General features: G+C 42.9%; 1 protein-coding gene across 1 annotated transcript; it reads left to right on the plus strand.

Annotated features, from left to right (window-relative positions):
• Positions 1 to 3,757: 3,757 nt before the first annotated feature.
• On the plus strand, positions 3,758 to 121,142 carry LOC124552366. Its single transcript, XM_047126631.1, has 17 exons — positions 3,758 to 3,804; positions 11,299 to 11,417; positions 24,075 to 24,400; positions 38,164 to 38,360; positions 50,348 to 50,631; positions 63,591 to 63,731; positions 67,164 to 67,288; positions 67,895 to 68,023; positions 74,141 to 74,309; positions 78,029 to 78,198; positions 83,721 to 83,888; positions 92,629 to 92,756; positions 94,020 to 94,134; positions 94,562 to 94,696; positions 105,563 to 105,767; positions 113,619 to 114,971; positions 120,370 to 121,142. The coding sequence occupies exons 1-17, from the start codon at positions 3,758 to 3,760 to the stop codon at positions 120,726 to 120,728; spliced, it is 4,170 nt and encodes a 1,389-aa protein (XP_046982587.1). The 3' UTR covers positions 120,729 to 121,142.
• The last annotated feature ends 3,273 nt before the right edge of the window (positions 121,143 to 124,415 follow it).

Consider the following 124,415-nt stretch of genomic DNA (forward strand, 5'->3'; position numbering starts at 1 on the left):
CTACTTCTTTCTGGAAATGGCATTATTACATTCTTCTTTAAGTCTGAAGGTATTTCACCTGTCTCATACATCTTGCACACCAGATGTAAGACTTCTGTCATGGCGCCCTCTCCCTATATTACTACCGTGAAGTTCATCTTCGTATAGACTCTCTATATACTCCTTCTGCCTTTCGATTTTCACTTCTTTGCGTAGGACCGGTTTTCCACCTGAGTACTTGATATTCTTACAGCTATCTGTTTTTTTCTCTAACGGTCTCTTTAATTTTTTCTGTAGGCGGTATCTACTTTTGCCCTAGCGAAACACGCTTCTAAATTCTTACGTATGACCTCTATCCATTCTTGCTTAGCCATTTTGCACTTCCTATTCCCTTTCACCTGCTTCATTTGCTGTTTTTTTAAGTTTTCTCCTCTCATCAATTAAAGTCATTATCTCCTATGTTATCCAATGGTTTCTACTTGGCCTTGTGTTTTTACCTATTTGATCGTCTGCTGTCTTCATTATTTCATCTTCTACTGTATTCATTTCCACTGTTGTAGACAAGCGTTGCCTAATGCTCCCGCTGAAACCGTAAACGACCTCGGGTTCTTTCAACTTATCCACGTCGCATTTCCTTAATTTTCTACTTTTTTCCAATTTATTCAGTTTTAATCTACAGTTCATAAGCAATAGATTGTGGTCAGAGTCCACATCCGCCCCTGTAAATGTCTTACAATTTAAAATCTGTTTCCTAAACCTCTGTCTTACCATTATATAATCAATCTGATAGCTTCTAGTATCTCCAGGCTTCTTCCATGTATACAGTCTTCTTTCATGATTCTTGAACCAAGTATTAGCTATGATCAAGTTATGCTCTGTGCAAAATTCTACCAGGCGGCTTCTTCATTCATTTCTTACCCCCAATCCATATTCACCTACTCTCTTCCTTTCCCTACTATCGAATTCCAGTCACCCATGGCTATTAAATTTCTGTCTCCCTTCGCTATCAGAATAATTTCTTTTATCTCATCATACATTTCATCAATATCTTCGTCATCTGCTGAGCTAGTTGGCATATAAACTTGTACTACTGTGGTGGGTTGGTTTGGTTTGGTTTGTTTGGGGAAGGAGACCAGACAGCGAGGTCATCGGTCTCATTGGGTTAGGGAGGGACAGGGAAGGAAGTCGGCCGTGCCCTTTCAAAGGAACCATCCCGGCATTTGCCTGGAGTGCTTTAGGGAAATCACGGAAAACCTAAATCAGGATGGCCGGACGCGGGATTGAACCGTCGTCCTCCCGAATGCGAGTCCAGTGTACTGTGGTAGGCGTGGGCTTCGTGTCTATCTTGGCCACAATAATGCGTTCACTATGCTGTTTGTAGTAGCTTATCCACACTCCTATTTTTTTATTCAGTATTAAACCTACTCCTGCATTACACCTATTTGATTTTGTACTTACAACCCTGTATTCACCTGACTAGAAGTCTTGTTTCTCCTGCCACCGAACTTCACTAATTCCGACTATATCTAAATTTAACATATCCATTTCCCTTTTTAAAGTTTTCTAACCTACCTGCCCGATTAAGGGATCTGACATTCCACCCTCTGATCCGTTGAACGCCAGTTTTCTTTCTCCTGATAACGACATCCTCCTGAGTAGTCCCCGCCCGGAGATCCGAATGGGGGACTATTTTACCTCCAGAATATTTTACCCAAGAGGACGCCATCATCATTTAATCATACAGTAAAGCTGCATGCCCTCGGGAAAAATTATGGCTGTAGTTTCCCCTTGCTTTCAGCCGTTCGCAGTACCACAACAGCAAGGCCGTTTTGGTTAGTGTTACAAGGCCAGATCAGTCAATCATCCAGACTGTTGCCCCTGCAACTACTGAAAAGGCTGCTGCCCCTCTTCAGGAACCACACGTTTGTCTGGCCTCTCAACAGATACCGCTCCGTTGTGGTTGCACCTACGGTACGGCTATCTATATCGCTGAGGCACGCAAGCCTCCCCACCAACGGCAAGGTGCGTGGTCATACCTACGTATTAAACGTACGTGCTAGACTGGGAACAGAACGCGGCGCCTCTGCTTTTATCGGCTGAGTTATGAGTCCGCCAACGCGTCTCTCGTGCCTCCCATAGTCCAGACAGCCTCTTCCCAACGCGTTAGTCCAGCTCTCCTTCGTTGTTGTTGTTGTTGTTGTGGTCTTCAGTCCTGAGACTGGTTTGATGCAGCTCTCCATTCTACTCTATCTTGTGCAAGCTTCTCCATGTCCCAGTACTTACTGCAACCTACATCCTTCTGAATCTGCTTAGTGTATTCATCTCTTCGTCTCCCTCTAAATCTTTACCCTCCACGCTGCCCTCCAGTACTAAATTGGTGATTCGTTGATGCCTCAGAACATGTCCTACCACCGGTCCCTTCTTCTTGTCAACTAGTGCCACAAACTCCTCTTCTCCCCAATCCTATTCAGTACCTCCTCATGTGATCTACCCATCCAATTTTCGGCATTCTTCTGTAGCGCCACATTTCGAAAGCTTCTATTCTCTTCTTGTCTAAACTATTTATCGTCCACGTTTCACTTCCATGCATGGCTACACTCCATACAAATAGTATCAGAAACGACTTCCTGACATTTGAATCTATACTCGATGTTAACAAATTTTTCTTCTTCAGAAACGCTTTCCTTGCCATTGCCAGTCTACATTTTATATCCTCTCTACTTCGACTATCATCAGTTATTTTGCTCCCCAAATAGCAAAACTCCTTTACTACTTTAAGTGTCTCATTTCTGAATCTAATTCCTTCAGCATCACCAGACTTAATTCGACTACATTCCATTATGCTCGTTTTGCTTTTGTTGTTCATCTTGTAGCCTCCTTTCAAGACACTGTCCATTCCGTTCAACTGCTCTTCCAAGTCCTTTGTGTGTCTGACAGAATTACAATATCATCGGCGAACTTCCATGGATTTTAATACCTACTCCGAATTTTCTTTTGTTTCCTTTACTGCTTGCTCAATATACAGATTGAATAACATCGGGGAGAGGCTACAACCCTGTCTCACTCCCTTTCCAATCACTGCTTCCCTTTCATGTCCCTCGACTCTTATAATTGCCGTCTGGTTTCTGTACAAATTGTAAGTAGCATTTCGCTCCCTGTATTTTACCCCTGCCACCTTCAGAATTTGAAAGAGAGTATTCCAATCAACATTGTCAAAAGCTTTCTCTTAGTCTACAAGTGCTAGAAACGTAGGTTTGCTTTTCCTTAGTCTAAGATAAGTCGTAGGGTGAGTACTGCCTCACGTGCTCCAACATTTCTATGGAATCCAAACTGATCTCCCGCGAGATCGGCTTCTACCAGTTTTTCCATTCGTCTGTAAAGAGTTCGTGTTAGTAAGACTGATACATGGTGCAGACATACTCTTCCCGACACATTAGTCCAGCACTTGTTCGTAGATGCATTTAAATCGGGACGTTACTTTTCGTCGTTTCTTTGAAAATAGGTGAATGACTCTCCGTTGTGTCGCATGTCAAGTGCGGGAATACGCTTGTTTTATAACGAGTGCAGTTACTTTCAAAGCACGTAGTTTTTCATTTTTCTGACTTGTACAGTGGGGGAGATTGCACGGAAATTGCAGCCCCTGCCCCTTTTAACTCGCTTGCACCGGCCGCCGCCTAGGGGCAGCCGCTGGCCGCTGGAAGTTTTCGCATAAAAGCGGAGCACACAGCGGCGCGGTGCGGCCGTAGAGAACGGATGCGCGCAGCACAGCACTGCGGGAATGGGGCGCGACGGCGCCGGCTGTTGCATTGCTGGCCGGCCGCGCTGGCACACGCGTAATGACCGGCTAATTAGCTGGCGGCGCTGAGTGCGGTAGCGTGTGTGTGTATGTATGCGGCCAGACCGGTACTCGAGGCTCGCCCTGCCTACGCTGCGCAGTGTCTGGTCAAAGGCGTCCGGACGCCCCGGTGTAATGCGGCATTGAGCACTGCACTGAAGTGAAAATAGTCTGGGACAGCGATGTGCACGTATATATACTACTGGCCTTTACAATTGCTACACCACGAAGATGACGCGCTGCAGACGCGAAATTTAACCGACAGGAAGAAGATGCTGTGATATGCAAATGATTAGCTTTTCAGAGCATTCACACAAGGTTGGTGCCGGTGGCGGCACCTACAACGTGCTGACATGAGCAAAGTTTCCGACCGATTTCTCATACACAAACAGCATCAGACCGGCCTTGCCTAGTGAAACGTTGTGTTGATGCCTCGTGAAAGGAGGAGAAATGCGTATCATCACGTTTACGACTTTCATAAAGGTCGGATTGTAACCTATCGCGATTGTGGTTTATCGTATCGCGACATTGCTGCTTGCGTCGGTCGAGATCTAATGGCTTTTAGCAGAACATGGAACCGGTGGGTTCACGAGGGTAATACGGAACGCCGTGCTGCATCCCAACGGCGTCCTATCACTAGCAGTCGAGATGACAGGCATCTTATCCGCATGGCTGTAACGGATCGTGCAGCCACGTCTCGATACCTGAGTCAACATATTGGGACGTTTCCAAGACAACAACCATATGCACGAAAAGTTCGACGACGTTTGCAGCAACATGAACTATCGGCTCGGAGACCGTGGCTGCGGTTACCCTTGACGGTGCATCACAGACTGGAGCGCCTGCGATGGTGTACTCGACGACGAACCTGGGTGCACGAATGGCAGAACGTCATTTTTTCGGGTGAATCCAGGTTCTGTTTACAGCATCACGATGGTCGCATCCGTGTTTGGCGATATCGCTGTGAACGGGCGTTGGAAGCGTGTATTCGTCATCGCCATACTGGCGTATCACCCGGCGTGATGGTATGTGGTGCCATTGGTTACACGTCTCGGTCACCTCTTGTTCTCATCGACGGCACTTTGAACAGTGAACGTTACATTTCAGATGTGTTACCACCCGTCGCTCTACCCTTCATTCGATCCCTACAGTGGCCGAGGGGTTCTAGTCGCTTCAGTCTGGAACCGCAAGACCGCTAAGCTCGCTGGTTCGAATCCTGCCTCGGGCATGGATGTGTGTGATGTCCTTAGGTTAGTTAGGTTCAAGTAGTTCTGAGTTCTAGGGGACTGATGACCTCAGCTGTTAAGTCGCATAGTGCTCAGAGCCATTTGAATTTTTTGATCACTGCGAAACCCTACATTTCAGCAGGATAATGCACGACCGCATGTTGCACGTCCTGTACGGGCCTTTCGGGATACAAAAATATTCGACTGCTGCCCTGGCCAGCACATTCTCCAGATCTTTCTCCAATTGAAAACCTCTGGTCAATGGTGGCCGAGCAACTGGCTCGTCACAATACGCCAGTCACTAATCTTGATGAACTGTGGTATCGTGTTGAAGCTGCGTGAGCAGCTGTACCTGTATCTGTACCTGTCCAAGGTCTGTTTGACTCAATGCCGAGGCGTATCAAGGCCGTTATTACGGCCAGAGGTAGTTGTTCTGGGTACTGATTTCTCAGGATCTATGCACCCAAATTGCGTGAAAATCTAATCACATGTCAGTTCCAGTACAATATATTTGTCCAATGAATACCCGTTTATCATCTGCATTTCTTCTTCGTGTAGCAATTTTAATGGCCAGTATGTAGATAGCGGTAGTATCGCGTACACAAGGAATGAAGAGGCAATGCATCGGCTTGGCGAAGCTGTCATTTGTACATTCATGTAAAAAGGTTTCCGACGTGATTATGTCCCCACGACGGGAATTCGTAGACTTTGTACGCGCAATGGTAGTTGGAGCTAGACGGTTGGGACATTCCATATCGGAAATCGTTAGATCCACAAAGACAAGAGTGTGCGGAGAGTACAACATTTCAGGCATTACCCGTGACTAAAGAGATCGCAGTGGCCGATTACAGTCACTTGACGACCGAGTGCAAAGGCGTTTGCTTACCGTTGTCAGTGCTAACAGACAAGCAACACTACGTGAAATAATCGCAGAAATCTTAGTGGGACGTGCGACGAACGTATCGGTTAGGACTAACTAAACTACTCTCTTCCAGAAGAGGCCATGAAGGTCCAACGTCACCAACCGGCCGCCGTGTCATCCTCACCCACAGGCGTCAGTGTATGCGGATATGGAGGGGCATGTGGTCAGCGACCTTGGCGGGTTGATGTGTGGTGCGGCATTATGGGAGGAAGGATAATTGGTCCCCATTTTATCGATGGCAATCTAAATGGTGCAACGTATGATGATTTCCTACGTGATGTTCTACCGATGTTACTACAAGATGTTTCACTGCATGACAGAATGGCGATGTGCTTCCCACATGATGGATGTCCGTCACTTAGCTCGCGTTCATTTGAAGCGGTATTGAATAGCATATTTCGTGACAGGTGGATTGGTCGTCGAAGCACCATACCATGGCCATCACATTCACCGGATCTGATGTCCCCGGATTTCTTTCTGTGGGTAAAGTTGAAGGATATTTGCTATCGTGATCCACCGACAACGCCTGACAACATGCGTCAGCGCATTGTCAGTGCGTGTGCGAACATTACGGAAGGCGAACTACTCGCTGTTGAGAGGAATGCCAAATGCATTGAGGTTGACGGACATCATTTTGAACATTTTTTGCATTAATGTGGTATTTACAGGTAATCACGCTGTAACAGCATGCGTTCTCAGAAATGGTAAGTTCACAAAAGTACATGTATCACATTGGAACAACCGAAATAAAATGTTCAAACGTACCTAAAAAACCTACTTGTTACCAACTGTTCGTCTAAATTTGTGAGCCATATGTTTGTGACTATTACAGCGCCATCTATCACAAAGCGAAAAAAGTGGTCCAACTAAAACATTCATATTTCTTTACGTACTACACGAATATGAAATAAAAATGGGGGTTCCTATTTTTTAAAAAACTCAGTTGATATCCGTTTGACCTATGGCAGCGCCATCTAGCGGGCCAACCATAGCACCATCTGGTTTCCCCCTTGAAACTAGACGAGTTTCGTACTTTGTAGTTTTTTCGTTTGATGCTTATTTCGTGAGATATTTGGTCCGGTCACGATCAATGGACCACCCTGTATATAGTAGGACGTGCATTGGTTTCTCCAGTAGTGATTTACCGCCAGAAGAAGGTTCTTACTCATTGGTAATTCATCGTTTTATAGATTTATAGCTTTATGTATTTTCTTTAATGTATGTAGCACTCTAATTAAAGCATTGTATACAACTTGTAGGTCTGAGGGTGACCACAGCAGTGGTCGAAACCGGTCACCGTAATAAATAAATTGTGATCAAGACTGTTTTTCATAGTAAATACGTCCAGAATATTCTTCAGGCCAATCGGGAACAACTGTGACCCGACGACATGACACATCGTCGTTTGGGAATATGAAGTCCATGAACGGCTGCAAATGGTCTCCAAGTAGACGAACGTAACCATTTCCAGTCAGTGATCGGTTCAGTTGGACCAGAGGACCCAGTCCATTCCATGTAAACGCAGCCCACACCATTATGAAGCCGCCACCAGCTTGCCAGCATCCTGTTGACAACATGGGTCCATGGCTTCGTGGGGTCTGCGCCACACTCGAACCCTATCAACAGCTCTTACCGACTGAAACTGGGGATCATCAGAGCTGGTCACCATTTTCCACTCGTCTGTGGTTCAACTGATATGGTCACGAGACCAGGATAGGCGATGTCGTACTGCCAGCAAAGGCGCTCACGTCTGTCCTCTACTGCCATAACCCACTAACGACGAATTTCGCCGCACTGTTCTAACCCATATGTTCGTTATACGTTCCACGTTGAATTTGCGGTTATTTCACCCAGTGTCGCTTGTCTGTTAGCACTGACAACTCGACGCAAACGCCTCTCGTCTCGGTTCATTAAGTCAAGGTCGTCGATCACTGCGTTGTCCACGGTGAGAGGTAACAGTTTTGACACTGAAACTTCCTGGCAGATTAAAACTGTGTGCCCGACCGAGACTCGAACTCGGGACCTTTGCCTTCGCGGGCAAGTGCTCTACCAACTGAGCTACCGAAGCACGACTCACGCCCGGTCTTACAGCTTTACTTCTGCCAGTATCTCGTCTCCTACCTTCCAAACTTTACAGAGGCAAAGGTCCCGAGTTCGAGTCTCGGTCGGGCACACAGTTTTAATCTGCCAGGAAGTTTCATATCAGCGCACACTCCGCTGCAGAGTGAAAATCTCATTCTGGAAACATCCCCCCGGCTGTGGCTAAGCCATGTCTCCGCAATATCCTTTCTTTCAGGAGTGCTAGTTCTGCAGGTTCGCAGGAGAGCTTCTGTAAAGTTTGGAAGGTAGGAGACGAGATACTGGCAGAAGTAAAGCTGTGAGTACCGGGCGTCAGTCGTGCTTCAGTAGCTCAGTTGGTAGAGTACTTGCCCGCGAAAGCCAAAGGTCCCGAGTTCGAGTCTCGGTCGGGCACACAGTTTTAATCTGCCAGGAAGATTCATATCAGCGCACACTCCGCTGCAAAGTGAAAATCTCATTCCAGTTTTGACACTGTACGAGGCGTGTTTGTTTAAGTAAGTACCGTTTTGAAATTAAAAAAAGGCGTGCTAAGATATCTCAATAATTTTATTTTTACATGAAAGCCTGTACCTTAATCTGCTTTTCTACATAATTTCATTCAATATTGAGGCACTTGTCATAACGTTGTAACAGTTTTTGAATAGCCTCCTCATACAAGTCTGCCGCCTGACTTGTTAACCACTGCATCACCACTGTTTCGACTTCGTCATCGTCTTGAAGACGCTGACCGCCAAGGTGTTTCTTCAAGTGCAGGAACAGATGGTAGTCACTGGGCGAAAGATTGGGGCTTTACGGAGGATGATCTAGAGTCTCCAATCGAAAGGATGTGATGAGATCTTTGGTCTGATTCGCCAGATGCGGACGGGCATTGTCTTGCAGCAAAACGATGCCCTTGCTCGACTTGCACGGACTATTGCTTTGATTCTGGTGTGACGTAGGCCACCCACGTTTCATCGCCCGTAACAATTTGGCTTAAGAAATCATCACCGTCGTTGTGGTACCGCTCAAGGGAAGTCAATGCACTGTCTAAACGTTTGGTTTTGTGCACAGCCGTCAACGTTTTCGGTACCCAACGTGCGCACAATTTTCGGTAATTCGAATGCTCGGTCACAATGCCATACAAAACACTACGAGAAACATTAGGAAAGTCATCCCGCAAGGAGGAAATCGTAAAGCGTCTGTTTTCTCTCACCTTATTGTCCACTTGCTGCACCAAACGTTCATTAACGACAGAAGGACGCCCACTCCGTTGTTCATGGTGCACATTTGTGCGGCCATCTTTAAATGCTCTCACCCAATTTCTTACCATTCCATGACTCATAATGTTTTCTCCGTAAACTGCACAGATCTCTCGATGCATATCGATCGCTTTTAGGCCTTCAGCACTAACAAGGGGACGACACGACCGTGGGGTCGGGGATTTGTCCGCAATTTTGTGTGGTGAAAGAGGACCCCTAACACCTTAAGTGGTTAAAATATTAGCACACACTACCCGGAAAACACCGGGAAAAATCGATCCAAAGTTTCTTAGGTGCCTTATGAGTATAAAATGTTAGCACACTGCCGAGCCGCCGTCTGGCCTGGGTTTTTAGGGCTCGGATTCTTAAGCCAGAGGTCTCGTGTTCGATTCCTCCTCTGGCACTTTTTTTTCTTCTGTTTCATTTTCTTTGGTTATTCCACCAATTATTCAGAAAGTTTCCCAAACCTACATTATCTTTAACAAATTAGTTTCATTATTGAATAAAAATTATTTTCTTTTTGTCCAACAACACAATTCATGGCGGTGAGTTTTCCATTTTTCATTGTAAAGCATATGAGGAGAAACATTGGGTTTTTAATCAGAATAACAAAGTCGATTGGAAAACATTCAATTTTTATACATATAATAATTATAAACAAGAACCGCAGTGGTAATTATCGTAAAAACAAACAAAGCAATAATTTTTGCGACATCTTGCGCAGGAAATAAAAGCGGATTTTTTACAATCACAGAGCGTTTGCAATAAATCTGTACAAAAACATGTCCCATTAATATTTACGTAAATGTTATGAGTTTCTGATAATTTCGAGGCAATCCAGACATATTGAATCATGTCTCAGAATATTGGTGACGATAATTGATGCTGAATTGTAGAATGAATTTGTATACAGTCTTCCCGGGAATTAATTTCACGATTCTCCTGTAACAATGCGCTGCAATTTTGCAAGCAACAGAAGAAAAAAAAAAAGTGCCGGAGGAGAAATCGAACCCGAGACCTCTGGCGGAAGGGGCCGAGCGCTAACCATGTAGGCCAGGCGGCGGCTCGGCAGTGGACTAACATTTTATACTCATAAGGCACCTAAGAAACTTCAGATCGATTTTTCTCGGGATTTTCCGAGTAGTGCGTCCTAATATTTTAACCACTTGAGGTGTTAGGGGTCCTCTTTCACCACACAAAATTGCGGACAAATCCCCGACCCCACGGTCGTGCTGTCTCCTTGTAAGAAATCTTATAACTGCCCGTACTTCACAGTCGACGGAACGCGCGACCATCGGAGGCATCTTAAACACTCAGTACACAACGTAAACAAGGAAGAATCAGACTGTAATGGCGTCAGTGCGTAGATTAAGGTACAGGCTTTCGGGTAAATAAAATTATTGAGATATCTTAGCACGTCTCTTTTTAATTTCAAAACGGTACTTACTTAAAAAAAACACGCCTCGTAGATCTCAGAATATTGAATTTCCTAACGATTTCCGAAGTGGAGTGTCTCCAAGTACAAATCGTCTTTGCCGGCCGGTGTGGCCGAGCGGTTCTAGGCGCTACAGTCTGGAACCGCGCGACCGCTGCGGTCGCAGGTTCGAATCCTGCCTCTGGCATGGATGTGTGTAATATCCTTAGGTTAGTTAGGTTTAAGTAGTTCTAAGTTCTAGGGGACTGATGACCTCAGGAGTTAAGTCTCATAGTGCTCAGAGCCATTTGAACCATTTGAACAAATCGTCTTTCAAAGTCTGTTTATCCCGTGGTGCGGCCGTAATCACGTCGGAAGCCATTTCACACGAATCACCTGAGTACAGATGACCACTTCGCCACTCCACTACCCTTTTATACCTTGCATACGAGACAATATCGCCTCCTGTGTGTGTGCGCATATCGCTGTTCCGTGACTAACGTTACCTCAGTGCAGAGTAGTTCAGAAGGAACTGCCGTCGTTACGAGTCCGCCGTAATGTAGTAGACTTGTGCTAAGTGTGTGTTTCTGTGTTGACTGTTGCAGGACGTACCGTCTGCGGCTGCGGCCCGAGCAGGGTCTGTTCGCGGAGGGTGCCGTGTTCGAGTCCAGCCGCGGGCCCGTCCACTTCGACGTCCGCAGGGTGTTAACCGGCACGCTCGAGGGTACGTCTCAAAGACATTCACCTATCGACTCCGCAGCCGCAATTTCTGCTGCTTCTCGTTTCTTTTGTCTTTCTTGGATGCATCCATTACACTGTTCATTTTATTCAGCAACTCCTGTTACTCTTCGTCAGTTTCACTGAGGATAGCAATGTCATCAGCGAATCTTGTCACTGGTATCCTTTCGCCCTGAATTTTAATCCCAGTGTTGCAAGTGTCTCCTGTTCCTTCTCGGATGTATGAGCGAAATTGTACTTCTGTTTCTCACATCCTTACTAATCGGAGCACAACGTTCTTAGTATTTTCCCGTACCTTGAACCCTTTTTCCTGGCCGGCCGCAGTGGCCGAGCGGTTCTAGGCGCTTCAGTCTGGAACCGCGCGATCGCTATGGTCGCAGGTTCGAATCCTGCCTCGGGCATGGCTGTGTGTGATGTCCTTAGGTTAGTCAGGTTTAAGTAGTTCTAAGTTCTAGGGGACTGATAGCCTTAGCCGTTAAGTGCCATAGTGCTCAGATCCATTTGATTTGAACCTTTTTCCTGAGATATAAAAAAAATCTTGCACCCTTTAACATGGTCGAACTCTCTTTCTAGGTCTACAAATCCTAAAGAGAAGTTCTTAATTTTTCTTAAATATTGTTTCCGTTATCAGGTGCAACGTCACGACTACCTCTCTTGTTCCTTTACCCTGAAGCCAAACTGATCGTCGTCTAACAGCTTTTCCATTCACCTGTGTTATTCCTGTCCGCTTAAAACTGATATTTTTCCGAAAGTTTGATAGTATGTCAGTAGTCTCATAGATTCTATACTCCAACCAGAATAATCATTTGATTGCCACTTCCGCCAGTGATTTCAGAAATTCCATTTAAATGTTGTCTATCCGTTCTGCCTTATTTGATCTTGCCAGCCGCTGTGGCCGAGCGGTTCTATGCGCCTCAGTCTGGAACCGCGCGACCGCTACGGTTGCAGGTTCGAATCCTGCCTCGAGCATGGATTTGTGTAATATCCTTAGGTTAGTTAGGTTTAAGTAGTTTTAAGCTGTAGGGAACTGATGACCTCAGAAGTTAAGTCCCATAGTGTTCAGGGTCTTCCAAAGCTCGTCTATACTCTAATACTGGATCGCCCTTGTCTTCTATTTCTTCTCTCACGTCATCAGGCAAGCCATGCCTCTCAGAGAGGCCTTCAGTGTACTCTTTCCACTTGTCCGCTCTCTCCTCTGCATTTAACAGTGGAACTCCCACTGCACTCTTAATGTTGATGTCTTTGTTTTTATTTTCACCGAAGGCTGTTTTGACTTTTTCTGTGTGCTGAGACGGTCTTTCCGACAGTCATTTCTATTTCGGTGTCTTCACATTTTTCATGCAGCCATTTCAGCTTAGCTTCCCTGCATTTTCTGTTTATATCATTCTTACCTGACCTGTATTTCCAGATTTCCCTGAGTATTTCTGTACCTTCTTTCGTCGATCGCCTGAAGTATTTCTTCTTTTCACATAGTTTCTTCGAAGTTTCCTTTCTTGTCCCTATGTGTTGCCTTCAGCTTCTGTGATTGGCCTTTTCAGATATGTCCACTCCTCTTCGACTGAACTGCCTGCTGCGGTGTTCATTATCACAGTATCTATAGCTTCAGAGATCTTCAAACACACATCATTTTTCAGCACTTCAGTATCACACGTCTTTACGAGACTATATCTGCTCCTCGGAACGCCTTACAGTCCAATGTTTGATGTAATCGAGCTGGAATCTTACTGTGTCACCAAGGCTTTTCGAAGTACGAATATGCCCCCTCCTCATTTGATTTTTAAATGATGTATCCGCTATTACTAGCTGAAATTTACTTCAAAGTTCGTTTAGTCTTTCTCGTGCGTCGTTCCTAATACCGATCCCATTTTCTCGCGTAACTCTTGTCTTCCAATTCTTACCGTACCATAGTGTTCCACTCATTTATGGTTATTAGATTTTAATCTGCATTTAATTAGCGAATTGCACGTTTATCATCCTGATATGCTTTCTCTGGGTTTGGGTTGTTTGGGGGAGGAGACCAGACAGCGAGGTCATTGGTCTCATCGGATTACGGAAGGAAGGGGAAGGAAGTCGGTCGTGCCCTTTCAAAGGAACCATCCCGTCATTTGCCTGGAGCGATTTAGGGAAATCACGAAAAACCTAAATCAGGATGGCCAGACGCTGAAATGACCCGTCGTCCTCCCGAATGAGAGTCCAGTGTGCTAGCCACTGCGCCAACTCGCTCCGTTTTCTCTGCCTCTCATTATCTGTTCATGTGTTCCTTGTGATTTGAAATGTTTACCTGAACTATAACTGTTGACGTTGGTTTTTATTGTGATTTCTGATGAGAACAATCCTGCCACTGAGGTGTTCGCATAGTGACAAACTTATAATCGTGACGTCGGAACCATGGAACGTGCCAATTGTGTCAGTCATCCTCTACATGTTCACCCTTCAATGCAACAAAATTTTAGAGCCGTGGACAACTGCGCGCGGAGCTAGATTGTATAAGTCAGTATTTTGGATGTTTAGGAAACGTTTCAGCTCGAAAACCACCTCGTTGTCATTCTAAGAAGGCGTGCCACGTAGTGGATTATTCATCCGTCGAGAATATGGGGAAGGAGGGTTAAATAAGATTGCGAAATCAGCAGAATGTCTGACAATGTCCTGTGTGGAATGAGCTGGGGCATGTTGTGGAGCAACTTCGTATGACACATTGCCTTGACAACCTCCAGTATCCTTCTCATGAGATTTTGGTAGTATGCCCCTGTGACGGGTTGTTCCTTAAGAGTATAGTACACAGTAAGACAAAAAAAGACGCATCACGAGGGAATTATCCGAATGGGGCGGAAATCGGTGGATGTGAGGTACATGTACAGGCAACCAAATGATTACAGTTCAGAAAAATTGGATGATTTATTAAAGAGAAAGAACTTCACAAATTGAGCAAGTCAGTAACGAATTGATCCACCTCCGCCCTCTATGCAAGCAGTTATTCGGCTTGGCGTTGAGTGACAGAGTTATTGGATGCCTTCCTGAGGGATATTGTGCCAAATTATGTCCAATTTGCGCGTTAGACAGTTAGAATCTCGAGCTGGTTATAGGGCCCTGTCTGTAATGCTCCAAACGTTCTCAAGTGGAAAGGGATCTGGCCACCTTGCTGGCCAAGGTAGGGTTTGGCAAGCAGAAAGACACGCAGCAGAAACTGTCGCCGTGTGCGGGCGGGCATTATCTTGTTGAAATATGACCAGAGCGTGTTCCCTTGAAGGACGACAAAACGAGGCGTAGAATATAGTCGACGTACCGCGGTGCAGCGAGTGTGTCACGGATTTCAACCAAGGCGTTCCTTCTATGAGAAGAAATGCCACCCCAGACCATCATTTCTGACGGGAGACAGTCGGGTTGCTATTCCCCCCGCCGTCTGGGGCGCCTCCAGACACGTGTACGCTGGCCTTCGGGGCTCAGTCTGAAGCGGAATCCATCACTGAGGACGATTCTACTCGTCAGCGAGAGTGCAGGCCGTCACCAATATTTTCTTTTTTACTTTTAATTGAGTTGTATTTATCGGATTTAAATATCAATTAACAAATTCTGCCTCATGATCTTTCTATGTTTAATTACTAATCGCATGAAAATACTAATATTCGTGATAAAAGAAGCTTCGCTTTTGAAAATCAGCTACTGTCAAATTCTTTTACAATGTTTTTTCTTTACCATTTCTAAATATCGTTAGAGAAATAATTCTTCTGGATTTTACCGGTATACGGTATAGTTTCCAAGTCTGCAGTGAAATTACCTAAAATACACTACTGGCCATTAAAATTGGTACACCGAGAAGAAATGCAGATGATAAACGGGTATTCGTTGGACAAATATATTATACTAGAACTGACATGTGATTACATTTTCACGCAATTTGGGTGCATTGATCCTGAGAAATCAGCACCCAGAACAACCATCTCTGGCCGTAATAACGGCCTTGATACGCCTGGGCATTGACTCAAACAGAGCTTGGATGGCGTGTACAGGTACAGCTGTCCATGCGGCTTCAACACGATACCACAATTCATCAAGAGTAGTGACTGGCGTATTGTGACGAGCCAGTTGGTCGGCCACCATAGACCAGACGATTTCAATTGTTGAGAGATCTGGAGAATGTGCTGGCCAGGGCAGCAGTCCAACACTTTCTGTATCCAGAAAGGCCCGTACAGGACCTGCAACATGCGGTCGTGCATTATCCTGCTGAAATGTAGGGTTTCGCAGGGATCGAATGGAGGGTAGAGCCACGGGTGGTAACACATCTGAAATGTAACGTCCACTGTTCAAAGTGCCGTCAACGCGAACAAGAGGTAACCGAGACGTGTAACCAATGGCACCCCATACCATCACGCCGGGTGATACGCCAGTATGGCGATGACGAATACACGCTTCCAATGTGCGTTCACCGCGATGTCGCCAAACACGGATGCGACCATCATGATGCTGTAAACAGAACCTGGATTCATCCGAAAAAATGACGTTCTGCCATTCGTGCACCCAGGTTCGTCGTTGAGTACACCATCGCAGGCGCTCCTGTCTGTGATGCAGCGTCAAGGGTAACCGCAGCTACGGTCTCCGACCTGATAGCCCATGCCGCTGCAAACGTCGTCTAACTGTTCGTGCAGATGGTTGATGTCTTGCAAACGTCCCCATCTGTTGGCTCAGGGATCAAGCCATGCGGATAAGATGCCTATCATCTCGACTGCTAGTGATACGAGGCCGTTGGGATCCAGCACGGCGTTCCGTATTACCCTCCTGAACCCACCGATTCCATATTCTGCTAACAGTCATTGGATCACGACCAACGCGAGCAGCAATGTCGCGATATGATAAACTACAACCGCAATCGCGATAGGCTACAATACGACCTTTATCAAAGTCAGAAACGTTATAGTACGCATTTCTCCTCCTTACACGAGGCATCACAACAACGTTTCACAAGGCAACGCTGGTCAACTGCTGTTTGTGTATGAGAAATCGGTTGGAAACTTTCCTCATGTCAGCACGTTGTAGATGTTGCCACAGGCGCCAACCTTGTGTGAATGCTCTGAAAAGCTAATAATTTGCATATCACAGCATCTTCTTCCTGTCGCTTAAATTTCGCGTCTGTATCACGTCATCTTCGTGGTGTAGCAATTTTAATGGGCAGTAGTGTACTAATATTCGTAATAAAAGAAGCTTAGCTTTCGAAAATCAGCTACTGTCAAGTTGTTTTACAATGCTTTTTCTTTAGCATTTCTAACATCGTTAGAGAAATAATTCTTCTGGATTTTACCGGTATAAGGTGTAGTTTCTAGGTCTGCAGTGAAATTACCTAAACTATATCTTAAGGGGGAAGGAAACAAGTGTGCACAGCTTGGAGGTTCCTAAATTCGGCAATGAATATCCATCCAAGAAACTCTGAAATTGCTTCATAGCATCTAAAATAATACAAATGGAACTCTTTTTTTTCCCTTGTCGATTTCAATTTTTCCGGAACGTTCTGACAAATGGCTAACACATGGCATCACGCAACACTTCAATTTATTCCACATTCAAAGTATAGTAGTCATATACTTTTCATAAGAAGCTAAACGTTGTGCTGTAATTTGAGAGGCAAATTCATGTCTCGTGATAGTCAACAGGTGACAGTACTTCCCGAACGAATACCTGCAGAAAAAAAAAGGTCGGCTGGCTGTGTATATTATATATGGACAAAGGAGCATCGGCCACTTTACGTAAGTGTATAGGGTCCCTGTAGTTGTCGCAGTAGCAGTGCCGTCGTTGCTGTTGTGCACGCTGCCTATGAACGGTAATCCCTGGTGGCGCCTGCTAGCATTTAGCCTGTCGACAAACTGTTTGTTGTGAGTTCCGTGTCCATAGCGTACGATGCTAGAGCAAGGGGGGTCAACAGTCTCCGACAGAGGAGCGCCTGCGTGACAAAGGCAGGCAACCAGCAACGCGCGAATGTTGAGCGGAAAACAGGCGTGTCGGCAAGGGGAAAATTCTCTACTTTCCTCTCTCTTTCACTACTTCATAACCGTTTTCTGTTGTTCAATAGGTCTTGAATGCAGAATATATCGCAGTTTAAGAGTTTACTTTGGTCTTTGCCTTTGTGATCATTGTGGTAATCCCCTTTCTGCTCAGGTGCATCCGCACAATTAGCTTCGATTAAGGTGCGCCAAATAGCGCCACATCCCTTTATTTTACAAACTTCCTGTCAAATTCGTCGAATAACAGCACCTATATGACCGGAAATGGCGTCCTAGTGACAAAAGAGAAGAAAGGCGCCATGTTTTATGATATTCAGCAGAAGACGTGAATCTTCCGTTTTGGAGCTTTTGTGCTTAGTTAGTAAGGCACGTTTTTGCTAAATTCTGGAGTAATTAGTGAACCTGTTTTTCTGTTGAAGCATATTTATAGTAGATTTGAAACCATTGAGTTATTGTAAGATGGGTCTGTTTGAAATAGCAGAAAATGTTTGATAAGAACGAAAAGTTATTATTATTATTATTATTCGGCATGTGCCTATACAACCATCTGAAGAGTGAAACGTCAGTTGTGACGATACGAACTAAGGACAACACAGCATCCGGTCCCCAAGTGGAGAAAATCTCCAACCTGGTCGGGAATCGAACGCGGGCCCCTTCAACTAGCAATCCGACCTGTTGACCGCACAGCTACCGAGGTGGACTTGAAAAGCTGTGTGTAGACCAATAAGGACGCTTCGGGGAAAATCTCTCAAGCAGGCCTGAGCAAAACGAGGTGCATCTACACATTGGTGTTGTTTAACGTGCACTGAGAACTCATTAGAATATATAATTCTCTGTCGAATCAGTCGACTGTATGCGCGTGAACTCTGTGCTGGGGCCCACAAGAAAGACATCTTGGGATCTATTTGTGCTCCTGGTATGAAATAGTACGTTTCAAGTCTCAGTCTGAAAATCTGAATATTACTTACTGCTTTACTCTTAGTATGTAGTAAACTTTTTTATTCAGCATTTCAGTGTGTCCAGCTCATCATTCTCTAGACGTGGCCTTGTTGGGTACATGGAGTTGCATTACAGGCCACTCTAGAATCGCGTGCGGGAGGACTACGGCTCAAACCCGCGTGCGGCTATCCAGATTTAGGTTTTCCGAGATTTCCGTAAATCTCTCCAGGCAAATGGCGGGATGGTTCCTTTGAAAGGGGATGGCCGGTTTCCTTCCCCACCCTTGACAGGATATGAGCTTCTACGTCTCTAATAACATCGATATCGACCTGACCTTAACCCCAATCTTCTTGTGAAAAGGCCATTTACTACGTTTTAGAAATTTCAGTTTCGAATATACTTCATCTGTTTTGAATGACCAGATTTTTTTTTCTTCGTAGCTCAAGAGCTAATCTAAAGCCATACGAAATTTCAAGGCAATCAGCTGAGAAGTCTGGCGACAAAAAATCGTAAAGTGGCCTTATTTGGAGCACCTGCCTTAATCAACGTTGATAGTGACTGCTTGATTCGTAGTCGTAAGTAGGATGGAGTCAGTTGCTCCCACGACCAAACGATATGGCATCCCCTCGTCCGTGGTCCACACACGGTGGCCGGAAGGGCTCAGAGAGTCTGCACAGCGCCTGTTTGCCAACCTAACAGGGCCTGCTAACGCGCGGGGAACTTGTCTCTCTCTGGTCCAGTGCGGTCGCACTCCAACTGATACAATGGTTGGCTAAACTGCGTCTCCACATTCGCAGAACCCGCAGCAGACAGCCCACGCATACGTCAGCAGACGACCCGCATCAATATTTGCAGACTATAATAAGAGTGATAAAATAACATAATTCCGGATACAAATTCGCTGAGTGTCGGAAGGGCACTCAGGTGTGTTCTGAGCATGTGGCTCTTATAACAAGCCATGTAGCGGCTCACATGGAGCCGTTACACCTTCAAACTAATTTTATACAATTTTGCCAAATTTCACTATTTTGGAAGCAGGTTTAATAAAGATGACACACAGCGAAACGGAGTGTCGAGTGATGTTTCATACAACAAGTGTATGGGATAAGCGATTAGCACAGCTCTAAAACAAAAAGAAAAAAGATGGACAACGAACGAATTATCCAAACGGAATGGAAATCGATAGATGTGATGTACATGTAAAGGAAAGCAAATGATTACATTTTCAGAAAAAATTGGGTGGTTTATTCCAGAGCAGAGCTTCACAACCTGAGAAAGTAAATAACGCGTCGGTCCACTTCTGGCCCTTAGGAAAGCAATTGTCAGTCCTGGAACTGATTGATAGAAAAGATAAAAGATCTAAACATACCATCAACAGCAACCCTCGTATCTTTTGACATCATATCCATGTACATAAATGTGCCAGTAGAAGAAACAATCAGCATTGCTAAAGCTACAGTATCAAGGGGACATAACAAGTACACACATAGATGAAATGAAAGCCACCCTAAAGATTATGACAGAACAGACCCGCTTCACTTTCAATAAAGAGTTCTATTTGCAAAAAGGTGGCCTACCAATGGGCTCACCCATCAGTGGTCTACTTGCAGACATATTTCTAAACCATATTGAAAACAAAATATTCAATGAAATCATACAATCAAAACAGTACAAGATTATATACTGATACAAATATGTAGATGACATCATTTGCGTGATTGATGAAACACATACCCGAATAAAACAATTACACAGTGACATTAATACAGTTCACCAAAAAATAAAATTCACCATTGAGACAGAAGAGGAAATGAAGCTTAATTTCTTAGACTTTAGCATACACAGAACCAACAACAAACATAATTTTGGAATTTTCAGGAAACCTACAGCCACAAGTACAACCATCCACGTCAACTCCAACCACCCACCAGCACACAAACTCTCAAGCTTCAGACACATGCTACACAGGCTCAACAGAACTCCACTGGACAAACTAAACTACACACAGGAACTAAATGCAACAACCAAATAGCCAGAGAGAATGGATACAACACGCAAATGATAAACAAACTGAACAACAAAATTAAAAAACAAATTAAAAGAGAACAAACAATCAACAAATCTCCAGCCACAGCAGAGAACCAAAAACACCAGCTCCAGACAAACACAAGATACAAGGAACACCCTACAAAGAGTACAGCATGGCACACACTAACATACAGCAACAAAAACGTGCACATGATGGGAAACATACTGAAGAAACAAGTGCTACAAATATCATTCCGCACAAATAACACAGTACAGAAGAATCTAAGATCTAAGAACCCCTCTGAAGACAAATTCTCCAAACCTGGAATATATCAGTTAACCTGCAGTTCCTGCCAGTCGGTCTACATAGGCCAAACATGCAGAAATTTCAAAATAAGGTACTCCGAACACCTCAGAGCCCTAAGAAGTGATAGTACACACTCTACTTTTGCAGACCATCTAATACAAGGAAACCAACACCCAGAAAACATGGAAACTGATCTTAAGATCCTTAGAGAAAGCAACAGTCTCTATCAAAAACTCACAATAGAGGAGAACTACCACGTACAAAAAGCAATAATACAGGGAAAGATAGTCCTGAATGTAAATACAACACTGTGCAATAAAACACTGTTCGGAACTGTCAATGAACTATACAGTGGTGACATCCTACAGAAAACATAACAGGAAACAAACTTCTGTTTTCTTGGTTCTCTCCCCACCCCTCTTTCCCTCTCCCCCCCTCCTCTCTCTCTCTCTCTCTCTCTCTCTCTCTCTCTCTCTCTCTCTCTCTGACACACACAAACACACACACATACACATACACATACATGCATACACATTCAAAATCAGCGCCATAAAACAAAAACACACAAGACCAACGATGAACAAGTGGGCAATGACAATAACATGACACATCTCACTGAGTGTATTGTCAGAAGTGTCTGCTCAGATCACATTTCGCCACATTTTGTGGAAGTGCATGTGAGATGAAGTAGTGGGCGGAAATTTATGAAGAACTGAGTGAAAGCATTGCACTAAATAGTAGCTGATTGAGACATCAACCAGGGACACGAAACAGGACGGAAAATGTAACTGCAGAAACGTACATAACCTCTAACCTCGGAACAGCTCTCCACAAATACGCAATAGTTCTCTTCATGGCTAGTTTGCAGATGACATGCTGTCAAAAAAACGACGAAAACGAGCACTAAAGTCGATGTATAATAATTCAGTTCAATTAGCGATGTAATTTTAAGGTGAGTGTCCAAACAAAACGAAGCAAATTGCAAATATTGTATTTCTTAGGCCTACAGTAGTTAAATTATTAAAAATGTGATATTGTACTTTACAGAAAATAAAAATTTAACCCACAGAACCGAGCGGGGTGGCGCAGTGGTTAGACACTGGACTCGCATTCGGGAGGACGACGGTTCAATCCCGCGTCCGGCCATCCTGATTTAGGTTTTCCGTGATTTCCCTAAATCACTCCAGGCAAATCCCGGGATGGTTCCTCTGAAAGGGCACGGCCGACTTCCTTCCCAATCCTTCCCTAATCCGATGAGACCGATGACCACGCTGTCTGGTCTCCTTCCCCAAACCAACCAACCAACCTAACCCACAGAAGATGACACATTGGTGTCGAAACATGTCCGGGGAAATATAAATTGCATAAGGCTGGTTTCCACAACAACTCAATTGATAGAGTTGTTGGATGTCCTCGTTGGGGATATGAAGCCAAATTTTGTCCAATTGGTGCGTTAGATCGTCAAAATATCGAGATGGTTGCAGGACACTGCTCATAATCCTCTAAACCTTCTCAGTTGGATACAGATCCGGCATCCTTGCTCGCAAGCACGGGCGAAGACTAGAAACTGTCGCCGTGTGCAGGCGGGCATTATCTTGCCGATATGTAAGCCCGGGCTGGCTCGCCATGAAGGGCAACGAAACGGGACGTAGAATGTCCACGACGTACTGCTGCGCTGAAAGGGTGCCATGGATGACAACCAAAGGAGCGGGGCCCTGCTAGAGATAACACGGTAGCCCAGGCTATCACTCCTGGCTGTCGGGCAGTATAGCTGGCGACAGTCAGCATGGTGTCCGACCGCTGTCCTGGGGTCTCCAGACGCGTCTTCGCTGATCGCTGCGTCTTAGTCGGACAGTACTGCTCAGTCCAGTGGGATTCCAGGCTGGAGAAGTGGCTGGAGGCTTCACGGACGGCAGTGGGATACCGACCTGGATGTCGCCCGAAGTGGACGAAATGACAGAGCAGACGTGGCAGTATGACGACAGCACGCGTTTGCAGTCGCGTCCCGAGGAAACGACCGAGCGAGGTGGCGCAGTGGTAGCACACTGGACTCGCATTCAGGAAGACGACGGTTCAATCTCGCGTCCGGCCATCCTGATTTAGGTTTTCCGTGATTTCCCTAAATCGCTCCAGCCAAATGCTGGAATGGTTTCTTTGAAAGGGCACGGCCGACTTCCTTCCCCATCCTTCCCTAATCCGATGAGAGTGATGGCCTCGCCGTTTGGTCTCTTCCCCCAAACAACCCAACAGAAAACCGAGGAAACGGCTTCTCCCCGTAGGAAGAAGACGGGCACTCGCGGGATGGGAGAACTTACGTACATTATGTGATCAGAAGTATCCGGACACCCCCAAAGAGCAAACGTTTTTCATATTAGGTGCATTGTGCTGCCACCTACTGGCAGGTACTCCATATCAGCGACTTCAGTAGTCATTAGATATCGTGAGAGAGGAGAATGGGACGCTCCGCGGAACTCACGGACTTCTAACGTGGTCAGGTGACTGGGTGTCACTTATATCATACATCTGCAGGCGAGATTTGCACACTGCTAAACATCCCTAGGTCCACCGTTTCCGGTGGGATAGTGAAGCGGAAACGTGAAGGGACAGGTACAGCACAAAATCGTACAGGCCGACCCCGTCTGTTGACTGACAGACACCGCCAACAGTTGAAGACGGTCGTCATGTGTAAGACGCAGACATCTCTCCAGACCATCACACAGGAATTCCAAACTGCATCGGGATCCACTGTAAGCACTAGGTCAGTTAGGCGGGGGGTGAGAAAACTTTAATTTCATTGTCGAGTGGCTGCTCATAAGCCACACATCACGCCGGTAAACGCCAGACGACGCCCCGCTTGGTGTAAAGAGCGTAAACATTGGACGATTGAACAGTGGAAAAACGTTGTGTGGAGTGAGAAATCACAGTACACAATGTAGTGATCCGATGGAGATCTGAATGCATGATGAGGGTACGGCGAATGCACGGTGAACATCATCTGCCAGCGTGTGTAGCGCAACAGTAAAAGTCAGAGGTGGTGGTGTTATGGTGTGGTCGTGTTTCTCATGGAGGGGGCTTGCACCCCTTGTTGTTTTGTGGCACTGTCGCAGCCAGGCCTACATTGATGTTTTAAGTACCTTGTTGCTTCCCACTGTTGAAGAGCAATTCGGGGATGGAAATTACACCTATCAACACGATCAAGCACGGCGTGTGGCGGCGTGGTTACACGACAGTGACATCCCTGTAATGAACTGGCCTGCACAGAGTCCTAACCTGAACCTGATTTATCGATATTTTTGGGAAAAAGTGTCATGTATCGATATTATCTACGTTTTGCGACCAGCTGTGTGACGGAGGCGGTGTTTGCGGCGTGCCTGCGCAGGTGACGAGAGTGCGGTGGTGAGGGGCGTCGCGACGGCGGACGGGCTGTTCGACGGCCACGTGTGGACGCCGGCGGACGGGGACGACGTGCTGTACATCGAGCCCGCGTCGCGCTACCTGCAGCCGGCGGCGGCGGCGGCGGCCGAAGCGTCGCAGACGTCGACGCCGCACCACTCGGTGGCGCACCGGGGCTCGGCCGTGCGCGGCGTGCGCACGCCGCAGCCCTGCGCCTCCCACCTGCTGCACCAGCGGCGCCTGCAGGTGGGCCGCACACCGTTCAAAACAACTGGGGGCATACGTAGGGGAGTGCGGGGAAATACCGTGCACGTAAGCCATTTCTCAAATATTTCGTATTTTTCGAACTCGATTGCAATGCTGAACACCTTTTTTTGGGCAAGAAATCAATGCCCCCCACACGTTTATGGCTTCATATTTGCTATATTACATCGATTTACGTTCCTACAGCTGTTTTACAACAGTGTTACATTGCACGGTATTACCCCGAGGAGTATCTTATGATACAGCATAGCACATACAATGACAAAAACTCTGTAGAAATAAATCAAATTAAGAAATTCGAAATTCAGAATTTATTTAGAAATGAAACACATACATTTTACAACGTATTAAAGTTTCTAAAGACAGAAAATCCTTTTACTGGTAAAAGAAAATTATTGGATTATGGTGTCAACTTGTCTCTAAACACATTTATCCCCTGTTTTAATGGCAGTGGTACGCAAATATAGTTTCCAGCTGTCTCACATCCACTACACAAGCAAAACTTATAACATGACACACACACACACACACTTCCAAATATACAGGGTGTTACAAAAAGGTACGGCCAAACTTTCAGGAAACATTCCTCACACACAAATAAAGAAAAGATGTTATGTGGACATGTGTCCCGAAACGCTTAATTTCCATGTTAGAGCTCATTTTAGTTTCGTCAGTATGTACTGTACTTCCTCGATTCACCACCAGTTGGCCCAATTGAAGGAAGGTAATGTTGACTTCGGTGCTTGTGTTGACATGCGACTCATTGCTGTACAGTACTAGCATCAAGCACATCAGTACGTAGCATCAACAGGTTAGTGTTCATAATGAGCGTGGTTTTGCAGTCAGTGCAATGTTTACAAATGCGGAGTTGGCAGATGCCCATTCGATGTATGGATTAGCACGGGGCAATAGCCGTGGCGCGGTACGTTTGTATCGAGACAGATTTCCAGAACGAAGGTGTCCCGACAGGAAGACGTGCGAAGCAATTGATCGGCGTCTTAGGGAGCACGGAATATTCCAGCCTATGACTCGCCACTGGGGAAGACCTAGAACGACGAGGACACCTGCAATGGACGAGGCAATTCTTCGTGCAGTTGACGATAACCCTAATGTCAGCGTCAGAGAAGTTGCTGCTGTGCAAGGTAACGTTGACCACGTCACTGTATGGAGAGTGCTACGGGAGAACCAGTTGTTTCCGTACCATGTACAGCGTGTGCACGCACTATCAGCAGCTGATTGGCCTCCACGGGTACACTTCTGCGAGTGGTTCATCCAAGAATGTGTCAATCCTCATTTCAGTGCAAATGTTCTCTTTACGGATGAGGCTTCATGCCAACGTGATCAAATTGTAAATTTTCACAATGTGTGGGCTGACGAGAATCCGCACGCAATTGTGCAATCACGTCATCAACACAGATTTTCTGTGAACGTTTGGGCAGGCATTGTTGGTGATGTCTTGATTGGGCCCCGTGTTCTTACACCTACGCTCAATGGAGCACGTTATCATGATTTCATACGGGATACTCTACCTGTGCTGCTAGAACATGTGCCTTTACAAGTACGACACAACATGTGGTTCATGCACGATGGAGCTCCTGCACATTTCAGTCGAAGTGTTCGTACGCTTCTCAACAACAGATTCGGTGACCGACGGATTGGTAGAGGCGGACCAATTCCATGGCCTCCACGCTCTCCTGACCCCAACCCTCTTGACTTTCATTTATGGGTGCATTTGAAAGCTCTTGTCTACGCAACCCCGGTACCAAATGTAGAGACTCTTCGTGCTCGTATTGTAGACGGTTGTGATACAATACGCCATTCTCCAGGGCTGCATGAGCGCATCAGGGATTCCATGCGACGGAGGGTGGATGCATGTATCCTCGCTAACGGAGGACATTTTGAACATTTCCTGTAACAAAGTGTTTGTAGTCACGCTGGTACGTTCTGTTGCTGTGTATTTCCATTCCATGATTAATGTGATTTGAAGAGAAGTAATAAAATGAGCTCTAACATGGAAAGTGAGCGTTTCCGGACACATGTCCACATAAGATATTTTCTTTCTTTGTGTGTGAGGAATGTTTCCTGAAAGTTTGACCGTACCTTTTTGTAACACCCTGTATAGATAAGGAACAGAAAAGGGCCTACAACACTACCTTGGGGAACGCCAGAAATCACTTCTGTTTTACTCGATAACTTCCCGTCAGTTACTACGAATTGTGACCTCTCTGACAGGAAATCAGAAATCCAGTCACATAACTGAGACGATATTCCATAAGCACGCAATTTCACTACAACCCACTTGTGTGGTACAGTGTCAAAAGCCTTCCGGAAATCCAGGAATACGGAATCGATCTGAAATCCCTTGTCAATAGCACTCACCACTTCATGTGAATAAAGAGCTAGTTGTGTTTCACAGGAATGATGTTCTCTAAACCCATGTTGACTGTGTGTCAATAGACCGCTTTCTTCGAGGTAATTCATAATGTTCGAACACAATATATGTTGTAAAATCCTTCTACATATCGATGTTAACGATATGGGCCTGTAATTTAGTGGATTACTTCTACTACCTTTATTGAATATTGGAGTGACCTGTGCAACCTTCCAGTCTTTGGGTACGAATCTTTCGTCGAGCTTACGGTTGTATATGATTGTTATGTATGGAGATAATGCATCAGCATACTCGGAAAGGAACCTAATTGGTATAGAGTCTGGACCAGAAGACTAGCTTATATTAGGTGATTTGAGTTGCTTCGGTACTCCGAGGATATTTACTTCTACGTTACTCATGTTGGCAGCTGTTCTCGATTCGAATTCTGGAATATTTACTTCGTCTTCTTTTGTGAAGGCATTTCGGAAGGCTGTGTTTAGTAACTCTGCTTTCGCAGCTCTGTCTTCGATAGTATCTCCATTGCTATCGCGCAGAGAAGCCATTGATTTTTTCTTGCAGCTTACATATTGTGCCAGGTTTCGAGACAAAGTTTCGTTGTCGAAACTGTTACAGGCGTCTCACATTGAACTCCGCGCAAAATTTCGAGCTTCTGTAAAGGATCGCCAATCTCGGGGATTTTGCGTCTGTTTAAATTTGGCATGTTTGTGTACCAACAAGGATCAGCTCCGTCGTTTGTTAGTTTATTTGGTATAAATCTCTCAATTGCTGCCGATACTATTTCTTTGAATTTAAGGCACATCTGGTCTTCACTTACATTATTAATTTGGAATGAGTGGAGGTTGTCTCTCAGGAAGCCGCCAAGTGAATTTTTATCTGCTTTTTTTCAATAGGTATATTTTTCGCTTATTTTTCGAGGATTTGGGGATTACAACATACAGTCTCGCTACGTCAACCCTGTGTTCACTAATCCCTTAATCGTTTCTAATAGTAGATTTTCAGCGTCTTAGACGAGTTTATGACGGTGGACGAGGCTGTTCAGAACGCAACGTTTTCTGTCGTTGTGCAGATACCGAACCCTGTGTGTAGCTTTCCTGTGGCTAAGGTGTCTACTTGTTTTCCTGCGATCGACAACGTCAAAGAAGGGCAGTGCACATTTGTTGACTGCGTAATGCACTAAAGTGTCAGATGACCCCTCAGCGTGGAAGTGAGTACCGGTGTCTCATGCGAGCTAACATCCTAAAGACTCAAACTCGTCTAGGGGTTGAACCGGACGTGTCGCAGTACACGTCCTAAATTAGACACTTGTGACCCTTTGGTTAAATTGTCTGGCTGATGGCAAGTTTGCGAAATACAAAGTTAACATAATATATAATAACAGTAATACTAATATCGAGAATTACATTTAAGACCCATAAATGATGTAGGCCACACAGTTGCGATTTGATTAGAATAATGTTCATTCAGGAAGCAAACTAATATGCAAAATGCTCGTATTTAGAGTTACTATTACACTCGATCGCATATCCATTTGACACAGTTCGGTCATTGCCAATCTCATCGAGAAACCCAAGTCCAATACTCCACTTCGTTAACTATGCGAAAAGTTCACACCAGGCGCGTGGCCGCTCACCGCTCAGAGACTAAGTCCCACGATACAACACAACGCGAAATTTTCTAAGTCGTTTCACTAACTAGCTGCCTAAAGACCGTCTGTCCGTTTTCGCGTCTCAATCCCAACTGTGCCTCTCTGCCCTTACCCGGCTGCGTTATCCCGCGCGACGAATATCTTCAAATGGTTCAAATGGCTCTGAGCACTATGGGACTTAACTTCGAGGTCATCAGTCCCCTAGAACTTAGAACTACTTAAACCTAACTAACTTAAGGACATCACACACATCCATGCCCGAGGCAGGATTCGAACCTGCGATCGTAGCGGTCGCTCTGTTCCAGACTGCAGCGCCTAGAACCGTTCGGTCACTCCGGCCGGCACGAATATCTTCACTCAACTGACTAGTGCAGTTCCCTTTCCTGAAGCCGTCAATCTGATTGGCTACAGCTTATTCTACATTATTTTACATTTTAACATATTTAAATAATCAAATCTTAACCACTTTCACGTTGTAAATAAAGAAACAATAATATCCATTACCTAATAAATGTTAAATTCTTTTACATAAAACCAATACAATTTCCTTCTTAACTTTGAATGTCACGGCCAGTTGCCTTGCACCAATGTGCCTTCTGATAAATAAATAAAGAATAAAAGTAACTACTACGCATTAAACTATACAACAAATATTCTGTTATCTCATGATTCAATAAGGTGTCATGTTCTTATGGTTCAATGTGTTTTGTGTGGAGGAAATGATGATCTGATGCTTAACTGAAAATAATGATAATTTAAAGTGACCATAACTTTTAAACAAATAAAGTTACAGAGTTGATATTTACAAGGTTTGTCATTTTAATGATACGCTTCTATATGAAATGTCGATCGTTAAGATCCACCAAAGCGTTCAGATTTTAGCATTAACGTCTTTGTTACAAAACTTGTTAATTTCACTTTAACAGTGAATCCTAAACTATTATAGATATGAACAATATTCAAATTTTATTGAGATTACCATGAAAATGTATAAAGGATGTCACATTATAATTACTGTGACTTCATTCCCTGAATTACTGCAGAATTAAACAGTTTTCATAAACGTTACCTTTATGGTCGATCTTAGGTCCGCCATATTTAACACTGCTACGTCTCCTTGGTCACAGACAGCTTTAGAAGTTGCTTCCCTGTGACGTAGGTTCTCGTCTGTCTCACTCGCACACTACAGCGTTTAGGCCACATTCAGCACAACAGACGCCTGTGAGTTTCCCCACCTCGTGGCGAATCTGCGCTCTTTGTAGCACACGGCCCTGGACATCAGGGTTCGTTTCACAATTCCTGAAGGCTGGCTCTTTCGGCGATGTACTGATGTGAGAGCGAAATCCTCGTTAATTGTCACTCAGTGTTTTCTAATGAGGTACACAGATGGCAGTTTTCACCAATCGTTATGCGGTCATTCCACTACACCTACATCTACACTCTGCAAACCATTGTGAAGTGCATGGCAGAGGGTGCGTCCCGTTGTACCGGTTATAAGGGCTTCTTCCCATTCCACTCATGTATGGACCGCGGGAAGAATGACTGTTTAAATGTCTCTGTACGTGCAGTAATTATCTTAATTTTAACCTCACGGTACCTATGTGGGCGACACGTAGGAGGTGGTACTATCCCCAGAGTCATCATTCAAAGCCGCTTCCTGAAACTTTGAAATTAGGCTTTCTCGTGATAGTTTACTCCTGCCTTTAAGAGTCTGCCAGTTCAGTTCCATCAGTATCTCTGTGACACTCTCCCACAGGTCAAACAAACCTGTGACGATTCATGCTGCCCTTCTCTGTATACGTTCAATATCCCCTGTTAGTCCTATTTTGTGCGGGACCCATACGCTTGAGCATGGGTCGAGGGAGTGATTTGTAAGCAAGAAATCTCCTTTGTAGACTGATTACTTTCCCAGTATTCTACCACCGAACCAAAGTCTACCGCCTACTTTACCCACGACTGAGCGTATGTGATCATTCCATTTCATGTACCTACAGTGTCACATCCAGGTATTGGTAGGAGTCACAGTCCAACTGTGACTCACTGATATGATAGCCACAGGATCTTATGTTTTTATTTCGTTTTGTGAAGTGCACAATTTTACATTTCTAAACAATTAAAGCAAATTGCCCACTTTGAAGTCTTATCAACACCTGGCTGCATATTTGTGCAGCTATTATTTGGCAGCATTTCACTATACAGCCAACTGTCAGCTGTCGTTCTGACGGTCCCAAGTCGCTCGTGCCAGTGACTCGACCTTCCTCAGAGTGCGAAACATGGGAGACAGATACACGTGAACGTCCTCCGTCTAGCCTGTTTTACGATTGTCACCCAGAGAGTTCCAGTGGGGTTAAACGTAACCATCGTCTGTCGCCGCCATTTATCATTTCTAGGAATGGCCTACTTCTGTGCTCAGAATAAGCCACCATGAGGACGGAACTGTAACCAACACGCCCCACCTGCATGGAAATACTGTAGTAACGTTGTGGCAGCTTTCGGTTAAACTATAAGACTTAATAGTATTCTGCCACCAAGATTGTTGATACAACGGCTCGGCTAATTGGGAACGAGAATATTTTGTGCCTCCTGAAAATTATTCATTTTCAGCTGTTGCAAACACTTCATTGCAAAATGGCTCTGAGCACTATGGGACTTAACATCTACGGTCATCAGTCCCCTAGAACTTAGAACTACTTAAACCTAACTAACCTAAGGACAGCACACAACACCCAGCCATCACGAGGCAGAGAAAATCCCTGACCCCGCCGGGAATCGAACCCGGGAACCCGGGCGTGGGAAGCGAGAACGCTACCGCACGACCACGAGATGCGGGCACTTCATTGCACCCATCACCTAAAACGCCGATACGCGCTGTAGAAAGTGAGTGGACGTACTTTGAGGCCACTATTTCAATTGAAGTCGAGTACAATACACTTGTTGGTATGGTTTTGTGAGACCCAAATTTTGTCGAAGTATGCAAGAAATTTATTGTCCACAGCACGCGATAAGTGCATTATACACAAAAACTTCGCGCTTGTTGCTGCAATGTCTCTTTATTTCATGAAACATTTTCGTCCATAATTACACAGTAATCGAAAACCCAGTGACAAAAAAAGGCAGGTCTCTGAGCCAGAATAATTAACTTCAGAACAATTAATTTTTTCACGGAGCTCACTCTGTATTATTCTAGTCACCAGATACTCTCCTCTGTTGTCGTAAACCAGTACAATTCTACGCACAATGTTTTGTTAAAATCATCAAATTCCGTAGATTTCCGTTTCGTTTGCGTTCCTCCTTTGGAGAAACAAAATACGTGGTCATATCTGGAGAATCTGCACTGTTAATACCGTATGAGGTCGGCTTTGAAATACCACATGCTTTTGTCATTAGTTCGCCAACTTGCGCAAAATTGATTCTATTCGTAGCTTCTTCACTGTCGGTCAGACTTGTGATTGCTGTTTCGTGCTGTAACACGTTTATCAAAGAGAAAGAGCAAATATGACTAGCCATTCTAAGCACAAAATTCTGATTCTTATTGCGTTGTAAGCAACGGCACGTAGCCGTACTTCTCGACACTGGACTGTGTTTGTTACAAGTGGTAGAGAATTGTGCTTCCTACGTGTGGCGGTTTGGAAGACGAATTTCATTTTAGGAGACTTGTTGGTTCGCTGCCTGATTGAGAATGACACTAACGAGAAAACGTTCTCGTCTGCTGCAACGTAAACATCAGATCGTCATCATAACATTAACTGACTTTTGAAAAAGTAGCATTTACAACATCATGCAGCAGGCTATTTTGTCGGAAAAACAACTCAAAACGTATAACCAAATCCTAGCGATGAAACTGATGTCATTGGAACAGTAATAATTTAATACCTTCCATGATCAATGAACAGGTCAACATTTTTTAACTGTAAAAACAATATTTATTCCTAGTATAACATATAAACTGATAAATTTTGCAATGATAGATTCCAGCTTGCAGATAAATTTAAATCCAGTCTCCACCATTATAATGCAGAGCGAAGCACAGAAATTACAACACAGAAAAATTGGAACTGAACTGAGCATAAGCGAGACTAAGACAATGATGAGCCATTCTTTATAACTTTTTGACAACTTCATAATCCAAGAAATTTTGCCAGAAGATTAATATTAAAGTTTACTTGGCGTTTTAAACTAAGGTAATTCCAATGAAGATTTTTGTTATCGACACTTCCCTTTTCTGGCTAAGTTACATAACCCCCCAGACTTATCTTTTGCTTAGCTTAATTTAACGTTTTTCTTACTTACTGAGGGCTACTCACGTGAAGTAATTAGTGTGACCATTCTTCCAGTGAGTCTACCTTTCTTCAAAATTGATGTCTTGTTATGAAAAATAACATAACTTATTTGACTTTAACAACACATTGTTTTATAGGGCTGTACCAGGCACGCGTTGCAAGGCGACAGAAAGAAAAAAGTATTTGGTTTTATAATCTGTTTATTGAATTGTTTTTGGGTACATAATATTTTCGTTGTTCCATGTGGTAGGTACACGAATACGTCAGACGCTTTCCCGACGCATGAGCAAGCCACATTCTGTTGTCCATGTGAGAAGCATCTATTTTTCAAATTTGTTCCACAGACTTGTAGTGATTGTCCCCTTGCTGATACTATAAAAGTAGGTACACGCCCGTATGAGAAAGGAACATTGTGTGAAAATTTCGAGTCAATCGACAAATACCTTTCCGAGATTTGCTGTTAAGAACAAACGAACTAATCCCAAATCTCAGGAATTTCTTTACCGACTGATTTGAAATTTTGACATAGCATTGCAATCGTAGACGCACGTGGTTTTGTAAACTTTTTTTCAATACGTTTGCGAAATGTGTTGCGAATATTTTTTAGCAGTAAAGAAGCAATAAAACAAAACGGCGTGTCTGACGCGTCAGTTTCTGACGCATCTCGATGGTTATGACGGTTATACCTCTAGGCCTATCTATCGTACAGTGGCATAAATTTGGTGGCACATGTAGTGACATGTGTGAATACTGTGTGCAAAATATGTAGCAGATAGAGTTAGTAATGGAAATGGAAATGCCGTGTGGTTTGGGCCTCCCGGCCGGCCAGGGTGGCCGAGCGGTTCTAGGCGCTACAGTCTGGACCCGCGCGACTGCTACGGTCGCAGGTTCGAATCCTGCCTCGGGCATGGATGTGTGTGATGTCCTTAGGTTAGTTAGGTTTAACTAGTTCTAAGTTCTAGGGGACTGATGACCTCAGAAGTTAAGTCCCATAGTGCTCAGAGCCATTTGAACCATTAGGGCCTTCCGTTGGGTAGACCATTCGCCTGGTGCAAGTCTTTACAGTTGACCCCACTTCGGCGACTTGCGCGTCGATGGGATGAAATGATGATGATTAGGACAACATCCAGTACGTGAGTGGAGAAAATCTCCGACCCAGCTGGGAATCGAACCGTGCCGTTAGGTATGACATTCCGTCGCGCTGACAATTCAGCTACCAGGGGCGGAAGAGTTAGTAATAACGAGATAATACATTAATACGTAATGCCCGATGCAGCAGTTTTACGAAAATGTAGTAAACGATAATCTTTTTCCCTTTCGTCATTTTGTGCGGGGCGTTAGCAAGAAAATTTTTGTAAACGTTTGAAAAGACAAATTATGTAACGTTTTACGTTGCTCTCATTCTCAAAATGGTTCAAATAGCTCTGAGCACTATGGGACTTAACATCTATGGTCATCAGTCCCCTAGAACTTAGAACTACTTAATCCTAACTAACCTAAGGGCAGCACACAACACCCAGTCATCATGAGGCAGGGAAAATCCCTGACCCCGCCGGGAATCGAACCCGGGAACCCAGGCGTGGGAAGCGAGAACGCTACCGCACGACCACGAGCTGCGGACCTCTCATTCTCAAACAGTGAATGCACACATCTGGATATTTTCGCGCGGTGGCATATCATTGTTCATAATGTCACATCTCGTGAACTGTGTGTCGTGCAGTCTATTTTTTTTTTTTTCGCGGCTAGGAACCACCCATAGTGGATGAACATACAAAAAGACATTCATTTTTATTTATACAGATAATCAGTACAAATTAAAGAGAAGCTACAGGGAAATAGTCGTAATAACCAAAATTGAAAGGTACAAGACTCCAAGGCCATATAGGAATTAAATGGTAAGTTGCAGAAATGCCATATACATGCTGTATTTTAGTTGTGTGTATTGTATGCTTCAATACCGTACAACATTGGTAGTTACATTACACTGTTTTTCAAGAGGATTCTGATGCCGACAACAGAAGTGGCATTATGCGCCACAGCTAAGGTTCCGTGTATCGTGTTCTGTATTAGCTGTATGTGCTGTGCATTTCAATATCATACAGCACTGTCAGTTTAATTTAACTATTTTTCAGGAGGGCAGTGACGCCAGCAACAGCAGTTGTTACTCACTAAGACTGCAGCTCTGTGTGTCGTGTTCTACACTCCTGGAAATTGAAATAAGAACACCGTGAATTCATTGTCCCAGGAAGGGGAAACTTTATTGACACATTCCTGGGGTCAGATACATCACATGATCACACTGACAGAACCACAGGCACATAGACACAGGCAACAGAGCATGCACAATGTCGGCACTAGTACAGTGTATATCCACCTTTCGCAGCAATGCAGGCTGCTATTCTCCCATGGAGACGATCGTAGAGATGCTGGATGTAGTCCTGTGGAACGGCTTGCCATGCCATTTCCACCTGGCGCCTCAGTTGGACCAGCGTTCGTGCTGGACGTGCAGACCGCGTGAGACGACGCTTCATCCAGTCCCAAACATGCTCAATGGGGGACAGATCCGGAGATCTTGCTGGCCAGGGTAGCTGACTTACACCTTCTAGAGCACGTTGGGTGGCACGGGATACATGCGGACGTGCATTGTCCTGTTGGAACAGCAAGTTCCCTTGCCGGTCTAGGAATGGTAGAACGATGGGTTCGATGACGGTTTGGATGTACCGTGCACTATTCAGTGTCCCCTCGACGATCACCAGTGGTGTACGGCCAGTGTAGGAGATCGCTCCCCACACCATGATGCCGGGTGTTGGCCCTGTGTGCCTCGGTCGTATGCAGTCCTGATTGTGGCGCTCACCTGCACGGCGCCAAACACGCATACGACCATCATTGGCACCAAGGCAGAAGCGACTCTCATCGCTGAAGACGACACGTCTCCATTCGTCCCTCCATTCACGCCTGTCGCGACACCACTGGAGGCGGGCTGCACGATGTTGGGGCGTGAGCGGAAGACGGCATAACGGTGTGCGGGACCGTAGCCCAGTTTCATGGAGACGGTTGCGAATGGTCCTAGCCGATACCCCAGGAGCAACAGTGTCCCTAATTTGCTGGGAAGTGGCGGTGCGGTCCCCTACGGCACTGCGTAGGATCCTATGGTCTTGGCGTGCATCCGTGCGTCGCTGCGGTCCGGTCCCAGGTCGACGGGCACGTGCACCTTCCGCTGACCACTGGCGACAACATCGATGTATTGTGGAGACCTCACGCCCCACGTGTTGAGCAATTCGGCGGTACGTCCACCCGGCCTCCCGCATGCCCACTATACGCCCTCGCTCAAAGTCCGTCAACTGCACATACGGTTCACGTCCACGCTGTCGCGGCATGCTACCAGTGTTGAAGACTGCAATGGAGCTCCGTATGCCACGGCAAACTGGCTGACACTGACGGCGGCGGTGCACAAATGCTGCGCAGCTAGCGCCATTCGACGGCCAACACCGCGGTTCCTGGTGTGTCCGCTGTGCCGTGCGTGTGATCATTGCTTGTACAGCCCTCTCGCAGTGTCCGGAGCAAGTATGGTGGGTCTGACACACCGGTGTCAATGTGTTCTTTTTTCCATTTCCAGGAGTGTATATTAGTTGGGTGTATCGTATACTACAATATTATACAACATTGGCTGTTACGTTACATAGTTTTCCAGAAGGAGGGCGACGTCAGCAACTACGGCTGCGGTCTGCGTCACGCCCTTGGGTCCTTGAATCGTGTCCTGTATTGGTTCTGTGTATCGTATACTGCAATATTAAACAACACTGGCTGTTACATTACGTAGTTTTCTAGGAGGACGACACCAGCAACAATTACACTACTGGCCATTAAAATTGCTACACCAACAAGAAATGCAGATAATAAACGGGTATTCATTGGAAAAATATTATACCACAACTGACATGTGATTACATTTTCACGCAATTTGGGTGCATAGATCCTGAGAAATAAGTTCCCAGAGCAACCACCTCCTGCCGTAATAACGGCCTTGATACGCTTGGGCATTGAGTCAAACAGAGCTTGGATGGCGTGTACAGGTACAGCTGCCCATGCAGCTTCAACACGATACCACGGTTCATCAAGAGTAGTGACTGGCGTATTGTGACGAGCCAGTTGCTCGGCCACCATTGACCAGACGTTTTCAGTTGGTGAGAGATCTGGAGAATGTGCTGGCCAGGGCAGCAGTCGAACATTTTCTGTATCCAGAAAGGCCCGTACAGGACCTGCAACATGCGGTAGTGGATCATCCTGCCGAAATGTAGGGTTTCGCAGGGATCGAATGAAGGGTAGATCCACGGGTCGTAACATATCTGAAATGTAACGTCCACTGTTCAAGGTGCCGTCAATGCGAACAAGAGGTGACCGACTCGTGTAACCAATGGCACCCTACACCATCACGCCGGGTGATACGCCAGGATGGCGATGACGAATACACGCTTCCAATGAGCGTTCAATGCGATGTCGCCAAACACGGGTGCGACCATCATGATGCTGTAAACAGAACCTGGATTCATCCGAAAAAATGACGTTTTACCATTCGTATACCCAGGTTCGTTGTTGAGTACACCATCGCAGGCGCTCCTGTCTGTGATGCAGCATCAAGGGTAACCGCAGCCACGGTCTCCGAGCTGATTGTCCATGCTGCTACAAACGTCGTCGAACTGTTGTGCAGATGGTTGTTGTCTTGCATACGTCCCCATCTGTTGAATCAGGGATCGAGACGTGGCTGCACGATCCGTTACAGCTGTGCGGATAAGATGCCTGTCATCTCGACTGCTAGTGATACGAGGCCGTTGGGATCCAGCACGGCGTTCCGTAATACCCTCCTGAACCCACCGATTCCATATTCTGCTAACAGTCATTGGATCTCGACCAACGGGAGCAGCAATGTCGCGATACGATAAACCGCAATCGCGATAGGCTAGAATCCGACCTTTGTCAAAGTCGGAAACGTGACGGTACGCATTTTGCCTCCTTACACGAGGCATTACAACAACGTTTCACCAGGCAACGCCGGTCGACTGCAGTTTGTGTATGAGAAATCGGTTGGAAACTCTCCTCATGTTAACACGTTGTAGGTGTCGCCACCGGCGCCAACCTTGTGTGAATGTTCTGAAAAGCTAATCATTTGCACATCACAGCATCTTCTTCCTGTCGGTTAAATTTCGAGTCTGTAGCACGTCATCTTCGTGTTGTAGCAATTTTAATGGCTAGTAGTGTACTAATTTCTACAGCACAGCCATTGTTTCGTCTACCATATTCTACATTAGCTGTGTGTATCGTATACTTCATTACTAACAACACTTGCAGCTACATTACACAGTTTCCCAGGAGGAGAGCGACACCAGCAACAAAAGCAGTGTTCTGCACGTTCTGCAACGCGGCCGAAGCTCCGTGTATCGTGTTCTGCATTAGCTTTGTTTCTCGTATACTTGGGTACATTGGCAGTGTTTTCCAGGAGGAGAACGACGCCGGCAGCGGGAGCGCTACACGGCACGGCCCTAGCTCCTCCACGGGGACTTCTGGACCGCACCCCCAGCCTGCCAGTGTTCCACCCCCAGCGGCGGCCTACGACGCGGGAAGCAAGGCTGGCGAACGCCTCTCTCCGTCCACCCCACAAGAGGCGAACGCCACCGCCGCCGATTCCGCAGCCGGGTAAGACCCAACGATAAAGTAGCTTCTTATTTATTCGTGTCAAAAGCCTTGTATAAAGAATAGACAGAAGGAGAAAAGCATGGTTAAATATATACAAGTAATACAAAAAAAGGAAACAGAAACTAAGGGAGGCAAAAAGAGCTACATAATAATAGTTATACAGGGTGTTACTAAAAGGTACGGCCAAACTTTCAGGAAACATTCCTCACACACAAAGAAAGAAAATATGTTATGTGGACGTGTGTCCGGAAACGCTTACTTTCCATGTTAGAGCTCATTTTATTACTTCTCTTCAAATCACATTAATCATGGAACATTTGCACTGAAATGAGGATTGACACATTGTTGGATGAACCACTCGCAGAAGTGTACCCGTGGAGGCCAATCAGCTGCTGATAGTGCCTGCACACGCTGTACATGGTACGGAAACAACTGGCTCTCCCGTAGCACTCTCCATACAGTGGCGTGGTCAACGTTACCTTGTACAGCAGCAACTTCTCTGACGCTGACATTAAGGTTATCGTCAACTGCACGAAGAATTGCCTCGTCCATTGCAGGTGTCCTCGTCGTTCTAGGTCTTCCCCAGTCGCGAGTCATAGGCTGGAATGTTCCGTGCTCCCTAAGACGCCGATGAATTGCTTCGAACGTCTTTCTGTCGGGACACCTTCGTTCTGGAAATCTGTCTCGATACAAACGTATGGCGCCACGTCTATTTCCCCGTGCTAATCCATACATTAAATGGGCATCTGCCAACTCCGCATTTGTAAACATTGCACTGACTGCAAAACCACGTTCGTGATGAACACTAACCTGTTGATGCTACGTACAGATGTGCTTGATACTAGTACTGTAGCGCAATGAGTCGCATGTCAACACAAGCACCGAAGTCAACATTACCTTCCTTCAATTGGGCTAACTGGCGGTGAGTCGAGGAAGTACAGTACATACTGACGAAACTAAAATGAGCTCTAACATGGAAATTAAGCGTTTCCGGACACATGCCCACATAACATCTTTTCTTGATTTGTGTGTGAGGAATGTTCCCTGAAAAGTTTGGCCGTACCTTTTTGTAACACCCTGTATGCGAACAGTTTACAAACACTAAATATAATGAGACCAAAGATAAGTGACCTCGACTGCATTGTCCCTGACCCACAACAGGTCCTCCAGTTGTCAAAAACATCACCTGTTACTTCTCGCACTGCGGTTCCGAGCAGTGGTGTTTCTGAAATGTTCTTCCTCGGCCATCTACCAGAAAACCGCGTGATTTCAACACTACGCGGCCGTTCTGCCGTCACAAGAAGGGATTAAAGGTGTTAAGGAGGGGCTGTTAATTCCTTCCCATAGTGAGGCTCGTCCACGGCGGCGTTGGGCAGAACTGCGGTGCAATTTGGTGCCAATGTGACTGCGTTAAGCCATCTTACACATCACATGAACGTCTGAGCTCCGGCTTTTTTTTTTCCTGCATAGGGCGACACCTTGCTGTATGAAGCGCCGCCGAGGATGACATGGCAGGGCGCCACGCTTTTTCGCCATTATATAGTTAGGTTGTAGGCACCTTTGAGCTGAATTTCAAATTCATGCTTCTCAATGGGGGACAATTATAGGGTTTCGAAAAAGTGAGCCTTTAATTGTGTTGAGCAGTGTAGGTACGATATGCAAACATACCATTTCTCCCACTGCCAAATATAAAAATGGTTCAAATGGCTCTGAGCACTATGGGAATTACCTTCTGAGGTCATCAGTCCCCTAGAACATAGAACTATTTAAACCTAACTAGCCTAAGGACATCACACAAATCCATGCCCGAGGCAGGATTCGAACCTGCGACCGTAGCGGTCGCGCGGTTACAGACTGTAGCCAAATATAAAATGCAACCTGTATTAAAAAAAATTTCTGGGCAGCTTGTACAGTTCTGCAGGCCGATGGTATTGGCATCTTTAGAGCCTATATGGATGATATTGGCATCTCTGTATAATCAATGCAAAGATAGGCCTTATTGGAGAAAGCAGTTCAGGAGCTCCGGAGAAAGAAGGCATTAGTCTGTGACAGAGTACTATCGGGAGCACTGAAAGTCTTAGGTCCAAATTCGGCGTCAAGATTTACTTAAGACCGCTCTGGTATCTTCAGCTAAACAGTGCAACGTAAAAGAATGCGAAGACTACAAGACAGTTAGTTACATCAGTCACGAAACGAGAGTCATACTAAGGAAAATTGAAAACAAAATTGAGGAAAATGCGGGGGGGAAGACGGGTAGGGTTCAGAAAGGATAAAATAAAGAGAGATGCTATTGGTTGTCACAGGATGACTGGAGAAGAAGTGAAAGAAATGAACAAGCAGATATACATTTCTTTTATCGAGTGCGCAAAGGCATTCCATAGAGTCATCTAGAGTATGTCCGCCCCAGTAGCTGAGTGGTCAGCGTGACGGATTGCCGTCCTCTGGGCCCGGGTTCGATTCCCGGCTGGGTCGGAGATTTTCTCCGCTCAGGGACTGGGTGTTGTGTTGTGTTCATCATCATTTCATCCCCATCCGGCGTGCAGGTCGCCCAATGTGGCGCCGAATGTAATAAGACCTGCGATATGGCGGCCGGACCTGCCCCGCGAGGGGCCTCCCGGCCAATGACGCCAAACGCTCATTTCCATTTCCATCTAGAGTATCCCGCTGAGAATTGTGAAACATGTCGGTATAGGTTGTTAAGGGAGGTGTACACAAAGCCGAAAGTAACAGTTGGAGTAGAGAATGAGGAGATGAAAGAGATGAGCATTAGAAGGGGTATAAGGCAAGGATGTTCACCGTCACCGAAGCTGTTCAACGTAATAGGGATAAGAAGTGACAGGTAAACGCCATAGAGGATGCAGAAGACATTGTAATTGTAGGAGAAGGGATGAAGATTATAAAATATGCGGATTATTAAGCAGTGCTGGCGGAATCAGAAGACGAGCTACAGAAGATATTGAAAAGTATTGCAAGTACAGGGCGAGGAGTATGGAATTAATATAAATACGTTGTTGTTGTGGTCTTCAGTCCAGAGACTGGTTTGATGCAGCTCTCCATGCTACTCTACCCTGTGCAAGCTTCTTCATCTCCCAGTACCTACTACAACCTTTTTTTTTTTTTTTTTTTTTTTTTTTTTTTTTGGCCATCAGTCTACTGACAAGTTTGATGCGGCCCGCCACGAATTCCTTTCCTGTGCTAACCTCTTCATCTCAGAGTAGCACTTGCAACCTACGTTCTCAATTATTTGCTTGACGTATTCCAATCTCTGTCTTCCTCTACAGTTTTTGCCCTCTACAGCTCCCTCTAGTACCATGGAAGTCATTCCCTCATCTCTTAGCAGATGTCCTATCATCCTGTCCCTTCTCCTTATCAGTGTTTTCCACATATTCCTTTCCTCTCCGATTCTGCGTAGAACCTCCTCATTCCTTACCTTATCAGTCCACCTAATTTTCAACATTCGTCTATAGCACCACATCTCAAATGCTTCGATTCTCTTCTGTTCCGGTTTTCCCACAGTCCATGTTTCACTACCATACAATACTGTACTCCAGACGTACATCCTCAGAAATTTCTTCCTCAAATTAAGGCCGGTATTTGATATTAGTAGACTTCTCTTGGCCAGAAATGCCTTTTTTGCCATAGCGAGTCTGCTTTTGATGTCCTCCTTGCTCCGTCCGTCATTGGTTATTTTGCTGCCTAGGTAGCAGAATTCCTTAACTTCATTGACTTCGTGACCATCAATCCTGATGTTAAGTTTCTCGCTGTTCTCATTTCTACTACTTCTCATTACCTTCGTCTTTCTCCGATTTACTCTCAAACCACACTGTGTACTCATTAGACTGTTCATTCCGTAAAGCAGATCATTTAATTCTTCTTTACTTTCACTCAGGATAGCAATGTCATCAGCGAATCGTATCATTGATATCCTTTCACCTTGTATTTTAATTCCACTCCTGAACCTTTCTTTTATTTCCATCATTGCTTCCTCAATGTACAGATTGAAGAGTAGGGGCGAAAGGCTACAGCCTTGTCTTACACCCTTCTTAATACGAGCACTTCGTTCTTGATCGTCCACTCCTATTATTCCCTCTTGGTTGTTGTACATATTGTATATGACCCGTCTCTCCCTATAGCTTACCCCTACTTTTTTCAGAATATCGAACAGCTTGCACCATTTTATATTGTCGAATGCTTTTTCCAGGTCGACAAATCATATGAAAGTGTCTTGATTTTTCTTTAGCCTTGCTTCCATTATTAGCCGTAAAGTCAGAATTGCCTCTCTCGTCCCTTTACTTTTGCTAAAGCCAAACTGACCGTCACCTAGCGCATTCTCAATTTTCTTTTCCATTCTTCTGTATATTATTCTTGTAAGCAGCTTCGATGCATGAGCTGTTAAGCTGATTGTGCGATAATTCTCGCACTTGTCAGCTCTTGCCGTCTTCGGAATTGTGTGGATGATGCTTTTACAAAAGTCAGATGGTGTGTCGCCAGACTCATATATTCTACACACCAACGTGAATAGTCGTTTTGTTGCCACTTCCCCCAATGATTTTAGAAATTCTGATGGAATGTTATCTATCCCTTCTGCCTTATTTGACCGTAAGTCCTCCAAAGCTCTTTTAAATTCCGATTCTAATTCTGGATCCCCTATCTCTTCTAAATCGACTCCTGTTTCTTCTTCTATCACGTCAGACAAATCTTCACCCTCATAGAGGCTTTCAATGTATTCTTTCCACCTATCTGCTCTCTCCTCTGCATTTAACAGTGGAATTCCCGTTGCACCCTTAATGTTACCACCGTTGCTTTTAATGTCACCAAAGGTTGTTTTGACTTTCCTGTATGCTGAGTCTGTCCTTCCGACAATCATATCTTTTTCGATGTCTTCACATTTTTCCTGCAGCCATTTCGTCTTAGCTTCCCTGCACTTCCTATTTATTTCATTCCTCAGCGACTTGTATTTCTGTATTCCTGATTTTCCCGGAACATGTTTATACTTCCTCCTTTCATCAATCAGCTGAAGTATTTCTTCTGTTACCCATGGTTTCTTCGCAGCTACCTTCTTTGTACCTATGTTTTCCTTCCCAACTTCTGTGATGGCTCTTTTTAGAGATGTCCATTCCTCTTCAACTGTACTGCCTACTGCGCTATTCCTTATTGCTGTATCTATAGCGTTAGAGGACTTCAAACGTATCTCGTCATTCTTTAGTACTTCCGTATCCCACTTCTTTGCGTATTGATTCTTGCTGACTAATGTCTTGAACTTCAGCCTACTCTTCATCACTACTATATTGTGATCTGAGTCTATATCTGCTCCTGGGTACGCCTTACAGTCCAGTATCTGATTTCGGAATCTCTGTCTGACCATGGTGTAATCTAATTGAAATCTTCCCGTATCTCCCGGCCTTTTCCAAGTATACCTCCTCCTCTTGTGATTCTTGAACAGGGTATTCGCTATTACTAGCTGAAACTTGTTACAGAACTCAATTAGTCTTTCTCCTCTTTCATTCCTTGTCCCAAGCCCATATTCTCCTGTAACCTTTTCTTCTACTCCTTCCCCTACAACTGCATTCCAGTCGCCCATGACTATTAGATTTTCGTCCCCCTTTACATACTGCATTACCCTTTCAATATCCTCATACACTTTCTCTATCTGTTCATCTTCAGCTTGCGATGTCGGCATGTATACCTGAACTAACGTTGTCGGTGTTGGTCTGCTGTCGATTCTGATTAGAACAACCCGGTCACTGAACTGTTCACAGTAACACACCCTCTGCCCTACCTTCCTATTCATAACGAATCCTACACCTGTTATACCATTTTCTGCTGCTGTTGATATTACCCGATACTCATCTGACCAGAAATCCTTGTCTTCCTTCCACTTCACTTCACTGACCCCTACTACAACCTACATCCTTCTGAATCTGTTTAGTGTATTCATCTCTTGGTCTCCCTCTACGATTTTTACCCTCCACGCTGCCCTCCAGTACTAAATTGGTGGTCCCTTGATGCCTCAGAACATGTCATACTAACCGATCCCTTCTTCTTGTCAAGTTGTGCCACAAACTTCCCTTCTCCCCACTCCTATTCAATACCTCCTCATTAGTTGTGAGATCTACCCATCTAATCTTCGGCATTCTTCTGTAGCACCACATTTCGAAAGCTTCTATTCTCTTCTTGTCTAAACTATTTATCGTCCGCGTTTCACTTCCATACATGGCTACAGTCCAAACAAATACTTTCAGAAACGACTTCCTGACACTTAAATCTATACTCGATGTTAACAAATTTCTCTTCTTCAGAAACGCTTTCCTTGCCATTGCCAGTCTACATTTTATATCCTCTCTTCTTCGACCATCATCAGTTATTTTGCTCCCCAAATAGCAAAATTCATTTACTTCTTTTAAGCGTCTCATTTCTAATCTAATTCCCGCAGCATCACTCGATTTATCCTCTTTTTGCTTTTGTTGATCTTCATGTTATATCCTCCTTTCAAGACACTGTCCATTCCGTTCAGCTGCTCTTCCAGGAGAAAAGTGATAAGAACGAAATTACAGAAGAAGTAAGGAGGCGTATATTCATGAGAAAGTCAGTATTTGAAAAGTGTAGCAGCTAGTAACAGCTATAAGAATTCCAGTAGACGTGAGGTTCGCTAAAAGTTAAGTCTGTAGAGTAGTGTTACACAGAAGTGAACATTTACAGTTAAACGGAAAGAAGAAAGATATTCAGAAAGTCTTAAAATGTGACTATGGGGTAGAATGTTTAACATGAAGTGAACTGACGGACTTAAGAATGAAGCCGTAATGAAAACAGAAGAAGAAAGAAAAATTACTGGAAGTGATCAGAAAGAGGAAAAAAAATGTTGGCCAGTAGATAAGAGTATACTGTGTAAGAACTGTTGCATCAAATAATGATAGAAGGGACAGTGGAAGGTATGAGAGAAAGAGGTTAGAAGAGAATCGGAGTGGTGGACGTCGTTAGAGATGGAAGAATATAGTGACGAAAGAAGCTGATCAGAACAGGAGATGATGCGTAGCCTCCAGATGAAAACTGTCGTAAAGACGCAGACACCAAAGCAGAACAATAAATGCACTACATGGATGGTATTGGCGTCTTTATATAACCACACATCGATAAAATAGATAGCTTGCTTTATAATGCTGGTATACTGAATAATATACTTTGAAAATGAACACTTTTAGGGTTCCTTACCTCAATCGGAAAACGGGACGCTTGTAGGATCACTTTGCGCCCCAGTGTCTGGCCGTCTGTTAACACGGCCAGAGGCATCTAGTTGAATGTCATGTCAAGTACTAGTGTCTATGGTTCCTTGACGACGTAAAAAGTGTAAAGCCCCTGCGTCAGTCCAATCAAAATACACGGCCGTTTGTGTCACATACACTGAGCTGACAAAAGTCGTGGTATGCCTCCTAACCTCGTTTTGCCCGCTGTAGCAGAGCATGGATTCAACAAGTCACTGGAAGCCGCTGCACAAACATTGAGCCATGCTGCCACTATAGCAGTCCATAATTGCAAAAGTGCTGCCAGTGCAGGAAGTTGCTCATGAACTGATCTCTCGATTATGTCCCACAAATGTACGATGGGATACATCTCGGGAAATCTGAGTGGCCAAATACACTACTGGCCATTAAAATTCCTAAACCAAGAAGAAATGCAGATGATAAACGGGTATTCATTGGACAAATATATTATATGAGAACTGACATGTGATTGCATTTTCACGCAATTTGGGTGCATACATGCTGAGAAATCAGTACCCAGAACAACCGCCTCTGGCCGTAATAACGGCCTTGATACGCCTGGGCATTGAGTCAAACAGAGCTTGGATGGCGTGTACAGGTACAGCTGCCCATGCAGCTTCAACACGATACCACAGTTCATCAAGAGTAGTGACTGGCGTATTGTGACAAGGCAGTTGCTGATCGCCGGAGTGGCCGAGCGGTTCTAGGCGCTACAGTCTGGTACCGCGAGACCGCTACGGTCGCAGGTTCGAATCCTGCCTCGGGCATGGATGCGTGTGGTGTCCTTAGGTTAGTTAGGTTTAAGTAGTTCTAAGTTTTAGGGGACTGATGACCTCAGAAGTTAAGTCCCATAGTGCTCAGAGCCGAACCAGCCAGTTGCTCGGCCACAATTGAGCGGACGTTTTCAATTGGTGAGAGATCTGGAGAATGTCCTGGCCAGGGCAGCAGTCGAACATTTTCTGTATCCAGAAAGGCCCGTACAGGACCTGCAACATGCGGTCGTGCATTATCCTGCTGAAATGTAGGGTTTCGCAGGGATCGAATGAAGGGTACAGCCACGGGTCGTAACACATCTGAAATGTAACGTCGACTGTTCAAAGTGCCGTCAATGCGAACAAGAGGTGACCGTGACGTGTAACCAATGGCACCCCATACCATCAAGCCGGGTGATACGCCAGTATGGCGATGACGAATACACGCTTCCAATGTGCGTTCACCGAGATGTCGCCAAACACGGATGCGACCATCATGATGCCGTAAACAGAACCTGGATTCATCCGAAAAAATGATGTTTTGCCATTCGTGCACCCAGGTTCGTTGTTGAGTAGAGCATTGTAGGCGAATCTGTCTGTGATGCTGCATCAAGGGTAACCGCAGCCACGGTCTCCGAGCTGATAGTCCGTGCTGCTGCAAACGTCGTCGAACTGTTCGTGTAGATGTTTGTTGTCATGCAAACGTCCCCATCTGTTGACTCAGGGATCGAGACGTGGCTGCACGATCCGTTACAGCCATGCGGATAACATGCGTGTCATCTCGACTGCTAGTGATACGAGGCCGTTGGGATGCAGCACGGCGTTCCGTATTACCCTCCTGAACCCACCGATTCCTTATTCTGCTAACAGTCATTGGATATGGACCAACGCGAGCAGTAATGTCGCGATACGATAAACCGCAATCGCGATAGGCAACAATCCGACCTTTATCAAAGTCGGAAACGTGATGGTATGCCTTTGTCCTCCTCATACGAGGCATCACAACGACGTTTCACCAGGCAACGCTGGTCAACTGCTGATTGTGTATGAGAAATCAGTTGTAAACGTTCCTTATGTCAGCAAGTTGTACGTGTCGCCACCGGCGCCAACCTTGTGTGAATGCTCTGAAAAGCTAATCATTTGCATATCACAGCATCTTCTTCCTGTCGGTTAAATTTCGCGTCTGTAGCACATCACCTTCGTGGGGTAGCAATTTTAATGGCCAGTAGTGTAATTCGCTCGGATTATCCAGAATGTTCTCTAACGGATCGCGAACAGTTGTGGCCTGATGACATGGCGCATTGTCATCCACAAAAATTCCAACGTTGTTCGCGAACATGAAGTCCATGAATGGCTGCAGATGGTCTCCATGTAGCCGAACATAACCATTTCCAGTCAATGATTGGTTCAGTTGGCTCAGAGGGCCCAGTCCACTCCGTGTAAACACAGTCCACACCATTATGGAGCCACCACCAGCTTGCTCAGTGCCTCGTTGACAATTGGGTCCGTGGCTTCGTGGGGTCTGCGCCACAATCGAACCCCACCATCAGCTCTTATCAGCTGAAATCGGGACTCATCTGACCAGGCAACGGTTTTCTAGAGTCCAAGCAATATGGTCACCAGCCCAGAAGAGGTGCTGCAGACTGTGTGGTGCTGTAAACAAAGGCACTCGCGTCGGTCGTCTGCTACCACAGCCCAATAGCCGCATTATCCTAAAGGATACGTTCGTCGTACGTCCCGCGTTGATTTCTGCGGTTGCATCACATAGTATTGCTTGTCTGTTAGCACTGACGACTCTACGCAAACGCCGCTGGTCTCGGTCGTTAAGTGAAGGCCGTCAGCCACTGTATTGTCTGAGGTGCCTGAAACTTGTAATTCTCGACACACTCTTGACACTGCGGTGACCAAAGGTATGGGATAGCGATATGCACATATACAGATGGCGGGAGTATCGGCGGTGCTGTCATTTGTATTTAGGTGATTCATGTGAGAAGGTTTCCGACCTGATTACGCCGGGAGTCGGGAGTTAACGGACTTTGAACGCGGAATGGCAGCTGGGGCTAAACGCATGGGATGTTCCATTTCGGAAATTGTTAGGAAATTCAATATCCCGAGATCCACAGTGTCAAGAGTGTGGCGACAATACCAACTTTGAGGCATTACCTCTCACCACGGACAACGCAGTAACGACTGTCTTCACTTAGCGACCGAGAGCAGCGGCGTTTGCGTTGAGTCGTCAGTGCTAACAGACAAGTAGCACTGCGCGAAATAACCTCTTAAGTCAATGTGGGTCAGTGCGGAGAAATTTGCCGTTACTGGTCTATGGCAGCAGACGACCGACGCTAGTGCCTTTGCCGACAGCACGACGTCGTCTGCAGCTCCTCTCCTGGGTTCGAGACGATATCGGTTGGACCCTAGACGAGTGGAGAACCGTGACCTGGCCAGGTGAGTCCCGATTTCAGTGGCTAGGAGCTGATGGTGGGGTTCGAGTGTTGCGCAGACCCCACGAAGCCACGGACCCAATTGTCAACGAGGCACTGAGCAAGCTGGTGGTGGCTCCACAGTGGTGCGGGCTGTGTTTACAAGGAGTGGACGGGGTCCTCTGGTCCAACTGAACCGACCATTCACTGGAAATGGATATGTTTCTCTTGTTGGAGATCCTTCGCAGCCATTCATGGACGTCATGTTCCCAAACAACGATGGGTTTTTTATGGAAATAATGCGCCATTTCACTGATTTGAAGAACATTCTGGATAATTAGTGCGAATAGCTGGGCCACTCACATCGCTCGAGATGACTCGCATCGAACATTTATAGGACATAATCGAGTGGCTAGTTCGTGCACAAAATCCTGCACCAGCAACACTTTTTCTTTTATGGACGGCTATATAGGCTGCATGGTTCAATATTTCTGCAGGGGACTTCCAACGTCTTATACATATACATCTACATTTATACTCCGCAAGCCTCACAACGGTGTGTGGCGGAGGGCACTTTACGTGCCACTGTCATTATCTCCCTTTCCTGTTCCAGTAGCGTATGGTTCGCGGGGAGAACGACTGCCGGAAAGCCTCCGTGCGCGCTCGAATCTCTCTAATTTTACATTCGTGATCTCCTCGGGAGGTATAAGTAGGGGGGAGCAATATATTCGATACCTCATCCAGAAACGCACCCTCTCGAAACCTGGACAGCAAGCCACTCCCTGCACCAAGTGCCTATCCGCGGCATATATTCCTGCATTTCGCTACAATTTTCTAATGCTGCAACTTCTCTGTAAACTACAGCATCATCCGCGAAAAGCCGCATGTAACTTCCGACACTATCTACTAGGTCATTTATATATATATTGTGAAAAGCAATGGTCCCATAACACTCCCCTGTGGCACGCCAGAGGTTACTTTACCTGTAGACGTCTCTCCATTGAGAACAACATGCTGTGTTCTGTTTGCTAAAAACTCTTCAATCCAGCCACACAGCTGGTCTGACATTGCGTAGGCTTTTACTTTGTTTATCAGGCGACAGTGCGGAACTGTAACGAACGCCTTCCGGAAGTCAAGGAGAATGGCATCTACCTGGGAGCCTGTATCTAATATTTTCTGGGTCTCATGAACAGATAAAGCGAGTTGGGTCTCACACGATCGTTGTTTCCGGAATGCATGTTGATTCCTACAGAGTAGATTCTGGTTTTCCAGAAACGACATGATACGCGAGCAAAAAACATGTTCTAAAATTCTACAACAGGTCGACGTTGCTGGACTACACCGGGCAAAAGGAGGGTCGACATGATATTAGCAGGCACCCCATCATTACTGTCACGTCCGTGTAGAGCTCTGGTTATGCTGCAGATCGGTCTGTCACCGCAGCCAGATCGACCGTCGTGCTGTATTCATTTGCAGTGCTGTTGACAGGGAAGCAGGGCCGGGCCCAGTGAGAGGCTATGGGTGTGACTGTGACTGACTGGTGTGCTACCGCGCAGGTCCGGCCACCGCCCCCGCCGCCGCCGCCGGCGCTGGCTGCCCGACCTGGAGCTGGACCTGACGCCGACCGTGCCGGAGGACCGCGACTCGCGGCCCGCCCGCCGGAGGATCGTGACGTCGGCCTCCGCGGCCGCCTCCACCGCCGTCGACCCCCGCAAGACTACCTGCATGCTCTACCTGCAGGCCGACCACCTCTTCTTCCAGAAGTACGGCACCGAGGAGGCCTGCATAGAGGTCATGACGCGCCACGTCCAGAGGGTCAACGACATCTACCGCATCACCGGTACGTCACACCTGCCCTGTATTGCTCCCACAACAGCCACAGTGTACCCAAACAGTCCAGATGTATTTCGAGAAGCGTTCGATAAGTAATGTAATAATTTTTTTTTTCGGCCAGTTTCGGTTGGAAAAAATCTGGAATTTGTTGTGGGACATAGTAGAATATTCCCGCTTCAGCCTCTGTAGTTTCGTGAATTTCTGATAGACGGCGGCTGTATAGGCCTATCTGGTACTGGTCCCATACACTTGAGCAACATTCTGTAACCGGTCGCTCGAGTGATTTGCAAGAAATTTCCTTTGTAGACTGACTGCACTTCCCCAGTATTCTACTTATAAACCCAAGTCAACCACCTGCTGTACCCACGACTGAAGCTATGTGATCGTTCCATTTCATATCCCTACTGTAGGTGCCCCGGTGGTCCCGGTCGCCTACAGTGGACTGGATGGCCGAGCGGTGACCTCACCAGTTGTCAGGATGATAGGAAATGACTGTGGACGCGTCAGAAACGCCAAAGAAAGATTATTAATTCATAACACCTTTATTGCTGCCGAGTAAAATGTGGCTTGGTGATATCAACGACCTTCTCCGAGTCCTCGCTGACTCGTAGTGATGACACCAGCTCCGGGCCGCACGTCTTGCTAGCGCAGCGCCGCGTGCTGTGGCGTAGCGAAGGAATGTCCTTACTTCGAACTTCGGCCGCGCGTGGCTGGTGGCACCTGGCTGGGCGACCAGCTCGGCTGCGGACAGCAAGCTGCTGCGAAGGAGGCACCAGGTTGGAGTCCCGGCGCTGTCGGTACGAGAGGCGTTCTCGTAGTGCGGAGTGTACTCTATCCCACCCCGTCTTCTCCCCTGCTCCTCCTGGTGGCTCGTCTGTGGTGGACGGGCGGAGCGGGCTGCAGTCCCCCAGCGTCGTCGGCTCACCCGGTTGTGATGGCGGATGCACAGGGCCTGGGCCCCGCACGATCTCGACGACGGCTCACTGATGTGTTCAGCATTGGCGGCGAGCGAGTCTGCCGCTATCTCTGCTAATCCTAGATTGATGATTGGCAGCTGCAGCAGAGAGGACCAGAGCTGGTACTGTCCCCTCACGTCTGCTCCTGGATGAGCCGCCCTTACTCCAATATCTCCTTAATGAAGATTAACATGTCGATCACCGAGCTGAGCGCTACGCAGCGACCCAGTACACATGTAACTGCGAGTGCCTTGTTACTATCAAAGCTGGCGTATTTAAAGGAAGCACGAGTTCAAATGGCTCTGAGCACTATGAGACTCAACTGCTGAGGTCGTTAGTCCCCTAGAACTTAGAACTAGTTAAACCTAACTAACCTAAGGACATCAAAAACATCCATGCCCGAGGCAGGATTCGAACCTGCGACCGTAGCGGTCTTGCGGTTCCAGACTGCAGCGCCTTTAACCGCACGGCCACTTCGGCCGGCGAAGCACGAGTGATGTCCTCACGTCATGCTCGTTTGTAATGAACGCATTCGTTCCACTCGTACTGCTGATTCATCTGTCGGACTCGCCCCTTAGGTGTTCTTGCGACAGAGTTACGTTTTGTTACGGCAGACGTAACGCGAAGTTGTGAAATGCAGTACAGCTGACGCTATACCTCTGTCTTGCACTCTATGAAAGTCTCCGTCTAACACAAACCCGCATGCTAAGCAATTCTCTCTCGCGTGTTGTGTGTAACCAGGCCATTGCCCCTGCATGATAACACATTCTGATATATGTGCAATCCTCTTACTCTTGGCTAACCTGCTGCCTCTGGCTCTCGGCATAGGCAACGAAACTTTGACAATATTCCTCGTTTCCAACTCTTTACTGTTCCGCGACACTACACTACAAATTGTTGCTCCCAGGTATTTGTATGAGTTGGCCGATTCCAACAGACTCAGTGATATTATAGTCATAGCAAAATTTTACGTTTCGTAACATTTAAAACAAGTCGCCAATGTCGGCACCACTTCAAAATCTTATGAAGATCTGACTGAATATTTATGCAGCTTCTTTCAGATAGTACTTCATTATACAGGGTGGCGCACGAAATGTGTTACCAATTGTTTCTTTCACAATTTACGACGCACATTAGATATCCCGCTGGGATCTCTCCAGCAGTACCAGCAGAGCTCGGAAAAACAAATGAGTTATCAAATGACGTGTAATTCACGATACTGCCACTAGGAGACTCGTGAGCAGCAATGGCTGACAATGGAAGAATGACGACACAGCAACGATCGACAATTGTGTTACTTTTTCATGAAACGAAAAGCCTTGTTCTGACTCAGAGGGGTTTTCGACAACAGTTTAACACACGATGGGTCCCTTGCAAGAAGACCATCCACAGGCTGTACGATAAATTTGTACAGGAAGGAACAGTATTGGAAGCGAAGCGACCTCGGCCTAAGCCTGTTTGTTCGCCGGAGAATATTGAAGCGGTACGAGTTGCTGTACAGAGAAGTCCCGGGAAATCGTGTAGAAAGGCAGCAGTGCAACTGGGAATATCCAGACGCTCCGTTCAACGCATTCTTAAAAGTGACCTCCGTATTTACCCAAACAAGATGACCTGTGCACAGAAGCTCACTGAAGAACACAAGCAGTAGAGACTACTGTTTGCTCAGAGGGCGGAGGATAGGGAAGAAACTCTCAACAACGTTTGGTTTTCAGACGAGGCGCATTTTCATTTAGACGGTGTGGTAACAAACATAATGTACGCTTTTGGGCCACTGAAAACCCACAAGTGCTTCATGAACGACAACATTATGCTCCGAGGATTACAGAGTGGGCAGCAATTTTCAGTCACGAACTTATTGGACCGTTTTTCTTTGAATAAACTGTGAACAGCGAGCGTTATTTGAGCATGATTCGCAATAGCGTCATTCCTCAGCTTCTTGCTACTGCCTTGCCCTGCAACACGCAGTGGTTCATGCAAGATGGAGCAAGGCCACATACTGCAGACACTGTGTTCGAGTTTTTACACGAGCATTTAGACATGCGGATCATTTCACTCAGGTTTCCAGGTCGCTTCCATGACGGACAAAATTGGCCCCCCAATAGTCCAGACTTCAATCCATGTGACTTTTTTCTTTGGGCTACCTAAAGGAAAAAATAATTCCCGAACCGTCCACGTGATTTAATGGAGCTTATTCTTCAAGCCTGCAGTGAAATTACGGAAGACATGTGCCGTAGGGAAATCACTAACTTCAGTGTTCGTTTGAAGGAAGTTAGGAAACGAAATGGTGGACATATTGAGCATGTGCTGAGTTAGAACAAATCTCCATGGACGGCTCTTCATTGTAGTATATGTTCCTTTCAGATTGTATTGACAATAAAGTTTATATTCAAATACAAAATGGCAACACATTTCGTGCGCCACCCTATAGATAACTGAATCATCTTCAAAAGGCGTGATTTCACTGTTAATATACAACATGAACAGCAAGGGTCCCAACACACTTCCCTGGGGCACACAATCGAAGTTACTTCTACATCTGACGATGACTCTCCATCCAAGATAACATTTTCGTCCTCCCTACCGAAAAGTCCTTATGGTTAAGAGAGGGGCTAACTCAGCCGCAAATTCAGTATAGAATCTCCAAGGATTCCATCGGTCCCTGGAGTTTTGTTCAGTTTTAACAATTTCGGCTGTTTCTCAACACCACTGACACTAATACTTATTTCATTCATCTTTTCAATGGTACGAGAATTAAACTGGGACAATTCTCGTGGGTTTTTCTTTGCAAAGGAACATTTGAAAACGAAGTTAAGCATTTCAGCTTCTGCTTTGCTACCCTCCATTCCAATTCCTGTCTCATTCGCTAAGGACTGGTCACTGACTTTGGTGCCACTAACAGCCTTTCTATATGACCAGAATTTCTTTGGGCTCTGTGAAAGACCACTTGACATATTCTGCTACGGTAGTTTTTGAAGGCATCACGCATTGCTCCCTTGACAACCAAAGCGTTTCATTCAGCATCTCTCTCTATCTATAGCCTTATGTTTTGTTTCGCATCTATTATGCAGTAGTCTGTGTTTCTTTAGAAGTTTCTTTGCAGTGATTGTATACCATGGAGGTTTCCTCTCATATGAAGCGTTCTACTGGGTACATATGTATCCAGTACATGGTCAACTATTGTTTTAAACTTGAGCCAGAGTTCTTCTACATGCTCGGGCCCTGTGCTGCAAGTTTCAAGTTCCTCATTGACACATGACACTACTAATTTTTTTTATCTAGGTTACTGAACATATATATCTTTCTGCTTGTTTTAGTTGACCTTTGTACTTGGTAATCATTGTTGCCACAACCGCGCCATGGTCACTGACATCATTTTCGATGTGGACGTCCTCAGAAGTCAAGCCTATTTGTTGCCATTAGATCCAACATATTTCCATCTTGGATAGGGTTCCTAGCTATCTTTTCCACGTAGTTTCCAGAGAAGGCATTTAGTAAAGTTTCACATGATGTCTGTCTCACGCCCACCACCAACGAAACAGTAATTTCCCCTATTAACTGATGGATGATTAAAGTCTCCACCGGTGATTGCAGTATGATTGGGGAACTTACGTACAAGTGATTCAGTTCTTCAAGTAGTCTTACCACAAAACAGTTTTAATAGACCAGTGTGATGGTGATCTTGCTTGCAAGCTGTGCCCAACTGCAGCACTCGCTTTCTTTTGTGTGCTCGATATCTTAGCCTTGTGAAACTGCGTTGGTAACTGATAATTTTTGTCAGTATTACTGATGGTGTGAAGTCGCTTCAGTATATTTAAGGTCTGACCAACTACCGCTGTCAATAAATACTGAACGCGTGAAGGCCCCTGTAGATGTGCTCATTTTACGACGTGACAACGGAGCGACACTTTTGCTCGCTACCCGTGACAAAACTATTTCCTCGTCGCTAGGTTTTTATTGCTGCGCCCGCACAGGTGACAAAATTGTCACTCTACATCTATTCTCCGCTCCCTATTTGTTTTCCGACTGACAACACGCTGACACACAAGGCATCAACATCTTTGCACAACGTGGCTGACGGTACACGATGACGATACTAATAATGATATTTTTATAGAAGTGGTAAAAAGACCAGCACTTTTCCACAAAAATTTGAAGGATTATTCAGAAATAAATTTGAAAATTAAAGTGCGGTTAGGAATCTGTAGACAAATATTTTTAAGAGCTTGGAATAACTTGTGTTCAGCTCGGACAGACACTCTCATATTTGCATTTTCGTATGTTAATATACGTAAAACTGAAACTGAAAAAATTTCTTTGATGTTGTCGAAATTTATTAAACATTGTGTAAAACTTTCCGCTTAATAGCCTGGCCCTGCAAAAGGAATGTACCTACTATACCATTTTTATATTTTTTTTCTGTTACGTCTGATGAGTTTGCAAATCATGACCGTCTCTTTAAAATCCATATCGACAAATGAAGCTTCGATTTCAAAAAAGGTCAGCATCTGTCATCGTTCGTGAGCGCAATCCACTTCTATGGCGTTATGTGTTACGACAGAAACTTTTTTGTCACAGTGACAAAAATCACCCGCGCGCGCTAGCCCTTACTTAGCCCCTGACATCCAGTTACGGTGTGTTTGCGAGGCAGTCTGTAGTGGCCATCAGTTCGATGTATCAAGTGTACCAAAACGTGATTGGATTTGTTTTATTTATTCAAGGAATTGAACAACAGTTCATTCTATCGAGAAATTCGATCTACTGCAGTTCGAATTAGCAAGAGCCGACCGTAGCTCACGCGGTGTTCCGACAGTAGGCCTAAGTCTTACAGGGGGTATTGAACGTATACGGAAACGGGCAGACGAACGTTAGTTAGTGTGTAGTTTTAACGTCCCGTCGACAACGAGGTCATTAGAGACGGAGCACAAGCTCGGGTGAGGGAAGGATGGGGAAGGAAATCGGCCGCGCCCTTTCAAAGGAACCATCCCGGCATTTGTCTGAAACGATTTAGGGAAATCAAGGTGGGAATTTAAGGAGATGGGACCTGGATAAACTGACTAAACCAGAGGTTGTACGGAGTTTCAGGGAGAGCATAAGGGAACAATTGACAGGAATGAGGGAAAGAAATACAGTAGAAGAAGAATGGGTAGCTTTGAGGGACGAAGTAGCGAAGGCAGCAGAGGATCAAGTTGGTAAAAAGACGAGGACTAGTAGAAATCTTTGGGTAACAGAAGAAATATTGAATTTAATTGATGAAAGGAGAAAATATAAAAATGCAGTAAATGAATCAGGCAAAAAGGAATACAAACGTCTCAAAAATGAGATCGACAGGAAGTGCAAAATGGCTAAGCAGGGATGGCTAGAGGACAAATGTAAGGATGTAGAGGCTTATCTCACTAGGGGTAAGATAGATACTGCCTACAGGAAAATTAAAGAGACCTTTGGAGATAAGAGAACGACTTGTATGAATATCAAGAGCTCAGATGGAAACCCAGTTCTAAGCAAAGAAGGGAAAGCAGAAAGGTCGAAGGAGTATGTAGAGGGTCTATACAAGGGCGATGTACTTGAGAACAATATTATGGAAATGGAAGAGGATGTAGATGAAGGTGAAATGGGAGATACGATACTGCGTGAAGAGTTTGACAGAGCTCTGAAAGACACGAGTCGAAACAAGGCCCCGGGAGTAGACAACATTCCATTGGAACTACTGACGGCCTTGGGAGAGCCAGTCCTGACAAAAATCTACCATCTGGTGAGCAAGATGTATGAAACAGGCGAAATACCCTCAGACTTCAAGAAGAATATAATAATTCCAATCCCAAAGAAAGCAGGTGTTGACAGATGTGAAAATTACCGAACTATCAGTTTAATAAGCAACAGCTGCAAAATACTAACACGAATTCTTTACAGACGAATGGAAAAACTAGTAGAAGCCAACCTCGGGGAAGATCAGTTTGGATTCCGTAGAAACACTGGAACACGTGAGGTGATACTGACCTTACGACTTATCTTAGAAGAAAGATTAAGGAAAGGCAAACTACGTTTCTAGCATTTGTAGACTTAGAGAAAGCTTTTGACAATGTTGACTGGAATAATCTTTTTCAAATTCTAAAGGTGGCAGGGGTAAAATACAGGGAGCGAAAGGCTATTTACAATTTGTACAGAAACCAGATGGCAGTTATAAGAGTCGAGGGACATGAAAGGGAAGCAGTGGTTGGGAAGGGAGTAAGACAGGGTTGTAGCCTCTCCCCGATGTTGTTCAATCTGTATATTGAGCAAGCAGTAAAGGAAACAAAAGAAAAATTCGGAGTAGGTATTAAAATCCATGGAGAAGAAATAAAAACTTTGAGGTTTGCCGATGACATTGTAATTCTGTCAGAGACAGAGCAGTCGAATGGAATGGACAGTGTCTTGAAAGGAGGATATAAGATGAACATCAACAAAAGCAAAATGAGGATAATGGAATGTTGTCGAATTAATCAGGTGATGCTGCGGGAATTAGATTAGGAAATGAGATGCTTATAGTAGTAAATGAGTTTTGCTATTTGGGGAGCAAAATAACTGATGATGGTCGAAGTAGAGAGGATATAAAATGTAGACTGGCAATGGCAAGGAAAGCGTTTCTGAAGAAGAGAAATTTGTTAACATCGAGTATAGATTTAAGTGTCAGGAAGTCATTTCTGAAAGTATTTGTATGGAGTGTAGCCATGTATGGAAGTGAAACATGGACGATAAACAGTTTGGACAAGAAGAGAATAGAAGCTTTCGAAATGTGGTGCTACAGAAGAATGCTGAAGATTAGATGGGTAGATCACATAACTAATGAGGAAGTATTGAATAGGATTGGGGAGAAGAGAAGTTTGTGGCCCAACTTGACCAGAAGACGGGACCGTTTGGTAGGACATGTTCTGAGGCATCAAGGGATCACCAATTTAGTATTGGAGGGCAGCGTGGAGGGTAAAAATCGTAGAGGGAGACCAAGAGATGAATACACTAAGCAGATTCAGAAGGATGTAGGTTGCAGTAGGTACTGGGAGATGAAGAGGCTTGCACAGGATAGAGTAGCATGGAGAGCTGCATCAAACCAGTCTCAGGACTGAAGACCACAACAACAACAACAACAACAACAACACGGAAAACCTAAATCAGGATGGCTGGAGACGGAATTGAACCGTCGTCCTCCCGAATGCGAGTCCAGTGTGCTAACCACTGCGCCACCTCGCTCGGTGCAGACGAACGGGTCACATGTTTGTTTAATCCGCGGGAAAGAGTAACAGAGATACTGAAGGAACTCAACTGGAAGACTCTTGAAGATAGACGTAAGCTATCCCGAGAAAGTCTATTAACAAAGTTTCAAGAACTGTCTTTAAATGATTACTTTTGGAATATACTACAATCCCCTACGAATCGCTCACATGGGGATCGTGAGGATAAGATCAGAATAGTTACTGCACGCACGGAGGCATTCAAACAACCATTCTTCCCGCGCTCCATACGTAAACGGAACAGGAAGAAACCCTGATTGTTGCTACAATGGGTCGTACCCTCTGCCATGCGCCTCACGGTGTTTCCAGAGTATAGATGTCGATGTGGATGTAGATGAAGTACGAAAATATCATGTACAAAGGCAAATTGAAAACATAAGCGGTGGGCACTAGCGCCATGTGGCTGACTCGTGAAACTCTGTACAATCTCAATCTGAATGGAGAATATTGTCAAGCTGTCAACACTTAACGTCGCCAGTTCGGTATGTATTGACAAAAATGAGAGTATTTTGAGGTCCACCAATATTACTCGTCAATATTCCTAGTGTTAACAATACGTCAATACACGGCCTGAGACGGTCAATACATTGACGGTTTGACAATATTACGAATATATCCACAGACCGGACAAGAGTGACGAAACTCACGGTGACAAAAGTCACCCGTGCGCGCTAGCCCTAATACTCGGCGATTCAAATTGATTCGTCTATTGTTCAGATAATTATTTCGTCATTCAACTCTTAGCATAACAGCAATGAATAACTTATTATCGTACACAAATTAGTTCTAAAATTTCATCAAGAAAGTAAGTATATGACTTGCGCAGAAAAGAAGCAGCTGTTGGGTCTGTGGAATGTGTAACAGCAGAATAGTAGTAGTACCGAAGACTTCCGGGATTCCGTCATCCACCCTGTCGGCCGCCCTGAAGCAGAAATATAAGACTCCTGAAAACATAATTATCACAATGAAAGAGGAAGCACACACGACGTGATGATTTCTTCCGTTCAGTCCGGAACCGCGCTGCTGCTACGGTCGCAGGTTCGAATCCTGCCTCGGGCATGGATGTGTGATGTCCTTGGCTAGTTAGGTTTAAGTAGTTCTAAGTTCTAGGGGACTGATGGCCTCAAATGTCAAGTCCCATAATGCTTAGAGCCATTTGAACCATTTTTGTTTCTTGCGTCTTGAAGAATGCTTATTGAAAAAATAGCGTATTGATCAAAGTATGCCGGTCGCCGCGGGAGACTACATGCATAAAGAAAAAGATACATCATACGGTACGCTGTTACGGGCATTGGAGGACTCGCCACTATATAGTGAGAGGTGGCGATCATTGATGAGAGTTTTTTCACCATGGGAATATGAATTTTTTTCTGTTTTCTCGGAAACCTGTACGTGTCTTTGATTTGAAATTTTAAAAGACATTAAAAGATAAAAGTTACGTATTATTAATAGACACCCCATAGCATTTTTTGTAGTTTGTGCACGGTATATGTACATAATATGCATCAAAAACTCATCGAAAACTTGTATATTACTGGTATATAATATGTATGTTTTTTTGAATTTATCTTGCAGTTCGCGTTTCACGATGATAGCTGTTGTAAATATGGCAAAAAGTGCGTTAAATATGGCGAGAGTGGAACATTGTTGTTGTTCTTGTTGTGGTCTTCAGCCCTGAAACTGGTGTGATGCAGCTCTCCATGCTACTCTACCCTGTGCAAGCTTCTTCATCTCCCAGTACCTACTGCAACCTACATCCTTCTGAATCTGCTTAGTGTATTCATCTCTTGGTCTCCCTCTACGATTTTTACCCTCCACGCTGCCTTCCAATACTAAATTGGTGATCCCTCGATGTCTCAGAACATGTCCTACCAACCGATCCCTTCTTCTAGTCAAGTTGTGCCACCAGTTCCTCTTCTCCCCAATTCTATTCAATACCTCCTCATTAGTTATGTGATCTACCCATTTAGTCTTCAGCATTCTTCTGTAGCACCACATTTCGAAAGCTTCTATTCTCTTCTTGTCTAAACTATTTATCGTCCACGTTTCACTTCCATACATGGCTACACTCCATACAAATACTTTCAGAAACGACTTCCTGACACTTAAATCTATACTCGATGTTAACAAATTTTTCATCTTCAGAAACGCTTTCCTTGCCATTCCCAGTCTACATTTTATTTCCTCTCTACTTCGACCATCATCTGTTATTTTGCTCCCCAAATAGCAAAACTCCTTTACTACTTTAAGTGTCTCATTTCCAAATCTAATTCCCTCAGCATCGCCCGACTTAATTCGACTACATTGCATTATCCTCGTTTTGCTTTTGTTGATGTTCATCTTATATTCTCCTTTCAAGACACTGTCCATTCCATTCAACTGCTCTTCCAAGTCCTTTGCTGTCTCTGACAGAATTACAATGTCATCGGCGAACCTCAAAGTTTTTATTTCTTATCCATGGATTTTAATACCTACTCCGAACTTTTCTTTTGTTTCCTTTATTGCTTGCTCAATATACAGATTGAATAACATCAGGGATAGGCTACAACCCTGTCTCACTCCCTTGCCAACCACTGCTTCCCATTCATGCCCCTCGACTCTTATAACTGCCATCTGGTTTCTGTGCAAATTGTAAATAGCCTTTCGCTCCCTGTATTTTACCCCTGCCACCTTCAGAATTTGAAACAGAGTATTCCAATCAACATTGGAACATTAGGCTATTCTAAAATGGGTCCACCTCTCATAAGAACCTTTATTTGGCATTCACATTCATTGGCTTCACCAACTCTCTGCCACTGGTACTGCATGCAGAGTGGCGTGGAAGCTACTAAGGAAAACGAATATCTCGTAAAGAAGGTAAATTTTATATGGGTCAGAGGACACTCTTATGTTAAATACAATGAAATGGTCGATGATTTAGCAAAAACAGCCACCCAAAATGATGCTTTTATTTAAAAACACCTTATTGCCGTCATCCGACATGAGAGTACACTACAGTATATAGAAGAACAAAGTGCCAATAGAAAGACGATTATCAATAATCGATATGCCAGAAGCGAATACTGTGGGAAAAATACTACCAAACATTCCCTCGTAACCCTGGTTCCACACAGTAAACGCGAATAAAAATTTTATAAGTTCCATAATGTGCATGAGGTTTCATTACAAATCATTGCGTAGCCTCTTCACAGAAAATGCAGTTGAGATAATTCTTATTTTGAATATGATGGAATGATACTGTGGGATATCAATCACTTTTTTTAATGTAAAGTGTACGCAAACCAGGAAATTGATTTCGCACAACAGTTAATCAGATCTCATTAACCATTGCCAACCTCTATAGCAACTCTACAACAGTTATAAAACTGGTTGTGTAATTTTTAGATAAATGTAACCTTATTCTGTAAAATTTCAAAATACAGAGATGGCCTTCAGGCCAGAAGTCACAAAAAATAAATAAATAAATAAATAAAAAACATCCCAACCTAATTTTCACCCTCCATTTTTTTTTACTAATAATTTTATTTAGAGTTTTTCCTTATCCCCTTTGATCATTCAAACATTCGTTAAATAGAACGCTCATTTATTTGAACCTTTTGTGCATAGAACTTTGAATTTTTGACAGTCAACTGTATATGGCAACTTGACAATTGTTTAGATATGCATATGTGATTACAGCACATGGAATGGACTTGGTGGTTTGTATGCAATTGTTATTTGCTCTGCATCTGACAGTGACCAAGGAGGTTAAACCAGCTGTAACCAAAGTAAGTATAGGAGCTTTATGTGCACAGATTACATTATTTCTTCAGAATTTCCTTCATTGAAGTGCCACAATTGTTCAGTCTCTTTCATCATGTGGGGGCTGGAAAAGTATTTAATCTCGATTGTGCTCCTTCATGTTATGAGGTTCAGGTAGACATATGTTGAGTACCCATAAGTTTTTCCAGGCACGAAGGAGTGCCTGGTCCCCAGCACGAATCCACCTGGCGGATTTGTGTCGAGGTCCGGTGAACCAGCCAGTATGTGGATGGTTTTTAGGTGGTTTCCAATCTGCCTCGGTGAATGCGGGCTGTTCCCCTTATTCCGCTTCAGTTACACTAGGTCGGCGATTGCTGCGCAAACAAGTTCTCCACCACCATTACTCTACCACACAAACATAGGGGTTACACTCGTCTGGTGTGAGACGTTCCCTGGGGGGGTCCACTGGGGGCCGAACCGCACATTAACCCTGGGTTTGGTGTGGAGCAGCGGAGGGGTGAAGTGGACCGTGGTAGTCATCGTTGGGTTGTGGACCACTGCGGCTGCAGTGGGGACGGAGCCTCTCCGTCGTTTCTAGGTCCCCAGTTAACATATAACATACAACCCATAAGTTGTGTCAATTCAACAATTTCAATTCTGTTGACAACTTTTATATGCTGGATTAACTTGCAATGTTCATGTCATTGATGTGCTGTCTATTATAACAAAGGCCAATTTCAAAAATAATTTTCAACACAAAATACTGTGCAGTCCTGTTAAGAGTCATTTTTGGCTAGATGTCTACTGCAATTATCTCTATTACACTGTCTCTCAATGCATCAGTGTTACTAGATCCAAATTCACCGAATATTATTGACAACGAGTTGGCTAGTTAACAACTTATTCGTGAACAAAACACTATTTTCTAATGTATATAAAGTTAAACAGTTCCACCTAGAAACTAGAACTGGTCCAACAATTATATTTGTATTCTGGTTTTATTGCAGATTTTGACCAGGATGGAAAACCAGATAACATTAGCTTTATGATCAAGAGAATAAAGGTGCATACTTTAGATGCCTTAAAGGATCCAACCTATCGGTTCCCGTTAAATTACGGAGTTGAGAAGTTCCTGGAGCTTTTTTCTGGTGAGTACCAAATCCTTTATTTGCAAACCAAAGAAATATTATTTTGTGAAAAACATGCATACATTACTGGTCTTGACTATCAAGATGAGGCAAAAAGTCTTTCTATGTAAACACATTCAGTGCCCATACAAACACAAATTTCAGAAGTACGACGGTGCAAACTATCAAGGACTAAAGAACACTGCTGCAAGCAACACCATCTTTTAAGCACTATTTTATTTCACCCCAACTGGTTTCTGCCTAGGGCTATCATCAGAGGTCAGAGATTATTTCTTATGTAATGTTTTACAGTTTTATCCTGGAATATAAAAGAATTATGTGGCATACAAACACTTTTACATTGTAAAACTTTTGCAAACCACATAATTGCTTATTCTCTTTCATATTACAGGACAAAAATATAAAAGTTAGTGCAAGAAATCCTTGCTGCCATGGATGTTTTGCCTACACCTGAAGCTAGTTACTAGTTACACGTACAATAATTATTGTTTTTGAAAATTGTCTGATTGCTTCTACCTAACTGACAGTTAAAAAATTTGCAGAGGTCAAAAATATTTACAAATGACCATCAAATTATCCTTTTTATTGAACTTGTAAGCATCCTAATTTACTTGCCTCTTCACCTGTTGCACAAGGGTACTGATTTCTAGTCTGGTGACCCTACAAGGAGGCAAAGTCTACATGGGACTTATTTTCTACTTCTGGTGTCATTATTGTACATCCCACTTCTTGTGTGAAACTTTTTATTATAAGTGATAAATTTTGTTAAAGATCACAAGGTCCTTTAAGAGCTTCAGTTACCTACTTGATAAAATATTGATACTTCTCATTTTTGTGTAATGAATATTTTACTTTTCCTTTCTGATTTACATCATATTCCCCAAGACATTAATGAATGAAAGGTTTCCTTTTTTGTTTTGCTTATTTTTTGGCGTCTCAGCAGGACTCGCACAGCCTGCATCATAATATGAGGTTTACCACTCTGAAGAGCAACATAGACATTGGGTTTAATTCATTGCACATCATCTTAAAGATAAAATTACAGTGGAATCATATGAGAAGTTGACATGCTCTTCCAACAAAAAGATACATAAAAATCGATTTATTCTGAAGGCTTTGAAATAGAGCAGCAAAGAGCGTTTAAGGTTGACCAGGCACTGCAAGGTATGGCTTCTAGCACTGTATCTGTTCATGCACCAAAAAAAATATGTGACTGACATCTCCTTCTTCAACACAGTCGATCAGAGGGGAGCTGACCAGACTAATATGATGTAGTTGCTTCCTGTAACAGCTCGGATTGGATGCGAGGTGCCTCATAGTGTTCGAGAGACTTTTGGAGCATTGACTTTTCTCAAGCCGGAGGTTAGGAAAACCACCATACTCACTTTGGCATAAGGTTTGCCTTTGTATTTGGAGTCTCTTGCCATTTCACACACATTTCACACAAGCAGACATATGTAAAGGCAAAGAATTTGGGCAGAGATGTCAGTCGAGGCGGAAGTACAGAGGCAAAGATGATGATGAATGACAGGTGATGTACGAGGGGCGGCAACTTGAAATTAGCGGAGGTTGAGGCCAGGTGGGTAATGGGAAGGGAGGATATATTGAAGGGCAAGTTCCCATCTCTGGAGTTCTGATAGGTTGGTGTCAGTGGAAAGTATCCAGATAACCCAGACGGTGTAACACTGTGCCAAGATGTGCTGGCCGTGCACCAAGGCATGTATAGCCACAGGGTGATCCTCATTACCAATAAACACTGTCTGCCTGTGTCCATTCATGTGAATGGACAGTTTGTTACTGATCATTCCCACATAGAAGGCTTCACAGTGTAAGCAGGTCAGTTGGTAAATCACGTGCGTGCTTTCACACGTGGCTCTGCCTTTGATCGTGTACACCTTCCGGGTTACAGGACTGGAGTAGGTGGTGGTGGGAGGGTGCATGGAACAGGTTTTACACCGGGGGCAGTTACAAGGGTAGGAGCCAGAGGGTAGGGAAGGTGGTTTGGGGATTTCGTAGAGATGAACCAAGAGGTTACGAAGGTTTGGTGGACGGCGGAAAGACACTCTTGGTGGAGTGGGGAGGATTTCATGAAGGATGGATCTCATTTCAGGGCAGGATTTGAGGAAGTCGTATCCCTGCTGGAGAGCGACATTCAGAGTCTGATCCAGTCCCGGAAAGTATCCTGTCACAAGTGGGCCACTTTTGGTGTTCTTATATATATCCTATTTACAGCACTTTATTATTCAGATAATTTATATAAAGAGTGGCTAAAGAGGTACAGGGTATGGAAACACAACACATTGCCATGCCGAATACAGAGTAAGAAACCTGTTGGTTTTGAAACAGCTTCCACTCATAACAGAATTGATAAATACATGTCCTATATGATTTTCTAGGGGATATTAAACCATTCTTCCTGCAAAATAATGGCATTTTCAGGTAATGACAGTGGGAGTGAATACCAATCACCTACTCTTCTCTCCAAAGCAGACCACAAGGGGTCCATAATATTGAGATCTGGTGACTATGGTGGCCATGGGGGATCCTGTTTGTGGCCAAATATAACAGCTTTGTCTCTGTACAACCCCCGTACATTTTAATTTTTGTTTGAATTAGTAAAGATTCCCAATTTCTTGCTTTATGTCAGGTGGAAGCTTCTTGAATATTTACTAAAAGAGTACATTACTTCATTTTCAACTGTGTATATTTCAGTTCAGCTGAAATACATTTTTATCATCACCAGCAAAAACCATTAAGGAGTAAATATACTGGAGAGTGAGTGTAATGATTCCAGATCCTTAAAAGGGCTTCTTCAAGAGGTACGCCTATATCTTTACAGCAGGAGAAATGACATTCATTATTCCACATTAAAGTTGTCTTTAGCACAAAAAGGGGTACACAATGCTGCAACTAAAATTTTTGATAACATAGATATAAAATGGGCGACAAACAGCAAAATAAAATTTGGAAACAAACTTTAATGTAATGCATAAAAGGTGGTGGGTAGGAATTGCTAGCTCACATTTGTGTATTTTAAAAAACATATAAATGCTCACCATGTAGCCATAGTTACAGATTAACTTGTGATGTGAATGTAAAATGACTCATTTCACGTTATTAAGATTTAGCATGCAAAATGATCCACAGAACATGAAACTAACTAAGTAATAATATTCTCCCTGCTCACTTCTGCTGAATGAGCACTTCAGGTGCACAGTCTTGGAAGATAAGTCCATAAGGCCGAAGGGAGTGAAAATGTACAAAATGAGCCAACATTCATGCCTTGGTTTTCCACAGTGATTAAAGAGTAAAGTATATGTTGCTGAAGAGGTGAATCTGTCAAAAGGGACTCAAGACACATTACAGCTTACATAGCATTCTGTGAGAAAAGGCTCTGCACTTTTATTTATTATGATCCATCGTGTTTCCCAGAGGAGGACTACGATGCCTTCTGCCTGGCCTACATGTTCACCTACCGAGACTTTGAGATGGGCACCTTGGGCCTAGCATGGACAGGTGACCTCAAGAATGCTGGAGGAGTCTGCGAGAAAAATGGAGTAAGAGCAACACAGACATATCAAGACTTTTGTACATTATTATTAATATTGTTACTACTAATAGCTGTGTTGCAGAACTTGAAAATGTGTGTCCCTTCATTCTCTCTCTCTCTCTCTCTCTCTCTCTCTCTCTCTCTCTCTCTCTCTCACACACACACACACACACACACACACACACACACACACTTCCACTATTAAGTTTATGTTAGCTGAATACAGATTTTACTAAATTATATCAGTGTTTCATGGATTCAGTATCATAATCTTTGCTAAGTATCAGAAATGCCAAAGGGATTCACTTTATTCTGCATGAGAGAGCATACCAGAGTGTATGAGATCTTGCCAAAATCTTGTTGATGCCATAAATTGAATCAGAGAATACTGATTAAAAGTTTTCAGAATATTCACCCTTCACTTGGAATGTTATGGTGTAAACATAGTTCATTTTTTTCTGAACTCCTGCTCACATTGTGAGAATGGACCAATTAGTACCTAGATGTATAAAATAAAATCTCTTCCCAATGGCATGATATTAGTTTTCGCTTCATATTATGGGTGTTTAGCAAGAAACTATGCTGCTGTTAAATTAATACAAATAACTTGCAGCACTATCGAGGAAGCATGAAGAGTCTCAACACAGGGATAGTGACACTGCTCAACTATGGCAAACATGTACCACCAGCTGTTTCGCACGTCACCCTCGCTCACGAGATTGGACACAACTTTGGTTCTCCGGTAGGTATTGTATTTTGTTTATTTTTCTTGTGCAACCTGTAATGACTCTGTTAAATGTAAACATTATGACGTCAAATGTCATTGAAAAATCTTATATATAAAAAATCAAATATACAGGAAACAAAACCTTTCAAAAAATTTCTGCAAGAGTATTTCTAAAAATTATTTTCAACTATTTATTTGTTCAGAAAAAATTAATGTGGGAGGAACCTACTTTCAGTAATTTAGGGACTTTTGCCTTGGATACTGATAGCATACTGAACTATAAAACGACTTTTATTGCTCAATTTCATTCAGGAGGGACAGTGAATGCCCATCAATTTAATATTCTGTGATGGCTCTGTTGACTCGGATTAGACAGCAGAGGTGTTACAGCAATTAAAGACTGTGTTAGGATAACTTTTTATCTCCCTTTTCCTTCATCCTTTTCAAAAACTCTTTCATTTTCTTGGAATGAATTCTTTTTCTCTCATCTGACTGAGTACAGTTGTTTTTCCATAATTTTCAATGCCACAGGGTCTGCAGCTGCAATGAATTTATTGAAAGATTTCTCGAAGCCTTCAGCTGCCATTCTCTTTATTTCATGTACAATTGTACAATTTCACCCTTAGGCCATTTTCAAGTATTTTATGGAGGATTTTTTAGTAGTGGATTGTCATGTAAGTCGTTGCTCCTATGACATCATGTTATGCTCATAAAATAAATCCGGTATGTTCACACTATTTTAGTAGCATGTTATTTTCGCACCCAGTATGTTGTACTCTATGGCGCATGTTTGCCAGAAAGAGGGTATTGTCAGAAGTGGCCCAGGAAAGTGAGATGGAACCATTGTTATTTTCTTTATACACAAATGATCTGGTGGTCAGCGTGGGCAACAATCTGTGGTTGTTTGCTAAATAATGCTGTGGTGTTTGGGAAGGTGATGAAGTTGAGTGAGTGTAGGAGGAAACAACATGACTTGGACAAAATTTCTAGTTGGTGTGATGAATGTAAGTTAATTTGGATGAGCAGGAAAAACAATCTCGTAATGTTCATGTACAGCATTAGTAGTGTCATGCTCGACACTCATACCTTTTAAATATTTGGGCATAACGCTGCAATGCAGTATGAAATGGAACGAGCTTATGAGGACTCTGGCAGTGAAGGTGAGTGGTCGACTTTGGTTTAATGAGAGGATTTTGGGAAAGTGTGGTTCATGTGCAAAGGAGACCAGATATAAGATGCTAGTGTGACCTCTTTTTGAGTACTGCTCTTGTGTTTGGGATCTGCACCAGGTCAGGAAAACATCAAAGCAATTCACAGTTTGGTTGCTACCAGTATGTTTGAACAACATGCAAGTACTGTAGAGATGCTTTAGGAACTCAAATGGGAATACCAGGAGGGAAGGTGATGTTCTTTTTGATGAACACTATTGAGAAGATTTAGAGAACTGGCATTTGAAATTGACTGCAAAATGATACTACTGTTACCAACATTATTTTGCCTAAGGACCACGAAAAAGGGCTCATGTGGAGACACATAGTAGTTTTCCCCTCATTCTACAGGAGTCGTTCAGTAACTAATGCCCCACATTTTTTCCTCATAACATATTTATTGTTAAGAGTCAGAATTTGATGATACTATGCATCAATATGTCTTTTCTATGTCCTATTTTTCTACATAGTCTCTGTCACGTTCCATGGCCATACGACAATGTTGTGGAATAGCATGTATTCCCTGCTACTTGTCCTGTAGGCGTAGAGCCATGTCTTCACTGCTCGACTGACACTCTCATCATCTTCAAAGTGTGTTCCCCGTAGAGAATCTTTAAGTGGCGCAAAGAGATGGAAGTCCGAGGGTGCCAGGTCTGGAGTGTAGGGCAGATGAGGCAATGACATCCAGCCCAGCACGGCTGATCGTGGAGCTCTGTTTCTGCATTTCCTGAGGCTGTAACTTTCTTTACCCATCGCTCAACTGTACTCCTAACAACTGCAGCGTAACCATCCACTGCACACAAATGTTTATGGATGTTCACCACGGTTTCTTTTTCTGCACACAAGAATTCAATAACAGCACTCTGCTTGTAGCGTGACTTGTATGAAGACGCCATTTTGACACTGTACTACAGCTCTGCTACATCTGCCAGAACAGTTCAAAACTTTATGAATTCACAGAACAAACATCAAATGCGAAGCACCAACTAGGACATTTGTCTATGTATATTAATGGCCTTAAAAAATGTAGGGCATTACTTTTTGAATGGCCCTCTTATTTGCAAGTGGAACAGGAAAGAAAATAACTAGTAGCGGTACAGGGTACCCTCCGTCAAGCACTGTATCGTGGCTTGTAGAGTGTGTTGCACTAGGGAGCCCTTACACATCCTCCACACAGTCACCATGCAGTTCCCATATTTTTTGAATCCTGAAGAGACATTTGTGGCAGTCGATTTGCTTCAGGTGAAGTGGTGCATGCCTGGCTACAATCGTGGTTATGTAGGCAAGTTCAAACATTTTTCCTTGAAGGCATTTATAATATTGTATTAATATTTATGGTGATTACTTTTGAAAACATAAACAGTTTCCTTACTTTTTTCCATTTGTCTTGTTTTCATTTGACTGCAACTTGCATTTTGTTTTTTCAAATGATATTTAGAGAAGTACAATTTCTGCTGTTTTCTTCAAGAGTTTCTGTGCTGTTTGAATGTCCTGACATAGATCTGCCAAGTCACCTGAAAAAGATAAGCAGTCTGTCCTAATATTGGTTGTTCCTAATTTGCTTGGTTTGGCAGTTTTAAGCTCTTATTTTAGTTTCTGCCATTCTTGGATTATTTTTTCAAAGATGTAGTTGAAAAGTGGTGGAGAGAGTGCGTCACCTTGTCTCTCTCCTGCTTTAATTTTAAAATACTCAGAAAATTCTCCTCTTTATTTTGTCTTAGATTTTATACTGTTTAGTGTTTCACTAATAATGACAGTGTTTTTTGTGCTCGGTCTTTGTTATTTCAGGACTTGGAAGAGGGACCTGTGGTCCACTGACTCCTAACCCTTTTTCAATACTATGAAAATACAAACCAATTTCTTATTGTAAATTTTTTGATACCTGATAACTAGTTTCAAAACTCAAATACATTGTGGGCAACATATTTTTGGTCCAAAACAACTTGATATTCACCAACTGTACATTCAAGTTGTTGTTGTCCTCAGTCCAGGAGAGACTGCATTAGATTTTTGTGTCTGACAGGAATAAGAGAAATCTGTCTATAATTATTAACATCCATTCTGTCTCCCTTTTTATGTAGTGGATGTATAAATGCAATTTTCCAGTCATCCAATTTTTTTTTTCAGTTTGTTTTACATGAGCAGTGTAATTTCTTTTAAGATGAAAGCACGTGATTTCCATAGTTCTCCAATAATTCTGTTTTCACCAAATGCTAAGTTATTTTTTAACCTTTTAATTTGTCTAACCATTTCCTGTTCTTTTGATGTTTGTAGATGTGTAGTGCTCTGTAAAGCAGAGTACAATGCTGGTGCAGGAACTAGTGTTTTGGAGCACACTGTTTAGTGCATTGTTGTTAAAGATGTAGCTCCACAACTTATGTTTCCTATTTTTTCCCACGTTGACCTAATGACATTGTCAATTACGGTTGCAGTGGGCACAGGACATTTGATATTGGACTGTGGATTAATGGAGTTATGTCGCCTGGTCAGACAAACTGTGTTTCTTGTCACACCACGTCAATGGTCGCATCTGGATAAACTGTCATTCAGGCAAATGGCTGCTCAAAAAGTGCACCACGCCACGAGTGCAGGCTGTTAGAGGCAGTGTTAATATAGGGGACACTCACCTGAGCTTTTGTGGTGAAAACTGAAAGCACCGTGGCAGTTGTGGACTATGTGAACATTATTGTGGAACACCCGCATCCCTTCACGCTCGATGTCTTCTCTGATGACGGTAACATGTTCCAGTAGAATAACTGTCTGTGTCAAAGGCCAGAATTGTGCTACTGTTGCTTGAGACACACTAATGAATTCACTTCGATGTCTCAGTTGCCAAATTCGCCTGATATGAATATGATGGAGCAGACCTGAGATGCTGCTGAGTGCCAACTCCACACCCACATTTCACTAGATCAAAATTTAGAGGAATTTTGTGACCTGCGTGTAGATATTTGGTGTGACACACATCTAGAAACCTACCGAGGATTTGTTCAATCCATACCACACAAAATTGCTGCCATATTGCCTCCCAACCGACACACTGTTAAGTAGGTGGTCATGTTGTTTTGGCTCACAGGTGTATAATTCCACTGCAGTGATAACAATAAAATAATATGTAGTTGCAGGATCTCTGTCTGTCAGTACTCCCTCGTTGATCTCTCTCGGTCTGGAAGTACTTTTACTGTGAACACTGTTGCCTGGCTTTCACACCTCAGTATCTTCTAAATTATTTGCAAGTTTTACATGAAGAAATAACTCATACTCTGTGGACATGTAACTTTCAGTCCCTGTGATCAGTAGGAAAAAATGACAATGTGGCACATTTGAGAACATTAACTGCTAGTTGAGGTGGTAAAAAGTGTTAATAGATGACCAGCAATATTTTCATACATTTCTTACCACTTCCAATTGCCCCAATGAAGTCTAAGTGCTTTCATAAAAGTGAGAACATTACCATTCTATTCTTAATGATCATGCAATCTGTAGCAGTGTTCCTCCACTTTCAAATGTCTCAATGCTTATGACATCTTATTTCCTGAACAATATGTGTTGTATAATGAAATAATTTTGGAGGTACAATAAGTGATATATGTAGATAAAGTACGCAAAGTGCGTTGTAAATAGACGTAATACTAAAAAAAAATAATAAATTACAATGGCAGGCGTCTAAAGTAGTTTGATTGCAAGAACAATGAGAATGTAATAAGTTAAACTTTTTTTCTTTCATCAGTTTGTTTGGAGGCAGGAGGGGGCATGGGGTGGGGGGAGTGTTAGCAAGAAAAAATTTTGTAAAGATAAGAAATCATATGTAAACTTTGTTTGAAGAAGGTCATATATTGTATGAATGAAGTCCGCGTACATTTGCGCACTGTCAGTCATGCTACTTCGAGACAAACACAGAGTTTCTAACTGTAATATTTGTCTTATTGTGTTAAACTTGTAACATAAGTTTATACCTCTTAATAAGTAGATTATGACAGCTCTTTAAATTTGATCAGTAACTAAGCCAAGTAATGAAAATTGAATATTTGTTCCCTATATCCTGCTACTGGCACTGGAGGGATAGTACTTTAGTAATCTAAATACTTATGTATGGGGAAAATTATACATTATTAACAGATGTCTCAGATTGCATTCCAATTGTTCACACACACCCGCCAGGTTAGCTGAGGGTGTTAATCGCCACTTCTGTGGCACGGGGATGCTAATCTGACCCGGATCGAGTGTACTTTACAGTTTAATGACAAGTGCTTGTGAGCTGGCCATTCCGACTGTGGTTTTTTGGTGGTTTCCCCACATCCTACAAGGTGAATACTGAGCTAATACTTGTGTCCCATCTCAGACACATGCTATGTAAATATTTAGAAAATGTTTTCACACTTGAACAAGTGATTTGCTCTAGATGCAGGTGGAGTACACCAGTCAGGTGGAGTACACACATTCCATTCTGGGAGATGAATATGAGAGTAATGACTTTAGATGTTTAGTCTCCTTAAGTCCATAATCAGCAGCAGCAGCAGTGTTTGTGTAATATTTTCTCAAATAAATAAGAGACACAGAATTGGTATCTTCCGAGTTAGATGTAGGAAATGCCCAAATAATCAAAGCAGGGCGTGCCAAATGAATATCACGTGGTCTCGTCTCATTTATCTGACCTACAAAATGAGTCAGTTCATCTCACTGTTGTAAAAATCACAACCGATCTCATGTACAAATGATATTGAAGGTAGCTACCGTGGAACTGCCGATCGACAAATACTTCTAGGCTGCCACGTGTATAGTTGCATTACACATTTTTGCTGCTAACATGAGTAATGTTTGGTCTTTTTGTCTTAATACAACATAACAGTGAAGTCACAGTGTAAAAGCTGTGATATTAGGAATTGTACAGCTGTCGCACTGAAAGCTGCTCTGTTTGTTCCAGCACGATCCAGACTCGTGTACTCCCGGAGGCGAGGATGGCAACTACATAATGTTCGCGAGGGCGACTTCGGGTGACAAGAAGAACAACAACAAGTTCTCACCCTGCAGCATCAGCAGCATCAACCCTGTGCTCAACACCAAGGCCCGCAGCCCCAAGGGCTGCTTCACAGGTCTGCCTGTCAATCTTTTTCTGTCTGTCTCAGTAAGATATAATGTTTGCTGTCATAAATGTGCACCACTGTGTTATTATTATTATTATTATTATTAGCAAACTGTTTTTACAATATGTACGAGGGCAGAATCAACAAAGACTGAAACTGATTTTTTCTCACAGATATTTGTTACTCTATTTCATTGTTTACATGATCTTTTTCAAAGTACTCCCCTCCTACTTCAATGCACTTTTCATAGTGGCTCTCCCAGTCCTCAAAACACATGGTGTAGGACATTGTCAGGCTCTCAGGAATTGCCTTACTTCTCTTGAGCATTGCTTCAGAGTCCTCAAATCAAATCCCACAAAACTTTTCCTTTATTGATGGTGATAAAAAAAAATCACAGGGTGCAAAACTGGTGCTATAAGGTAGGTGTAGTATATGGGTAGTGTCGAATTGGGCCAAAAACTGCACGGCTCAGTTTGCGACATGAGGCCGTGCATTGTCATGATGATGTTGCCACACATTCTGAGAAAGTTCTAGATGTTTCCTTGCAGTTTGCTTCAGTTTAGGTCCTACTGATGTGTAGTTTGCTGCTGTAACAGTAGTGTGAGGAGGAACTGCCTGCTGATAAGTCATTCCATGACAGTCAAAAAATTACATCACCATCACTCTCCCTGCAGATGGAACAGCTTTCGCCTTCTTTGGTGTTTCCACACTGTCCTGCCATGTTTCCCTTCTGGATCAAAGTGATGCAGCCATGACTAATTAACAGTTGTAACTGATTCCAGAAATGCATTCTTTCCATTAGCAAAGAGATGTAGCATCTCATCACTTGTCTCCATTTGCACTATCTTTTGTTCGGTAGTCAACAGATGTGGCACCCAACAGGTACAAAGATGGGTCATATGGAGATGCTCACGCATAAAGACACTGCCATATGAAATTCTCACCTCTTCACTGATGTTATATAATGTTATACGTTGATTCTCACGGATAATCACAGCAGCTGTGTCGATGTTGACTTCAGTCACTGTTGAATGCAAAACACCACGCTCACTGTGAACACAGACAAGCCTGCCTTGCAGCCGAACAGGACAACTTTTTGGACTCAACTGTCCTCAGCATACCAGGTGACGAAACCTCGGCATACCACTTTACACCTGAGACCAAGCAACAATCACACCAGTTCATATCTTTCTGAACAGCATGGCGGCAAACTGGTATGACATAGGCATACAAAAACTGCCATAGCGTCTACAAAAATACATCGACAGAAATGGTGATTATGTCAAAAAATAGCTAAATGTTCAAGCTGTAAACTGATGTAAACCAATGTAGAAATAATCAGGTCTGTGTTCTTATAAAAAAATAGGAGACTTTACTTTTTGGATTACTCTCATAGCAAGTGAGAAATGTACTGGGACAAATAAATATATAAAATATTAGCAAATTGTTGTGACTTAGGGCTGTCTGATAAATCTGCCTGTAGTTCCAATTTACAGTTTGAAACACAGAGGAAATAAATAGATACACTGAATTGACAGACGGAAAATGGAAATGAAGATCCATGCTTCTTGACAGAGCATGGGGGAACAATGCGGGAAACCCGCGTGCCGTACTACACGAGGTCCTAATGGAGGTGGTTTGCCGTTGCCTTCCTCCGACCATAATGGGGATGGATGACGACAATGACACAACAACACCCAGTCATCTTGGGGCAAGTGGAAAATCCCTGACCCCGCGGAATCAAACCTGGGACCTCATGCTGTGGACGAATTGACAGATACACTGACAAACAACACATATTTAAATGATACATGTAAACTGGGTGATAATTTAAGGGAACTGGGGATGTCAGCAGACATTTGGAGGTCAACACACAAAACTATGGTACTCACAGCAACGAGAATTCAATTCACAGGAACTGCAGTCTAAAAATAAAAATACTGTATTATTGCTGGCAATAATATTATTGAGACAAAGTGTGTAGTACAGCCGATAGACACACATAAAGGTAAAATGGACACATTACCTAATTTTTTAAGTAATTGTTTCTTTCTTAGGGAGGGGAGAGAAATAGATTGTGTAACCTATCTCTTAATTTCACTGCACTGAAAAAATGTAATTAAAAACGCTTAGCAAACCTCACTAAGATCTGTTGTGATCTGGCTTGTGTCATTTGCTCAGTGCCTTAAGAATAAATAAAACACAAATATTGAAGTTTTCGTGAATGTAAGTTCAAATTATCTTACAGTGGTTTTACTCATCTTGTGTTCATTGTCTATTCTACTCATTCCTGTTGTAGCTGCAGATTTATCTCAAGGCATGATGTCCTGCTTGCATAATCAATTCCACACATACAAATAAATAAAATGCTGCAGATTTTTTCCTCTTAACTTTCCACATTTTATGAACAAATGTCTCTGCTAATAATATTGAAACAACATGTGGTGCATAATATCACACACTGCACAAACATACTAAGTAATATAATATGACTCCCGCCAAAACTTTGATGACTAGAGACAATATTCGCAACATTAAGAAATACGGCTCATTCTATTGTAAATTCTTTTGGTTTTCTGTGAATGTTACAATAATCAATAATTACCACAATACTAATAGCAAATGTAATTTTTGCAATAAAAATTTCAAAAAAAGTTGATTATAAAAAATTGGTCAAGTGTGAGTAGGACTCTCACAGTGAGGTTCTAAAAGGTTCATCCCTCCTGGGAATCGAGAAGCGAACTGATATTTACTTAATACCAACATTGATACTGGCAAGTTATCGGTCCCAGGGATTGCAAGACTGTATCAAAATCTCTAAGTTGTTCCACAGACTAAGCTGGACAGACAAAAAGAATTGAACAGGGAACTTCAGTTTACATATGTAGAGAGAGGATTCTTTTTTTTAAAAAAAAAAAAACGGGTGATGGAATGCAGTGTATGTTCTAATGGCAAAAATGTATTTTTTCTCATGATATACTTACAGATTAACAATGGTATGGTTTTTTTCCCTTTACTTGCACTGTGAAACCATGCTTCTTGTCAAATTTCATGATTCTAAGAATCAACAGGAAGTACCCTATAGTTTCTGATGGGTGAATTTTTGAGTATCAATATATGTGACATAAATGGCCAGATCTTTTGATTGCTTTTACTTAGAAGCTTAAAATTTTTGCACTGCCAAGGGACCTTAAACCTCAGTATATAACATAAATATGATATGACTGGCTGTTTCTGAAGAAACACAGACAGACAGATGGACAACAAACTGATCCTATGAGGGTTCTGTTTTTGCAGATTGAGGCAAGAACCCTAAAAATGATAAAATTTGCAAATTATTCTTGGAGGACTGGTGCACAGATGCATGCGAGTTTTAGATTGATCATACATGTGAATACTTGGCCAATAGCAATAGTTCCACTCCTGGCCAAAATAGTAGAATACATCATAGTAGGCACAGCTCTCTCAAACCCCAGGATCAGAGGGAGCCACCTGCAGGAAGGCAGGAGTCATATGGGGAACAACAAATTTACTTGGCCTTATAAATAGGATACTGTACAAAAAAACATGCTTTAGTTTTTCCCTGTATGTGCTACTGTCCATCAGAATAGCATCTGTTTTCTTTTTAAATAACTCTTTCACTCTTTTCCTTTAGTTCTGTTTATTTAATAACAAATCGGACAATAGATGCAAACATGTAGCAAAACGACTTAATGTGACGCACACAGAGCCGCAGAAGTCGCTGTGTGGCAACGGCGTGGTGGAGCCGGGCGAGCAGTGCGACTGCGGCTGGGGCGAGGACTGCCGCGACCCGTGCTGCTACCCACAGACGAGCGTACCGCGCGAGGATGCGCCGCCCTGCAGGCTCACCCCGCGCAGCGCCTGCAGCCCCTCGCAGGTCAGTGGCTCGACACAGTGTGCTGCACCGCGGGGGATCGCTGTATTGAAGCGGCAGCTGGACTGTCGCGCACCGAAGTCACTCCTTACTACTTTAGGACTGGAACGGTAAAACTTTTAGAAAATAACAGTCAAAACTAAACTTTTTATTTCACTGAACACTTATTCTCAATTACAAATGATTGATACACACATATGATATTTTTCTTCTCATTTGCTAAGCAGTCTGTCTATTTTTTATCTTCAAAAACTCTCACAGTATCCCGAGAGCTCCAAAGACTTTAGGACTGGAACGGTAAAACTTTTAGAAAATAACAGTCAAATCAAAACTTTTTATTTCACTGAACACTTATTCTCAATTACAAATGATTAATACACACATATGATATTTTTCTTCTCATTTCCTAAGCAGTCTGTCTATTTTTTATCTTCAAAAACTCTCACAGTATCCCGAGAGCTCCAAAGACTTTAGGACTGGAACGGTAAAACTTTTAGAAAATAACAGTCAAATCAAAACTTTTTATTTCACTGAAAACTTATTCTCAATTACAAATGATTAATACACACATATGATATTTTTCTTCTCATTTGCTAAGCAGTCTGTCTATTTTTTATCTTCAAAAACGCTCACAGTATCCCGAGAGCTCCAAAGGCTTTAGGACTGGAACGGTAAAACTTTTAGAAAATAACAGTCAAATCAAAACTTTTTATTTCACTGAACACTTATTCTCAATTACAAATGATTAATACACACATATGATATTTTTCTTCTCATTTCCTAAGCAGTCTGTCTATTTTTTATCTTCAAAAACTCTCACAGTATCCCAAGAGCTCCAAAGATTTTTAGGACTGGAACGGTAAAACTTTTAGAAAATAACAGTCAAATCAAAACTTTTTATTTCACTGAAAACTTATTCTCAATTACAAATGATTAATACACACATATGATATTTTTCTTCTCATTTCCTAAGCAGTCTGTCTATTTTTTATCTTCAAAAACTCTCACAGTATCCCGAGAGCTCCAAAGGCTTTAGGACTGGAACGGTAAAACTTTTAGAAAATAACAGTCAAATCAAAACTTTTTATTTCACTGAACACTTATTCTCAATTACAAATGATTAATACACACATATGATATTTTTCTTCTCATTTGCTAAGCAGTCTGTCTATTTTTTATCTTCAAAAACTCTCACAGTATCCCGAGAGCTCCAAAGACTTTAGGACTGGAACGGTAAAACTTTTAGAAAATAACAGTCAAATCAAAACTTTTTATTTCACTGAAAACTTATTCTCAATTACAAATGATTAATACACACATATGATATTTTTCTTCTCATTTGCTAAGCAGTCTGTCTATTTTTTATCTTCAAAAACTCTCACAGTATCCCGAGAGCTCCAAAGACTTTAGGACTGGAACGGTAAAACTTTTAGAAAATAACAGTCAAATCAAAACTTTTTATTTCACTGAAAACTTATTCTCAATTACAAATGATTAATACACACATATGATATTTTTCTTCTCATTTGCTAAGCAGTCTGTCTATTTTTTATCTTCAAAAACTCTCACAGTATCCCGAGAGCTCCAAAGACACAGTTATCTTACTATTATAATCTTTCATCGGGCTTAAATGACATAGTTTGAAAATTGTAATCCGATTCCAAGTAATTGGCATTTGTTAGCTAGTGGGCTGCACTACTTCTGTAACAAATACACCATGTGACGTGTGTGTGTGTGTGTGTGTGTGTGTGTGTGTGTGTGTGTGTGTGTGTGTGTGAGAGAGAGAGAGAGAGAGAGAGAGAGAGGGGTGGGGGGGTTGGTTTTAAGCCGGAGGTCTCCCTGAGTGAGGTCCATCTTAAACGTGTTCTCAGCCTTCCAAAAATGATTTTTGCCAGCAAAAAATGTGTTCTCTTGATAAGGAATGTTCCCATTAGCCTGTTTCAACTTTTCAAACGGTAACATTGGCAGATTCCCAAAGTTTAACATAAAACTTGATTGCATCACATCACTGTAAATTCAGCTCTTCCATTTGCATAACACATAACAAAAATGCATCTTCACTGATGGCACTCTCAAAAATCACATAATGGCTGTATGGAGCTAAAACTCGGACTGTGCATATGGAAGGGATAACAGTCTAGTCCACACAGGTAGAAGACCTGTTGCCATATCACTCATAGTGTAGCCAGTCTCATTATTTGCTCTCTCTCTCTCTCTCTCTCTCTCACACACACATACACACACACACACACACACACACACACACACACACACACACACACGTCACACAAAATCTTTCCTATGTTCATAAAAATATTAGCTGCCTTAGAGCTTTCTGAAGCACTCTTATAGAAAACATGCAGTTTCCATTGACAAGTCTGAGTAAGAGAGAACGGGGTTATTACCTTCACTTGTAGAACAAAGCTTAACAGTTATTAAGTCAGAAATGACCACTGTTCAGTGAAAGTACACTCAAAATTTTATTATTTTCACTTGTACGACAGGCCCATAATTTCAGGTGTAAGGATGTGAATCTTTTAATGTTCCCAAAATAAAATTCACTGATTCCCCTTATAAATTTTTCTCTGGTAAGTACTGTCCAATTGATGTTTATTGTCCTTAAGCTCCATGGATAAATTCCTCTCTGGGCAGTATACAATACATATATTATCAGTGAAGTACTCACCTCATCTGCCATCAACCGACCCCAAACAGACACTAAACATTTTCATTACATCAATTACAAATTTCAATTATTTTTTTGTTATTGTAACAAAGTGCAACAAGGGTCTGGACAGTGTAGATCACACCTTTTTGCCACTGCCAGCCATCAGTTGAAACCTGATGGCGACGTGCACCGCAGAGTGCTGCATCCGAGGGTGGATGTGATGTCACCCTGTCACAGTCTCGTGAACTCCACACAAAACAGGATACGAACAAAACTGTGCAAATATGTGGAAATAAATCTAACACAAAGACACTGGAATAAAATTTTGTTAATATACTGATGGGGGAAAAAAATCATCGCAACATCGAGAGGATGTTGTGAGACATAAACGAAAATTGGTAGGCATGTTTCTACATCTGAGAGATTATGTCTGCTCAAATTTTGTATCAGTCGCGTGAGAGTGGCACTATTAGCAGCTTTATAGGGATGTAAATCAGGTTTGCTGTAAATACACATTGTAACAGTCATGTGCATTAACCCTTTAACTGCTCTGGACGTGTTTCTGCACGCGCCTTTGTACCTGTCCCTGTGTGCTCTGAATGTGTTTACGCGTGCCAGCACTCCTCCTACCTGGTACTCTGAACATGTCTATGTGTAGACTTGTTCAGAGTATCAGGTAGACCGAGTGAGGTGGCGCAGTGGTTAGACACTGGACTCGCATTCGGGAGGACGACGGTTCAATCCTGCGTCCGGCCATCCTGATTTAGGTTTTCCGTGATTTCCCTAAATCACTCCAGGCAAATGCCGGGATGGTTCCTTTCAAAGGGCACGGCCGACTTCCTTCCCCGTCCTTCCCTAATCCGATGAGACCGATGACCACACTGTCTGGTCTCCTTCCCCAAACAACCCAACCCCAGTATCAGGTAGAAGGACTGCTGGTGTGCATAAACATGTTCAGAGCACACAGGGACAGGTACAAAAGCACGTGCATTAACACCTCCAGAGCAGTTAAAGGGTTAATCACCTCACAGACTGGACATGATGAGTTGATGTCAGTTGAGAATGCCTTGAAGGCAACAAAGAAGCCATTATTAACACCTCAATAAGTTTGAACAAGGTTGTGTAACAGGGCTACAAGGAGTTGGATGTTCCTTCTGTGATACTGCAGGAAGACTTGGCAGGAATGTAACCATTGTACATGATTGCTGGCAGCAATGGTCACAAGAATGTACGATCACAAGACGACTTGGCCCCATATGGCCACGTGGCACTACCGAGGGGGGAGACCGCCACATTCAGCATACGGCTCTGCCGCATCATACTGCATATGCAGCAGCAATCTGAACTGCAGCTGGGACCGTAGTGACACAACAAACTCTTACAGATTGGTCACTTCGAGGACTTCTGAGCCAGGTGCCCTTTAATGTGCATTCTATGACCCCACACCACTACCATTTGTGCCTTCAGTGGTGTCAGGCGAGAGCTCATTGGAGGGCAGGTCTGTTGTGTTTTCTGATGAAACTCTGTTCTGCCTCAGCACCAGTGATGGCACGTGTGTTGGTTAGGAGGGGGCCAACTGAGGGCCTGCAACCAGCCTGTCTGCATGCTAGGTATACTGGAACTACACATGTAGTTTTGGTCTGGGGTGTGATTTTGTATGACAGTAGGAGCATTCTTGTGGTTATCTCACACACCCTTACTGCAAGTTTGTACGTCAGTCTGGTAATTCAATTTGTCACGCTGTTATTCGCGAAGAACATTCCAGGTGATGTTTTCCGAGCCATTGTGTGGCAGAAGTGGCATTGCAGTGGGAACTTGCGTAGTTTGAAATGTTACAATCGTGGACGGTAACACTGATGTCATTCCAGACGACATTAGCTCACGTGCTGCTGTTGTAACCCAACGTGATCTACAGTGTGCTCACATGTTGCCTTGGTCTGCTCGATCACCAGATGTGTCTCCAATTGATAAGACATAATTGGATGACAAACCCAGCATTGTCCACAAGTAGCGTTAACCGTCCCTGTATTGACTGACCGAGTGCAAGAAGCGTGGATCTCCATCGGACAAGCTGACATCCGGCATCTGTACAACACAATGCGTGCATGGTTGCATGCTTGCATTCAGCTTGCACTGATTATTAATGCATCAGCATTTCACATTTGGAATGGCTTATGTCGTGATTACATTAACCTCTGTTCTTGCAATGTTAATTACTTAAATATGTTACCTGGACAAATGTATTTCCTAAATTTCATTATTCTACATTAATTATTTTTTGGTGACACAGTTTTTTTTTGTGTTTGTGTATTTACCTGCTGCTGCTCAGGAGGGAATGATGTTAGTGTTGCTGTTCGTGTTTGTAACATTTAAACCTACGCGAATTGTACTGGCATTGTTGGTTCCCACTGCAACACGACTTCTGCCTCACAAAGCATTCTACCAGTCAGAGGTTAAATAGGGAATTTTTCTGGACCTAAAAAATTTTACCTAGTTCAGGAAAATATGTAACTCTGACCTTAATTAAAATTAAGAGCAGATTTTTATCATGTTTAGAAACACTGGAGAGATTTATATTGCACTTGAATTTCATATTTTTAAAAGATTTTTTAGGACACATAGATTTTAAAGCAATTTATTATTACCACAGGGAGTGGAATGCTGTAGTTGCTGTCCTCAAAATCGCATTTTCAGCTTCGGAACGTATATGTCAGATTTATATCACATTATAGCATAGTTAAGTGTTTCTGTCCAGAGACTATATAACATCGTAATGTGGTCAGCAAAAAGCACTACAGCTAGTTTATTGTATCCACAATTATTAATTATCAGTGCCCACCTCACTTGACTTTTCCAGGGTCCATGCTGCACGACCGACTGCCAGATCAAGTTCGGAGACAAGTGCCGAGACGACAACGGCTGCCGGGACGCGAGCTTCTGCAGCGGTCGCAATGCCATGTGCCCACCATCCCTCAACAAACCCAACAAGACTGTCTGCAATGAGGAATTTGTGTGCTTCATGGGGGTACGTTTCACGTACTGTCATAATAATTATTAATACGACTGTAAATTATAATACAGCTATCGTGCTTCTGCAGTAGTATACATTTTTAGGCTATGCATATATATATGACTAATGAACCTGGCAATGCTTTACAATTGCTAAATATGTATGGCAATTGCATATAATTCATGTACTCCTCCCCCTTCCCCCTCTGTCAATCACCTCCTTTCCCCTGCTCTCTCTCTGTTCATCTTTTTCTTCCTTCATGCTATGCCTACTCCCCCACCCCCACCCCTCCTCTCTGTACATTTCCTCCCCCCACCCCTTGGTTATCCTGAGCCTTTTTTATTATGATAGACTATGAAACCTTGATCTGGCACTGAAATCACTCAAAATAAATGGGTAAATAGGTTATGATAATTGGTATATGGTGTATGAGAGACCTCTCTTGCTGCTGTATCTGTAAGGATAGTAGTTTCAATGACAGTGTTTTGCATAGTTTTAATCTGCAAATTATAGGATTACAAAGTTTCAGTTATTCAGATTTCATACTAGAAATTATAATCATAAGCCATGAAAACAATGTTCCTGTTTTGTGTTAAAACCAAGTATGAAGAAGAACACAAAAAATGTATAGTTGGATATACAAGTTTTGTTTAAAATTATACATAAGGAGAAAAAATATATGTGGGAGAAACAATTCCATAACAGTTTAAATGCCTTGCTACCATATTTAATACTGACTGCAAAAATGTGGCCAATGTCTCTATGAATGGAGTGTTGCACAAAAATTTGAAGTAAGTTCGTCAACAACTTTTCAAGATTTTTGGTAATAACCTTTCCCTATTATACAGGGTGAGTCACTAACTGTTGCCACTAAGAATAACTCCAAAGGTATGACAGGAACTGAAAAGTTTGTGGGACGAAAGTTGCATGGGACAATAGGAGCCACAATATGACGTTGGTTTTTTGTTGCTAGGTGGGGCCACTTCAGAGATATGAAGGTCAACTTTGTTTTCTTTTTTTTTTTTAAATGGGATGCTGTAGTTTGGTACTTACTTTCTGTTAGCGGCTATCGAGATGAATCCAATGACGTGCAGCAGTAAGATATTTGAAGGTCATAAAGGTGGCTTAAACGTCCATTTACAGAAGGTGTTCGAAGTGATGAGCATTGGTATCAGTGCAGTGCTGCAATCTCCTTATCATGGATTGAGTGGTATTCCTTATCACATCGGCACCTATTGACGTACATGCTCTTTCAATTCTCTCTCGCATATCTTCAGGTGTACTTGGAACATCTTTATAAACAATGTCTTTTATGAATACCACAAGAAAAAATGCAGAGGCATCAAGTCTGGCGAACAAACAGGCCACGACACATCTCCTCCACATCCAATCCAATGACTTGGGAATTGTCTTTGCAACTCATTTCTGGCCATCAGCGAAAAATGTGCCGGACACCCATTGTGTTCATATCACATTTTGTTCCTTGTTCCTAAAGGTATTTCTTCCAATAACAGACCTAATGTTTTTTGCAAGAATGTTGTGTACTTCCTACCATTAAGATTTCATTCGATGAAATAGTGGACTATAATTCTGTCCTCCAGAATCCCACACCATACACTCATCGACCACAGTTTTTCTACATCTACATCTACATACATACTCCGCAAGCTACCTGACAGTGTGTGGCAGAGGGTACCTTGAGTACCTCCATCAGTTCTCCCTTCTATTCCAGTCTCGTATTGTTCGTGGAAAGAAAGATTGTCGGTATGTCTCTGTGTGGGCTCTAATCTCTCTGATTTTATCCTCGTGGTCTCTTCACGAGATTTATGTAGGAGGGAACAATATACTGCTTGACTACTCGGTGAAGGTATGTTCTCGAAACTTCAACAAAAGCCCATACCGAGCTACTGAGCGTCTCTCTTGCAGAGTCTTCCACTGGAGTTTATCTATCATCTCTGTAACACTTTTATGATTACTAAATGATCCTGTAACAAAGTGCACTGCTCTCCATTGGACCTTCTCTATCTCTTCTATCAATCCTATCTGGTACGGATCCCACACAAGTGAGCAGTATTCAAGCAGTGGGAGAACAAGTGTACTGTAAACTACTTCCTTTGTTTTCAGACTGCATTTGCTTAGGATTCTTCCAATGAATCATTCAGTTGGTGTGCAACTTGCCACAGCCAACATGGGTTTTCAGCTGCCCAATAATGCATGTTATGGAAATTAACATTTCCATGGTTCATGAATGTAGCCTCCAAGTAAATAAAATCAAATTAAGTAATGCATCATCCCTCTGAATCTGAACTTGAGCCCATCGGCAGAATTCAATGCAATGCATACAATCCGTACCATTTAATTCTTTGTGGAGACCGATATGGTAAGGATGATATTTCTGGTGGCGCAGAACACGAACAACACTATTCTGGCTCATGCCAGATTACCTTGTGATTTGACATGAACTAACACAAGGGTCTCGTACCACAGTGGCAAGAGTACAAATTTCCATTTCCTTGTTAGTAACTTTGCCAGATATGTTTCCGATGCATTTAAGATACAGTTGTTCAGAGACAATTCCTAAATCGTTGGATTGGACGCGAAGGAAATTTGTCATGGCCAGTTCATTCACCAGACTTGAGGCCTCTGGATTTTTTCTTGTCGGGATTCGTTAAAGACATTGTTTATAAGGATGTTATGACTACACCTGAAGATATGCGAGAGAGAATTGTCAGAGCATGTGCTTTGATAAGTGCCCATGTGATAAGGAATACCACTCCATTCATGATAAGAAGATTTCAGCACTGCATTGATACCAATGGTCATCACTTTGAACACCTTCTGTAGATGGATGTTCGTGCCACCTTTTTGACCTTCGTTGACCTTCAAAGATCTTACTGTTACACATCATTGGATTCATCTCAATAGCCGCTCTTAGATATTAGGTACCAAACTACAGCAGTCCATTTAAGAAAACAAAGTTGATCTTCATATCTCTGACACAACCCCACCTAGCAACAAAAAACCAACGTCATATTATGGCCCCCATTGTCCCATGCTACATTTGTCCAGCAAACTTTTCAGCTACTATCATACTTTCTGAGTTATTCTAGGTGGCAATAGTTAGTGACTCACCCTGTATATAGGTGGTGTGATCAATAAGTAACAGGAAATTTTTAATTGGCAGACTTTGTACATCAAATTTTCATTTCTTTTTCTTTTTATCTTGCTGGTTCATGTATTCCTGATGTATTTTTACATTTTGAGGTGTTTTGAATATGTAGTTTATTGTTGACAATTGAAAAGGTTATATATGTTTTCGAGTGATGTGCAAATTTTTGCTTCTGAAAAAGATGGATCAAACGATCTGCATTAAATCTTCCTTGAAAAATGGAGTAAAATGCAGCAGAGCATTTGGAATGTTCACTATGGCTTGTGACGTGTCCACTATGAGTATGACAAGAGCTTACGAGTAACAAACATTTCAAAGAGGGCCGAGAAGACATTGAAGGTGACGACCATGTTGGACTCCCTAGCACATCAGTTACTGACAACAGTGCAAAAGAAGTAAAGAAAATGGTTCTGGAAAATGACTGAATCACCGTCAGAGAGGTTGCTGCTGATGTTAGTATATCCTTTGGCTCTTCCAACCAATTTTTTCAAATATTTTGGGAACAAATGTGTAGCAGCAAGGTTCGCTTCAGAACTGTTGAATTTTGACTGGAAATGTCATCACCTAGACATCAGGAATTGCTGCATGAAGTCGGAAGTCGACAATGATCCAGAACTTCTAAAGAAGGTTATAACAGGTGATAAAACATAGGTATATGGGTGTGACATCGAAACTGGGGGCTAGTCATCCCAATGGAAACTGCCTGAAGAGAAGGGGTGAGGGGGGGGGGGGGGGATTCTCAAAGGGTTCGATAATATGTAAAGGTTTTTTTCACTGTTTTCTTCAGTTAGAATGAGATAGTGCATCATGAGTTCCTGCCATATGGTCATATGGCCAATAAAGAATACTACCTAGAAGTAATATACTATTTGCATGAAGTGATACGAAGAAAATAACCAGAACTGTGGCAAAACTACTCGAGGAAATTGCATCATGATAATGCCCCTGCTTGCAACTCAATCCTCGCTTGTGAGTTTTTGCCAAAAAAATAAAAAAATAAAAAAACATTATGTTACCTCAGCCATCATATTCACTAGATATGGCCTGCTGCAACTTCTTTCTATTCCTCAGGATGAAGAAAATTGTGAAAGGATGTCATTTTGCCATGATTGGTGAGCTAAAAACAGAATGGCTGAAAGAGCTGAACACCATAACAAAATGTGACATTCAGAAGTGCTTCGAGGACTGGAAAAAGTGCTTGTATACCATATATATTTTAAAAAATGTGTAGTCTATGTGTATACGGACATTTATTAGAGTACTGTGAAAAAGTTTGATGTAAATTACTCAAGAAAATTTTTAGGCTCTTGGTAACGATGTTATACAACTGCTTGTCTTTATATAGTATTGTATATCACACAATTCCATTTAATATCTTGGTGCAACCAGTTTCACTGTAGTGTCTCAGGCTAAGGATTTAACACTTATCTGGGTAAAATGTTCCTCCCTCTCCCCCAATGACTTACGAAATCAAGTCTGCCCACAGACCCAGTGATGTTACCAGTGATTTAGACTCTTTGAGGAAGCATCTTAGAAGGGAAGATCACGTAATAATAGGAGGGGTACTGGTAACATTGTGGACCATAACCTCAATATACTATCCAGAATGTCATTAGGCATACTGCTGAGAATGCTGCTTTCACTAATGTAAAGATTATGTTCCTCTTTGAGCAGTATGATATGGCCTGAATGAAACACCCTGTGGAAGATGTTAATGAAGAGATAGGAAAATCACTTGTGGGAGAGGGATGTATGGGTACAGGTATGGCAGATACATCACCACTCAAAATTAAAGCTGTGAGGACGGCTCGTGAGTCATGCTTGGGTAGCTCTGTCGGTAGACACTTGCTTATGCAAGGCAAAGGTCCCAAGCTTGATTCTCAGTCTCATACATGATTTTGTTCTGCCAGGAAGTTTTACATAGGGACACATTGTGCTGCAGAATGAAAATTTCATTCTGGGAACATCTGGTGATGTACATTGTACACAGCACGGTTTACATATGAATACTTCTGGTAAGTCACCTTGCACGGCTGACTGCCAGAGGCACCCAATCTGATCAAAGCACTATCCAGCCTATCACAGTGATCTCCAATGTGTTCACTAGGGTTTTCTGGGAAAATTCATCAAAATTATAGAGCTGCTGAAGTTAAGGATATTAAAGAAAAGCCATCAAATTATCAGAAGCCTTATAAATAAAAAAAGATGAACTTCTCATATCCATTCAGGAGAATGAAATGGGTAGATGAAATTTCAGCAGACTTCTTGCTCTGTGGTAATCAGCAAAATTCAACAGTTTCATCTTGATGGATACCAGCTAATTTCATGCTACTGTAAAAGAGTGAGTGGCTATACACACACAAAATGGAGTTAAGTCCCTCACCCTTCAAGTTAAGGGATATGATGAACAGCTTTATTATACCACAATAGTGGATTGAGAAACACACAAGCTTGTAGTACTGACAATTTACAGGTCACAGGCAGGAAATATCTGAAGCTTCAAAAAGCAACTGCAAACAGTTTTAATGACATTTTGCAGACTTAACTGGAGAATCACTATATGTGGAGACATTAAAATTGTTTTCCTGTCAGACAGTACTGAGTGAGGGCACCAAGAGTTGTCGATGTCCAACTTTGGATTATTTTCCACATTAAAATTTCCTACGTGGGTTGAAGTACAATGTGAAACAGCTACTGACAATTTATTTTTAGACCCAACAACATCCAATGATTTAGCTGTATACCCAGCAGACAATGGTTTATCTGGCCACAATGGTCAAATGTTAACAATAAAATATACAGTTTTCTGTAATTCCTTCATGAAAGAAGATGAAGTAAATATTCCAGAATTCAAAACCAGAACAGCTGTTAGCATGAGTGACATAAAAGAAGATATCTTAGGTGCTGCGAAACAACTCAAATCATTTAAGAAAGGCAAGTCTTCCAGTCCAGATGGTATACCAATCAGGTTCCTTTCAGAGTATGCAGACACAACAGAGCCTTTCTTAGCAATCATATACAACTGCTCACTTGACGAAAGGTCTGTTCGTAAAGACTGGAAAGTAGCACAGGTCACACCAATATTCAAGAAAGGAAAAAGGAGTAACCCATTGAATTGCAGACCCATATCATAGACCTCAATTTGCAGTAGGATTTTGGAGCATATACTGCACTCCAACATTATGAATCACCTTGAAGAAAATGACTTATTGATACGTAACCAACACAGATTCAGAAAATATCGTTCTTGTGCAACACAGCTCTTTATTCCCATGAAGTAATGAGTGCTGTTGACAAGGGATCTCAGATCGATTCCATATTCCTAGATTTCCAGAAGGCTTTTAATACCGTTCCTCACAAGCGACTATTAATCAAATTGCGTGCATATGGAGTATCGTCTCAGTTGTGTGACTGGATTCGCGATTTCCTCTCAGAGAGGTCACAGTTCGTAGTGATAGATGGTAAATAATCGAGTAGAACAGAAATGATACCTGGTGTTCCGCAAGGTAGTGTCATAGGCCCTCTGCTGTTCCTGATTTACATAAATCATCTTGATGATAATCTGAGGAGCCCCCTTAGATTGTTTGCAGATGATGCTGTAATTTACCATCTAATAAAGTCATCAGATGATCAGTTCCAATTACAAAATGATCTAGACAGAATTTCTGTATGGTGCGAAAAGTGGCAGTTGGCACCAAACAAAGAAAAGTGTGAGGTCATCCACATGGGTACTAAAAGAAATCCGATAAATTTTGGGTATACGATAAATCACACAAATCTAAGGCCTGTCAATTTGACTAAATGCCTAGGAATTACAATTACAAGCAACTTAAATTGGAAAGACCACATAGATAATATTGTGGGGAAGGCAAAACAAAGACTGCGCTTCGTTGGCAGAACACTTAGAAGATGCGACAAACCCAATAAAGAGACAGCCTACATTACACTTGTCTGTCCTCTGCTGGAATATTGCTGCACAGTGTGGGGTCCTTACCAGGTAGGATTGACGGAGGACATTGAAAAAGTGCATAGAAGGGCAGCCTGTTTCATGTTATCGCGCAATAGGGGTGAGAGTATCACTGATATGATATGCGAGTTAGGAAGGCAGTCACTGAAACAAAGGCGGTTTTCTTTGTGGTGAGATCTATTTACGAAATTTCAATCACCAACTTTCTCTTCTGAATGCTAAAATATTTTGTTGACACCCACCTAGGTAGGGAGAATGATCATCATAATAAAATACGAGAAATCAGATCTCGAACAGAAAGATTTAGGTGTTCCTTTTTCCCAAGTGCCATTCGAGAGTGGAATGGTAGAGAAGTAGTATGAAAATGGTTTGATGAACCCTCTGCCAGGCACTTATGTGTGAATTGCAGAGTAACCATGTAGATGTAGATATTATTTAACCTTCCTGGTCTACACTCTACCTCCATCACCGTTACCTGCAGTTGCCACTAGTTAGCAAGAGAAATGGTATAAGATTCTCTTGAAAACCATACAAAACGTGTTTTATCCATTTTGAGATGAGTGGATGCTTCTTTGATTGCCAATAGTTTTCCTATACTGTATTAGATACAATAATGTGTTTCCATATTTTTGTCCACCACCAGTAGTGGAGGTGCTGGACAGCAGACAGACACTTTTAATAATAGACTGTTAGATTTGTAGTGTTTGGACAAAATCCTTCATCAGATGGGGAGAGGAGAAACAAACAAACACACACACACCACACACACACACACACACACACACACACACACACACACACACACAGACAGACAGACAAGTGGCTACTGTGTAGTTTAGATAAAACTTCCTGCTTATATGCCTTGTGTGTTATTAAAGATGCCTGTCGGCTTCTGAACACCTTCTCTATGCTGTGAGTAGAAATCTATCATAATATTCATAATGAATTTTTGTAGTTTAGTGGATGAAATGAGATGGTGATCTTTGCAGTCTACATGTCATTAAATTATTTTAATTGATCTTAAACACCATTTAACACATCTGAAAGTGAGAAACATGAATACATAAGTCAGGTAAACATAATAACTAAGTACTGAGTATTGGCATAGCTGCAGGTATCACATAGTACAGTTGAACAGTGTGTCACCAACTAACATGCAGAACAAGTATCAGGTATTTTTAACTGTTTTTCCTAATACGGGAGGTACATCTCAGCTTACAGTATGTCGTCACAGGAACCCTTCTCAAGGCCGCCATCAGAGAATGGGACAGGCCTGAGCAGTGACACCTCACGCACCTCGTGGACAGCACGATGAACAAGGTCTGAGCACCTTACAATACACAGTGTGGAGAATCACAGTATTTAGTGTTGCCCAGTGGCAGATTCTGATTTCACAGATGCACACTTTCAGACAAAGTGCCTTTATTTCTGTGTTTTTTGTACATTTTGTTGTTGTTGTTTTTTGTTTTATAGAGCTTATTCTTTTACTCCTCCTCCGCTTGAATTTTAGTTCACAGATATGAAGGTGATGCAAAATGTTTTTTGTGTGAAGTAACTGGATAAATTTGAAGCATAAAGAAGACAGTGTTCTCCCTAACCACCACCATTCTGCCGCACAGGAATGCACGGGCTCCATATGCCTCGCCTACGGACTGGAGTCGTGCCAGTGCACACCTGGGCCCAACGACAAGAAGACGAAGGCTTGTGAGTTGTGCTGCAAGCAGCCGGGTGAGAACCAGCCCTGTCTGTAAGTAGCTCCACCTCTCATCACAAATTACCAAGGGAATTACCTGTAGCACAGTAAGGAGCTAACAGTTGAATATTATACAACAGCCTTACAAATTCTACATTACCGGTAGAATCAGTCTGAAGATGTGTGGTGTTTATAAATTGGTCTCCATAAATGTAGGGATGTGTTCCTGACACTAAAACATCATAATAATCTGTATGAATTGTTGTTGTTGTTGTTGTTCCGGTCTTCAGTCCAGAGACCGGTTTGATGCAGCTCTCCATGCTACTCTATCCTGTGCAAGCTTCTTCATCGCCCAGTACCTACTGCAACCAACATCCTTCTGAATCTGCTTAGTGTATTCATCTCTTGATCTCCCTCTATGATTTTTCTTCCTGACATTTTCTGCACCTGTGATTTCAACTGTTAATAGCTACAACAGCTGAACAGTCTTTCACAATATCAGGCATAAGTACCTGCTGAATATTAGGCACATTTGACGAATGAACCAGCAAAAGAATCATCCTGTAAAGAGGTGAAGGGTTAAATCGATTTCAGGTGACATTTTATGCTCAGTTAACGAGCTGACCATTGCAGTGGTAAGACACCGGACTCATGTTTGGAATAACAGCGGTTCAGATCCCTGGCCATCCAAATTTAGGTTTTGCATGGTTTCCCTGAATTGGTTTGAGGTAAAAGACTGGGGCAGCCACTCTGAAAATTGCACAGCCACATCCCCTTGCCATCCTGCCGTAATCTTCCTCCCTTGCCCTTACTATGTGGTTTTGTGTATCATTATTGGAGAAGCAATTTCTTTCTCATGAAGTCTGACTTTCCTTGTATTCTTTCAGTTCCAAATCTTCTGTGTATATTCTATATTCCACTCAATATGAGAAACTGTTAAACAATGTGACCATAACACTTTAAAGGAACTTTTCAGTGGCAAGCTTCAGCTTTCGAGGTGACATCAGGGGAACAAAAGCAGTGGGAACAAGTACTAGGTAACATCCGACAACTCTCTCAGTTATTCCTCTTTTGGGCCCTTCTCAGCCACTAATGACTTTCTCGAACTTATCCTTCACAATTTTTATTTGGTCTTCTCTTTTCTTATTTAGTATTTCTGACAGAGAAGGAGCAAATAGATTAGAAAAATTGATATTCAGATTAAGTTCTAAGTATAACAGCAGGAAAATATATATTTTTCTTATTGAATAATATGCTCAGTGGTCAGAAATGTGTTTTGTTCATTTCTACACGTGCATCCCAATTACTTCCTTACAGGTCGTCATTTGAATGGAACCAGTACCCGTACGATGTACCTGACATGTATGCAAAACCGGGAACACCGTGCAACGATTACAACGGTTACTGTGACGTCTTCCAGAAATGTCGCGAGGTGAGACCCCGTCTTGCACCTTCACCTGTATGCCACATGTTGCAAAACCAGAAATTTATATTTAGTTGTACTTCTCTTTGCAGTGTATTTCTGATTGATCTCTCTGCTTTAGGAACAATTCTTATCTTGTAACCATCTCATGCCATTTTACCTTTTATTTTATCATAATTATATTGTGATAAAATTAGGAGCTTCAAATTTGAGATCTATTTATTTGATATAAACTACATACAGTAATTCCAAACTGAAATTAATTAAAAGATGTTTTTACGGTAGGGCTGTTCTAGAGTGTAGCCCCTTCACACACTCAACAAAGTTATGAGCAGTATTGCAGATGCAATAGTGAAAGGTTAATTTCTGTAACTTCCCCTTTCATAAAGATAATTGTTTTTAACAACTATGTAAAACAAAACTCACAAATTTCCAGGTCGACCCGTCAGGACCTCTAGCGACACTTCGCAAACTGCTCCTTTCAGACGAGAGCATTGCCTCGTTCAAGAAATGGGTCATGCAGTACTGGTATGCTGTGCTCTTCATTGGAGTTGGAGTCATTCTCCTCATGGTTTGTGCAATTTGGATTGTAATGGTTAAGCTTTCTTCGTGGTTTTGTGTTTCTTATGTGAAAGCTTCATTTAATAATCACTTTAAACTTAATCCAGATTTATAAATATTAATATCAGTAATAAAACCTCATCAGCTATGGAAACATTATCAGTTTTCCAACAAGTTGAAGAGGACACCACACAAATGAGAATGCACTTTCTGAAGAATGAAATATGTTTTATTCAAATTTATTTTCATGTTCATCAGTTTCATGTAGCTCTGTTTAATTATTATAACTCAGACTTGATATTGTGAAAATTCTAAATTGCTATATGAAAATAATAAATTTTCATGTTATTTGATAACTGCTTCATTTACCAAAGTACTTCTCTTGTGATACACAGAGCTTGTTTCCTCCTTCAACAGCAGCCCTCTATGACTTCAAATATTTTATAATCATGATTATCTGAAAACTATGATAATATGTTCTGTATTTCATCTCTCTTCCCACAGAGATGGCGGGCAAACTTTATTCGCCGTACGTAAGTTTTCTACAGTAGGTTGGGGAGTTGCTACCTTCTTGTACCCCAGCACCGCGTAAAAAATAAAATAAAGTTTTTACATTTGCTCCAACTAAACCAGCTTCTAGAGACAAGCTAAGCACAGACCCTCCCCTCTTGCTATTCCAATATGCACTCATCTCAATGTATATATTTCCTTTAAAATTATGCACCAATGATCTCTTGTAAAAATTTGTATCCTCAAAACTATTTGTTTATAGCTATTTAACGTTATTTATTTAACCTTCAGATATAAGAAAAATAAGGTAATTACTATTATCAAGCAGCACCTGTAATGTAATTGTGAAGAAAGAGTATCAATCCCTTCGAATGTGGAGTGTCGAGTGTTGGACAGTAGAGCCTGTCTAGCTCCTTGAGAACTGTTATGGGTCATTAGAGAAACATGTAGTAAGAAAGAACATGTGCCAAAAAATAGTAAGTAACAAGGAAATATAGTAAAGTAACATGAGAAGAGGAGAGTGAAAACAGATTTACAGGCAAAGAGAAGAGGCAAGCAGAAAATGCATTTCCAATGGAGGTTCAATAAAAGAATATTGTGAGATCAGTTTGGTCTGCTAGAGTGATAGTTTGAAGATGAGGACGCATTAGTATGAAACATGAAGCAGCTGCATTATGGGGAACATGCATATTTAAATACTATGTCATAGAGTTTGTGTTTTGGCACAGCTCAGTGATAACCATCTGTGCAAGTGGACAGTTGGATTTTCACATTTCTTAATGAATGAGGAAATAGTGCTTGATATGGATGCGTGTCATCAAGAATTAGGTGGTCAATTTGGGTTTTTAGACGGGTAGGAAGGGTTGTTGAAAATGTCTAAGCACTGGGATGGCATAGCAAATGTTACTGTGTGTGTGCTCACACACTGTTTGTGAATCTACTGTCAACCAGAGAAGAAGCTGCAAATAAAGATGCTCATATGTAACAAGTTTACACCAGTGAGGAGTAAATGATGGGTTTGGTGGCATCATTCTCAGATGTTGGAACACAGAATTTGATAGAAATAAATTTTTGAAAATATAATGTAATCGGCTAAGATAAAAAATCTACCGGCAGTGACAGGAGAACACATGTGTAAAGTCCTCATTTCTTAAACATAACCAGTCTTTTTCCTTCATCCCTCTTCCTTCCCCCTCATCCTTTCTGCCAGAAGAAGGAGTCACTGGCTCTGAAAGCTTGCAAATTTCAGTACCTTTATGTGTGTCCTCCCCTGCTGCTGCTTGATGAGTAGATTTTTTATCCATCCCATTATATTAAAGTTAGATACAAACCTCTTATGTTCTATCTGCAGCCTCAGTGTTAACTATCAGTAACTCTTCGGATGCCTTATCAACACAAATTCAGATCTATCATAGACGCCTTTATGAACTTCACTAAATTGAATAATGGAAAATTCTGGTAGCAGCAGAGCACACACATAAAAGAGGGTTGTAATTAGGCAAGCTTTCAGAGCCAGTGGCTCTTTCTTCAGGCAGATGGGTTAAAGGGGGAGGAAGAGGGTTGAAGGAAAAGAACTTGAGAGGTTTAGGAAAAGGGGCAGACTTCGGGACAGTCAGCCAGAACTGCCGGTCAGGGGAGATGTACTGCATGAGATGAGAAGGAGAGACTGATTGTTAGGGATTGCATTGGGTGAGATTTGAAAACCTGAGAGTTTAAAGGTGGAAGACAGAGATTACTGCACAAACATCATGCATGAGTTAACAAGAGCAAAAAGCTAAGTGTATTGTATGTAACAAACAAGGGAGGGGTGTGGTGAAAAATAGATGGGTGAGACAAAGAAAGATTTAGAAAACTAAAGAAAAGAGCAGATACTGTAAAGAAATGCTGAGATGGAAGAAATTAATATAAATTAAGGCAGGTGGGTCCAGATGACGCTTGTCGTGAAACAGGCACCGAGGTCACGATTGTCATATTGTAGAGCATGCTGTGCAAAAGAACATTGCATGTTGCCAGTATACACCCTCTGCCTATGCCCACTTGTCCTAATTGATAATTTGGTGGTAGTTGACCGTACAGTGTTTACATAACAGCTGGTATATGACATGTGTCCTTTCACAGGTGCCTCTCCCTTTGATAGTATATGTTTTGCCAGTTACAGGGCTGCTATAGATGGTGGTAGGAGGGTGCATAGGGCAAGTCACAGAGGTAGGAGACATAGGGTAGGCAGATGGGTGCAGAAGGTGTATACGGTCTGACAAGAATATTGCAGAGAAGCTATTCTAGGTGTGGTGTGCAATATTTCAGACAGAACGGCTCTCATTTCAGGGTGTGATTTTAGGAAGTCATGGCCCTGTCAAAGTAGCTGATTAATACATTCCAAATTAAGATAGTGCTGAGTCACCAGTGGTGCAATCCAAAGTTGTTTTTTGGAGGATTCAACAGTACCAGGATTCGAAGTGATGGCCCAGGAAATCTGTTATTGAACTAGGCTGGTGGGGTAATTACATGCCGTGAAGGCTGATGTGAGAATGGTGGTGTATTGCCGTAAAGAGTCTGTATCTGAACAAATACACTTGCCTCAAATACCGAGGCTGTAAGTGAGGCAACTTGTGACATTTGAAGGATGGCAACTGTCAAAATGTAAGTACTGTCGTTTGTCGGTCGGTTTAATGTGGGCGGAAGTGTGTAGCTGGCCGTTAGTGAGGATGAGATAAACATCGAGGAAAGTCACATGGGATTTGGAGTAGGACCATGTGAAATTTAACTGGGTGAAGGTATTCAGAGTTTCCAGAAATTTTAACAGGTTGGTCTCACCATGAGTCCGTGTGGTAAAGATGTAATCAATGTATCTAAACCAAACCAGGGGATGAGGACTTACAGATCCCAGGAAAGCGCCCTACAAGCGGCTCATGAAGAGGTTGGCATAAAGAGGAGCCATCCTGGTACCCATGGCCATACCCCTGGTCTGCTTGTATGTCTGCCCTCAAAGGTGAATTAGTTGTTGGTAAGCATGAAGTTGATTGAGGTGAATAGGAAGGATGTCATAAGTTTGGAGGCAGGTGGATGCTGACTGAGGAAATGTTCAGCAGCAGGCAGACCATGTACGTGGGGGATGTTGGTATAGAGGACACCTCTACATACAGCATCTGCCATCAAGATCCCATCCTTATGATTCATACTGGCGTGCAGTCCCCTCTGTAAAACCTCAGGCCCTTAACAAGGACTAATACCTCAATCCATAGAACTTTTCATCCCACCTAAACCACACACCCCCATCTTTGGCCTTCTTCCTAAGATCCACAAACCCAATCTTCCTGGCCATCCTATGGCTGCTGGTTTCAAAGCACCCACCGAATGTATATCTGCCTTAGTTGATCAGCACCTGCAATCCATAGTACAAAGACGCCCCTCCTTTATGGAAGATAATGACCATTTCAAGATTGTCTGAAATCTGTGCCCGTCCCACTCCCACCGCACACCTTGCTTGTCACCATACCAACATACCCCATGTACATGGTCTGTCTGCTGCTGAAAATTTCCTCAGTCAGTGCCCACCTGATTCCAAACCTATGACATCCTTCCTACTCATCTTAATCAACTTTATTCTTAAACTACTTTACATTTGAGGGCAGATTTACAAGTAGATCAGGGGTACAACCATTTGGACCAGGACAGCTCGGAGGGGGCTGTCCCGCGATTCGTAAGGCTACAGCCCCTGGTTCGGTTTAGATACAGTGATTACATATTTTATATATCGACTCACGGTGACACTGACCTGTTAAAATTCCTGGAATCTCTGAATACCTTCTCCTAGTTAAATTTCACATGGTCCTATTCCGAATCCCATGCACTTTCCTTGAAGTTGATCTCATCCTCACCGAAGGCCAGCTATACACTTCCGCTCACATTAAACCAACCAGCAAACAACAGGACTTACATTGTGACAGTTTCCATCCTTTCCGTGTCAAATATTCCCTCCCGTACATCCGTGGTGTTTGCGGAAAACATATTTGTTCAGATGCTGACTTTTTACAGCCATACACCACCATTCTCACCACAGCCTTCACTGCATGTAATTACCCCACCAGCCTAGTTCAAAAGCAGATTTTCTGGGTCATCACATCCAATCCTGGTACTGATGATCCCTCCAGAAAACAACTTCAGTACTGGTGACTCAGTACTATCCTGATATGGAATGTATTAATCAGCTACTTTGACAGGTCCATGACTTCCTAAAATCATGCCCTGAAATGAGACCTATTCTGTCTGAAATCTTGCCCACCACACCTAGATTAGCTTTCTGTGTCCTCCCAATCTCTGCAATATTCTTGTCAGGCCCTATGCTCCTTCTGCACCCAACTCCTTACCATATGGCACCTACCCTGTGACCGTCTCCACTGCAAGACCTGCCCTATGTACCCTACAGCCAGCACCTACAGCAGCCCTGTAACTGGCAAAACATATACTATTGAAGGGAGAGCCACTTGTGAAATGACACACATCATATACCAGCTATTATGTAAACACTGTTTGGCCTTTAAATTTGCACAACTACCAGCAAATCATCAATTAGGATGAATGGGTGTAGGCAGAGGGCAGCACACAATATCCCATTGCAGAGCACCCTCTACAGCATGACAGTCATGACCTCGGTGCCTGTTTCACCTCACGCGCCATCTGGAGTCTTCCCCCAGACACCAGTTTCTCAGAACTCCACAGGTGGGAACTAGCACTACATGTCTTTGGTTCTCACCATACACTTAGCCTTAATTTATGTTAATTTCTTCTGTCTCAGCATTTCTTCACAGCATCTACTCTTTCCTTCATTCCATTTTAGTTTTCTACAACTGCCATAGTCTTACCCGTCTATTTTTCACCACCCCCTCCCACGTCTGTTATGTACAATGCGCTTAGCTTCTCACTCTTACTTCATGCATGAAGTTTAATCAGTAATCTCCGTCTTGCATATTACCCTGTCTTCCACCTTTAAGCTCTCAGGTTTTCAAGTCTTGTCCAACGCACTCCCCAACAATCAGTCTTTCCTTCTCATCCCATGTGGTAAGTTCCCCTGACCACAGTTCTGGGTGACTTCCCGAAATCTACCCCTTCTCCTATACCTCTCCAGTCCTTTTTCTTCACCCCTCTTTCTTCCCCTTTAACGCTTCTGCCTGAGGAAGGAGCCACTGGTTCTGAAAGCTTGCCTAATTACAACTCTCTTTTCTGTGTGTGTTCCTCCACCACTCGGTGACTAGATTTTTTATCTATCCAATTAAATTATTATGTCAAAAATTGACTGTTTTCATTGTTGTAACAGAAAATTCAGGATCGAATAATGACAACATTATGAAAAGAGAGTTTTTTACTCAGTACATTGAAGAGACTGAGTTGCAGAGAAGCACAACAAAAAGACTGCTATACATTTGCACACAATTACTGCCTCTGACTGCCGAGACTGGGCTGCACACATCAAGTGAGCCTGATGGGGAAAAGCAATCTGTGGGTGGTGGGGGTTAGGAGATGGTTGGGGCAGGTTGGGGGGAGGGATAGCAGGATAAGGGTGAGGGAAGATGTAGAGCTGCTTGTGGGGGCATGCAGGAATGAATGTGTTGGGGACAGGGTAGAACTGCTAGGTGCAGTTGGGAAGTTTGAGCTCGGGGGGGTGGGGGGTGGGGGGGGGGGGGGGGTGAATGATGGGATGGGAAAGGGGGGGGAGGGGAGAGCAGAGCAGTACAGGAGAGGAAAAGGACCCTACTTCCTCCTTCTCCACTCCTCTTGCCTCCCCCTCCCCCTCCCCTTCCAACCCCCTAACTCAGCTAGCAGCCCTACTGTCTCCCCACCACATTCATTCCTGCATGCTCCCACAAACAAAAAATACCTTTGTTTTAATGACAGCCACCCCAACATATGTATCATACCAAGACACAAACTCCCCTGTTTCACAATAACATAAAACGAGCTGCCCTTCTTTGAAGTTTTTCTATGTCCTTTATCAATCTTATCTGTTGAGGATCCCATACTGCACAGTGACGAGCGTAATGTAACCAGACTCTTTCATAGACCTGTTGCATCTTCTGAGTGGTCCACCAACAGGACAAATTCTTTTGTTTGCTCCCCCCCCCCCCCCCCCTCCACACACACACACACACACACACACACACACACAACATTATCTGTACGATTCTTCCAATTTAAGTTATTTGAAATTACAATCCCTAAGTATGTATTTGAATCGATACCCTTTACATTTGTACAATTCATCATGTAACCAAAATTTAGTGGATTCCTTTTTGTACTCATTCAGATGATCTCTCACTTTTCATTATTTAGAGTCAGTTGCCACTTTTCACAGCATAAATATATTTTGCCTAAATCATTTTGCAACTGAGCAGCAAAATAACTGAAAATGATTGATTGAAACAGGGAGGATATAAAATGCAGACTGGCAATACCAAGAGCAGAATTTCTGAAAAAGAGAGATTTCTTAATGTCAAATAAATTGAAGTGTTAGGAAATCTTTTCTGAAGGTATATGTCTGAAGTGTAGCCTTGCACAGAAGTAAATGTAAGTCATGAATAGTTCAGGCAAGAAGAGGATAGATGTTTATGAAATGTGATGCTAGAGAAGAATGTTGGAGAGTAGATGGGCAATTTGTGTAACTGACGAGGGTGTACTGAATTGAACTGGGTAAAATTTAACTAAAAGAACCGATCAGTTAATAAGAACACCACCTGAAGCTTGTAGGAATTGTCAGTTTGGTAATAGATGGAAGTGTGAATGTGTGGCGCGCGTGTGTGTGGGGAGCGGGGGGTAAAAATTGTAGAGGGAGACATAGCGATGAACATAGAAGTACGTTCGAAAGTGGATGTATGTTGTAGTTACTTGGAGGCGAAAAGGCATGCATAGATGGAATTAGTGTGGAGAGCTGCATCAAACTGAAGACCGTGTTAACAACAATGTCATTTATTCAAACACCTGTCTGCTGACAGCTGACATGTCTTCTTTCCAGATGTTTATGTAGATTGCTTGCACTCATTTTCCACAATTTCATCACATATATTTATGAACCCTGAAATGTACTTAAGTTCATAGCGCAGCAGAAGCACTCCCATTTTCCCATAACCGTAGTTCAAATTCTGTAGACTGTTGACTCATATTATACCATTTCCAAACAAAAAATCTGAAACACTGTATTGTCTGACTGTTTTGTTTGTCTGCATGGATTCTGAAAGTTGAACAACATTTTGTGCCAGTGATATATAATTCCCCATGGAATATTCCAGTTTCAGGTAGTTTTGTCTGTTTGCTAGTTTAAATTTCTTGTCCCAAGCTGTTTGATATTAGTACAACACAAGATAAAGATATGAAAATAAAAAATATGAATTTTGGAGTATCAGCAAAAATAGTTGTAACAGATGAGATGTAATATATGAGATTACACTTGTATTTAACAGTGAATGGCTTGTCACATTGCTAGAGTGGTGTATCAAGTTCTATGAGAATATTTTACTTAATTTGATATTTATGCAACAGACTACAGACATTTCAGTTTTCTTAGAATGTAATAAATTTATTTGATTTCTTGATAGATTTTGATTAATGCTAATTCCTCTATAAGCTCTTATATCAAAAGATGACATGCAAGTCCTACACATAAATAGTGAAATTCTTGAACAGGGTTAACTCCAATTACAGCAAAGGAAAGTGCAACTGTAGCAAATTTTCCGATACCTCTGACTGTGGAATACATGTACTTGTACTAGCACTGTTGTTCCTAAGATTGTAGGGTAGGCAACTTCGATAGTATGGACCAAAACAAGAAATAAATGTCCAGTAAACATGGGCTCTAAAATGAATACGAGCTCTGTTCAAAAAATCCCGGGACTTTGTCCACAAATTTTTTCCATGCTTATCTTTTACCTATTCTGCATGGTCTCCTCTGATATACTCTCATCCACAATTGACACACTGCATCCAATGCTGTTTTCACTTCTGAAGGCAATATCGGTACACCTCTTAGTGAATCGTGCAAAGCGCTGTCTGCAAATTTTCTTTTACCTCGTCTATTGTTGAAAATCTTCATCCTTTCAAGGGGATTTCAGTTTTGGAAATAAAAAAGTCCACAGGAGCAAGGTCTAGTGATTATGGAGGATGAGGCAGCACAGTTATTTCATTTTTTGTGCAATAGTCACACACCAACAGGGATGAATATTCGGGTACGTTATCATGTTGCAAGAGCCACATTTTCTTGCAGCCTTCGCAATACATCCCAATAATGCCATCGATTAACAGTTCGTCCCCGTGGCATGAATTCAAAGTCGAGGAAAACCATCGGCGTGGCTTTGACATTTAACCTGACCTGACAAAGTCTTGCAGAACCTTCCCCGACCCATTGGTCTCAACACCATAAATGTAGACCCACATTCCATCACCAGTGACGATTCTGTTAAGGAAGGTCTTATTCCCATGTGCACGATCCAAAAGCTGTTCACAAATTGCGAGGCAAAGGTCTTTCTGGGTCTTGACTCGTGAGCCATGGGATGAACTTGGTGACAATACAATGCTTTCCAAGATGCAGCATGAGGATTTCATGACATGATCCAACTGAAATGTTACATTCTTCTGCAATCTCTCGGTCAGCCGGTTTTCGATTTTCACGCGCAATTTCGTTGACATTTCCAGCACGACCGTCATCGGTAGACGTTGAACGGCGTCCTGAACGAGCGTCATCTTTAACGCTCGTCCAGTCATTTTTAAGCCGTGTGTGAACCATTTGTAACACTGTGTATGGCTTAAGGACTCATCGCTGTATGCTTCCTGTAACATTTAGTGTGTCTCTAAAGGTTTTCTTGAGTCTCACACAAAGTTAATGCAGACACATCACTCCTCTGACTCTGCCATACAACAATGAAACTTCCAGCAGTTACACATTAAATACAGGTGTGTGCAGGGATGTCAACTGCATTTCACTCCAACACACGATTGATGTGAAATTAGAATATTCTGGAATTTTTTGAATAGACCTCATACATTAAAAGCTACGAACACTTGTTCATCTTCGCTACTACATTATGAGCTCTTAGCTCATAATGTGTGCACTTCAGAGCTTGTTTTTTTTTTCTTTTCTTTTTTTCTTATTTCTTTTCTTTTTCTTTTTTTTTTCTTATTTTGGTCCATGCTACCTCCTCAAAAAACATGGAGATAGAACAGCTTGCAGTAGACGGGACATCTTTCACAGTAAGGAGGATCAGTAAATGCCCATAGCATTTTAGAGCCCATGTTTACTCGACATTTTTTCTTGTTTTGGTCTGGTTCTACTGCACCTGAAAGTTGCCTGCCCTACAGCTTTGGCAACAACAGCACCAGAACATACATTCCACTGTCTGAACTATCAGAATGATTTTTGCTTATAACTTCTGAGTCAGTTACTTTTGGACCAGCATTCCTTACCTCAAGTTGATACATATACCCTTTTCCATCACTAAAAGTTCCCAACATCTTCATGGAATCACACTGAATACACAAAATGAGGTACAGGTAGCAGAACTTCAGATCAGGAGATATACAGGTTGTCCAAAAAAACACACCGACAAACTTTAGGGGTAGGTTCCTCAGAAAGATATAAGTAAAAAAGTCTTCTAAACATGGGCTTTAGAATGCATCTTTAACAATTATTAGCACTTATTCATCTTTGACACTATGAAACAGGTCTCCTCTACTGCAAGCTCTTTAAGAGCTATGTTCATCTTAGTAGTGTGAAAAACAACTCTTCTACTGAACAAGTGCTTATAGTTCTTAAAATATGCACTTTAGAAATCATATTTACTAGATTTTTCCCCTCGTTTTGGTCCATACTACCGCCTCCCAAAATATGAAAAGCAAAGAGCTTGGAGTAGAAGAGATGTGTTTCATAGTAGCAAAGATGAACAAGTGCTAATATCTCTTAAAGTATGTGATTTAGAGTCCTTGTTTAGTAGACATTTACTCCTTTTGGTCCGCACTACCACCTCTTAAAGTTGCATACCCTACAGTCTTAGCAACAATGTTACCGGTACATATATTCCACTGTCAGAACCAAAAAAATGGTTTTTCCTTATAACTTTCGACTTGGTCATTTCTGGACCAGAGTTCCTTACCTCAAATTAATACGTTTCCTTTTCCATCCCTAAAAGCTTGTATCACCACCACAGAATCATCCTGTGTACACAAAATGAGGTACAGGTAGCAGAACTTCAGGTCAGAGAGACATATCTGGAGAATAGGATCTGATCAATGCACATATTGTTTTCCTCTGAAATTATTATTTTTTTGCTCACACTGTCACGGAGCACAGTCTGTCGGTAGTAAAGACGCTCCCGTGTGCCCACAGGTACTGACCGCGAAGCTGCTCGGGAAGCGGCCGGGCGCGAAGAAGCTGAAGCAGGTGACGATCGTCCACAGCTCGACGACGGAGACAGTGCGGCTGCCGGCGGAGGGCGGAGACGGGGCTCTGGCCACGGTGCAGCACCCCACCGTCGTCCGGCCTAAGCTGCCGCTCAAACGGCGGGTGCGTGAGGGCGCCGCCAGTGCCACAGGTAGGCAACTACCGGCATTCCGAGTCTCTGACTGGAGGGTTCTGTATAGGTGTATTTGCAAGTTGCAGAAGTTGACAGTGTAAGAGTATATTTGCAGAGATGGTCACAGTTATATTTGTAAAGGGGATAATGTATGGGTATACTGGTATTTTTAAAGGTGACAGTTTGTACAGGTATATTTGTGGAGGTGGTCAGCATACAGGTATATTTGCAGAGGTGGACAATGTATGAGTATATCTGCAGTGGAAGACCAGTGTACAGGTATTTTGCAGAGGTGGACAGTGCACAGGTATTTTGCTGAGGTGGACAGTGTATGCGTATATTTGTGGAGGTGGGGAGTGTACAGATGTATATTGGCAGAGGTAGACAGTGCATGGGTATATTGGCAGAGGTAGACAGTGCATGGGTATATTGGCAGAGGTAGATAGTGTATGGATTTATTTGCAGAGATGGACAGTGTGTTGAGTATATCTACAGAGGTAGACAGTGCAGGGTTTATTTTTCAGAGATGAACAGTGTATGGATATATTTGCAGAGGTGCTTACCAGTGCTACATTAATTTGCTCTGACAAAGTGTATACCACGGGAGGATAATGGAAACACAGTATAAGTCTTCTCAATGACCTAGGACTTAATGAGGCAACGCAATGGAAATGGCAGCAATCCTTCAATGCAAAATAAGATGCACCAGCACTCTGGAATGGTGGACCTATTACACCAAAGCACAGTGGTGATCTACAAGGTGTGTTCGATAAGTAATGCAACACACTTTTTTTCTTGGCCAATTTCGGTTGGAAAAATGTGCACTTTGTTGTGGGACATTGCGAAATATTCCCAATTTAGCCCCTATAGTTCCAGAAGTTCCGGTAAGTGATCGAGTTATATGTAACCTTCAAAATGGTGTTTGTAATGGAGATGCATTCTGAGCAGAGAGCTGTCATTGAGTTTCCTTTGGTGGAAAACAAGAGCATCAGTGATTTTTATAGGTGCTTGCAGTATGTCCACAGACACGGCAGTGAACAAAAGCACGATGAGACATCGGGCGAGGCATCTGTCACCGTCCTAAATTTGCGCAAACCTTCCACTCTCTCCCGTGCCGTCAGGCTGGACGCAGCTGTGACTCCTGCAATGTTGGAATGTGAGGTGATTGACAGATCACATCCAAACACCTCACTGCTCAACTCTTCATCTCTGTTGGTAGTGCTGACGCACTCTTCTCACCAGATGGTGTACTCAGAGGTGTGTGCCCACTGGGTTGCTCACTGCCTAACAGAATTCCGTAAAGAGAAATGAAGAACTACCTGTGTGGAATTGCTCACGCATTAGGAAGCTGATCGTGACACTTTTTCATTGGACGTTGTCACAGTGATGAAACACAGGTACAGTGCTTTGAACAAGAAAAAAATGTCAATCTGCGGCACGGAGCCACACCGCTTCTTCTCCGAAGAAAAAGTTCAAAGCCGCACCCTCAGCTGGTAAAGTAAGGGTGGCCTTCTTCTAGGACTCTGAATGGATTATTCTGTCGGTGTCTTCCCTCGTGGTGCAGTAATCCACTCTGAAATGACGTGCATTGGGCTACCCTCAGCAAAGTGAAGAGACAACTTCAGCAAACGAACTTCTCCTTCTCCGTGGCAATGCAGGACCTCGCACTAGTCTGCATACCTGGCAAGAACTCAAAAAACTTCATCAGACTGTTCTTTCTCATCCACCGTGCAGCCCAGATATCACACCTTCTGACCCCCATCTGTTTGGCCCAATGAAGGATGCACTCCGTGGGAAGCAGTACGTGGATCATAGGGAGGTTACCGATACTGCAAGACATCGGCTCTGACATCGACCAGTGGAGCAATACTGTGCGGTCATACGAGGCCTCCCAGTAAGGTAACACAGGGCCATCATGTTGAATGGATATTATGTTGAAAAATAGGGTTTTGTAGCCAAAAGAGTGGAGAATAATATGGGCTATTGGAATCCTGAAGAAAACCACCCTGCTTTCAGAAAAAATGTGTTGTATTACTTAATGAACGCTCCTTGTAGTATTATCAATCACTCAAGACAAAAATATTTCTAGAAAAGATACAAAGCCAAAATAACAAATGCCTGGCGACACTGTTTGGAAGGCATTATTCTCATATCCACCAAAAAGACATAGCTGAAAATGAAATTGCCTTATGATGAGGTAGCAGAGGAAACACACACACACACACACACACACACAGAAGGATTTAACTTATACAAGTTTTCAGAGACAGTCGCTCCTTCTCCTCACAGAAGAGTTGAAGGTGAAGGAAGAGGGGTACAGTTCAGAAAAGTCACCCAGAACACACGGGGTCAGGGGAGACTTACCATCCAGTAAGTCACCCCTGACCTGGGGTTCTGGGTGACTTTTCTGAACTGTACCCCTCTTCCTTCCCCTTCAACTCTTCTGCCAGGAGAGGGAGTCACTGGCTTTGAAAGCTTGTAAAAGTTAAATCCTTTTGTGTGTGCATGTTCTTCTGCCGCAGCTGAGTGAGTAGATTTTTTATGTATCCATTTACATTATATTATCAGTAATTAATTATTTTTGTCGTTATACCTTATGATGAATGTGACAGTGCAATATGTTGATGATCGGCAGAGGTTTTGATAGATCCTCACAGCTGTTACATACACAACGTGAAATAAAGTCTTACATGTGGTCTTTACTAACAAGCAACTACTGATGCACTACACAATGAAGTACTTCAGAAGATAGTAAACCAACTCACACTGCAAGACAGAATCATAGTTTAAGAACCCTTTACAGACAAAGAAACTAGCAAGTTTTGAGGGTCAGAGAGGAAAATGCTGGCTCCTGTTGGGCTTTGCACTGGATTTTACTGATATTATTTGCGCATGCTCAGAGTATTACAATACTACTGGATTTGACAAATGGCATATGGTATAGTGACTCAGTACCAAAGGAACTGAAAGAGGGAATTATAGTTCTTTTACCCAAAAAGGAAAACATTGTGAGCATAGAGCAGATAAGACCTATCACACTCCTCAGGGCTGACTTCAAAATAATAATGTAATAAAATGGAACACCTACAGCTGTCCTTATGATGTTCTTTATGACATGGCTACCAGTTTTGGTGCTTCAGTGCATCGTCTTTAGGCCTTAACTGATGCTGGGGGGTTAACTCAAATCATATACACAATTTACCAGCACCCACCACCTATGAACTGGTTTTCGCAGACTACCTGTAATAGCAATGTTATGTCTCCAAACATCAACTACCCAAAGAATAATATGAGGATGGAGTGTGTTTTGGGGAAAAGCTGAGGGGTGTGTGAGTACTGTGCCATATTTGTGTGAAACATAATAACTGTCACATTTACACTCGGATTTTGATGAGAATTTAAACTGGCAAAACCACATTTTGGAACTCATAAACCAAATTCAGCCACATCTGCACTCAGAATCGGTGCAAATCTTGCAGAGAAAAGTTAGGGTAATTCCATGGTTACAGATGTAATATTTATTCAATTGGTATTAAAGTATAAACAAGAAGAAAGTAATGACAACAGTAAAAGCAGATGAACAATATACAGTGAAGGTTTGCTGACAGGTTATTGTAACTCTCTGTTGGTAAGTAGTTTGTTTGTTTGCCTTGCTGTTTACGTTATTGAAGTCATGGTAGTGTTGCCAGATGCATTGATATAAAATGTTAATTTGAGCTTCATTTATTGGTGAGTTGTACTTCCCGACTTTTATTTGAGTACCAGATTTTGGATTTGACTTGGGTTTTGTTTTCTGACCTCTTCCTTTATGTGATTAATTAAAAGTGTTTAGCTGTTATGTCTCATCCTCATGAGATGAAGACCTCCTTCTGTAACTGGTAGAGGCAGTTTTTTTTTTTTTTTTTTTTTTTTTTTAATGTGTTTCCTCTCAAAAAGAACCAGCAAAAGGATTGTTGGACAGTGTTAGCCAGTGAGTCTGGAATAGGCAAGATCTGTGCCATGTACCATAGTTTACTTGTTACTGATTTATCTAGCATCTGCACTTTCTGAAATAAGTCCAGTTCCCTGTTAGAGTGAATTTTCAAGACAGCTCTTATTTTGTTTAATTATAATTTAGCTTCTGAGCTGGAAGCCCAATCAGCTAGAGCCCAAGTGATTTACACATTGTGCCCATTTTGCACCAGTCCGTGCTGCAAATAAGGCTGGTGCCTTGTCCAATGTTTAACAGAATTGTGTTCTTGTGTTGATCTCAACACCTGTCACAGTTGTTAAGTCTTTGAGAATATACGCTGACATCATGGCGTCTTCAGGCAATGAGGCAGTTGCACGGTTTCATATGTGTACATGATGCACGACATCCTGTTATTTTGATGTATTATACCTCATATCTGAGATGCTAAATTAGCCAATAACAGTCCAATGACAATGGCATACATCACCATTGAGAGAGGATAACTTTGCTGGATTGAATGAGTAATAGAAACATCTTTGCTCAAGTGGTCAGTGAGTATGATCTTGAAGCTGCATGCTGTGGAACAGGGTGATTTGCTTTGCTCTTGGCCACAGTTTGGGGTTGCCGTTCATCCTGGTGGATGACTGGATGGTCGTACCGATACAACAAGCTGAGCAGTCACTGCAGCAAAGCTGTATATAACATGGCTGCTTTCATAGAGAGCCAAGCCTCTGATGGGGTAGGATAAGCCTGTGACAGACATATGAACACTGTGGCAAAGGGTCAGGATTGGGACTGGTGTAGGGCTGGACTAGGTTGTTGTGTAGGTTGGATGGACAATGGAACACTACTTTAGGAGGGATGGGAACGATCTCTGGTAGAATGTCCCTCATTTCAGGGCATGATATAGATAATCAGTCCTGACAGAGGATGTGGTTCAGTTGATCTAGCCTGGGGTGGTATTGGTTGATGAAGGGGGTGCTCGTCTATAGCTGGTTCTTGTGGGTGGTGGAAGGATTGGGGGTGTGAGGGGAAATGGCGTAGAAGATGTTTGCAGACTAGGTCTGGGGGAGGGGGGTAATGCATGTCTGTAAAGGCCTTTGTGTGACCTTCAGCATGCCGGGCAAGAGAGTTCTCATCACTGCAGATATGCCATCCCCAGGTGGCCAGGCTGTACAGGAAGGATTTTTTGGGATGGAAATGGTAATAGCTGTTGAAATGCAGGTACTGTTGGTGGGATTAATGGTGAAAGATGTGAGGGTGGAGCCATCAGAGAGGAGGAAGTCAGTGACCTTGAAGATGGTACTAGGAGACTTGAGTAATGCAGATGGGAGAGATGTTGAGATTGTCAAGTAATGAGGATAGAGAACCTTGGTCCTGATCGGAAAATCTGTTGTAGAAGATTCACATAGGAGGGTGCCGTGTGGGTGCCTGTGGCTGTGCCACAGATTTGTTCGTATAGCTTTCGTTCAAAGCAGGAATAGAAACTATTTTCCAATTTGCTTTCAAATTTTACTTTGCTAAAGACATCTTTTGATGTGGATTAATGAATGTCATTTGTTCTTCCGGTACTGTAATTATGTTAATCACTGTTCCCTTTGAACTGCAGTGCAACTTTTCATTAAAAATAAATTGGTATTTTAACTGCTTCAATAGTGGTGACTCTAATGGCAAAGCTGAACTATTTTACATGAAAAGCATCGTTGCGATACAAACTGACGGCTACTAAACATTTTTTAAGCTATGATTTTGTCATTTGACAAAACTGCATTAATTTACTTTCCAAGGCAGTCTGATTATTACTGTTCGTGTTGTTAAACAGTGATTAGTGAAACTAAAACATGATAATAAATTTATGTTTAACCAGCCTGGATAGCCACACACATTAGCAACTAATTCGACAGGATTTGGGGGAGTGTGCCAGCCCTGGATTGACTCTACCTAATGCATTAACAAGGGCTAGCGTTCCAGCCAGCTCAAATGTGGTTTTCAGGCAGTTTCTACATTCAAGAAGGGGAGTACTGGGCTGGAACCCATGTCCTATGTCAGTTGCACATTTTCAAATACTTCAAAAATGTTGTCACCATTTCATCACAAAGAATAACACTAGTCAAAAAGAGATGGAATACACAAATCCATGCAATGGAAGGGGGGCAGGGGTGGAGTTGTTGACTTTGCCAAACTAGGATAAATATGTGTGTGTGTTTTAATTAACTTTCCCACTATTTTATTTATGGAAGAAGTACGTTATGTATCAAACTGAATCAACAGAGATTGGTGGTGGTGTGTAGTATGTATGGTGTATGTTAAAAGCAGGTATATATGTTGATGAGCATCTCACTAAATCCAAGCACTGTTCAACAGACAGGTGTGCTCGATTAATAAACAACCTCTGCAGGCTAATAAAGACCAATTTCTATCCTGATATATGACAGTGTAAAATTCAATCACAGATATGAGATAAGAACTTGGCAAGTGCAGCTTCGTTGTTCGGCAGTGTGACTTAAGTTACTTTTATAAAGTTGACCCTGTTATACAATTGTGACTCCTTGTAAATGTTATACTGAGCCAATAAAATGTTAATAATCCACACTAATATTAATCACAAAATATTTATTGATTATTACTAAAAAAAAAGCCGTGAGTAGGAGCAGTAGTCTGATCAAGGTACGGAAAATGGAAAATGCAGATAAAATTCCAGTTTATTAAAATAATTACAACAACAGATAATAATCAGCATTCTATACTTAATAATGTTACACTTGGCCAAAGTCCTGAATTGACAGTATTAAGAAAATACAGAAATATTTCCTATCTGGTGAATGAAAATAATAATTTACTGACTCCTGATCACATGTTAAATACTGGATGCGAATGTAAACACTGCTGAATATTGAGCTCAGCCTAACCATCAATCTGCTACACGGCAGACCTAATTAGTCACACTGCTACTAGATACACGCCAAGACGTAAGAAAAGGAAAATAGTAATGCCTCACTGCAGATTGCTGAGCAGTATGCATAAAGACGAGCAATATGTGCTTGTCAAAAGCAAATCAAAAAACATAGCTCGCTCTCTCAAAACTAATATTGCAGCCACTCTCAAGACCAAGTTAAATATCATGCACTCCTTCTCCTTAAGTGATTGGCAAAGGGACCATCAGACCACAGCTTGTCTTATACAAACAATTGGCAACCACCTCTCCCAGCTCAGCACTGCCTGCACCTACCAGTTCACAGTAACATGGAATTCACATGAAAAACTGCTCAGCACTGACTAACTCATTCCAACATCCACTGCACAGCACTGCAAGCCTGCTGAGGACTGCACGCATCTGACAACAAATGGCTGACTACCTTAATACAGCTACTTCCATACAACTGACTCTTTTTTTCCCTTCTTCATGTGCAATGGACACATGTGGCACACCCCAACCCCTACATGTTCATTGGCTGAGATGTTCACTCTAAAGATTGCCAGTAAAACCTAAATACTTCCCATGTAGTAGAGCATGTGGCCAGAAAATATGCTGAAGAACTCTCCTGTAATCGATATGCAAAACAGACTCTTCCCATGTGCCCTAGTAGAGAAATGTGAGAGTGGTAACTGGTAGTGACTACCCTCTTCCAGGTTCAGATTAAGGCTCTGCCGTCCCCAAAAGTTTAAGGAAAGAGCAGCAGTGTACTGAGAGATTGGAGCGTAGATTCAGGTCATGACATGTCTATGCATAGCTCAATCAGCAACAGAATTGCTGAAGCACACAAGAGCCAGCTTTCTATTCCCGTTCCACCACGTATTTGTCACTGTTTTACGGGATTAAACTCCTGAACTTTTTATTTGTGCGGCATTAAGTGTACATTCTATGCTTTTTTGTACTTATTTATAAGATCACTAACACAATAATCTCTTTTGCGCAGGGGCAGTAACAAGAATACATAGGAAAAAAACGACACACCACGCACTCAAGAGCAAGCGACGAAGGAAGAAAGTAGCCGCTTCAGATGAGCAGAAAGTAGACAAGAAACTGGGAGCTGTAGAAAAAAGGGCAGACAAAAACTTGGGAGCAGAGGGGAAGAGACCACCCATCCCAAAGAGGAAGACTGCGCCAGGGCAGGAGAAAAAGAATGTAACGGCGAAGAAACCCACGGCAGCTGACGACGGCGGGTACGCTCCGCTCGAAAATGTAGGGAAGGTGGAGGAGGTGACGGCGGCAGAAATCCCCCCCATACAGAAGACGACAGACTGCCAACGACGACAGTGTGCAGCAGTAGCGACAGAAAAATGTCCGGGAACCGTTACGGACAATTCGCAGGTAGGAGGAGGTGTTTCCGGCTCCGTTCCACCGGCGGCGGGAGTGACCGACAGCAGGTCGCATCCAGTAGCCACCGAGAAGCCTTCACCGGAGAAGCGCCCGAAGCTAGAGAAACAGATGTCCGAAGTGACTGACAGGTCTGCAGTGCTGAGCAGGGATAAGAGGCGCTCCCTGCAATATGTTCCTAGGAGTAAGAAGAGCCAGACGTGTCACCAGCTGTCGGCAGAGGCCACCTCGGCTGCAGAATGTCAGGAGGGCAAAGATTCCAAACGACAGTCTCCGGAGCACCCGCCACCGGCGGCCGCAACACGACTGCCAGCGGGAGACGACCTACTGCCGCAGGTGGGTGCACCTGGAAAACTGCAGGCGGCAGAAAAGCAAAGTGCGAGGGATCCCGAGAGGCAGGCTCCGGACAGAACGAGTTCGGCGGCAGTGGTGGGCGTCCCGTCCGGTCCGAGTGTCGGCGGAAAGAGACACACGCTGGGCCGACCGCTCAGCGTCGACAGCGACAGGAAGGAACTGCGGGCGTCGGCAGTGTCCGCACCCCAGAAGACGCCGGAGCTCGCGACGTTCACCAGGCGGAATACACTCGGTAACATCCCGACAGCCGCGGCCGAGAAATCGTCGCTGCCTGTCGTGGAGAAGAGGCCAGCTGTGGAGAACCCTCCAGTGGTGGCCATCATCCCGGACAGGCAGAGAGCCGCAGGAGACAGGAAGCGACCCCCGTCACCCTCTGACAGACGGAGAGGCCAGGACACTAAGAGGGGCAGTGCGGAGAGGAAGGGCGCCCACAGGACGCGGCACAAGGCAGAGGTCATCGACTACAGTGCCGACGCTACCCCGCCAACTGCCGCTCCTGCGGCCGCCGCCGTACCGGAGAGTGATCCGGTGAGCAAAGTCCAGAACTGGCTGATGTCGACGGAGCAGCCGGTACCACGGTCACGCTCCACACCTGCCGGTAAGTGAGCACAATTTCTGTTTGCTGTCACATTACAGTTGTGAAATACAACTCTAGAGTGGGGGCTGATACCTGTAATCACAAATGAAACTGATAAAAATTTTGTATGAGGTCCACAAACATACTCTCTCTCCTCGAGCTTTGTATACAGTCAGCTTTATTTTCCAACTGGTTATAATGTGGGTCGAGCATTTTTAAACCCTCTACGTTCCTATGTGCCATTTGGGTTATCAACCATCACAGAATTAATATTTTCAGCACTTCATTATCTGGTTGGACTCCATGTGGAATCTTCAAATCATTGAGGAGTTAGCCATTCCATGGCGTGTAGGAAGAGATGATAACTGTGTTGATGTCAGAAAAACACACCTCCTTTGTCTGTCCAAAAATGCATATACAGGCATCTTTTTTTGTACTTTGTACTGAGATAAGTAAGGCAGTCACCAGACTGAATCTCAGTTCAAAAACAGCAGTAACCTGAGCCTACTGGAGGTGTTGTACCATTGCCTTCATCTGACATTTGAACTGATTGAACCAGCCAGTTACAGGGGACCTCCTGTTTAGTGTGGACTCTGAACTACAATGCAGCTTGTTACTTTTCACACTGATAAACACTGCCAGAGTTGAAAGAAGTGATAACTGATGGATAATAATTCTATACCCGGCCAGGGATCAAACCCCGGACTATTTCTTTTATAAGCTGGTACTTAACCACCAAACTACACTTTCGTACCACCTTCAACATAATTTCCAGTTATTCAGTTTCTCAATAAGAATTTTGTACTGTTTTCTCTGGAACAACTACAGAAATTTAAAAGCAGTTTGACTAATAGTGAAATAACAATTTTTCATTCGAACTTCCCACAGAGACTTCTGTCTTAACTCTGTACAAATGTACACAACGAAATTAAAAGTGGTAGGCGCAGTCTTCCGTATGTCCACTACATTGCTGCTTTAGTTGTTCTTCACCTATTCCTGTCTACCTGTGGAATATCATACACTGAGGTGATAAAAATCACGGGATATCTCTTAATAACGTGCCGGACCTCCTTTTGCCAGTGTAGTGCAGCAACTCGACACGCCACAGACTCAGTGAGCTGTTGGAAGTTCCCTGCAGAAATATTGAGCTATGTTTACTCTGTAGCATAACTGAAAAGTGTTGCCAGTGCAGGATATTGTGCACGAACTGACATTTCGACTATGTCCCATAAATATTTGATGGGATTCATGTCGAGTGTTCAGGGTGGCCAATGTTCTTCAAATAAATTGTGAACAGTTGTGTCCTAAAGACATGACACATTGTTTTTTTGGGAACATGAAGTCCATTAATAGCTACAAATTGTTTCCAAGTAGCCAAACATAACAATTCCCAGTCAATGATCAGTTCACTTGGACTGGATCCATTCCACGTAAACACAGCCCACACCACACCAGCTTGCACAGTGTCTTGTTGACAACTTGGGTCCAATGCTTCGTGGGGTCTGCTTCATATTCAAACCCGACCATCAGCTGTTACCAACTTGTAAGAAAATCTTTGTAACAGTTTTGTTTATACACGATATTTGTGATTTTTAAAGTGTACAGCAAGTTGTGCGTAATGTTTAGTGTGTGTGAGACTCTGCACAAAAGGACCATTAGAAAACTAAGTACAAATTGTTCTAAATTTTGCCACTAACTGTACCAAAAGAATCGATAACCAATTAAAAAATCACGTGTTTCTTATAAATTGCAGCAAAAGTCAACGAAATGAAGCAGACTCACACACATTGACAACATCAATAGAAATATGCTTAACACACACAAAAAACACACTTGAAAATGGGAATCATTTCCCGAAACATGTCGTGTGAAAAGTAAATAAAGAAAAAACGTGACTGTTTATAAGTAAATCTTCTGCTACCAAACATATTGTACCGTCTTTCCTCCTACGTTTGAATTGCCGACGATTAACAGACGCCAAACCTTTTGCATCTGCCTCCTCTTGACCCCGGGTTAAATAGGTGAATTGAGTGCCACTGGTTCAGTGTTAGTTTGAGATGGCTAGAGTACACATACAAATGCATATGCACACACAGCTGTACAGTTACAATGGGTCAACTTAACCCTGTCCCACATCTTTTTCTTTAAATGCCACCTAAGCCACAGAATCCCCCCTCCCCTCAACTTCCTAACCAAAAAGTTCCCTTCTCTGGGTGCCACCCCTCCTTTCACAGTGACCTTCAATTACCAGATTTTTGCCAATCCGTGTCCCTCACCAACCTGATAGTACAGGAACAATTCTGCAAGATGCACACATCCCTGAACCACCTGTGCTCCCTGCAATTCCTTCTACTAATGCCTATCTCTCAAACTGAAACCTAGAAGAGCACCCCAAATGCCACCTCCAAAACTTATCAGTTTTACTGACACCTCATATTGGAACATCACTACTTGTTAACACCTGTCCTGACCCCAGTGAAACACTTTGTAGCACCCAGAGTCTACTACCTTCCCATCATTTTCTATCTGTCACCCCACCCCTGACTCACTCCTGATATCCCACAAAGCACAGAACCTAAACAACTCCAAAACACTGCTGGCAACATGTCCTTCAAAATCTTCAATCTTATGAAAGTATCAGCCTTATCCAGAGGCCTTACCTCCCACATCACACCCGAGATAAATCGTGCCTGTTCACTACAGTGGGTTGGGGTTGTTTTGGCGAAGGAGACCAGACAGTGAGGTCATCGGTCTCATCGGATTAGGGAAGGATGGGGAAGGAAATCGGCCGTGCCCTTTGGAAGGAACCATCCCGGCATTTGCCTGAAGCGATTTAGGGAAATCACGGAAAACCTAAATCAGGATGGCCGGACGCGGGATTCAACTGTCGTCCTCCCGAATGCGAGTCCAGTGTCTAACCACTGCGCCACCTCGCTCGGTGTTCACTACAGTGGAAACACTTCTTCACTACTGATCCTTTCACTGAAGCCAAACTGAATGCCAACATTGAAACTCGCCTCTCCCTGTTGATAACACCACGCAACCTTGACCCTCCCATCATCCCAAAAGACCACCCTGTTCCCCCTTTCAATAACTTCTTACCTCCAGCTTGGCCTTACCAGCTCCATCCACATCTACTTAAATTTGCAAGCCACCATATGCTGTATACATAGTGGTTATCCTTTAACACTACTAGTCATTTCGTTCACTGTTCCACTCACAAAACGAGAGGGGGAAAATCAGTTGTCTATACCAAGTGTGGCTATAAAATAATGGGACTGATGCTGTCATTAGAGTAAGTACACATGTGCCAAAGATGAATGACCAATAGTTGTGAAGCCTTCTCAGTAAAATGCAGAATGTCTTGTGTCGGTAGACAAAAAAGTGCGGCTGTGGCCTTCGTTTGTGTAAGAGCTGTTTTGGCAGAAAAACGATAAGTTTAATAACACAGCAGTGAACTGGCGTGAAGTTTCACATGAAACTTGGAAAACCTGCTCCAGAAACCTATCTGGTACTAAAAGAAGTGTATGGCAAAAGACTGTTTACCTCAAACATGAGTAGTTCAGACGTTCCCCAGTTGGCTGAGATGGTGATGGTGGTGTCAACGATGATGACTCACATCTGGTACATCGTTAGACATCAAAAACAGATGAAAATAAAGAAAAAGTAGGTAAACTGATTTGATCTGACCATTGGTGGAGTATTTGATCAATTTCTGGAACTGTAGGAATTCATTAAAAATGCAGAAGGCAAATTTTACATACCAATTTAACATGAGAAAATTATTTGCAAAAGTGGAGCCAAAAATTCTCATGATCAAACGAAAATAAGTTTGTGAAAATGTTTGTACCGACACTTTGAATACCATTGAAAATGATTGTAATTCCTTGCAAAGTGTGATAACATGTGATGACTCTTGGTTTTTCACTTACAATCCAGATGCAATCGAAGATTCCAACTTCACCTAGAGTGAGAAAGGCTTGAATGAGCAAATCAAGATTCAAAGTGATGATGATTTTTCTTTTTTCCAATATTCATGGAATTGCGTATCTTCACTGGGTTCCTGAAGGTCTACCTGTTAATCAGAATTATTGCCTGCTGAATTCCATGAGAAAATAAGAAAAAATGGTGTGAATAGTGAATTGCAACAATGGATTCTGCATCAAGACAATGCACCAGCTCATGCAACATTGTCTGTTAAAAGGTTTCTAGCAAAGTACAGCATCCCAATGTCAGACCACCAACATTATATGCCTGACGTAGAACCATGTGACATATCTATTCCCCAAGATCCAATTAGCATTAAAGTAACAAGATGAAGCAGTGAAATAAAAAGTGGCACACATTATCAAGGCGCTCACAGACGAAGATGTCCAGCATTGTTTCCATCGACGTAAAATTCGCATGGAGTGTTGTAGGGATAGAGGAGAGGAGTATATTGAGAGCATCAAGAACTGAATATGTATGGTTTTGAAATAAAATGTTTTACAGCAATAGTCACATTATTTTATAGCAGCACCTTGTATGCCTCTGTATGAGCCCTAATTTCTGTTATCTCCACAGTTCTTAAGTGAAATGTACATTAGTGACAATACAATCATTCTGCAGTCATCAGCAAATGCCAGTTCTCTAAATTTTCTCAATAGTATTTCCTGAAAAGAAAGTCATCTTCCATTGAGGGGTTCCTATTTGAGTCCACGAAGCACCACTTGATGCACTTACTAATAAACTTCTCTTGAGGTACAATGTTCAGCACTTACTAAAGGGAAAGTTCATCAGAAACTTTAACTACTCATTGGTCCTACACTATGATGTTCACTGCTACAGCTGGTCACAAACTGTGCTGAACTCTTGCATGCTTGACCCTCTATTAACCTCGGCATGAGGGTGCTACTATGCTAAGAGGGAGGCACAGTCTTCTGGAGGGATTGTGGCGGATTGCTGCAAGCCCTTGCTAACGTCTGCGGTATCGATTCACACGGCCGAATTTGGTATGGCACTATGATCTCTGGATAATACCACAGAGAGCACAAGTGTGAATAGTTTTAAGCAAATAGTGATAGCTTACAGTTAGCAGAGTATACAGATTAAATTTCCACGTTTTCTAGTCTTTTTGTTAATGAAAACATGAGTCATTCAACATCTGTGAAAGCTTTTCTTGATGGGATAAATGAATGAACGACTGAATGTGTGCTTTTCAAGCACCACCAGAACAGGAAACATTTGAAAAACCCTATACAAAAATCAGACATATTATGGGAATTGCATTCCCTGTGGTATATGTTATGTGTATTAAAACACCCACTCCTGTTTGTGTTTCTGACAGGCCTGACAGAGAGAGAGAGATTGTGGGGACTCCATTTCCTGTCGTGGACATTACATGTATTAAAAGACCTGCTCGTTTTTGCTCTCTTAACAGGCCTGACAGAAAAGGCAGCTGGTGTCGGCAGGTCGGGCAGTGGGGGTGACCTGAAACCTGCCGGCGGCAGGAAGGCGCAGCTGCAGTTGCTGTATGGTGGACCTTTCAAGTTCAAGCTCAAGTTCAAAAAGCCCGCTGCCGCGTCGACATCTGCTCCAGCGGCGAGAGCTGGAGTCGGGCGGTCGGCGGTGCCGGGTAGGCGCGGGAAGGCTGGCCGGGCGCGGCCCCCGGCCGTCTCCCCCGAACTGGCACTCGCCGCCGAGGACGTCGACTCCAACCTGCACACTGTACCGTCCGACCTCGAAGTCCTGCTTTCCGAGAGTGAGTTCCTCTTCTCCGAAGATGGGGACGGGGCGTGACGACTGCCCGTGACACGCGCCCACCACTGTTGGACGGTGCCGGGAGTGTGCACCTCCTGTTCTAAATATATGTTGCTGTACGTCTGAGAGATGGGCCGGGATTATTATCTTGTCAGCTGCTAAAGATGTGCTTCGGACATGTCCAGGAAGCTAATAAATAATTGTGATCGATACCGTGTTTAGTAGTTCGGGGAAATTTTCAGTTCTATACAGAGTAGTGTGTGCCGAGCAGTTCACGAGGAAGTTATGTACATAGATTGCTTCCCTTTAAAATAAAAATTGGTTTTTATTTCTATTTTTGGAAGGTATTTCATACATTGCTATGAGGGATGAAAGGATAACACTGAATGGCTTGGAAAGTTTACCAATTGCCAGTGTTCGAACATGAGTCTCATTTCTGGTCAGATTCACTGCTAATGAATCCAGTTTCTTGTCCAAGATTGTTTCACGAACCTGTTCTAATTGTTTGTACGGAAAAGCCAAAACTATTCTCTCATTCCGCAAACAGTGCCAGATTTCTTCCTAGGTGTGTCTAGTAGACACGGAAAGTAATGTGAATTGGCCACAAGACAATTCTCTAGCTGGCCGTAACTGTCAGTTGTTCGAGCTGCCCAATGCTCGATTTCTGAAGAAAGTGATCTGGTGTTTGTGTTCTCAGCTCAGTTTATAAACTCTACAGCCTTGTTTGTCAATCACACCAAAGCTTCTATCAGCAGCTGCCCTATTGTATGTATGTTCTTGACTGCGCAAGTTCACGTTGCAAAGAAGTCTTTCCATTTCCAAACTTTTGTATGACAATACATTGTTTACCTACATACATTTCCACTGAATGAAATCACTCGTTTTCCTTCCTAATGAATTGGTGTGTGTGTGTGTGGGGGGGGGGGAGTTTGTTTGTTTGTTTCGAACCAATAATAACACAAAGGCTACCATTTTATCATTCACTTCGTATGAGGAAAGCCATGACTATCAAATGTTGCATCTTTTTAATTGGGATCTCAGTAATTTGGATTACAAATTCTAATAATTATTCAACGGACATTTCAGGCGGGAAAAACCACTGATATGAACAGCTTCACATGCAGTTAGTCAGACACGATTTTCAACCCCTGACTGTTTGCGCAAGTTACACATATTGAGGATGCCATCTCTCACAAAATGGAGGCTGAAGAAAGAATTCCACTATTCAGCCATGTGCACTGCCATAAAAAAGTGAAAATGCACAAATGGTGCATGTTGTTTACTCTACCCCAGTTTATGGAAACTACGCATTTTATTAACTTCACGATTAGTGTGGCACTTCTGAGAAACTATTAGAGCAGATCGAATCAAGCAGAAACAGTGAATACCAGGTTTATCTTCATTGTAGAGATGCAACCGTACTCTGCAGACCACTGTGAAATGCATGGCAGAGGGTAATTTTTGGAGTGCCTCCTTATTTAGTTTCTTCCCGCTCCATTTGTCTGTGGGGCACCAGTATAATGGCTGTGTAAATGTCTATGTGGACGTCTGTTGTAGCCTCAGGGAAATTTAATACCACTTATTTTTTAATCTGTTTCTCTTGGCTTCTAACATGCAACTGGCTCAGAGTGTTTCACAAACCCACAAGCAAGTTCTCTCTCTCTCTCTGTGTCTGATGTACCATGTGTTTCTCCAATGGGTTGTCCGGTGCATTTTCTGTGGTGTTTTGGCAGATATTTGCAATTTCATTTCTGCAGCACGTAGCTGGAGTCAGCCCAAACAAATCCTGCTCATCATGTCTTTCATACAACACCCAGCATCGACAGAAGATGTCAGCTTGTTTCCCAATACAAACAAAATTATTAATTCGGAATTTTACGTGCCTATTCGATAGAGTGGCCCAAATTGGTCTAGTGTGTTATTTCTTTTATTGATAGGTATTAATAAGAACAGTAGAACACAAAGAATAACCAGTACTCCAGTAGCGACTGAGGACCGCTGCTGCACAGCAGTAGCAGCCACCGCAGGCCAGGATGGAGTACTGATTATTCTTCTCTTTTATGTCCCTATTAATACATGACAATAAAACAAATGTTGCACTAGATAAACTCGGGACCATTCTGTAGAATGAGATCATAAAATTACACTTAAAAAATAATTTTTTTTTTGGTAACAGGAAACAACTTCCATTGATGTTCGGCATCGCATGAAAGATGTAATGAGCAGTATTTGTTTGGGCTGATTGCAGCTACATGTTGCAGAAACAAAACTGCAATTGTCTGCTGAAACATCAGAGAAAATGCGCCTGATCCATTGTCACTCCCCATAGGCGCTGCAGGAAAGCAGGTGGATGTGCAGGACAGAAGCAGACAGAAATTTAGCGAGATCACTACTGGATTCCACTTCACATTGCTCCCTGGCTGGTATTTCATTTCACATCTACCTTCCTTGTCTCATGCCTCACTACCTCCCTCCACTGCTGATGGAGCTGAGCTTGTCTTCATATTGCTGTTTTCATCCTCCACAGCTGCTTAAAGTGTATAGATGACAGGGCTGTGTGAAATACAGGATGTTAAAAAAAAGTATGCCATATTTTGAGTGGACAAAAACAAAAAAGTTTAGTAAACATGTAGTCTTAAATGCGTACCTTAAGAGCTAAAAGAACTTGTTCTTCTTTGCGGCTGTGATATGAATCTCTTCTACTGAAAGCTTTGTTTTTCATTACGAATGATCTACACAATGCAGTAAACAAATGAGTAACAGCAGAGCTTCTAATGTAACCTGCTTCCTATTACATATGACGTGCACCAGTGAATCATAGCAGAATATCATGTCTGCCGTTTTCCACGTGTGATAATAGGCTTCCATTATGCTGGTATGTTCAAAAATAAAATTACCGTATAAAACCATTTCACAAACTGCTCACATTAAAACTAATGTACGTGCTGCACTCACCCAGAACTGTGAATAGTTTACAGTAACAACATTAACAGATGTTTACTGCATGCTGTATCTATGGACAATAACAGAGAAATGTGTTCTCATTCATCTACAGAATGGTGTAGGTCCTTTGTAATAGCAAAGAGCTTGGAGCAGAGGAGATACATTTCATAGTAGTGAAGATGAACAACTGTTCATAGCTCTGAAGGTATGCATTTTAGAGCTCATACTTGCAATACATTTTAGTCTTGTTTTTGTCCATACTACCACCACTCAAGATATGGAATCCTTTTACTTTAACACACTATCTATAAGGCTGTACACATTTTCACAGAAATTCCCTTTATTGAGAATACTTCTACCTTTTTGACTGACGTGCAGGTTTTTTTCCCTTTTTTTCCAGGATTCATCTTATTTTAAAAGTTACATTCTTTTTCTCAAAACTGAGGAAGTTTCAGTGAGAACTGATTTGTCTACTAGTGGCTTAACACAACTTTCTCATACCTTCCAATGTGCCAAAAATGGGAGAATATCTTTCCCTGCAAAAAAAAACTGAATTTGCTGTCTTTGTAAAGAACTAAATAATGGAGTAAAACTTTTGTACAGATAAGCTTTACAAAATAGCGATAACTGTTTCCTGAATGTTAACTACCAAGTCGAGTGTATATAATATTAATGTATGAACTGTTCCCCAAAACGTAGCATTTCATTTATACACAGTATGCACTGTGTGTCTGTGATATATTGGCATTATTGTTAGCTTGACTTCTTACGGAACATAGCTGT

This window comes from Schistocerca americana, chromosome 10 (genome assembly GCF_021461395.2).
Source record: "Schistocerca americana isolate TAMUIC-IGC-003095 chromosome 10, iqSchAmer2.1, whole genome shotgun sequence".
NCBI lineage: Eukaryota > Metazoa > Arthropoda > Insecta > Orthoptera > Acrididae > Schistocerca > Schistocerca americana.

Coding starts and splice junctions, on each gene's coding strand:
- LOC124552366 (XM_047126631.1), top strand. CDS start 3,758: ATGGGGCGCGACGGCGCCGGCTGTTGCATTGCTGGCCGGCCGCGCTG. Junction 78,199..83,720: donor GCGCCTGCAGCCCCTCGCAG/GTCAGTGGCTCG, acceptor TGACTTTTCCAG/GGTCCATGCTGCACGACCGA. Junction 94,135..94,561: donor TCTTCCAGAAATGTCGCGAG/GTGAGACCCCGT, acceptor ACAAATTTCCAG/GTCGACCCGTCAGGACCTCT.